The sequence below is a fragment of the Panicum virgatum genome, chromosome 1N, assembly GCF_016808335.1.
Source record: "Panicum virgatum strain AP13 chromosome 1N, P.virgatum_v5, whole genome shotgun sequence".
Taxonomy (NCBI): domain Eukaryota; kingdom Viridiplantae; phylum Streptophyta; class Magnoliopsida; order Poales; family Poaceae; genus Panicum; species Panicum virgatum.
The window spans coordinates 30655729-30799907 of record NC_053145.1 but is presented as its reverse complement, the minus strand read 5'-3'; the positions used below and the strand labels follow the sequence as shown (position 1 = coordinate 30799907).

General features: G+C 47.8%; 1 protein-coding gene, 1 long non-coding RNA gene and 2 pseudogenes across 5 annotated transcripts; 2 read left to right on the top strand and 2 right to left on the bottom strand.

Annotated features, from left to right (window-relative positions):
* The window catches only part of LOC120653237, a 3296-nt pseudogene extending 460 nt beyond the window's left edge, over nt 1-2836 (bottom strand).
* A 19005-nt stretch (nt 2837-21841) lies between these two features.
* LOC120654046 lies at nt 21842-24792 on the top strand (annotated as a pseudogene).
* Nucleotides 22524-23795, top strand: LOC120654047. Its single transcript, XR_005666954.1, has 3 exons — nt 22524-22907; nt 23027-23255; nt 23538-23795. It is a non-coding gene; the product is annotated as an uncharacterized LOC120654047 (long non-coding RNA).
* Nucleotides 24793-61217: 36425 nt separating the features above from the next.
* On the bottom strand, nt 61218-131456 carry LOC120655625 (bidirectional sugar transporter SWEET4-like). 4 transcript variants are annotated; one of them, XM_039933538.1, is made up of 5 exons: nt 131270-131456; nt 130684-130720; nt 130203-130581; nt 129917-130036; nt 61218-61755 (listed from the first exon to the last, which is right to left on the bottom strand). In XM_039933538.1, the coding sequence occupies exons 1-5, from the start codon at nt 131310-131312 to the stop codon at nt 61555-61557; spliced, it is 780 nt and encodes a 259-aa protein (XP_039789472.1). In that variant the 5' UTR covers nt 131313-131456; the 3' UTR covers nt 61218-61554. The 4 variants fall into 4 exon arrangements, with proteins under 4 accessions (XP_039789472.1, XP_039789474.1, XP_039789471.1 ...); XM_039933537.1 differs by lacking the exons at nt 129917-130036; nt 130203-130581; nt 130684-130720; nt 131270-131456 and adding exons at nt 63749-63868; nt 64331-64709; nt 64852-64888; nt 65367-65650 and having other exon boundaries at nt 61225-61755; XM_039933539.1 differs by lacking the exon at nt 61218-61755 and adding an exon at nt 129172-129758.
* Between the last annotated feature and the right edge of the window lie 12723 nt (nt 131457-144179).

The window sequence follows — 144179 nt, the reverse complement described above, 5'->3', positions numbered from 1 at the left end:
CCATTATTGTCCGTGGCATCCATACGAACACCGCTGTTTTGGTTGGTACTCTTTTTATCTTGGGCTATCGTATAAAATGTGTTTCCATTTATCTCGTACCCTTGGTATGTTAAGATATTCCAAGATGGTCCCCTAGCCAATAAGAACAGTTGTTCACTTATATCCATGTTATGCATTAGATGCTTCCGCAACCAGCTGCAGAAAGTGTTCATGTGCTCACGTGTAATCCATGCCTCAGACTTTTCCAGGAAATTGGAGAGCAGAATTTTCTTGTGTTCCTCGATATATGGGTCAACCAAGGATGATTGTTGAAGAACCGTATAATGCGCTTTCTTGAATGAGAAATCATCTGTGCAGACATAAGATTTCTTTCCTAATGTACCCTTTCCAGTTAGTCTCCCCTCATATCGCGATTCAGGGACTCCAATCGGTTTAAGGTCATCAATAAAGTCAACACAAAAGTCAATGACCTCCTCAGTTCCGTAGGCACTGGCGATGCTTCCTTCTGGACGAGCTCTATTACGAACACATTTCTTGAGTACCCCCATGAACCTTTCGAATGGGAACATGTTGTGTAGAAATACTGGTCCGAGAATATCAATCTCTTTGACAAGGTGCACTAGAAGATGTGTCATGATGTTGAAGAAAGATGGTGGAAATATCAGCTCAAAGCCAACAAGACATTGCACCACATCATTTTGCAGCTTTATCAAATTCTCCGGGTCAATTATCTTCTGAGAAACTGCGTTGAGGAAGGCACATATCTTCACGATGGTTAACCGGACGTTATCAGGCAGAATCCCCCGCAGCACAACCGGAAGAAGTTCGGTCATAAGCACATGGCAGTCATGGGACTTGAGATTTGTAAATTTCTTCTCTGCCAAATTTAAGATTCCTTTTATATTGGATGAGTATCCAGATGGAACCTTTATACTGCTCAAGCAGTCAAACATGGTTTCTTTCTCTTCCTTGCTAAGAGTATAGCTGGCAGGACTTAAGTATTGTCGTCTATTATCTCGCTGTTGTGGGTGTAAGGTATCTCGTTCTTCCATACGTTGCAATTCTTGACGTGCTTCTACTGTATCTTTTGTCTTTCCGTACACTCCCAAGAATGCTATCAGGTTGACGCAAAAATTCGTCGTGAGGTGCATCACATCAATTGCATGACGAACATCTAAGACTTCCCAATATGGTAGCTCCCAAAATATAGATTTCTTCTTCCACATGGGCGCCATTCCGTTTTCGTTCGGAACAGGTTGGCTACCAGATCCCTTTCCAAAAACAACTTCTAGATCTTTTACCATGTTGAAGACGTCTTTACCACTACGGTGCATCGGTTTTGTTCGGTGGTCCGCTTGGCCTTTGAAATGCTTGCCCTTCTTTCGTACCGCATGCCTGATGGGAAGAAACCGACGATGACCCATGTATACAACCTTCTTACAGTGAGTCAACCATATATTATCGGTATCATCTAAACAGTGTGTGCATGCTTTGTATCCCTTGTTCGAATGTCCTGACAAGTTACTAAGAGCAGGCCAGTCATTGATCGTTACGAACAGCAATGCTCGTAGGTTGAAGTTTTCCTGTTTATATTCATCCCACATCCGTACACCTTCATCGCCCCAGAGCAATAAGAGTTCTTCGACCAATGGTCTTAGGTACAGATCAATGTCATTTCCGGGCTGCTTTGGACCCGGGATAAGCACAGGCATCATGATGAACTTTCGCTTCATGCAGAGCCATGGTGGAAGATTGTACAGACAAAGAGTCACAGGCCAAGTGCTATGACCACTGCCCATCTCACCAAAAGGATTCATGCCATCCGTACTCAAACCGAACCTTATGTTTCTCACATCCAAATCAAATTTAGGGTACGTTCTATCTATTTTTCTCCACTGCGACCCATCAGCGGGGTGTCTCAACATCGAGTCTTTCTTGCGTTCCTCTTTGTGCCATCACATCAACTTAGCATTATCTTTATTTCTAAACAGACGCTTCAAACGTGGTATTATAGGCAAATACCACATGACCTTCGTAGGAACTCTCTTCCGGGGAGGCTCCCCCTCGACATCTCCAGGATCATCTTTTCTAATCTTGTAACGCAATGCACTGCATACGGGACATGCATCCAAATTCTCGTACTCGCCTCGGTAGAGGATGCAGTCATTGGGGCATGCATGTATCTTTTGCACTTCCAGTCCCAAAGGGCAAACAAGTTGTTTGGCTTCATACGTTGTGGCAGGCAATTCATTGTCCTTAGGAAGCATTTTTTAACAAGTTTGAGTAATTCACCAAATCCCTTGTCGGATACACCATTTGTCGCCTTCCATTGCAGCAACTCCAAGGTGGTGCCAAGTTTCTTAAATCTATTTTGACAATCTGGGTACAACAACTTATGGTGGTCCTCTAACAACTTCTGGAACTTCAACCTCTCCGTTTCACTCTCACAGTCTGCCTGCACATTGTGCAATGCCTGCCCCAGATCGTCGCTGGGATCATTTTCTGCTACATCTACTTCGGGCTCTTCCATGGGAATATCGTCATCGAATGCACCGATTCCAGCATTCCCGGGAAAGTGGTCGTCAAAATCTTCTTCTTCATTGTCTTCCATGGTAACCCCCTGTTCTCCGTGCTTCGTCCAACAAACATACTTCTTCATGAAACCATTTGCGAAAATGTGGCTGTGTAGGATTCTTAAAGATGAGTAATCCTTGTTATTGTTGCAATGAACACACGGGCAGCACATAAAACCATTCTGCTTGTTTGCCTCAGCCACAGACAAAAAATAATGCAGGCCATCAATGAATTCTTTCGAACGTCGGTCAGCATTGTACATCCATTGCCGGTCCATCTGCATTTTAAATAAATCAATTTGAATTCTTTACACGTATCTAATAAATAAAATATATCAAACCCTCCAGCTGCTGAAGCCATATTTTACTGAAAAATACCTTTATTTTCCACAAAATTATAAATTCTTACCATTACAATGCAAAAATTATTTACTATTACAATAACAATGATCAGATTAATAACTCTTGCAAATAACAATGAAATCATATAAAAAAGACGAAATGTATCATTAATCCTCAAGAAATCTCTAATTAATTGAAAGAAATCTCTATAACTTCTAATTACTTTGACACCCTTCAGTTCCAGGAGTACACTCTTTTCAATATCCAGAAACCCTCTAGAAGAAAAATAAATCTTTATTTTTGAAGATGTATATGTCAGTAACCTCAACCCTGCGGTGATGACACTGCCTTTCGGGGGGACACGGTGCGGTACAAGGATGTCCCCAATCGGCTAGTCGCAGCACCAACATTTACGATTAATAGGCACAGCACTTGGCACAGGCAGCATGCTCGTTGATATGCTCTCAGTACAACAACGGGCATGCTGACTACGTCAAATGCTGTCTTCTTATCAATCGGAAGTGCTGGTGATGCGACCAACCGATTTGCGACGTCCTTATAGCGCATCGTGTATCCCTGAAAGGTAGTGCCATCACCGTTGGATGGAGATTAATGACGTATACTTGTTTCGAAATAAAGATTTTTTTAGCTTCTAGATGGTTTCAATGTGAGCCTGATTAAATACATCACTAGAGTGTCAAAATAATCCATTCATAATACAAAAAAATTCTATAATATACTCATTTCATTAATTCATTCATGAATAAAAAAATCAACTATCCACAATATGGTCATATATACAAGTACATCACATGAAGTATCTACACTCATTCTAAAAATTTCTACTATCCATATACTCATCTAAATCTAAAAGAAAATTACACCTACATATGCAATCTAGCTAGCTAAATGTCCATGAAATGAGCTAGCTACACATTTTCTCTATTTCTAAAGTATGAAATGAGCTATACAAGCCAAGGAAGAAGAGAAAAACAAGCCCCAAACCTTTAGAGCAGATGGATGGACGGGGAATCAAAGATCTTCACAAATGTGGTGAAGAAATGAGCAAGAACTCCTCTATCCCGAGCCAAGAACAGCAAGAAAACAAGTGAGCTGAATGGCTCGGGCGGGGAGAGAGGGAAGGGGATAAGGGGCCCAAGGCCTTTTGTCCCGGTTGGAGGCACCAACCGGGACAAAAGGGGGGACTTTTGTCCCGGTTGGTGGTTCCAACCGGGACAAAAGGCTCCCATTTTGTCCCGGATGGTGTCTCCAACCGGGACAAAAGGCCCCCGTCCCCCCCCCCCCCCCGTCCCCCCCCCCCGCTGGCCCGGCTAGCCGTTGGACCCGGAATAAAAGCCACCTATTGTCCTGGGCCCAAAGGCTGCCGGGACAAATGGCCAGGAACAAATGCCTGTTTTGTAGTAGTGAATGATGACTAGTAATTGACGCCGATTGATGGCTAGTGACTAGAACCTGATGATTGATGGTTAGCCATAAAATGACCAGTGACTTATAGCTATCCTTGCTGACGGATGCTAATAACTGATCTTTGATGGCTATCGTTGCTGCAATGAATCTAAATGCTTAAAGTTCTACCGGTGGCTACATATATTCCCTTCCTCTCTGCTTCTACGCACATGCACAACATACCACCGTTGCCATACCAGTAGTTGTATCTAAATTCTAGTAGTCAGGATGCATAGACTCGCTGGAAGAGCAGACCTTCGATGCTCCATCCACATCGAGACAACCCACCGAGTGGAGGGCGATCATGTTTTTGGGAGCGCATTCGCCTAACTGCTCGCTGCTGGGAACGATGATCATTTGCACAACATCAACCTAAGATTGACTACATTAAACAAGCCCGATCAGAATGTTGACTGGTCAGGGTAACAGGGCATAAATATTGCACATGTTTCTGCTATCATATTTATCATGATTTATACTATGTTTCGGATTAAAATGAACCGTAAATTGCTACAACTCCAAAAATCCAAAACCTTGATAGTCCTTTTTTGGTTTTTGGTTTTGCTGCACATTTGAAACCAAAGAGTTTTGATGGAACAAATTACAGAAGATTGGTTCGCAGACTTTTTTTTTCTCAAATACGCAGGAAAGTTGCGCATCTTTGATATTAAGAAGAAGAATTTTTAGTATAATACGCAGTGAGCACCCAAAAGGCCATTACGCATTGCAGAAGAGCAAAACGTAGCAAGACCGTAAGCAAGTAAGGTGATTACAAGACTTAAGTTGTGGCTCTGAGCGATGAACGTGTGGTTCATCAATAAAGGTCCTCCTGCAGGGCCACACACTCTCAAGGAGAAGAGAGCGTACTAGACTGCTGACAACTTGTTTAGAGGGGTTGTGATCAATGTTCTTGGAGAGAACCTAGTCGATGCATACATGCAGCTTCCTTCTAGCAAGGAGTTCTAAGATGCACTCGAAGTGAGATTCGGTGTCTCCAATTGGGGTGTCGACACTCCTTAGCCTATATGAACTAATACGTAAGTGCACGGATACCGATGTAGCTTTTCACTATTGAGTTTACCTAGGATATCGAATCCAAGGAATGGTAAGTGTGACCAGACCTACAACTAGTTCAACCGGACCCAATAGGGAAGAGAGGTAAGTGGGTAGTGGGTCTAATGTCAGTTAGCCAACTAATTTTCCAGAAGACTTGCTACTAAACTAACTTGATTTGCTTCGGCCACTTGAAGAGGATGGACTCCGGAAAGGGGTAAGAGGGGAGTCCAATGGTAACCTGCAACTACTGTTATAAAAACACCTGGACATGATGGACTACAAAGGATGGATAGGGTTGTCACCACATGCCGCCTATCACACATTTCTGTGGGGCGGAATAAAACCCAAGGTAACTAACCAAGGCTAGACACCAAGCTTAAAACTATCAAATCATTTACTTCTACCGTGTACAAAGGTAAAGATCACCCACAAATAAGTAGAACTTGCTACCTACGCAATCAAGGGATCCTGCAGATCAAAGAAAGCAAGTAAACAAGTAACTAAAGTTAAAAAAGAAAGACTAGTGAGTTGCAGATGGGAGATGATGAACTTCACCTCAAATATGCTTCATTCCTAAGAGGCTACAAAGTTCGAGATGAGCCGAAAGACTCGGCTAGTCTCTAGGAACTCACCTTGCACTCTCCCTATTCTACTCTAAGGATGAACAAGACTTTGCTTGAGACTCTTCTTCTTCTCTCCAAATGACACTGCAAAAAATGTTGTAATCCATGATGATCAAATTTGATCATAGATCACCAAAAAACCGTCATAAAATAGTATCTGTGACGACCTCAAATTTCATCATGCATTGAGAATCACATATACACCTTGTGACATTTATAACGAAATTTTCACAAATTAACTCATCCATGATGTTTCTTAACCATCCTAGAGAGCTCGTACAGCCCAGCCCAGGCCCAGTATTTGTGATGGAAATAAACGTCACAAATAGTTGCCACATAGATTGGTATTCATCATGGATTGAATAGCCATGTCACCACTAGCTGGATATTCGCTGATGTGGCACTGCCACCATAGATGCTGACATGGCTGCCACAATGGATGCTGACGTGCCTGCCCAATTGCAAGCCCATTTTGTTATGGGCTTAGCCCATGTTACCCAAAAGATAGCCATTTCAGCCCAAAGGCATACCAACTTTTCAGCCCATGTAACAAATTACAGCATGTATTAGAGAATCACAGCATATATTCAGAGTCTATCTCAGGTTACATTGTGTTAAGAAAATATCTAAAGTTACATTCACAAGCACATCAAAATAGCTAGTTACACTCATATTTTCATCTTGCATCCACTGGACCTTCTCATCAATAATCTGCAACCAAAATAAAAATATGCATTAGCACAAATATATATAGTACTCTAGCCATAGTTTGGTCTCTAATGAAAATAAGAGCATGAACAGAACTAACCTTAGTCAAATACTTGGTCAATTTGATCAGTATTCAGCAACCGCATAATCTAGCAAATGTAACACACAAATACTGGAATCTGTACAAAAATTGGCACCCAGAAAATAGCTATGTACGTGTAGGTATTTATAGCCTTCAAGCCGATAGCGTAGCTTGGAAGCAGTTGTGGCAGTTGATGGAATTGTCATCCGAAGGAGGCGTGACATGCAAGTGGGAGGCTGGTGGGCCTAGGATTTGTGCCACTTAGCACTGACTTCAGTGTGGATACTCTTGATCAGCTCCTGGTGGCAGTTACAGTTGCACCAACCACCGTTTCTTCAGTTGCAAGGCCACCCGGCCTTGACTAGGTCGGTCGGCCTAGTCCTGGCGCATCTTGGCCCTCCGTTCCACTGCCTAGGATCAAGGATATCAACTGGGGGGTGTGAATAGGCAGTTTAACTAAACGCACAAACACTAAGCAGATTTAATTAGTAACACAAGTTAGCTCCTATTTCTCACCATACCTATCAATAGTGAGGCCTTGCAACCTAGAGTGGCATGTAGCAATTCAATCTCAAGGAAAGTAAAGTGCTAAAATTGCAAGAAAGAAATTGACCGAAGAAATAACATGGCATGAGATATAATTTTTTTCCATGGTGTCGATGACTTGACGCTCACCCCAAGTCCACGTTGGTTCTGCCAATCTATATACCCCTACCTTCCTTTACTGGTCAGTTACTAGGTTAGTGTCCTAGTAGGATGACAAGGTATGAGTCCTAGTAGGATTACTAAGATATACTAGTAGGAGTCTGACTTCTTCTTTCATTGTGGATACTTAGGGATCTATCCTGACAACAAACGCTACTACAAAAAATAATTTACCGCAACCATTTTTAAAAACACCTCTGAGGCGGGTGGGAATTTCAGCAGCCTCGGTTAATGCCTTAAATTAACTGAGGGGTCACTTTTTGTTAACTAAGGCGGTTACAAAAAAACAGCCATGCAAAATCAATTTACAGAGGTGGGCATTATAAGATAACTGCCTCCAAAAATATTGTATTTTTGGAGGCAATCATCTTAAGTTGTCCACCTCTCTAAATCGATTTATGGAGGCAGGCACAATATAAGGTCCGCATCCTAAAATACCGAGACCAAAAGAAGCTCAGAAGGCCCATTACTAGGGTTCACTATATATATAGGAGTTAGAGTTTGGATCCATTACCAGCGCCCCTCTCTCCCTCCGCTCGACCCTTCCTTCCCTCTCCCTCCCTCCCGATGGCATCCCTCACCCTTTTGACCTATGGCGGCCCCTCCCTCTCGCGTGGTCGAGGTGGTGGCGCGGGGCCTGGACGAGTCGGCTGCTCCACTCTTCAAGGCGGCTGTGGGCCTAGCCGAGGCGGCGGCATAGGGTGCGGCCGTGGCTCCTCCACAACCATCCCGGCGGTCCCCTCTACAACCCTACCGGCGACGTGGGTGGGCGGAGTGCGGCGGGGGCGGAGCCCGAGCGTGGCGCGGGCAGGGAAGGAGCTTCGGTGGCGGCCGGATCTGGCACGAGGAGCTGCTACGGTGGCAGGATCCAATGCCGGTGAGCCCTCTACCCTGCTATCTTGGCGCGGCGGTTGGTGGGTGGCAGGAGGCGCACCCGGTGTGGCGGGATGCGGCGTGGAGCGACAGCGGGCGGTAGGAGGCCCGTCCGGCGCGGCGGGACGTGCGTGGCGGCGACCATCGCAACAGCTTCGCCCGTTGATGGGCTTGGCGGCCTCATGGATGGGCTTGATGGGCTTTTTAGTTTTTTAGTTTTTGGTTTGATTTACCGAGGTGGGCACCAAACTGCCTCGGAAAATAGGTCATTTAATGTAACCTTTGGTCCGAGGCGGTTGGGGTTGCCCGCCTCGGAAAATCTTTTCTAACTGCCTCTGTTAAGTTTATTATAGTAGTGAAAGGCATTGCAAATGTTACTGCTAAAGTCCCCCCTGCCTCCACAATAGCTTAAACTAGCACCGCTAAATTCAATAGCACAACTCTACTAACTCCGCTATATATTATAATTCACATACGCAGATGTGATTTATGAACTATATAATTTATAAATTGTGATTTATCTCTTGAGTTATGACATATTGTGTTGACAACGATTTTTGACACGTGTCAAGGAAGGTGATTTTAATGAAGGGAAGGTGGCCGATTTGAAAAAAACCAAAAGATGCACAGAGTTGGAATCGGCCGATGGAAATCTGTCCGATGGGCCAGGAGAATATTCTATGAAGATGCTGATCCGCTAGCTCTGGTGCTCAGCCGATGGAGAGTTGCCGATGAAGTCAAGGGAGGAGAAGAGGATCCGGACTCTATGAAAATCTTGATGATTCGGTTGCAATATTTAAAGTAGTTTATCTTTAGTAAGTCTTTTCTTTAGGGTCAAGTAATGTTTGCTGTGATCGGCTAGGACTTGATAGCACTAGGCTATATATATCAGTTGTAAGGGACCGAAAAAACTTGATACACATCCAATACAACAAACTTTACAACTCCTTTGCATTTTTTTGGCGACTTCGCCTTTTCTTTTCTTTTTTCGACGAGTTCTTTCAAGTTGATCAATGACGCCTCACATTCGAGCGACTTGATTTGCTGGTGATTTTTTGTTTTACCGAGTATATTTGAGCTTTACCTACCGGGCGCATCGCTGTGGCTTCATTCAAATCTATTCAAAAGTTATCGAGTTTATCTAGGCTTTGACTTCCGGGCGCATCGCTGTCGTCTCGTCTGGATTTATTCACCAATTATCGATATCGGCTAGATCTGTAGGTTTTCCTATACTTTTTGGCCATTATCATATCTAAAAACATACTAGATCGGCTTTAGGTTTTGGAGTAACACTTTTGTTATCTCAAGAGACGGTTTAGATCTGTTTTTAGCTTACATCATCTGAGTTACACATTCGTAGCTTAGATCTTGTCATACATACGAAATCGGCTGGTCAAAGCCGGTTTTGTCGTTTAGTGTATCGGCTGATCCTGCCGATATGCTCTTTTACTACGCGCTTGCATTTAATATTTTTTTGTCGTCCATAGTATCGGCAAAGCTTGCCGATACACCCATCTGAGAGATATTCGGAATCCCAGCCGATACGCTCTCGAATTTGACTTTGTTTTCTCCCTTGTCAATTTCAGGTCAAATTGACTGGCACGCTTGGTTGACTTTTCTGTGCCTGGCGAACACTTGTCCTCGGATTCCAGTGTGTTGAGTTTTGTGTCAACACATCTTTTGGCACGCCCGGTGGGACAGAAAGCTTCAACATGGTGGATATTACTGATAAATCTGCGGTCAATAAAGAAAACCAGATTCATGTTCTTGAAGACCAGTTCAAAGAAGAACAAAAGAAGGAATGTGAAGAGCTGGTGGAAAGATTCAAACGTGAATGCCTCAAGTCGTACAACGTCAACAAATCTGGTGAGGTGATCAAGAAGTTTAATCTTCCATCTTTCCAGTCATTGACAGAGGCTCAACATGAAAGCAAGATGATAGACGCAGTTGGCCAAGCTGTGGCACAAGCCTTCATCAAGAGTGCAACAGTCATGGGCAACACGGTGCATAATGCAGTGGTCAAGACTTTTGCTGAAGGCATGTTTCCAGAGTGCATGGGTCCTTTCTATATACAACCATATCAGATGCAATATGTTCCCTTGGAGGTGTCCATGGCAGCAGCCCTGTCGGCTCAAAATAGCCAGGCAGGAACAAGCAACAGTCAAACTCTACCCCAGATGACTACTGCGGTATCGGCGGGTACAACAGATCCTATCTACTCAACCACGCCGCAGAATGCTACAACTGTGCAAGATGGATCTGCATCTGTATTTCCTAAAGGATGGAATCCTGCTACTGGGTATGGTATGCATCCGGATTTCTTTTCTACACCACCTAAGATGTAGTTTAATGCGTTGCCTTCTCAGCCGATAGCTTCTCAGCCTGATCCATCGGCCGTTCAGCCGATGGGTGCACAGCAGGATGCATCGGCAACACAGCTGAATGCACAAGGCGCATGGAGTCCACAACAGATGGCACAAGCTAATGCATCGGCGCCACTGCCGATGACCCCACAGCAGGGTCTTGCTATCCTACTCCAATCCTAGTCAACTTTAGAAGTGTTGTTGTCGCAATCTCCGCATCAGAAGGGAGTCAACTGGGTATTCCACAATCAAGCAACTGGACAAATACGGTGTGTCAGTGTACCATACATGGATGCTATTGGGCAATAGTTGGCAAGTCCGTCGGCTCCACAGCCGACGATGACTCAGCAAACACCCAAACGGATAGCTCAGCAAACACATCAGATGCAATCAGCTGGATAACCGATGAACCATGTAGCTCAGCAACTTGCGATGATGACCAATGCAGCGAGCACGGTTTCCGCTCAGCAAATGCCAATAGTTGAGCCGCAAGTTGATTGGAGTGCAAAGATAGCTGAAGTGATGAGGGGGCAGTTTGGTTTGAGGCCAAAGCAACAATCCATTATGTACAAGACTCTCTATCCTCCGGCTTATGATCAAATTCCTCTCCCACACAAGTACAAGATGTCTGACTTCACAAAGTTCTCAGGGCAGGGAGAAGTTTCTACGATAGAACATGTTAATAGGTTCCTTCTACAGTTGGGAGAAGCGGGCAACCAGGATGCACTCAGACTCCGTTTGTTCTCCTTATCTTTGTCTGGATCGGCCTTTGCTGGGTTCACTACTTTGCCGGCAAACTCCATATTATATTGGGCTGATCTAGAAAGACAATTTCATCAGTTCTTCTTCTCTGGGATTACTGAGTTAAAGTTGACCGATTTGACCGGCTTAAGGCAAAGAAACGATGAATCGGTTGCTGCTTTTATCCAAAGGTTCAGAGATGTCAAGAACCGATATTACAGTTTGGTTCTGTCCGATCAGCAGTTGGCCGATGCAGCATTTAATGGGTTCTTGCCGCACATTAAAGATAAATATGCATCGCGGGAGTTTGAAAGTATTAGCCAGATCGTGAGTCGGATGATAGGAGAGACTTGATCCTACGAGTCCAAGAAGCCTTTTCAGAAGAAGATAAATTATGTGGAGTATTCTGCTAATGATGAATCTGAAGAGGAACAAGAAACGGTGGCATCGGCTGAGTGGATATAGAACAACAAGAAGCCGGTGACGTGTCCATTTGGGAAGAAAGAGCCTGAGTCGTATGGGTTTGACATCACCAAAGCCGACAAGATCTTTGACTTGTTATTATTGGAAGGGTTGATCAAGTTGAAGCCATAACACAAAATTCCATCGGAGGACGAGCTCAAGAATATGAAGTACTACAAGTGGCACAACGCCACATCGCATGATTCAAATGAGTGCAAGGTCTTCCGACAACAGATTCAGATGGCTTTCGAACAAGGGAGATTGAAATTTGAGGCTCCCAAGAAGATGATGAAGATCGACGGACATCCTTTTGCCACGAATATGGTTGATGTGGTCAGGGATGAAGGGTCTTCTCAAGCCAAGATTCTGACATCATCATCGGCCAAGAAATCGGGAGATTTTGATCCTAAAGCGCAGATAGCGGCCGATGACGCCAAAGGAAAGGGTCCGATGAAGGATGCTAAACGTTCATCGGCACCACGTAGACGTGTAACGTCTCAAATGCTGTTGAACAAGTTTCAGTGTGATCGTGAAAGGCGGCAACGTAGAGAAGAAGAGGAACAACGCGAGCAAGATCATTGGAGGTGTCCTTTCTTTATCTACTGCTGGGAAGAAGGGTTGACATTGCCATCAGCATATGATTGTCCCGAATGCAATGGTCAAGGCAGCCGATCATATGAAAGGTCACGTCATTAGCTCTATCGGCGTAAGCGCACTCCTGTGCATGATCGGCTAGGAAAAAGGGTATCAGTGCATGATCGACTGGGGGGCAGGACAATGCTTCGTGATCCTGCTAGGAGAAGAGTGCCTGCACACGATCGACTAGAGCAGATGGCCGATGAAAGAGTGCAAGATGATTAGCCGATGCAAAAAGATCCAGAACATGAGCCTGATCACACGGATCAATTTCAGTGGTGTCCAGGGGGTTTGACCAGGTCTCAGAAGTGACGTGTTCAGAGGCTACACCAGTTGGAGATCATTGAAGAAGAGCGAGAACAGACTTTGAACAAGAAAGGAGTCAAATCACAAGTCTGGCGTGTCAAGGCTAAGGCCGATGATGAATCGGCCAGTAACAGTTCTACACTGATCCAAGTAGTCGGTTCTTCAGAAAGTTCCTAATGGATGAGTTCCTAGAAGAAGAAGGGAAATTGGGACAGGGATTTACGTCGGCCGATTTGTTAGAAAAAATTGATATTGGAGATGGTGATAGACCAAGGCCGACGTTTATTAGTGCCAATTTGGATCCCAAATACAAACATGAATTGAAGAGTTTATTAAAAGAATACAAAGATTGCTTTGCTTGGGAATACTATGAGATGCCTGGCTTGAATAGGTCTATTGTGGAACATCATTTGTCTATAAAACCAGGATATCAGCCACACCAACAAGGAGCAAGATGGTGCAATCCTAAGATTTTGCCAGATATAAAGGCTGAGATCACACGGTTAATTGAAGCTAATTTTATTCGGCAGTGTCATGATGCTGAATGGATTTCTAATGTGGTTTCTGTTTACAAGAAGAATGGCAAACTACGAGTGTGTATTGATTTCAGGGATCTCAACAAAGCTACGCCGATGGATGGTTACCCTATGCCGATAGCTGATATGTTGGTAGATGCTGCTGCTGGACACAAAGTGATCAGTTTCATGGATGGCAATGCTGGATACAACCAGATTTTTATGGCAGAAGAAGACATCCACAAGACTGCGTTCAGATGTCCAGGACATCTCGATTTATTCGAATGGCTAGTCATGACCTTCGGATTAAAAAATACTAGTGCTACGTACTAGAGGGCCATGAATTATATCTTTCATGAACTCATCGGCAAAATTGTGGAGATATATATTGATGATGTTGTTGTCAAGTCAAAGGGGCACCGAGAATATTTGGCTGATCTGCGTAGAGCTTTAGAATGCACCAGGAGACATGGTTTAAAGATGTATCCAAACAAGTGTGCTTTTGGTGTGTCAGCTGGTCAATTCTTGGGTTTTATGGTACATAAACGAGGAATTCAAATTAGTCAGAAGACTATATCAGTTATCAATAAAGTTGAAGTCCCTACGACAAAAGTTGAACTTCAGTCATTGATCGGCAAGATTAATTTTATTCGAAGATTTATATCTAATCTGTCGGGAAAAATTCAGCCGTTCAGTTCTTTACTGAAGTTGAAGGCCGATCAGGAATTTGTATGGAGAGAGGAACATCAGAAGGCATTGGATGAGATCAAACATTATCTGGTGAATCCTCCGGTGTTAGTTCCTCCCCAAAAGCACAAGCCGTTTAAATTATATTTATCGCCTGATGAGCGTGCTATCGGATCGGCCCTTATTCAGGAATTTGAAGGAAAAGAAAGAGCTATTTATTTTGTGAGCAGAAGGTTACTGGATGCTGAAACCAGGTATTCTCCCGTCGAGAGATTATGTCTTTGCTTATATTTCTCCTGTACTAAGCTTAGACATTATTTATTATCGGCTAAGTGTGTTGTCGTAAGCAAGGATGATGTCATTAGATACATGCTCTCGTTGCCGATTTTAAAAGGGAGAATAGGAAAATGGATTTTGGCATTGTTAGAATTTGATTTGAGATACGAATCGGCTAAAGCAGTTAAGGGTCAAACCGTGGCCGATTTTGTCGTGCAACATTGTGGACCGGAGCAAAACATGGTAGATCTTGTCCTTTGGACTTTATTCTTTGATGGATCTTCGTGTGGGAACGGTTCTGGAATTGGTGTGGTGCTGATTTTCCCTCGGGGGCAAATTTTGAGTTCTCATTTCCGATTGAAGCCTCTGCAACCAATAATCAGGCTGAGTATCGTGCTGTTCTCAAGGGAATTCAATTACTTCGAGAGATCAAAGCCGATGCTGTTGAGATTTTTGGAGATTTTATGCTGGTGATTAATCAGTTAGTTGGGGAGTATGAATGCAAAGATGATATTTTACATTTATATCATGAAAAATGTCTCCGGCTACTGAAAGAATTCAAGAAGGTAACCATCGAGCACGTTTCCAAATTTCATAACAGTGATGCAAATCGGCTGGCTCAGCATGATTCAGGATATCGGCCGATGGAAAGAATAATGGCCTTGGAGTTAACAGCCGATGATTGGAGGAAAGAGATTATTGATTATCTGAAAAATCCATCCAAGAAAGTGAACAAAAAAAATCAGATTCCAGGCAATCAAGTTTGTATTATTGGGGAAAGATTTATATTATCGGACGATTGATGGGGTTTTGCTCAAATGCATTGATAAAGAGGAAGCAAAAGCATTAATGGGTGAAATTCACAAAGGTGTCTGTGGATCCTATCAATCGGCCTATAAGATAAAATGGGTGATCAGGAGGAACGGACATTTTTGGCCGACGATGCTGGAGTGTGCAAAGAGTTCCTGCGTCAGCCATGAATCCCATAATCAAGCCGTTGCCGTTTAGAGGATGGGAAATTGATTTGATCAGCCAGATATATCCTTCATCTAGTAAAAATTGTAAGTTTATCTTGGTGGCCACTGATTATTTCACCAAGTGGGTTGAAGCCATTCCTCCGAAAAATATTACATCAAAAGAGATGATAGAATTCGTCAAAGAACATATTATCTATCGGTTTGGTATCACACAGACCATTACGATCGATCAGGGTACTATGTTTACATCAGATGAATTTGAGGAATTTGCTAATGGAATGGGGATTAAATTGCTGAATTCTTCTCCATATTATGCCCAAGCTAATGGTCAGGCAGAAGCATCTAATAAAGGGGTCATCAAATTGATCAAGAGAAAGATTGATGAATATCCTACAAAATGACATATTGTGCTTCATGTAGCTTTATGAGCATACAGAATGGCTTGTCATGGTGCTACAAAGGTGTCTCCATATCATTTAGTATACGGGTATGAAGCTGTTCTCCCATGGGAGTTGAAACTTGATTCACGACGTGTCACGTTTCAAAATCAATTGACGGCCGATGAATATTCTACTCTAATGAAAGACGAATTAGAGGATTTGGCTGGCCATCGGCTGAAGTCTCTTATAAATGTTGAGGCGAATAAAGCCAGAGTTAGCCGATGTTATGATAAAAAGGTAAAAGCCAAAACCTTTGAGCAAGGGAAATTGGTTTGGAAGTTGATACTGCCGATAGGGACAAAGAGTTCAAAATTCGGCAAATGGTCGCCAACGTGGGAGGGACCATTCAGAGTAAATAGATGCATTCCTAGCAATGCTTATATTTTAGAGACACTCGAAGGGGAAGAGTATTCTAGAGCTCTTAACGGAAAATATTAGAAGAAATATTACCGTAGCGTTTGGGTGGATGAATAGAGGATTAATTGAATTATCGGTTGAATTATTATGGCCGACATGATATGTGTCACCCTTAGTGCAAAAAATCTACACATTCCAAAGTATTTGGATTCAGTGGAAGTCAGAAGAGAAAAGAAATACTTCATTGATAATAGTATTTACAAAAGGGCCGATCAGATGATCTGGTCGATACAGCAAAGGCTATTCCTAGAAGATGCTACTCCTAGAGATCTAGTCATCGGCAAAAACATTGCCGATGATTGCCTCTGTGCTAACATCTTCAGAGATGGCAGCGGCTGCCATCCCCATGTCGTCGGCGAGATCCTCGAAAGCCAGTCAATCCTCGCTGCCTGGTGGGAAGTGGGCCGGTTCAACTTGCGAGAAGTCGTGGCCGGACTCGAGCTGAGCTGTGGCGAGGGCCACAGCGGCGCAACGGCGAACCCCATAATCGGCGACCTCCCGGACGCGGTTGGGGATGTCCAGCAGACGGACGGCGACGGTGTCGCCGCGCGCGTTCACCGACTCGGTGGCGATGGCTGATGCGGTGTGGAGGGTTTGGACCTGCGACTCCAGGACTAAAGCAAGGTGTCAGAAAAAGAGTCAGAAAAATAGGAGGAATTAATGCTTCAGATGGGGCAACTTACAAGCGACCCTGGAGTCGGCGGCGGTGAGTTTGGTCTGGAGGGTTGGCCGATCGGATTGTGCCACCTCCAGTTCGGCGGCAAGGAACTGAGACCAGATAGTCTCCTAGGAGTAATTCTGCCGAGACTCGTCCTTCTCGCGAAGAAGCTGGCGAATGAACTCCTTGGTGTTCCCAGGAACACCAGGGAAAAGGGCCCTTCTGAGCCGGAAGTGTCTGAAGAAGAGGAGGCGTCGTTGCTGTGCAAAGATTAGAGATCAGAGCCAAGCAAGAATATGGTAATCAAGAAATGAAAAGAGGGGCATTACCCCAAGCGGCGGCAGATCGCCGGAGGAGCGTCAGAAAGACCTTCATCGGAGCGCTTGACGCCCGCCATTGCTACAGGAAAGCCTAGGGTTTTTTTTGTTGGAAGGAGGAAGAAGGAGATGGTGCTGTAGCTAGTGAAAGCTTGTTACCGATGCCAGGCCAGAAGGATGATATTAATGAACAAAACCAAAGGGGTGGATCGGATGAAAAGACGGAAAGCGAATCGGCGTCTTAGATTTGTGCGGATGGAAGGCAAAAGGTCAGGGGCAAAGAAGAGTTTTACCTGGCTGTACTAAGCGTGTCGTGTGCACGAGGTACGAGGAGTTGCTTTAAATGCTGATTGGAATGTTGGTGCAGAAAGGCGATCATGAATTAAAATAGTTTCGGAATAAAATAAATTATTCTGAAACTGGGGGCATGTGTTGACACCGATTTTTGACACGTGTCAAGGAAGGTGATTTTAATGAAGGGAAGGTGGCCGATTTAAAAGAAACCAAAAGATGCACAGGGTTGGAATCGGCCGATGGAAATTTGTCCGATGGGCCAGGAGAATATTATGCAAAGATGCTGATTCGCTAGCTCTGGTGCTCAGCCGATGGAGAGTTGCCGATGAAGTCAAGGAAGGAGAAGAGGATCCAGACTCTACGAAAATCTTGATGATTCGGTTGTAATATTTAAAATAGTTTATCTTTAGTAAGTCTTTTCTTTAGGGTCAAGTAATGTTTGCCATGATCGGCTAGGACTTGATAGCGCTAGGCTATATATCAGTTGTAAGGGACCGGAAAAACTTGATACACATCTAATACAACAAACTTTACAATTCATTTGTACTTTTTCGGCGACTTCGTCTTTTCTTTTCTTTTTTTCAACGAGTTCTTTCAAATTGATCAAGGACGCCACACATTCGAGCGACTTGATTTGCTGGTGAGTTTTCGTTTTACCGAGTATATTTAAGCTTTAGCTACCGGGCGCATCGCTGTGGCTTCGTTCAAATCTATTCAAAAGTTATCAAGTTTATCTAGGCTTTGACTTCCGGGCGCATCGCTGTCGTCTCGTCTAGATTTATTCACCAATTATCGATATCGGCTAGATTTGTAGGTTTTCCTATACTTTTTGGCCATTATCATATCTAAAAACATACTAGATCGCCTTTAGGTTTTGGAGTAACACTTTTGTTATCTCAAGAGCCGGTTTAGATCTATTTTTAGCTTACATTATCTGAGTTACACATTCGTAACTTAGATCTTGTCATACATACGGAATCGGCTGTTCAAAGCCGGTTTTGTCGTTTAGTGTATCGGCTGATCCTGCCGATACGCTCTTTTACTACGCGCTTGTATTTAATATCTTTTTATCGTCCATAGTATCGGCAAAGCTTGCCAATACGTCCATCTGAGAGATATTCGGAATCCCAGCCGATACGCTCTCGAATTTGACTTTGTTTTCTCCCTTGTCAATTTCAGGTCAAATTGACTGACACGCTTGGTTGACTTTTTCGTGTCTGGCGAACACTTGCCCTCGGATTCCAGTGTGTTGATTTTTGCCTCAATATATTGTATATTTGGTTGTACGAGCACTCATGTCTGCACATGTTCTTATGAAATATATGCTGCAATCTGTGATATTACTAATGTTTGAGTCTAAATTTTGAAGTTTTTTTTTCATACCGCTAAAGGCTATAGCTGCCACTATAGCTTCTATAGGTTTCCTGGAAGCACTCCTCTAAATTTTATAGCCTACGATTTACATCCTTGCCTCGTACTTATGGCACCACCACCTTCCGAGCTCGCTACCCGACCCCTCTCTTGTCCAACCATTCCATTCCCCCACTAGGAGTCCAATCTTGTGTCCTCTTCCAGCTACCGTCCTTGCCATCAAACCCCTCAAAGAGAACCCTGGTGAGCTCCTGCCCATAGCGTCACCAACTCGCAAAGTTCATTCACTGCCGTATCACCAACTCGAGCGCTGCTCCTAATTGCCAGTGGTATTCCGGAGAACCACTATGACACCTAGGTCATGGCGTCCGCCTTGACATGCTCAATGTATGGGTGTCGGTCCTGTCACCGTCCATAGAGCTACGGCCGGTCAACATTCGGCCATACACCGCCTTGACCAGACATGGTCGTGTCGACCATGAGGTCCATTACTAGTCAGTTTCCACAGACCATAGACCATAGTGTGATTTGCGTAGCCCTAGGATGGGTAGCAAAAATTCTAAGGCATGATTTTACGTTTATTTGATTTTTCTGGAAATTGTTAAATCAGCTGAGAACTTGTAAAATAGATCGAATTTGTACACAAAAGAAAAAATGTGAAACCAATTTTATTGGCTCTATTGAGAGTAGATCTACACATGAAAAAGTACTAGATATGGTGAAATGAATATTTATCCCTTGTAAAAATCTGAACATTTTTATATGTTTTCATGTGATTAAATGTCTATTGAAATCCCAAATCTTGAAAACGATCATAGTAGATTATTTTTCTGATGTTTTAGCTTCAGTAAATGTTTCATGTCCAAAAAGCATAATGTCGTATTTAAACCAATTTATCCGTGTGATAGCATATTCTTTGTAATAACCATAAATAGTTCATATATATGAAAAATCTTGGTAAACTCATTTATAATACTACCTACGTCCTAAAATATAATGTTTTTTAATTTGGTCAAAGTCAAATATTTTTATCTTTGACCAATAATATCTTCAAAAAATATTACTTTTAAATAGAAAACATTACATATTATGATAGTTAGTTTCATTATGAATAAAATGGTATCATTTTTATGTTATCAAATTTTATAATTTTTTACCACCTATGGTCAAAGTTTAAAAGATTTGACTCGGAGAAAATCTAAAAGTATATAGCTATATTCTGGGACGGAGGCAGTCCTTTATTCTTAGATTTACCATGCTAGCTCTTGTTTACCAGCATAATGTCCTCGCAACCTAGTTTGGTGAATGTTGGTGCACGATTGAATTATTGAATGAATTACATTATATTATGGTATTAAAAGACTTTAGTGCCATTTCAACAGGATATATGGATCCGTCTTCAATCCTGAAATAGGTCATTAGTTTAACCATTAGTACAATCCTACCCCTTCGTCCTGAAATGTAAGTCATTCTAGAATTTTTCCAACAGATTAAGAGGATAGTGAAAGGACCAATATACCCCTCATTAATATACCATTCAGTTGTAATTATCTGATTCAATAGGTGGAAGCTAGGCAGTCACACAGAAAACAAAGCAAACTTCAATGGCGTAATATTCCTTAGCATGCAACCAGCATTAATTAGTTTACACCAGATGACTCCCGCCTAAACAAAAAGCGGGAGCGAAAGGCCGGGCGGCCAATTGGCTAGCCCGGTCCGGGTAGCGTCGCGTCTCAATAGGTCCTGAGTTCGATTTTCCTCAGAAGCGAATTTTCGGCTGTTAGGGTAAAAAAACCCCCTCGCTGTGCTCGCCGCGAGGCTTGGCCCTCTCGGACATGGGCCAGGATTTGGGGGTTTTCTCTACCCGGGTAAGCCGGTGTGGCTTCCACTTAACGAAAAAACGGTGGGGCCGTTTCCTCCCCGGGTAGAGTTTTTTTTTAATAAAAAGCAGGAGGTATGCGTTGGGAAGCGGTGCGTTGGGAAGGGGGAGAGATAAAGCTGACAGGAAATTTTGTCCAAAAGACTCCAGAATGAAGCCTTTTTAGATGTGAAAAGTTTTAAGTGTAAAATACTGTAGCACTTTCGTTATTTGGTAATTATTGTCCCATCATGGATTAACTGGGCTCAAAAGATTCGTCTCGCAAATTATAGTCAAACTATGTAATTAGTTATTTTATTTAGCTACATATAATATTTCATGCATGCGTTGAAAAATTCGATATGATGGAGAATCTTATAAAGTTTTGCAATTTGAGAGCATCTAAACAAGGCTTGACTTACATTTGAGGACAAATTATAAACCTTAGAATGCACTATATTTCAGGACGGAGAGAGTACTCATCTTTGTGCGATTTCATAAGAACATGGAACCTATATATGATCTTCTTTGAGTTATGTTTGTCATGTATGTTTACCCCACCTGAAATTTCTTACATGCTCCGCAGCCGTGGCATGGAGCGGCCGTGATGAGGCGGCGGGTCAGGAGATCGCACAGTTGGAGACAAAGTCCAGACACTTGGCGGTTTGGAGGTTCTCGTGCCTCAGGAGCTCGCACAGTTGGCGACGAAGTCCAGACACTTGGCGGTTTGGAGGTTCTCGTGCCGACGTGTCGTGGGGCGGCTATTAGCGGTGGGGGCGGCTGTGGTCGTCACGGAGCGCTATAAAAGGAGTCCCGTTGCAGTGTGCAGAACCCAACAAAGAAAACGAGCATACCACCAAGAAGCCAGGAGCCCGTGGAGCTGGCTCAAACTTTTTCCGCTTCAGGACAGGCAATGGCAATGTTAGCCACAAGCTCACTATTATGGATCCTGCTACACCCCACCATTCCCAATGCGACTCTGCACTCAACGCCTGCAGCGTGGCCTCGCCTCGCCGCCCTTGGCCCGAGGCTCCGCGCCTGCCACTCCGGTCTCCATGGTCGCTGCCGGCGGCGGCTGTGCTCCGGTGCAGGCCATGACCGTGGCAAGGGACTTGCACATGGCAACCGGCGACGGGGAGCACAGCTACGCCGTCAATTCCATCTTCCAAGTTCGTAGCTACTTCATATATTTCACGGTCAATGCACAACAGTAATAATTATTCCATTTCATTTCCGTATATATATATGATGAGTTGATGCTCTCGCAGAGGAAGACCGTAATGGAGACGTGGCCTGAGCTCCGCAAGGCCGTGAAAGAGGCGGTCAAGTCGCTCTCCCCGGGATTGGGAGCACGATGGTCGCGGCTGACCTCGGCTGCTCGTCGGGGCCGAACACGCTGCTCGTCATCTCCGAGGTGATGAGCACGGTCAGAACCCATGTCGGGGACAACAGCGGCGGCACAATGGAGGTGCAGGGGCGGGCCCCATTGAATTCAATGGTATTCAGTTAAATACTCATTATTTTTGAACAAAAATTTTATACATATAGTGTATTCTAGGTATATGATTCAAAAAAACGAAAATCATACTTCAAACCAAACTACTAAGAGCTCAGTCTTCATTTAAGCCCAAAAACAACTAAGCAGCCCACCCCACCGCCGGCCCAATCCCCTCACACGGCCCAAATTTGAGCCGATTCCCCACCTGACCCAATCGGCGCCTGCTCCCTGCCCCTAGCCATTGTCCTGCGCCCTCACCTTGGTTCCCCCGGGCGCGCCCGTGACGCCGCCTCCGCCTCTCAGCATCGCCGTCGCCGGTTGCCGCCGGCTGCGGGCCGCCGCCCGTCCCGCGCTCGTCGGCCTCGCCGCCTCGCCGGATCCGCCGTTCCACGGGCCGCCCGTAGGCCGTAGTGCCGCGCTGCCGCGCCGGCGAGCGGCGGCCAGGCCGCCAGGCAGGCAGGGGCAGGCGCAAGTGGCAAGCCGGAGGCCGGTGGCCGGCACAGCCAGCACCGCTGCAGTCTGCATGGGCACCGCCGCACGGGCCACGGGGTGCCGCCGCACGGGGCGCCGCGGGCCGCCCCTTTCCCCTCCCCCTGCACTGCTGCACGGGGGTTTGCAGGACTGGAGCCCGAGCAGGCCTGAGCCCGAGATAGTGAACCAAGGTGAATAGTGGATTGACAAATTTATTCATAACTTGTGATTATTTATGGTTATGGATTTGTGAAAAAATTAGCAGCAATAGTCAGATTTTTTATGAATCTTGAATACTTATAATTTGTAGGTTTGAACTATGAAAAGGAAGAGGGGTGGCAGTGCCGCTACTGATTTGAAATTTTTCTTGCAAAGAGCTGCTGCGAAGAAGAAACCTCCTGAGCCAGAGGATGGGGCAGACATTTTTGAATAATTGTTTGATCACATTCATTGAAAGGGAATTCTTCTTGCAAGCAAGAGATGAGGACATCATCAAATATTTTCAAGACATGAAGGATCATAAAGTAATCTTGTAATTTGTAAGCATCCTGCATCTGCATCCTTGTCACCCATTTGTTGTTTTAGAATTTTATCCTCTATTCTACTTTGATATGTTGATCATTTAGTATGTATATGCTGTGCAATTTCAAATTATGAACAATTTGTGTTGTCCGTACTAAATTATGCGCTAGTAATATGTATGTCGGGCTGTTAATTTTTTTTTTTTTGCACTACTTGATATTTTGAATACCAAGGATCCAAATCCTGGGCCCGCCCCTAGGTGGCAGTGCCGCTACTGATTTGAAATTTTTCTTGCAAAGAGCTGCTGCGAAGAAGAAACCTCCTGAACCAGAGGATGGGGCAGACATTTTTGAATAATTGTTTGATCACATTCATTGAAAGGATATTCTTCTTGCAAGCGAAAGATAAGGACATCATCAAATATTTTCAAGACATGAAGGATCATAAAGTAATCTTGTAATTTGTAAGCATCCTGCACCTGCATCCTTGTCACCCATTTGTTGTTTTAGAATTTTACCCTCTATTCCACTTTGATATGATGATCATTTAGTATGTATATGCTGTGTAATTTCAAATTATGAATAATTTGTGTTGTCCGTACTCAATGATGCACTAGTAATATGTATGTCGGGCTGTTAAAATTTTTTTTGCACTACTTGATATTTTGAATACCAAGGATCAAATCCTGGGCCCGCCCCTGTGAAGGTGCAGTTCTTTCTGAATGATCTCCCCGGCAACGACTTCAACCTCGTCTTCCGGTCGCTCGAGCAGCTCCATAGCCCCGTTGCCATGGAGGAGAAGGCGGCGGCGGCGACCGCCCCTTGCTACGTCGCCGGACTGCCTGGGTCCATGTACACAAGGATTTTCCCGTGCCAGAGCGTCCATCTGTTCCACTCATCGCACTGTCTCATATGGCGCTCCAAGGTATGCTTGAGCATGACCCAATTTTACTTAATCTTCAAAAAGAATTACTAACTAAAGCTGGACGGCACAAAATTAAAAGTATTGGTCACTGTACTTGGTTATCTAGGTCCCTGAGGATCTCTCAAATGGAACCCATGTGAAGAATGCTGACAACATCTACATTGGGAAGACTACCCCACAAGTTGTGGTAAAACTGTTCCGGGAACAATTTGAAAAGGACTTTGAGTTGTTCCTGACACTGCGGTGGAAAGAACTTGTATCCGGTGGCCGTATGGTTCTAACATTCGCTGGCCGAAAGCGGGGAGAGTTGCCAGTGCACGGGGGTGTGGCGCGTGTCTGGGAACTGCTTTCCGAAGCTCTTCAGCACCTAGTCCAAAAGGTAAATTACACAAACAACCACTGTCGAACTCTACAGAATGAAAACTCAAAAGATCATTGGAACTCGAAAGAATCAAACTAACTCAGAGTTTATTATGGCTTGTAGGACCTCATCGAAAAGAAGAAACTAAGTGAAAGTGATTGGGTGCTCTAGCCTAAGAGGGGGAGGGGGTGAATTAGGCACTAATAAAAACTTAGACCTATGGCTACAACTAGTTTGCACAAAACTAAAACATGCTATCAATATGTGCAACTAGGTTGTTCTAGTGTAAAACCCCTATCCCAAAAGAGTTTAGCAACCTATAGCCTTTCCTATCAAGTAAAGGCATACAAATTACTAGAATGAAATGTGGAAGCTTAAAGAGCGGGATAGGAGATAGCAAACTCTTGACGCGGGTGTTTATCCCGTGGTTCGGTTAGCCACAAAGGCACACCTACATCCACGTTGTTGTAGCACTCACTAAGAGTATTGCTACTCGGCCACCAAGTCTCTTCCGTGAACACAATCACGGTCACCTTGGCCCCGGATTCCACTAAGGAGCTTCTCAACAAAGGATGGGGGTCTCCACGTCCCCCGCACAAAGGTGTCGTCGCCGCTCCACACCAAGTCGGAGGGTCGATGACGGTGCCGGCGAGCTTCACGCTCCAAGGTGCCGGCGCACCAAGCTCTTGTTTTGGTTCGCTAAAAAACCACAGCACAAAGGCTTAAGGCCTTGCAATCTCACTCACTAAGAGCTAATCCTTTACACAACACTCTCAAAGTGTGCTAAGGGCTAAGGATATGATCTTGATGCTTTTGTATGGCTTGGAGATGTTCTTGGGTGTGTGTGGGATGTCCAGCAACTCCAGCAATCTTCAAATGGCCGGGGTGAGGCGTATATATAGGCCACCAAGTCTTGTAGCCGTTGCTCCAACGGTTAGCTGAAAATCTGCGTACCACCGGAAGAACCGATGCCTCTTAGCGGGCTAGCGTCGGTTCATCCGGTCACTCATAACACGAAGCAGCCGTTGGACTCCTGTCGGCTGACGCAGAGACCACCGGTTGAATCGATGCTTTGCACCGATGCCTCACCGGTTCAACCGGTGCTGAAGGAATCTTCTCCTGGACGCTGACGTCATTACACCGGTGGTATGCACCGATGCACCGTCGGTTGAACCGGTGCTGAAGAAACTTCTTCTGGGCACTTGACATCGTCTCTGGTACAAAGGACTGCCGATGCACCGATGTCCTTTCTTGGACCGTCGGTTCATCCGGTGCCTAAAGGCTGACTTGGCTTCGATTCCATCCTGCACCAAACATCATGGCGTCGGTTCTTCCGATTACCACCGGATGCTCCGATGCCCATGGCGTCGGATCTTCCGGTGCTCCTGATCCGAAGAGCTTTCAGGGCGCTGCCCTGAGACCCGGGAGGGGCGGCTCCCCCTCGACCCCCGTCCGCTAACCGGGTAGCGGAACCCCCGTAGGGTCTGCCCTTCGGGCCTTGTTACGCCTATCTTCTCTTTCTCTTTGTCATCACTTAAACCTAAAAGCCTGAGAATGATCATCTTAACAATCATATTAGTCCAAGTGTTGTGTTGTCATTCGATCACCAAAATCACTCGAAATGGCATAAATGGTGTCATGTTCGTTACACTAAGCTCCTTCAACATGCCATACTACGCGCCATCAGTATATGAGGTGACACAGTTAATCAAGAAGAACGGTCTATTCGATATTGAAGGTATCAGACTTTTCGAGTCAAATTGGGATGCCCATGATGACTCAGATGGGGATACTGTTCCCGATTGTTCCAGCAGTGCTGAAAACATCGCCAAGATCATAAGGGCTGGTATTGAGCCATTGATCATCAACCATTTTGGTGAGAACATCCTTGACGAGCTGTTCGTGGCGTATACCTGCTTCCTTGCGAAGGATCTTGAGAAAGGGAAGGTCATGTGCCCTGTCATTGTGGTCATGTTGAAAAAGTCCAGGCTCTGAAATTGGGCATGGGGTGAGGCAACCCAGGGAGGTGTGCACCGGATTATTACTGATATTCCCCAGAGGAAATATAAAGATGTTCCTGTTGCGTCTATATTTATGTGCATCAAAATATTGTCTAATGAATTGTCATCTTTAGCAATTGTGTGACTTCTTTTTTGCTAAACATAGTACAAACACATATGCTCACAAACATCCACGCAAACTCAACCCTATGAATAACTTTGTTTACACTTTTCAGCTATTGGTCATTTATACAAGATAAAGGTAGTAGTCTTGTATTGTTTACAAACTATTTATTTTGAGAACTAAAGTGGGGACTGCGTACATGCTCTGTCTTCAAATAAATTAATGCAAGCTATTTCTTCAACGACGGCACTACAATTTATCGCCATGCTCATCTTCGAAAATTTGAGGTTATGATTTAGCCGATTCCTTTTTGGCACCATTGTCATTCATCCGTATCCAGGGGCGGGCCCAAGGCCCGGTGAGCCTGGGCACCGGCCCAGGCTCCTTACGCTCGAGCCTAGTAGAAGACCATGGGCCGCTGCCAAATTTTTCGGTGCTCAGCCCAATATGCCAAATATTTCGGTGGTCAGCCCAATACGCAAGCACAACAGCAGCGACGTTTCACATTCCAATTAAAAAATCCCCTTGAATTGCTGCTGCCTGTGTTCTCGGGCATTTCCATTTTCTTAATGTATGCATATTCACATATATATAGAACAATGACTAGTTCTAAAATTATAGAAGGTATTAAATTTGCTAATGCTAATGGTTCATATGCTTGTATGAACTTGTTGGTCGGTAAGTTGGCCCAGGCTCTAGAAAAATCTTGGGTCCGCCACTGTCCGTATCCAGATATTCAAGGTGACGACTTAGCCGATTCTCTTTCTTTGGCACCTTTGTCATTCACCTATAGATGCCCAAATGGGCCAGCACGGCATGACCCAACCTTAACCCTACCTAGCACGGCACGATTAGGCACGACACAAATAGGCGACGGCTTAGTCATACCGTACCATGCCGGCACTGCGTGCCTGCTTCTCGACCTAGGCACGACACTATGCACGCGTAGTCGTGCCGTGCCGGCACAGTAGGCACGATGCTCAGCAGCGAGAGGCGTGGGAGGAGGAGCGCGCACCGGCTAGCCGTCCCCGTCTGCTCGCCTGCCCCACCAGTCTCCACCGCGCCAAAGCCGTTGATCCCAGCCTGCTCCACGCTGATCTCCGGCCTCGGCCGCGCATCCCGGCCGCCGTCCTCCACCACGGCCTTGGTACCACCCCCACCCTACGCGCTGCCTTCTTCCAGCCCTCGCAGCCTCGCCCCGCGTGCCTCTGGCAGGTTGTCGGCCTCCGCACTCGCCCCGTCACGCTGCCTCCATTGTCGTGGTTAGGGGTAGGGGCGAAGGCGCAGCGGGAGAGGGAGGGGTAAGCCGGGCTGGGCGGGGGGGGGGGGGGGGGGAGATTTAAGGGAGAGAGAAAGATAAGAGAGGGAGGGGAGACTAGGAGAGGGAGCTGGATTTTAATGTTAAATGTGCTAAATAGTGCCAATCTGTTAGTCGTGTTGTATTGTGTCCGGACCGGCACTATGGATCAGATCGAGGTCTCGGCCCAGGCATGACACGATCCATCGGGTCGGTCAGCACTGATCCTTTTGTTCGTGGTCCGAGCTAGGTTAGGGTCGGTTTTTTTCCCGTACCGCGCCTGGTGCAGCCCAATTGACCCAGCCGATTTGGCCATCTATACATTCACCCATATCTGGAAATTATTCTCGGCGGCCACTTTTGTCAACTTGAAATTTAATTGTGGCGGCTAACTTGGTCAAGTTTTCTTCAAGTGTCTCCGTATATTCGTTGCGGCATCTGAGTCAATTTTATCTTTGTTGAGTCTTTGTCCAGACCACTCTTAAAAGTTCGTGGCGGAATTCTTTTTTATTCTTCGTTCTGTGCCGGCATGGCCTGAAAATGTTGTTCTTGGTACCTCCGTGCTAAGTTTTTTCTCTGGCATCTTGGTCACCTGGAAATTTGTGGCGGCTTGCTGATGGTGACTGGTTTTTAGCGCCGACGTCTCAACCTCAAAATTAAGCGCCCAGGTACAACAGCTGTTTACGTCCGGTACTGGAACATCATCAGGAATTCAGGATCCATGTGCTGGTAAAGCCATCTGGGTGCGCCTACGGTCTTGTTGCTTATGGCAGTAGATTACTAGTACGTATCTACCACAGTATGCGAGTTGGATCAACTCTCTTTGTCCATAACTCGATTAGGTAGATCCTTACAAAATAACACACAGACACTAATACGTATCCGATATTTATACCAACTTTATCCATGGCAACGTACATGCATGATTGTTTAGTATAGATAATAACAGACTAGAAAACATGCTCATGTGTCGCTACGAGACAATGCAATACATATTAACACACTACATTGTCAAACATGATTGTATATATTATAGGTTCCTTGAATCCTCTTATGCAATTTTTTAGACAATCGTTTATATGGTTTTTTGCATGACCAACAAGCTCACTGTTTTATATGGTAATATTATTTTTCTAATATTTGTCGAATGACTATTTGCAATGCACTAAAAATGTACATTATAAAGTACATATAAAGTGACTGCATATACAGTAAGAAAACTGAATTTATGTGAAAGGGTCTATAGCCTAGTGGTTACAAGAGCATCGGTAGTATCTGCGGACTTAGGTTCGACTCCACTTGTGAGCGAATATATATTCTGGGACTTAATGACGTTGTGCTTTCAGTGGTAGCGACATTCCCATCGATAACGAGACGCCTGTGGTGACTTCGTCAATCTCAAGGATTTGTCGGCTTAGTCTTCGAAGATGCTCATAGTTAAATTCCACAATTGAAATCGATCGGCTCATGTTCAAGGTCATATCGTAGTTAAATCGATCGGCTCATGTTCTACTAAAGGTCATATCGTAGTTAAGCATAGTGACTAAGCTTTCTAGTGAGGTTGTAGACCAAATGTTTCAATTGATAATAATATCACTTTCAAAGGCCTGAGACACAGGGTTCAACCGAGATTATACTAGCTAACTAACCTCATGTCTCAATGGGAAATAAATTAAATGTTCTGACAAAGTCGAGATCTTCTACATGCTGAAGGTTGAAACAGACTACAGATGAACGCTTCTCCGTTCCATTTGTACTAACTAACCTTTGGCTCGTCTAGGCTTATTCGTTGATTTAATATAACTGGTAGCTCTCCTACCAGTTCATTCAAATTAAAAGAAAGAGAAATTTTACAATGGTCAAAATAAATGAGGATCAGCCATCACGATGAATTCCACGGTAGAGGCATAAGAAGTACCAAGAGGTACCTAGAAAAAAGGACCAACCAGTATCAAAATAGGTGAAATCCATACCAAATAGAAAAGGTACCTCTTGGTGGTACATTTTCCATCACCGGATGATGCCTCAGAAAGAAAAAGAAATAAAAGCATTGTAGTAGAACGGTTTCCTTGAAGATTTGGCAAGTGGTTGATTGTTGCACGTAATGCTATCATCTCACCTCACCCCCATGGCTATGACAAGAGGCATTAACTCAGCATAATGGAAATGTTGTTAACCCTAGAGTTTCAATTTTGGTTACAGATTTTTTTCTAGCCACCACAAAAATTTGTGAAATTTTACCCAAATGTTTTTAGAGTTATCACAAAATATATTATATTCCATTTTTTTTATCTAAACAAATGAATAGCATGACTTATGGTTATAAATCTATTGACTCGAAGAATATGCAACAAAAACAAAACTGTAGAAATTATGAGTGTAGAATAGTATGTTTACAATAAAGCACATTGCTGGTCTAATAGTAAGCTTCTTTTCTCTTTCTTTAAGTGGCCACTTAACTTACCGGAATTCCTGAATTCTCCGCAAAATTTCCCCAAAATTTGAAACCCTGGTTAACCGAATCCCAAATCTTGTCCTTCTGTTTTTTTTTTCTCGAGGTAGCCTTTCCGTTTAACTCAGACCATGCATATGAGCCTGATTGATTTTCAACTACTCTGATTTTTATCTTTAATCAAGTAAAATTGCCATTATGATAATATTTCATAGAGTTAACACCGGTTGACTTTTTATCAATGTCTGTCAATGCACATTCAAAATTCTCAATTATATGTCCATCAATACTCCAGTTGTGGCTTTTTTTCTATTTGTAAATATATAACCAGTAGGAGAATAGCCCTCTGTTTTATCAAAAAAAAATTCCGGTTGTAGGCGAGATATTGTCTATATTGACCAATTAATGGCAGAAATAATGTGATAGGGCTAAATTGGTTGGACTGATGCAGGTGCTACAGGGAGTCTGGTGTGATTGGAAGAAAACATCCCATCATCGACATGACTCCGCAATCTTGGAAAATTGGCCGAATGCCACCACTCTACTAGAGCATCTCTTCTACTAGTTCCTGTTAAAGAATTTAATGAATAATGATGTTGCCGCAACGAAAACAAAAGGTCCCATTATTGTTTCTGCCAATGATAGAAGGCACCAAAGATCAGACGAAATATGCCTCCCGGTCCCGGGATCAATGAATCCAGTATAGTATATTGTATCGCACCTTGCTTTTGAGCAAAAAAAATTAATGGGACAAGGCATAAGCCATGGAGTCCACACTCTTGCTTGCCTTGCAATTATGCAGCATGAATCCATTTTCAGTCTTGGACACTCGAAAGATTTCATACGCTCCGTCTAAGCAGCGTAGCAAGCTGACGAAGCTTTCCTCCAGAATTCTTCCGTGCGTTTATTCTCTGATAATTAATTTAAAGAATTAGTATAAAATTTTGAACTAAAGAGGGTTGGAGGTGCACCCAATGATCACCAATTTGCACCCCTATTCTGATTTTACCATAACTTCTCGCGGTTGCAAGTTTAATGCCTCGATGGCTCGGCACAGTTCCGTTCCGCGTCCGATTCCAAAGGCTGGTGATCGAGGTGGTGCGGCTGTCACCCCAGGTTTCTATGAACATCTGTGTGCAGAACAAATTCCCCGCGGTGCGCAGGCAGGCGACGTCGTCATCTCCGGATTCAAGTGTCCAACCACGATTATTGGTGGTGGCAGTGGTAGGCCTGATTGTTGGTTCCATGTCTAACTAGCAAGAAAGATCAGCTAGTTGAGGGGGAGCCCCGCAGCTAGCTCCTTCCGGGTTCAGAATATTCAGACTGATTGCACCGGAAGAACGTATTCAGTCTTGTTTCTGAAACCGAAGCCAACTAAATCATCTTCACTCAGAACAGAGCGCCCAATCGCCTTCGTGGACCCTCATGCGTCTACGCCTGTCTTAATTAATTTCTTTTGGGCTGGACGGCGGTGGTGTTGCAGAAACGGTAAAGCAGAAAATTAAGTGCCCCCTATCTATCAACTTCATGATGTGGAGTGGGAGAGAAGGAGAAGCATGTTAGCCATTGCCATCAGCTGACCTGCCGAGCACAAGGTGAGTGAAAGGGAGCAGTGTTCCCATTGCCCACACGGACGGCGGCCCTGACCGCGAAATGTAAGCACAGCAAATCAGACAGGTGACATGGCGTTTTCACTTTTCAGTCGGTGAAGCTCGTGCCGTCGACGTCATATCCTGATCTCGGCTCCTATCATGAATTCATGATCGAGCATCGTTGCCATGCCCATGACCAGTTTTCTTGCAAAAATTTTACCGGTTACCACGGCCCCATGGGTATATATGATCACAGTTGACCACGCTATGTTTGTTTAGCTTGTCAGCCAACCAACCAGCAGTACTATTCTCTCATACTAAATCAGCACCAGCTATCAGCTACCAGCCAGTCAGCAGTACTATTCTCTCATAACAAATCAGCATCAGCCACAGTCAAGCAAACACATGTCTGACAACTGAATACGTTATACATATGATGTGAATCTATCAGCAAGAAATAGTAGTCTACTGATTGAGATCACCTGGACAAGCAAATATCATAGCTAATCATGGGTGGAAGCATAATCTTAGAATTGATTTAGATTATTTTTCCTTTGTTCATTCCCCCAGGTAACCAATAGGCGGCTATGTTTTGTAATAATCATTGGACTGTGTAAACTTTGTAGAGTCCGGAACTCATTTCCATTATTAAAAAAAGAAAATATCATAGCTAATGAAATAGTATCATGCTCATTGAAGATATCTTCTCGACCATGGCCACATTCAGACGGACCTACAAAAACAACAGTCGTTGCTTTCCACTAAAGAGAAACAAATCCAGTCGACGGCCATTCAAAGTGTAGCACTTGCGTTGGTCGTTGAACAATATCTCATCAGCTGGAATTTTTGGGAGATCAACAGAGTGCCAGTTGATCCGACCTGCTGCGAGTTAACCACAACCAACGGATTGAGAGTTGTGCATCCGACATTCCGCGAGTGCCGTGTGGAAAGCCAGGTAGAATTCTCCTCCATGCCTTTTGAGCAAATTTCGTCAACTTTGCATGGATTTGCATGACGAAATCTAAATATTGTCTGGTTGGACGAGATTTTGTCTGCTAGTTGGACGAAATCTAGATATTGTCGGCTGGTTGGACGAAATCTAGATATTGTGTGCTGGGTGGATGAAATTTAGGAGATTAAATTTTTTTACCAACCTTTGCAGTGTGCTCCATATTTGGAATGTATTTTAGAACATATAATTTAATATAAACTTCATTTCTTTTCTATTTGGAACTGTGTAGACGTACCAATGTGCTGAAACTACTTTGGCAAATTAGGCAAGAAACATAAATTCCCAACTTTCATTTAGATAACGATTACAAAGCAACTCCCCATTACGTCCGTACTACTACAGTAAATGACGCGTGAGGTCATTGCTCTTAACCGGGTAATTAAACAACAAAGTGCAGTGGCACGTGCAACACGGTAACCGCATGTTGTATCTAAACCTAACATGCCTTAGGGAATGAATATTGCCAGGATTACATGATGCTGCGGTGCTTTACTGAGTACTGGGGATATTTCTCCTTCCTAATAGCTTCGGGTCCTACTTTCTTAGCACGGCGGGCCCTCTCTCACTTCCTCTCCCTATCAGTTTCACGTTCCTCCGCCTCCTGACGTTCCACTTCTTCAATCCTGTTACGAATATAGACTACCAGTTATACATTGCAAAACTATACCAAAATACCTACAATTATTGATGAGGGACCGAAAAGGCGACCAGAGGGGGGTGAATGGGAGCCGATCGAAATTTATCGCAATTGAAATCTCGGCTTAAGATCCCAAGAACACACCCAACCCTTGAGTCCTTGGTGAAGTGTAGAGTAGCTATAGAGGAGCTACACTAACACAAAACAATCCTAGGACAAACGAGAAGTGGCGCGGAAACAAACAGCGAGAAGAAGCAGATGAAACAACGCACGGTATACCTCACCGGTTGATCCGACGCTTGAGTTTGAATGGCGTCGGTTCAACCGACGAGCAGAGCCGGCAGCACGAGAAAGCAAGCACCGGTTGATCCGATGCAGTGCCTTAGACAGCGTCGGTTCAACCGACGATCCTGCACCGGATGATCCGACCAAATCGACTTAAAACGTCGGTGCAGTTGTCCAGAGACACCTCAAAATGAACAACTGAGCACCGGTTGAACCGACGAATTCAACTCCAAAACACCAGTGCAGTTGTCCAGAGGAACACCAAAACAAATCTTCTTGAGCACCGGTTAAACCGACGTCTAGGAAAATCTATACGCCGGTTCAACGATCCAAACCCCAAAACCCTAACAGCCGAACTTCACTCACCGGTTGATCCGATGCCAGTAAAGAGCTAAAGCACCGGTGCAATAAGTGAGCAGCAAAAAACCCTAACAGACGAAGAACCTACTCACCGGTTGAACCGACGCAACATGACCACAAGCGTCGGTTTAACCGGTGATAGGTAAAAACTCTGTTCGAGTCCAGAAACGCTTTTCCAGTCCGCGCCTCGCCCAAAAACTCGATGATCGAAGGATCAAATCAAGTCCAAATCTCACCAAAATTCGTAGGCACGATCACAAAGGACTTGTGAACATGTCCACAGAAGGAATCGACGAATCACTCCACGGTTTGGAAGGAATCGAAGAAATTCCGAGCAAGATTGGGGTTTTCTCAAGAACGCAACAACTTCGATTCAAGAGGACTCGTGATTCCGGAGGGTATTGCACGAGGCTAGATGGTTTTGAATCACTACAAAGAGTCACGAAATCATCAAGAACCACGCCATCAACTCGTGCTCATGAATCGACAAAGGAAAATCGAATTTTAAACACATGAGGCTCAAGATGAATGAAATCGAAGTGAATTCAAAACCCCTGAGGGCACAAGGAGGGATGGGCCTCCTTTCCCGATCAATCTCAGTACAAAAACTCAAAAAATCCATCCCTAAGAGAGGAGAGGGAGGAAGAACATAGAGGGAGAGAGGGGCGCCAGGCTCTAGGAGAGGGGCGGCTGTTTCTTGCGCCAGGGAAAAAAGAAGAAGAGAGAGGGAGAGGGGGTGAGGGGGTATTTAACCCCAACAACTCTCAACCCAAAAGACTAAACTACCCCTAAACTCAAATAGACACTAAAACGCCCGTAGGGGGCAAAACCGGAAATATGTACACGGTCTCATCCGTCGGCGGAGTTTCTTTCTTCGACTCGAAGCCTTCTCCGCGATGCCGCCATGTCGATGAAGATCCGGTTCGCGGTTTTGGGGGGTCCGCGAAACCCGGGTAGGTGGCCGGTTTTGAGAAAACCGCCAAAACTCCAAGCGCGGGAAGATTCCCGCCTCCACGCCGTGGCCCTAGACGCCGTTCCCGCCTCGGCCTTCTGACGGCCCTAGACGCCGCCCGACGCCCGTCACCTCCTCGCCCGCAGCGAGGCCCTAGACGCCGTCGATGCCCGTCGCCTCCGTCAGTCTCGAGACCGACGCTCGTGCCTCCACGACTTGGCGTCTTCAACCGCCGTCCGCCTCCTTGGTTTTGTGGCGCAAACTAAGAAACCCGCCTTCCGTCACCGCTTGCACCCTCAATCCAGGAGTGGACGCCACAGCTGCCGCCCTGCACGAGCTCCGGTCCCGGCTGCCCTTCACCGCCGTCCACCGCACGGTCCATCGGGCACAGCACCTCCACGGCAGCTCTCCGTCGACACTTGACGCCCGTGTACCTACAATCCAAAGAGCAAGCGCACGATCATACCGCACGGTTGACAATTCACTCATCACAAGCAGGATAGAGTACTCAACATTCCTCAATCTCCCCCTTGATGAGTGCATTGTCAACACACCACAAACGAACCAAGATTGAAACAAAAGCAGTGAAGAACAATGAAACAAGAGAGGACTTGAGCAAGTGACAAAAGCTCGAAAGAAGCAAGAACAAGTCACTTGACCAAGCAAAGATCGATTCCCTCAGAAAAGGGCAACGACTCGACGCAATCGATCAAACACAGGCATGACTCCTCAAAGACAGAGGCAGGGCTCGACACAGTCATGCCAGAAGCGGAGGGAAAACCAGGAGCTAAACAAAGCAGAAACTCCCACTGAATGCATTTCCCCCTTACCAGTGCAACTCTCACCAAATGTATGTACCCTCAAGGCCCTGCGCTCAACAAGTTTTTGGTTCTCTCAAAAATCAAACAAATTTCCCCCTTGTTCGATCACTAAACTTCTCCCCCTTGTTGGCTCATGCACACATCAAGGCTTAGACCTAAAGCTCCCCCTGAAACTAAAACTCCCCCTGAACATATGCTATGCAATGAATGTAATGCAGGAGGTGTAAGTGAAAGCATTCAGGGATACAATGATATGAGCAACAACTAGTCACAAGCACATGTGCATCCATAAACAAGACCTGCATCTAGCTCTACAGGGTATATCAAATCAGCCTAGAGCTAGTCAAGTTCCAGTTTAGGAGAAATAAAAGCATCACCCTTGATCTAGCACTAGCAAGTAGGGAATGAAAGACAGTGCTAATCAAACTCATACAGGTGAGCCAAAACAGCCATAGCAAGTTGCAAACATTCATTTTTCAATCAAATTATTAATGCCAGGGGTTGAAAGCTTGTCATGCTTTACTTAGCAACGAGGCCAAGCCTCTGCCAAAGGCAGTCAGAAGCTTAAGACACTCGTTTCAGTCACGCACGGCCTTGTCGGGTTCTCACATGTGCAAAGTGAGCCGTCCCGAAAGCTCGATCAGTGCGACAAGCAATCCCACCTGGATCTTTTCATTCCATTTCAAGCACAATTCAAACAATTTTATCAATTTTAGATCATGTCAAGTATGAATTGCTGAACGAAAGGCTACACTAGCATGAATGAGATAGCAAAGCATATCAACACGCCCTAACATGCTAGTAGCCAAGACAGGGTGACCATGTTTTCAAATTTTCAAAACAAAATAGCTTAACTCAGATGAAGTCATATACACAGTGTAGCAAGCTATACATGATCACATTTATAAACTCACACTAGCAAGCACTAGGAGATCATAGCAATGTATACAAGAATGCTAGTGCAAGTGAAGCAATGCAAAATGCATAAATGTACAATGCATATGCACAATGCAACTACCAAACCTAAAAAACGAAGAGAAGAACAAATAAACCCTACAAAGCTAACCAAAGAAAAATCACCGATCAAAAGGGGTAACAAACCCCAAGCTCCCATCGCAAGCGAGCAAAGGTGTTCTGCTCAAGTGGTTTGGTTAGGATATCTGCGGTTTGCCTCTCTGAAGGGACATGGATCAAGTCTATGTGGCCTTTCTCATGGTTATCTCGCAGGAAGTGGAACCGGATATCTATGTGTTTGGTTCTAGAACGTAGGACAGGGTTCTTTGCAATGAATAGCAGACATGTTGTCTATAAAAATGGGAACCCTATCATAACTCAGTCCATAATCCTGCAAGGTTTGTTTCATCCATAGGATCTGGGAACAACAGCTAGCAGCGGCAACATACTCAGCTTCTGTAGAGGAAAGCGCTACGCTAGTCTGCTTGCGAGAGGACCAAGACACCAAAGATGTACCGAGAAATTGACAAGTCCCGGATGTTGGCTTGCGATCCAACCGACACCCACCGAAATCGGCATCAGAAAAACCAACCAAAACCAGAGAAGAATCCGCAGAGTACCAGAGACCAAACTCAGGGGTGAATTTCAGATACCTGAAGATGCGTTTCACCTCCTGCCTGTGGGAGGTGCGCGGCGAAGCCTGATACCGCACACAGAGGCCCACGCCGAACTGAATATCCGGCCGCGTCGCCATCAGGTACAGGAGAGAGCCGATCATGCTCATGTACTCCTTCTGGTCCACCGCCTCACCATCCAAGTCCTCACCAAGCGCCGTCGAAGTGCTGATCGGAGTCGGCTGAGGTGACATATCACTCATGTCGAACTTCCGCAGCAAGTCCCTGGTGTACTTGGCTTGATGGACGAACGTGCCCTGGGAAGTTTGCTTGATCTGCAGCCCGAGGAAGAACTGCAGCTCACCCATCATACTCATCTCGAACTCCCTGGACATCTGCTCAGAAAACTTGGAGACAAGAGCATGAGAAGAGCCACCAAAGATAATATCATCCACGTATATCTGACTAATAGAAAATCAGTGCCAGGCCGCATGAGGAACAAAATTTTATCCACACATCCCATTTTAAAACCCTGAGCCAGTAAAAATATTTTCAGTCTATCATACCAAGCTCTAGGTGCCTGTTTCAAACCATAAAGTGGTTTCTGAAGTTTATAAACACAGTTTGGAAACTTGGGATTTTCGAAACCAGGGGGTTGTTTCACATAAACCTCTTCTTCGATAAAACCATTTAAGAAGGCAGATTTAACGTCCATTTGGAAAACTTTAAAACCCTTGGAAGCAGCAAATGCAAGAAAGATTCGAATCGCCTCTAAGCGTGCTACCGGGGCAAAAGTTTCCTCAAAATCAATACCCTCTTTTTGGTAAAACCCCTGGGCAACAAGACGAGCCTTGTTTCGAACAACCAACTCATCCTCACCCTGCTTGTTTTTTGAAAACCCACTTCGTTCCGATGGGATTACAAGTAGGTGGAGACTCGACTAAAACCCAAACTTGGTTTCTTTCAAAATTTTCGAGTTCCTCATGCATGGCATTGACCCAATTAGAATCAGAGAGAGCGTGTCCAATATCTTTGGGCTCAAAAGAGGCAACAAACGCTGAATGAGCAAAGCCAGCGATACTTGTTACCTTGGACCGTGTGACTCGCTCATTGAGGTCACCTAGCATCTGTTGAGGTGGATGACGACGCTGAATGTGTCGCGGTGCTTCCCTTGTCGAAGTCGCCTCTTCCTCAACCAAAGCTGGTGCTTCCTCAGGTGCAGCTGGTGAAGGCTGAGTCACCAGCTCGACTGGCCCCCGGGAAGTAGACGTAGTAGGATCAGGGCCGTCATCATCGTCCGAGCTCATGACGGAGGCGACTGGGTCCACAGGACGCGTGGTAGCCTCAGCATCACCCTCCGCAACTTCTTCCTCCTCATCTTCAAAGATGGAGGTGTCGAGCTCATCTTCTCCTGCAACTTCAAAGACAGAAGCATTGCACGGTGTAGTCTCGTCGAAAGTGACTTCACAAGTCTCTCTGACGATGTTAGAATCAATAAGCAACACACGGTATGCTCTGGAATGAGATGCATAACCGAGAAAAAAGCCGTCAGACAAGCGAGACTCAAACTTATCAAGATTTCCTTCTTTCAGCACAAAACACCGGCAACCGAAAACTCTGAGATGGTCAACACGGGGCTGGCGTCCAAATCGCAACTCATAAGAAGTCTTGTGCATGAAAGCACGCAAGAAAATGCGGTTGGACACATAACAAGTGATGTTGATCACCTTAGCCCAGTACTTTCGAGGAGTCCTATGCTCGTCGAGCATCGTCCTCGCTATCTCGACCAGCGTCCGATTCTTCTGTTCTACAACTCCATTCTGCTGTGGAGTGTAGGGAGAAGAATACTGGTGTTCAAGCCCTTGATCACTGCAAAAGGTGTCAAAACGAGCGTTTTTGAATTCTGTGCCATTATCACTTCGAATCGCCCGCATGGCCTGGGGTAGCTCGTTTTTCAACCTCAGGATCAAGTCTCGAACAAACTCGAAAGCCTCACCCTTGGTTCTCATGAAAAAGACCCAAAAATAGCGAGAAAAGTCGTCCACGATCACAAGAACGTACCACTTCCCACCAACTGACATCACCCTAGAAGGACCAACTGTGTCCATGTGTAGCAACTCTCCAGGTTGAGAGGTCATCACCTGATTAACAGGCGGATGAGAAGTAGCAATCATCTTCCCGTGGCGACACGGGTGGCAAACAAAGTCCTTTTCAAACTTCAATTTGGGCAATCCTCGGATTAGGCCAAGTGAGCTAAGTCTAGACAACAAGTCGAAAATCAAATGTCCAAGTCTCCTATACCACTTCCATAGATCAGAAGAAGGACCAGCCAACAAGCAACAAGAAGGGCCAAAAGGAGTTCCAGAGAAACCGACCAAGAAAACTCGGTCACGAGGAACGATCCGGCAAACCAGGTCCCCTCTGGAATCCAAAACTCGAGAACACCCCTCCTTGAAGCGAACTTCAAACCCATCATCAAGAAGTTGCGAAACAGAGAGCAAATTGAACCCAAGGTTTGAAACCAAAGCAACTTCTCTCAGGGTAAAACTATCAGAAACTCTTACAGCGCCAACACCACGTACCTTGCCCTTACCATTATCCCCAAATATGATGTATTCTTTGTGGTGCGTTGGGGTGAGGCTGGAGAACCATTTGTCAGTTCCGATCATATGGCGCGAACAACCGGAGTCCATGATCCACCTGTTCTCCAAGCCTCCAACCTCCACATCAGTAGTGAGACAAAGGGTGAGCAAATGTCTCAACACTGGGGTTAGCAAAGTGTGAAGCAAACCAGTGTCGAGCCATTTGCTCTACAGAAGGGTTAGCAAAATCAGGAAAAGCGTATCCCCTGTCCCGTCTACCTCGAGGCTGACGACCACCATCGCGAGGAAAGCGTGGTGCATCGTAACCTCCTCCAAAGCCTCGGTCCCGTGGTCCATAGCCGTACTGAGGACGACCAGGAGCACGACCGGCAAAGTGACCACCCGCTGGAGCACGGTAACCTCCACCGTCTCCCTGTCCTCCACCTACACGGCGCGCCCTAGCATCTTGCCTACCACCACGCCGAGGAGGACCATGCACCCGAGCAGAGTATATGTCCGAGTTGCGTCTCTCCTGCTCACGCCTCACAGCCCGCTTCCTCCTGAAGCAAAACTCCTCTAGGTGACCCTCTCTGTCACAATACTCGCAGTGGTACCTCACTTCTCTCTTGTGAGGTGGAGGCCTCGCCTGCGGACGGGGAGGAGCAGCCCCCTTCTTCTGAGCAATCTGGGCTGTGGCAGCAGGGAGCGTATCAAGGGGATTCCTCAGCTCATTGGGTTTTGGAACCCAAACTTGCTTCTATGGAGGTGCTTTCGATGGTTCTTTAAGCACACCATCCACGGGGTCAACAAGCGAAGGCTGCGTGCTCGTGCTAGCAGTGTTTAGAGCACTTGGAGCTCCAGTAGCCTTGCCGATCTTACCATACAGCTTGTCAAAGTCTGACTTCGTGTATGTGTAACCGAACCCAAAACCATCACCACTCTTAAACTGCTTTATCATCATGCCCAACTGCGGCTCACTGCTAGAAACCCAACTCAGAATCGCCCTAAGATATGTGTTCTCATTCTCCAAGTTGGCTTTCTCTACCGCAAGATTATCCAAATCAGAAATCAGACCAGGGCAAACATGACAATCAATAGGTGGGCTAGACTCCCCGAACTTAGTCTTCCCTAAAGACTTAATCAAGGCGTTCTTCTCATCTAGCTCCGACCTAAGCGTGGGACAAAGCTTATAGGCACCAAGTAGAACAGGCCTAGATCTAAGCTCCTCTAGCTCACAAACAATAGTGGCAAACTTAGACTGCAAAGAAGCTAGATCAGACTTAAAAATGGGACACTCATCGCATTCAAGCACATCACTAACGATGGGAGCGTCCTTAGCCAGTTCAAGCTCATGCTTGGCCTTAGCTAGCTCATGAGACACGTCAGCAAGCGAAGTCTTGGCAACATCCAAGTTCGCAATGTTCTCATCATGCTTGGCTCGGAGAGCAACAAGGTCATTCATGTGAGATATGCAGCCAGCGCACTCATCCTCACCAGATTTCTCTCTAGCACAAGCCAGCTCAGCCCTAAGCTTTCTACGCTCTCTAGCTGCTTTCTTAAGCAGCCTCTTCTGGTTGTCGAGAACGGCGTACAACTCCCTAACCTCAGTATCAAGCAGGTCAATGGTGGAGTTTACCTCTGAATCACTCTCGGATCCAGGAGAAGAGCCGTCGTGCGTCGGTGTAGCATGTCCACCTGGAGACGCACGAGCACCATTGGCCTCACCCGCCATGGTGCAGAAACCCTTGCGCCGACCGGCCACCAAGCAAAGGCCGATGAAGCCGGTGGCATCCTTGTCCCGCTTCTTCTTCTTCTTGTCATCGTCGTCGGAGGATAGCATTAGAGCTCGATCCACCTGGGCCAGTCACAAGAACGATGCTCTTGGAAGGAGGGGCACCATTGAGCTTGACTCGTGTCTGGTTATCCCCCTCTGTGGCCTTGAGCTTGCTGAAAAGCTCATTCATGGTCAGAGTCTCATAGCCTGCAGACTTGATGATCGTGTTCACCTTGAGATCCCACACAGAGCGGTCAAGTGCGTAGAGCAACTTGAGGGCCTTCTCATGCTCTGTGTAGTCAAGGGCATCAGCAGATCTGTTCGCACTGACTTTGTTCACAATCGATTGAAACCGACTGAACATGTCGCCAATGCTCTCACCCGGCCCCTATGTGAAGTTCTCAAATTCACGCCAGTGAGTCTCGAACAGTCTAGCCTTCACTTGAGGCGTGCCCTCGTGATAGTTCTCAAGGCACGTCTAAACTTTATGGGCTTCCTCAAAACCTTGGACGCGTGAGAACTCCGCACGAGAAACGCCAGCGAACAAGGCATTGACAGCCTTGGCGTTAGCCTCGTGCTCGGACACTTGAAGAGGAGAGGTCCGAACGGCAAGCACCTCGTACGCCTGGTTCTTGGTGATATCCCAGACCTCGGCTCCCATGCTTTGCAAGAAGGCACACCTGCGAACTTTCCAATAAGCATAGTCCTCGCCGAAAAACACTGGGATCTTACCAAGACTCTCCATGGTCGCCAAGTGGTTTTCGAACCGGTTAAGGTACTGAAAACCTCAACCAAGCTCTGATACCAAATGAGGGACCGAAAAGGCGACCAGAGGGGGGTTAATGGGAGCCGATCGAAATTTATCGCAATTGAAAGCTCGGCTTAAGATCCCAAGAACACACCCAACCCTTGAGTCCTAGGTGAAGTGTAGAGTAGCTATAGAGGAGCTACACTAACACAAAACAATCCTAGGACAAACGAGAAGTGGCGCGGAAACAAACAGCGAGAAGAAGCAGATGAAACAACGCACGGTATACCTCACCGGTTGATCCGACGCTTGAGTTTGAATGGCGTCGGTTCAACCGACGAGCAGAGCCGGTAGCACGAGAAAGCAAGCACCGGTTGATCCGATGCAGTGCCTTAGACAGCGTCGGTTCAACCGACGATCCTGCACCGGATGATCCGACCAAATCGACTTAAAACGTCGGTGCAGTTGTCCAGAGACACCTCAAAATGAACAACTGAGCACCGGTTGAACCGACGAATTCAACTCCAAAACACCGGTGCAGTTGTCCAGAGGAACACCAAAACAAATTTTCCTGAGCACCGGTTAAACCGAGGTCTAGGAAAATCTATACGCCGGTTCAACGATCCAAACCCCAAAACCCTAACAGCCGAACTTCACTCACCGGTTGATCCGATGCCAGTAAAGAGCTAAAGCACCAGTGCAATAAGTGAGCAGCAGAAAACCCTAACAGACGAAGAACCTACTCACCGGTTGAACCGACGCAACATGACCACAAGCGTCGGTTTAACCGGTGATAGGTAAAAACTCTGTTCGAGTCCAGAAACGCTTTTTCAGTCCGCGCCTCGCCCAAAAACTCGATGATCGAAGGATCAAATCAAGTCCAAATCTCACCAAAATTCGTAGGCACGATCACAAAGGACTCATGAACATGTCGACGGAAGAAATCGACGAATCACTCCACGGTTTGGAAGGAATCGAAGAAATTCCGAGCAAGATTGGGGTTTTCTCAAGAACGCAACAACTTCGATTCGGGAGGGCTCGTGATTCCGGAGGGTATTGCACTAGGCTAGATGGTTTTGAATCACTACAAAGAGTCACGAAATTATCAAGAACCACGCCATCAACTCGTGCTCATGAATCGACAAAGGAAAGTTGAATTTTAAACAAACGAGGCTCAAGATGAATGAAATCGAAGTGAATTCAAAACCCCGGAGGGCACAAGGAGGGATGGGCCTCCTTTCCCGATCAATCTCAGTACAAAAACTCAAAAATCCATCCCTAAGAGATGAGAGGGAGGAAGAACAGAGAGGGAGAGAGGGGCGCCAGGCTCCAGGAGAGGGGCGGCTGTTTCTTGCGCCAGGGGAAAAAAGAAGAAGTGAGAGGGAGAGGGGGTGAGGGGATATTTAACCCCAACAACTCTCAACTCAAAAGAGTAAACTACCCCTAAACTCAAATAGACACTAAAACGCCCGTAGGGGCAAAACCGGAAATATGTACACGATCTCATCCGATGGCTGAGTTTATTTCTTCGACTCGAAGCCTTCTCTGCGATGCCGCCATGTCGATGAAGATCCGGTTCGCGGTTTTGGGGGGTCCGCGAAACCCGGGTAGGTGGCCGGTTTTGAGAAAACCGCCAAAACTCCACGCGCGGAAAGATTCCCGCCTCCACGCACTGGTGCTAGACGCCGTTCTCGCCTCGGCCTTTTGACGGCCCTAAACGACGCCCGACGCCCGTCACCTCCTCGCCCGCAGCGAGGCCCTAGACGCCGTCGACGCCTGTCGCCTCCGTCAGTCCCGAGACCGACGCCCGTGCCTCCACGACTTGGCGTCTTCAACCGCCGTCCGCCTCCTTGGTTTTGTGGCGCAAACCAAGAAACCCGCCTTCCGTCGCCGCTTGCGCCCTTGATCCAGGAGTGGACACCACAGCTGCCGCCCAGCACGAGCTCCGGTCCCGGCTGCCCTTCACCGCCGTCCACTGCACGGTCCATCGGCCACAGCACCTCCACGGCAGCTCTCCGTCGACACTTGACGCCCGTGTACCTGCAATCCAAAGAGCAAGCGCACGATCATACCGCACGGTTGACAATTCACTCATCACAAGCAGGATAGAGTACTCAATATTCCTCAACTGAGTGCTCAAATAATTAGGTATTACAAAAAAAATTATGCATTAAAGATATACTACTTTAATACACCACTGTATATGGGATTCAAAATATCATTGATCTATCAAAGTTCCATGCTCCAACTCCAAGTATATATGGATGCTCCATGAAGACAAGTTCAAATTATATTTAACTAAACTAATTACATATGCCTAAAGTATGCATATAAAAATACCTACACCAGGTAACTAATTCTATATCTAAATCAAGCTTAATCCAAAATTAGATCAAAGTTTACATATGTCTAAATCAGTAAAAGAGATCTTTATTCTCACGTGCTGTACTGTGAAACTAGTCGGATCGGAATATCAACCAACTTTGCAAAGTCGTAACAGCTACATAGCACGAGATTGAATCCAAATCATTCTACACTATGACTTTTGTACCGGGACTTGCCAGCTGAATTGTTTAATCTAAAAAAATTACCTTTCCCCGCCGGTCGCCTGCGCCCGCCTGCTCCGCCGCCTGCCCGCGCCTGCCCACGCGCACGCGCTGGCGCCGCCCCGCGCGGGGCCCGCACGAGCAGGTCGGCAGCCAGGCACTGCCCGCCGCTCGGTGCGCCCACAGGCAGCAGCAGCCGGCGGCCGCGCGCCTAGCCCCGCCGCCGGCCACGTCCCTTGCCCCGCGCCGAAGGGCCGCTCGCCGACTGCTCCGAGTCCCGCGCCGGCCGCTCGCCTAGATCTCGCGCCAAGCCGCACGGAGGGGGGAGAGAGATGAGAGAACAGAGGGAGGCCGACGAGGGGAGGATTTCGTCCAACCGCCAGACGAATATCGAACAATTTCGTCCAATTACAATACGAAACCAAAAATCGTCTATTACGAAGACGATTTTTTTTTACCATTTTCGACCGTAACCGTGCGACAAAATAATATGGCCCCCACCAAAATCATATGTTGGGTAGACGAAAAACAGATTTCGTCTACTGGGTAGACAATATCTTCAAATTTCATCTAACCGGTAGACGAAATCTATATTTCGTCCACCCAGTAGACGATTGTAACCTAGTTTTGTAAATTTTGAAATCCTGAGTATTAAAATGTAATTTTGATTAAAAATTGTATTGAAAATAAAAAAATTCCCCACAAACAGGCAGGCTCTAGTGTGCACGCATCATTCATGGGCTTGGCAAGACCATCATCCTACGTACTAATAATCTCAAGCATTTCTTAGCATAAATCTCTAAGAATATTTTTTCATCAAATAATATAGTAATATTGTGATCATTAGTCGAATTCTTGTCCCAATTAAACAAAATACATCGCACAAAAGTGAACGGAGAGAGAAGAATAATGTATCGGCAGGGCAAGTGTCATTTGTGTAAAGCAGAAGGGGGTTTTTTTTTTCTTCCAAAACAAGTCCTCGACGGAGATCCAAAGCCATGTTGAACGTCGGACGCTTCATTCAGTCTTTTGCTGTCCCAGCAGATGCATGTGCACGTACGCTTCTTTTCTTCTGTGTTTATGGCCTTGTGCCCTTGTCAATGCAAATTCCATCCGTAAAGCCGATATCCTGGCGCGGCAGCTCTGTCAGTTTCATGACGAGAGTGGAGGTGAACATTACAAGCACCATGACATGCCAGTCACTGCCACCAGCCGACCACTGTGCAGCGTCATATGAGACGAGCGATCGCAGCAGTGACCTCCTGTAGCACAGCAATGCTCAAGAGCCAATGATGATGCCACACACACGATTATTTGGTAGCTGTCGCCTAATCAGCAAAACCAAACGTGTTCAGTGCAGTACGCCGGTGTCCTACAAGACAAGGCGCCGTGCACGCACAGCGCAGAGCAGGGTCACGGCCACGGGCCGGGCAGACAGCCTCAGTACTGGACAGCCTGAAGACCCCAGAGCAGTATGTCCCCAAGCAAGATCGGTCGCCATGGCAAGCTCAGGCATCATTTGCAGGATCTCTCCTTGCAATGATACTTGCAAACAGCCTGACTGACGGATGATTCGTCAGTTCCTCTGCTCCCTATGCTGAACTGGTGCTTACGCTATCATGTTCGCAACCACATGCAAAGAGAAGGCAGCGAGGTCCGTTTTGGGCTCAGCACTCAGCAGATTGACTGACCGATTGCAGAAAACAATAGCCATGGAGGCTCCATCGCTCTCGGCAGCAGCAGGTAACAGAATCCCGAATCGTCTTTGGCCGGCGCCCCTCCTCATGCACGCCTGTTCGTTCGCTTTTGTCTGGACGGTTGCGGCGTTGCCGGATCGGTGAAGGCCGGTCCTGGCACGGCTGCTCTCCCCATCAGCTTCTCGACGCGATGAGCTAGCTTAGGAAACACGCGCCGTGTCATGAGCTAGCCATCGCCGGCGGCCGACCAGTCCGCGGCACGGGCTCTTGGCTTGCGTACCAGCCGGAGTACAGGCCCGCAGACAGTGACCACGGGACAGAGAAGTGACTCGGCAGCGTCCAAGAGGCGTCAATTATTGGTTAATAAGCAGATGTTGTCGTCAAGGTCGGTCGGATCCTATTCGAACAGTGGCAGTGCCGTGGTTGAAACTGATCGACTGATGAAGCTCATCTTGGACTCAATCCCATGTCGCCATCAGAATCAGGGTGTGTGGTCGTGACCGGTTTCCTTGCGAATTTGACCTGGGAATTGTATCAGGGCGGCGGCCCACATCACTGTTTCACGTTCACCTCTCATCACCTACATGGGTTGGTCTCACCGGTCACCAGGTGGTCACAAGTCACAATAACAAGAATATACAACTGACACCTGTCAATGTGTTGAACACAGAACATACGCGACAGATTGGTTTTCTTATAAAAAATATACAATACAGTATTATTTCTTTACAAATCTTCAGTTCTTGATCAAAAAAACTCTTCAATTATTCATTTGTTCTGAATTATTTTCAGCACCGTCTTTCAGGTTACAACAGATGAGGAAAAAGAAACATAATAAATAAATAAAACACAAGGAATTATTACAATCTTTAGTATTCAACTAGTTAAGCACATGTGGCCTACGTCCTATAAGCTCAGATAGCCCAAGGTCCTATAAAAGCCAAATAGTAGTCAACTAGTTAAGCACATGTGGCCTACGTCATATTCAAGTCAAGCGCTCCAGTTGATTTGCATATTGATTTAGCTCACGTAGCATTGGTCATGTAATAGTCAACTGAGTAAGCTCATGTGGGCTAGGTCATATTCTAATTCTACATGGCACATTGGTACCTTTCATGTACAAAACTATAAAATGAACAAAAAAATATTCTAATATGTTTCTCGTTAAAACTTGGAAATATTAATTGATGAAATTTCTAGACTTCTTTCCGGTTCTTAATACTAACTATTTCTAAAAATTAAGTGGACTATTTATTTTATCATTTGACATTTGTCCATCTTGTGCCATTGATAGATTGATTCGGTATTGAAGGGCGCAATAACCGAGCGGAGGGTCCGAAATCATGTACAATTATTAATTACATCTAGCTATACTCGTACCTTCATCTATATGATAATAACCATCGAGATCCATCCAAATAAATTATCCATAGTCTCTTAGTATCATCCAGATTTAAGACATCTTGGCTGCCATGGTCACATGCCACACAAAAACACATGTCTTGCCAAAACCAACAATTATCCTACAACAATGCATAGTTGCATACCCGATACGCTTTTGCACATTCCGCAATTTCAGCAAAGAGAAGAGGTGGACCGCATCTGGAAGCGCAGAACAATCTAATTAGGGGTGGTAATGGGCCATGGCCCTAGTGGCCTCTTCACAGCCTAACAAGGTTCTTAAATTTTTTAGCTCAAAATTATATAAGATTAGAGTCCGGCTCTTGGATTTTCTAGTTCAAAATGTTGGGCCCTTTACCACCCTAAATCTAATCTAATCAGTTAGAATTGATGGGAGAGATAAAGAAGAGAGCCCCATTTGATCAGACCTGCTTCGAGTTATCCACAACGTAACCAACGGTTTGCGTTGCATCCGACATTCCGTGTTAGTGCTGTGGAAAGCCTGGTGGCAGAATTCTCATCCATGCTTTCGCTCAATCCGGTGCCAAAATCTGGTGTCAGGTCACCTCGATCGCCAGAGCAGAATAAATTCCCAGACGGCAGCAAGCTTAGCATCATGAGTCATCAGTGGAGGAAGCCCTGCTTAGATGTCGGACTGATATGATATCTTCAGACTGCTCCAAGAGAAATAATGAACAAGTTGCGGCGCCACAGTTCTAGTCGGTCGGGGCTGCTTCAGAGAATAGTCTTTATCAAAGTACAGACTGAATGCTCTGAAGAAAGAAAACAAAGTCTGTTTTCAGAACCAAAACAATGTTGAATCCTGCTTCATTTCGACCTTAGTGCTTCTCTCTCCGTCGTCTTACTGCTATTCTAAGCTAAGCTTCTTTGTTTTTATACAATTTATAGATAAATTTTTTTAGCACTTGTGATATCGAATAAATTAAGGTACTATCATGACACTCCATCCAGTCAAAATTAGATGATGTTGCAGACAATCAAATTGGCCTGCACATAGTTGTATTTTGCTGTAGTAGAAGTCAATCAATCCTAACTAGAGGGAGTATAGTTCATGGTGTACCTTATTACACTAGTTTGATGATGTTAATATTCGTGCAGTTTTAATAGATCTGGTTAAAATAGAATAGTTTACTTATTACAAACTGAATGACTCACATTATATAAATGTCGACATGAAAACACACCGCGCAAAACACCGAGCAATGAACGTGTAACACACAGTGGCACATCTTGTGGCTCCAATGCGCGAACCGGTCAGATCGATGTGGCAGACTGGTCAAGCCGGTTTGGGGGGAGGGGTGAGGATCCAACGAACGTCCTTCTGGGGGAGCTGTCGGGGCATACGAATCTTTGGGTTGCTCTAGGGTCAGTAGACCACCTAGAGCATCCTCAAACGATATAGAGATAGAGGAAGAATAACATATCGGAGTTGGAAGAGCTAGGGTTTGAAAAAAGAATAAAAAGTAAAAAAGTAATAGATTGATCTAATTTAATTGATTGGATACTCCCAATTGGCTATGATCCTTTATATATTTATAGAGAGGCGAGCTCTTACCTATTAGGAGTTGAAATCCTATCAAATCTTGTGTCAAAATAAACTCTTATCTCAGATTGTACAGCTACAACAGTTCTGACTGGTTTGGGGAGAGGGGTGAGGATCCAATGACCGGTCCACTCCTAGGTCAAATATTTCCGAAGCTATAACTCTCTCATCCGAACTTTAAATCAAAATGTTCTCAATATATGTATTTTTATCATCTCGGCGTGATTGTGAAGTTAAATATCAATTTTGATAAAGTGCCTAGACCGGTCTGATCGGTCTATGCATACTATTCAAATCGGTATGGCTAACCGTGCAAATTTTGATCACTAACAAGAACAAAATCCCCGATACACATGCACGCACCCTTGTTTTCATTCTCTGGAAGTTAGGGGCCTTGCCAAATCCGTAAAGCCAATCCTGGCACTGGCGCACGACTACCCCAGTGCCCACCATGTTTATGTTATGCTAGTCATCGGCTCATCGCCACTATCCGACCACTGCAAAGGCACCAAGCGAGTGAACGAAGTAGTCTTCCCATCTTCTACCAGACGGTCGGACAGTGACTTTCTGTATGTACAGCAAGGCTCAACACCCACTGATTCAAGAACACACGTTAGGTAGCTTTCAGCAAGACCAACTGTGCTCAGCGGTGTCCTACGACTACGACACAACGCGCCGTGCACGGACACCACAGAGCAGGGTCACGGACTACTTGAAGACTCAAGCCATATCTCCAAGCAAAATCAGTCGCCATTTTTTCTGAAAATGAAAATTTTATTAGTATAACATCAGCGTTACATCGATGTGATACAATAATAGTTGAATAAATTTTCGGCCTCTACTAGAAAAGCACACAGTCTATCATAAAGTGGAGAAACAACCATTAAACGACTATCAATTTGTAGACTAGACCGTCACCATGTACCTGGATAAAAAAAAATCCTTAACCATTTATGCCAATCATTGAGAGACCACTCTAATTGAGTTTTGACTACAATACATGATGAATGATAAAATTTGCATATAAATTCCAGGTCAGAACAGTCCTGCCTGCACTGATCCCTATGCTGAACTGATGTCCCCACTCGAATCTAGCAAGATAGCGTCTCTAGCGTTGTCCAACACCAGTCGTTGCCAACACCACTCGAATCTGCACGGTTGCGGCGTTGCCAAGATCAGTGAAGTAGTCCACCAGTTTCTTGACGCAATGAGCTTTAACAAACACGAGCCGCCCGCGCTTGTCGTCGCCATCAGTCGACCACCACACGAAGCACGCGCGATCGGAGCAGTGGTGGTCTTGGCTTGTATATCATGCGGAGTACAGGCCACAGACAGTGACTGCAGCATACTGGACAGAAAAGTGTCACGGCAGGTTCGGAGCTCACCTTGGGCTCGAGGCCCGGAGCCCATGTCACAGTCAGGAGAGTGTGGTCGTCGCCGGTGTCCTCGCGAATTTGACCTGGGAATCAGGGCGGCAAAACTTTCACCTCACCTCCATGGGTTCCTCTCACCGTTCAACAGGTGGTCACAGCAAGAATGCAACCGTTGTACAAGTCCACAGCAAGTCATCACATGTCAACGTGTTGAAAGCAGAACACATGAACCAGATTAGTTCTTCACCTTCACTTGTTATGAATTAGATAGAGTAAAGTACACCAGCGGTCCCTAAACTTGTTCTGGTGTGTCATCTAGGTTCATAAACTCTTAAAATGCATTTTCAAGTCCCTGAACTTGTTTCAAGTTGTCACATAGGTCACTAATCTCTCAAAATGTATTTTTAGGTCCATAAAATTGTCCCGCTGTGTCATGCAGGTCCTTAAACTCTCAAGATATTATTTTTAATTTAATATAAATTTTGTTTTGCTATTTTAAGTTAATGATAAATACTTTTGCTACTTTAAATTTAATACAATTGCTATTTTGATTTTTATTGAGAATGGGAACAAATCATCTTAATAAATTTATACAAAGCGCATGCAAAATATAAATAGTTAGTAGAAAATATTCAATATTAGCATTGATATCTCCATGTTAAACGATAAAACTATAATATCCACTGTTGATATCAAATGATCTAGATTAACCCATGATTTATGATTAATAAGCAGCTAATTCAGAATAAAAATGGTCTTAGTGGTAGGCTTTCGAAATGAATCGACTGAAAAAATATTTTAATAAGCAATCCCATTTTGAATATAATTAAGTAATGGCAATTTTCAGGAATATAAACATTCGCCTTGAGAGTTTAGGAACCGAAATGACACATTAAGACAAGTTTAGAGACATGAAGATGCATTTTGAGAGTTTAGAGTCCCGAATATACCTCTGGATAAGTTTAGGGATCTAAAAATACATTTTAGGAGTTTAGGGACCTAGATGACACCTCAAGACAAATTTGAGGAGCACTCATGTATTTTACACAATTAGATATCATCAGAGCTGTCTTTCAGGTTACAACAGTGAAGTGGGAAGAGTAAGGCCCCGTTTGGTAGGGCTTCGGCTCTTCCAAAAACAGCTCTGGCTCTGGCTCCTCAGATGGAGCGGCTTTTCTGGTGGAGTTGGAGCCGTTTTAGAAAATGTTTGGCAAAACAGCTTCACTTGTTAGATTGATGTGTAAGCCGCGTGAAGCCACGATTTCATGGCTTCACCTTGCCTGTGTAAGCCGCCAACAGCTTCAGAACCGGCTTCACCACGTGAAGCCGGTCCTGAAACAAACGTTTGGGAGGGCTTCACCTGAAGCCGCTCGTGAAGCCGCCGGTGAAGCCCTCCCAAACGGGGCCTAAATAATAGGCATGGCATTACAGTAGTACTAGCTCTACAGCACTACAGTAGCTAGCCATGGTCTGTTATGGTTAAATAATAGTCAACCGACCAAGCTCACGTGGCCGCCTAGGTCAAATCCTAATCAAACAGTGGCTCCAGTTGATTAAAGACAAGTTTCATGGTCATATTCATATCGAAGACTCCTGTCATGAGCATTACATGTCTTTTATAATAGTATGGTCTATGTTTTGACCACTATAGTTTTCAAAAAAATGTTTTGACCACTATTTTCTACTTAAGGCACTTACAAAGTAATGTAAAGCTGTGAAAATTTGAAATTACTATACAAAAATGTCTAAGACGTGTTTCTGTTCAATGGTTAAATGAATCATACCAAAATCTATTGCGTTTACAACTAACTAGGGGGAGAAGCAGCACCGATTTCCCATGACTACTTTTCTTACGGATTTGACGTCAGTAAATTGAATGAGGAACATATTTGTCAGGCTAGCGTTCACCAAATTTGACGACTCCAATTTTCAGAATGGAAGATATCATTGTCGATGCCATGAAGAAAGCAGTACTATGGTTTAACAAAAAAACATGGTGAAACAGAGGAATTTGCAGAGCGCAGAGCAGGGGAACCACAATAATTTTTTCCCTTCCTGCTTTCTGGGTTAAATTATCCTTAGCAAGCACCATCCTCCGATTTACAACACAGAAGAGAGAAAGCGAAAACGAAGAAAAAGAAAAAGAAAAAGAAAAAGAAAAGAAACAGATCATTATTAGGGTGTCAATTAGTGACCTTAGATGCACCTCCAACCCTTTTTAGTTCAAACTTTTGTACTACTTCTTCAAAATCAGATATCATTTTAAAAATTTCTTACTATTACTAATTGGAGGCTCCTTTGAAGCCTTCACGTGAAGCCACCTAGGATTCTAGGTGGACACTCTGAAAAAATAGAGAAATCCTAAAAATTCTCACAAAAATTAGAAACATCCAGCCATCAATCCAACAACTCTAATTATAATAACCATCGGATCCGTTATCTTTTCTAATAAATTACCCACCTCTGCCATTATGAAAATAAACTAAAGTAAACCCCTAAACATGTATCTAAATTACCCACATCTGCCGTTATAAAAAAAATCTAAAGTAACCTCCTAATCTTTGGGCAAATTACCCACCTATGCCATTATAAAAATAATACAAATACCCCCCTAAATTTGCATATAAATTATCCAATTATGTCATTATTATTACAAGTTAAATTACTCATAAATCTGAATCTAAATTATATAATTACAATAATATATTAAAGCGCACCAATATAAAATTCTAAAATTACTATTTCAATTATTATTAATATATTATTTCAATTATTATTTATATAAAAATACTATCCACGATATATGTCACCATATATTTATGTATGAGGAAAGAGATAAGAACACCAATGCACAAATAAATAGTTCAACTAAACATATCTTGAATATATATGGAGGTGCACAAAATGAAATCTATTTTAATTAAATAATGAAAATATATATTTTAGAGTATGTGTTAGAATATTTAATAGATAAAAGGACGTGAGATTGATAATTATAATTATTGATCTTATTTCTATATTAATTCTAACTAGCCCGTGCGGGAGCACGGGTTGACAGACTAGTAGTATAAAATTTGAACTAAAAAGAGTTGGAGGTGCACCTAAAGATCACCATTTTGCACCTATAATTAGAATGTACTCAAACTCAAAGTCACAAGGAATTAAAGCAGCTAGGCTCCTAGAGGATTAAATGAGGCAAAACAGGGGAAACACAACAGAACAGTAAGTAAAACCTACATAACAGGCGCGGAACAGGGGAATAATGTTGCATGCAGAACCCTACCGTAAAAAAAAACTAGTCAACTGATTAAGCTCATGTGGTACGTCATATCCTAATCAAGATGTGTTCCCTCTCTTGACTAAAGACATGCTGTCAAGGTTATATCCTAATCAAAGACTGTAAGGAAAATGGCCCCATTAAATTATTGTTTTGTGATTTTGATGATTAAGTAACAACATAATTAATGAGACTAATGAGTTTGTCAAGTGAACATTAATGGATTCTAGGGATGAAGCAAAAAGGCTAAGCAAAACAAAACACGAAGAAAAAACTCAAAAAAAAATTCGAATCGGATGAGTTCTACAGAAATCAATGGCACTAGATGAACCGGTGACACTGCACCGGTCTAACCGGTTGGCTTCGGATACACCGATGCTATACCACCAGTGCAAAAGAGCCAAGCAATGACCAGGCCAGAGGAGAAGTTTAAAGTAGCACCGGTTACTCTGGTGGTGCTAATTTGGGGCATCGGTGCAATCACCATGTCATCACTCAGAAAGCCTGTCAAGTGGCCGACGAGAAGATTCTTCAGCTCCGGTTGAACCGGTGGTGCACCGGAGCAAACACCGGTGCAATGCCACGGCAGCTGCAAGGGAGAGAAGCAGCACCGATTGAATTGGAGACAAGGCACCGGTCTAACCGGTGACAGCCACGTCAGCTGTCAGAAAGCCAACGGATAGTGCAGAGCTGTGAGTGACCGGATACACCGGTGCCCTACCACCAGTCTATCCGGTGCCCTCGCAAAAAATGGCCAACGTCTCTATGGACTTGGAGGCCTATATATATGTGATCCCCCGGTCATTTGAAGCTTGTTGGAGTTCAGGAACATCACACCCACACCCAAGAACATCTCCAAGCCACCCAAGAGCTTAGCGATCATATCTTTATTCCTTATCACATATTTGAGAGTGTTAGTGTTAGGTTAGCTCTTTAGAGAGTGAGAGAGCAAGGTCTTGAGTCTTTGTGCTGTGGTTCTTTATTGAACCAACAAGATATCTTGGTGCGCTGGCCCCTTGGAGATTTGAGGCTCGCTGGTAACGTCAACGACCCTCCGACTTGGTGTGGAGTGGCGTGGACAACCTTGTGCGGGGGACGTGGAGACCCCCATCCTTTGTGGACAAGCTCCTTAGTGTAAATCGGGATCAAGGTGCCCGTGGTTCAGTCCACGGGAGAGACATGATTACCGAGAAGCGATACTCTTAGTGAGTGCTTCAACAACGTGGATGTAGGTGTGCCTTTATGACTAACCGAACCACGGGATAAACACTCGCGTCGAGAGTTTGTTTCCTCGTATCCCGCTCTTTACGTCTCCGCATTTCATACTAGCAATTCTTGTGCCTTTACTTTCGTAGAGTAGTTTCTTGATAGGAAAGGCTATAAATTGCTAAACTCTTTTGGGATAGGGGTTTCACATTAGAAGAACCGTAGTTACACATATAGATATCATGTTTTAGTTTAATATTGTGCAATTTAGTTGGATCCTTAAGTTAAGTTTTTAAGTTGCCTAATTCACCCCCTCCCCCTCTTAGGCTAGAGCACGATCCGATCGCTTTCAATTGGTATCAGAGTCGGGACTCACTTCTCTCACAAAGAAAGCCAATTCCATTGGTAATTTGTGTTTACCGGCTCATTTGATCGGTTAGGCTTCACCGCCTAGTGAGTTAGCTCTTAGGGGAAGGGATGGATTCATTAGAACCTCCTCCACATTTCGATGGCACGAGCTTTCAACGATGGAAGATTTTAATGCAATCCCACCTCCAAGCAAATTGCCTAAATGTTTGGAGGGTAACTTGTGAGGGAGTGAAGAGCAATAGTCAACAAGAGAGGCAATATGATGCTATTGCAAAATGTGCTATCTTAAGCTCTCTTGGTGACACCGTGTTTAACCATGTGTTTGATTGCGAAAATGCTAAAAATTTATGGAAAACTATTTGTGAGAATCATGGTGGCACAAAAGATGTTGTAAATGAAAAATATCATGTTCTCATAGATAAACTTAATAGCTTCAAGCAACTTGATGATGAGAATGCCGAATCTATATACTCACGGTTAAACATTTTTGTGAATGAGATCAATTCTTTAGGTGTGAAGAAAATTGATGATTTGGAGCTCATTCGCAAGATCCTTCACTATCAACGAAGGCCGGACTATGACTTGGTGATCACAATTCTTTATGAGAAGGAAATCGACACATTGACACCAAATCAAGTTCTCAACAAGGTGATCGCCCACAAGCTACGCCATGACATCAAACCAAGAGCGATACCTTCTTCACCAATATATAGTGCACTTGCATGCAAGTAAGTCAAGAAGTTGAAAAAAATGGCTATCAAAGGTAGCTCAAGTGAAGAGGAAGAAGAGGAGGCATGCCAAAACTCCTCAAATGATGAAAAAGAGCAATGGACCCCAACCTTTACAAGAAAGTCAAAAAGATGAACAAATACTTGAAGGAAATCAACTCAATGGGGTATATGGTCTTCCTCAAGGATGGGCATCACCATCTACTCATGAAGGTTGAGAAGAGGTTCAAGAAGAAGCAACAAAAGAAGAAGAAGTCCAAACATGAATCATTTGTTATTTTTGGTGAATGAGTTAGTGGTGGTGAAGAATCAAGCGCAAACTCAAGTGATGAATCAAACAAGAAATTCATGACCCGCACCAACATGGGATCATCCTCAAACACTTGCCTTATGGGCCAAAGTATGGAAAGCGATGTAAGTGATGATGACTCCGATTCTCCTTCATACGATGAGTTTCTTGACCTAGTTCATGAGTACCAAAGAGTAATTAAAAAATAAGCTCAAAAATGTAATGCACTCAATGATCTTAATGCTACTCTTGCCACAAATTATGATGATTTGTTGCGCAAATTCCAATTGCTTGGCAAGGAGCATGAAGAGCTCAAATTAAAAATTGAGAGCATTATAAAAATTAAAGACTCTTTGGAAACATCTAACTCTTGCAATAAGAAAGGCCATGAGAATATTTTTGTAGAATCATGTGATGACCTCATTGCCAAGGAAAATGATGAGCTCAAGCAAAAGATAGAAAGGCTCATGAAGGACTTGACTAGATTGAAGAACAAGAGCATAAAAAGTAATGTCCAACCTTCTCAAAATAACCGTAATGACATGGTAAAGAAACTTGAGAAGGGGTTCACCGTGACTTTCTTTAAATGCCATAAAAAAAGGCCACAAGTCCAACAAGTGTCCTCAACCAAAGAAAAAGCTTTCGGATGAGAAGAACAAGAAGAAGCTTACAATCAAAAGTTCTCTCATCTACACCAAGTCCAACCGGAGGAACAAAAACAATAGCACCTCCTATGTGATCAAGAAGAAGACCAATGGCAAGATGATTGCTCACAAGGTTGGGAAGCATAAAAGGTATTGGAATCACTCCATTTGGGTGCCCAAGGGTGTCATCACCAATATGAAGGGGCTTCAAATGGTGTGGGTTCCAAAAAAGACTTGAAGCCCAAGAACGACTTCGGGGGATTTAGAGGCTTGACTAACTAGAAGATAAAGGATTGAAGCTAAAGAAGCCAAGCTCGCATCTTGAACATGTATTGCCCAAATTCCCCATAAAGTAATGGTAGCTAGATTTTAATTCAAATCATCATGTAGCTCCTTTGCCCTTGCTAGATTGTTTGCATTGCATCGCCTAGTGCTATATATAGTGGGTTGCTTGTGCCATGTTCTAACCCACGAGCAACCTACATGGTTTGATAAGTGTGTAGAAAGCTACACAAGATTATCTTTCATGGTACATGGACTTCACAAGGTATGTATTTTATTTGTGTATCATGAACACAAGCTATAGGGTAAATTTCTCATTGTTGTCAAAAACAATGTGCATATATTTAATTAGTGATTCAAACACTAAATGCACACATTTAGGGGGAGTTCATCCTATGGTTTGTGATTTTGAGACTAACATATTTTTAAGCTTATCTTTTTTGTAGTCTCATGTTGAGCCATGATCTATTGAACAAAATATCCATATCTAAGTTCATAGGCTATGTGCTCATGCATTTGCTCACCTTCGTGTGCCAAGTGTGTTTGACCTCAAAGACTTTCAATTAGTATTTAATTTTAATTGGTATCATTTGGCACAAGTCTCTTTTAATTTGGTACATGCAAGATAACTACAACCCCCGGAGATATGCATGGTCGACAACCCCTTCAATTGGTATCTTTGTCAATTTTTTGTTTTTTAGGGCTACCTCCGTGCATGATATGATCTAAGCTTTCTCCTTTAAATGTCTAGTTGTGCATATGATTTTCACATTATCATTTTGTGCACACACTTTGTAGAAAGTTTAACTCATGTCATGCAAGTTTCGTGATTTTGTGATCCATCTTAGTAATTGTTCAATTGGTATCTTTATTGATATCATATAATTAGATCATGATTCGTGGGACTAACTTCTTAGGCTACTAACTTTTCCCTTTGAGCTATATTATTTTGCAAGGTCTTTTTAGGTGATTTGACTCCAAAGGGGGAGATGTTTGGATCAAAACAAGGTAAAAATGAGTATCACCCAAAGGGGGAACAACTTTGATTTCAAAGGGGGATAAAAAGAAGAAGAAGTAGTAAATATTAGGAGGAACAAAGAGGGATAATGGATTTAGGGAGAGGCCAAGCCAACATTGGATAATGGTAATTATCCAAGCAAGTGTAAGTGGTTCATTTGTCAATTTTTGCAAAATTCAAGCTTGCTTTGATTGTGTTGTCTTCAATCACCAAAAAGGGTGAGATTGTAAGAAAAATGGCCCCATTAAGCCATTGTTATGTGATTTTGGTGATTGAGTAACAACGCAATTAATGGGACTAATGAGTTTATCAAGTAAACATTAATAGATCCTAGGGATGAAGTAAAAAGGTCAAGCAAAACAAAACCCGAAGAAAGAACTCAGAGAAATATCGAATTGTATAAGTTCTATAGAAATCAGTGGCACCGGATGCACCGGTGACACTGCACCGGTCTAACCGGTTGGCTTCGGATACACCGGTGCTATACCACCGGTGCAAAAGGGCCGAGCAATGACCAGGCCAGGGGAGAAGTTTAAAGTAGCACCAGTTACTCTGGTGGTGCTAATTTGGTGCATCGGTGCAATCACCATGCCATCACTCAAAGAGCCTGTCAACTGGCCGAGGAAAAGATTCTTCAGCACCGGTTGAACCGGTGGTGCATCGGAGCAAGCACCGGTGCAATTCCACAGCAGCTGCAAGGGAGAGAAGCAGCACCGGTTGAACCGGAGACAAGGCACCGGTCTAACCGGTGACAGCCACGTCAGCTGTCAGAAAGCCAACGAATAGTGCAAAGCTGTGAGTGACCGGATACACCGGTGCCCTACCACCGGTCTATCCAGTGCCTTCGCAGATAAATGGTTAACGGCTCTTAACGGCTTTATGGACTCGGAGGCCTATATATATATGATCCCCCGATCATTTGAAGCTTGTTGGAGTTCAGGAACATCACACCCACACCAAAAAATATCTCCAAGCCATCCAAAAGCTTAGTGATCATATCTTTATTTTTTAGCACATATTTGAGAGTGTTAGTGCTAGGTTAGCTCTTTAGAAAGTGAGAGAGCAAGATCTTGAGCCTATGTGCTGTGGTTCTTTGTTGAACCAATAAGATATCTTGGTGCGCCGGCCCCTTGGAGCTTCGAGGCTCGCCGGCAACGTCAACGACCCTCCGACTTAGTGTGGAGCGGCATGGACAATCTTGTGCGGGGGACGTGGGGACCTCCATTCTTCGTGGACAAGCTCCTTAGTGGAAATCGGGATCAAGGTAACCGTGGTTGAGTCCGCGGAAGAGACTTGATTACCGAGAAGCGATACTCTTAGTGAGTGCTTCAATATCGTGGATGTAGGTGTGCCTTTGTGGCTAACCGAACCACGGGATAAACACCCGCGTTGAGAGTTTGCTTCTTCTTATCCCACTCTTTACGTTTTCGCATTTCATACTAGCAATTCTTGTACCTTTACTTTCGTAGAGTAGTTTCTTGATAGAAAATGCTATAAGTTGCTAAACTCTTTTGGGATAGGGGTTTCACACTAGAAGAACCGCTAATTGCACATATAAATAGCATGCTTTAGTTTAATATTGTGCAATTTAGTTGGAGCCTTAAGTTAAGTTTTTAAGTTGTTTAATTCACCCCCTCTCCCTCTTAGGCTAGAGCACGATCCAATCATTTTCAAAAACTCCTCTCTCACAAGTGCTTAATATTAAAATTTTAATTATGAAGAACAAATATAAAATTGTGACTATAAACTACTAGTGAAGAGAAATCTTAATATGGTGTCCACGTCAAAATATTTTTTTGAAATAACTTCCACGTCCAAATATTATGAGACATATTGGTGATCAAACTTGGAAACCATCTAGAGCAACCTTGTGTAGAATAAAACGTATCTATGCCTGGAGAGAGTAGACTACTTTTTTTTTGCCCAAAATATTTTTTTTAATCCTCAGCGAGCACTATGCTCGGATTTACAGCATAGAAGAGAGGAAAGGAAAAAAAAGAAATGTAAACGAAGGCAGAGGATTCGAGTAGTAGTGAAAAAAAAAACGACTCGAAAAATCGATGGATCGGAGCACAGCTAAAGGCTGCGTCAGAACGAACAAGCAAAAGGCCCTCCAATAACAGCAGCTGTAACACCGCACCAGGAGATGATCATATATGCGATTAAAAAGGTAAGCACAGCAGGTGCAGTGCAGCCCTTGTTCTGGAGTTTTTTCTCATGTCTTTTTTTCCCCTCTCTTCCTCATGGTTACTAGTAGTAGGTAGGAAGCAAAATCTAAAATCGGAGCGGCGAGGACGGCGGCGACAGCAGCGTATTTATCACAGGATGCGAAGGCATCGTTCGATCCATCCATCCCTTCGGGAAGGAGAGAGAAGGAAGACGGTGGCCGCTGCTTAGTTCTCCCCGGTCGCCGCCGGTGCGCCCCCGCCGGCATCAGTAGCCGCCGGTGCTGGTGGCGGGGGCGTTGGGGCCGGTGCCCCTGGCGGTGGCGGGCGCGTCGACGACGACCTCGGTCAGGGCGACCTGGCCGGCCTTGCGCTTGCGCGCCTCGATGATCTGCTGCGTGGACTTGTAGTAGATGGCGTAGAGGACCAGCTGCGCCACCGCGAAGAGCACGCCCAGCCCGTTGGGGATCTGCGAGGCGACAAAGAGGCAGAGACCGTCAGCAACTCAGCATGCAGGAGAAGAGAACAGCCGGGATTAGTAACTGGTGATTAGTAAATTAACCGCGATTAGTAGGTGAGTTTGGTGGGTGGGTTATTGCCCAATTAATAGAAGAAAGAAAGGATCCAAGAAGCAGTTGGTATGAGAGTAGTCTAGTACAGTTACAAGTGCGACTTGGCCGTGTGCTAGAGGATAAGACTGTGTCGTGTACTCGTGTTGTACTGCGGCTGCAGCGTTGGGCACTGTGCCGCGGCCGTCAGGTACTGAATGGAGAAGATAGAGCAGATGATCAAGCCCGTTCGGCTGCGCTTTTTTTGGCTGGTTGGAGCCAGCGCTGGCTGGTTCCGTCAAAAAAAGCCAGATTAGATGAATGCGATGCAAGTTGCTTGAATTGAAGGCGTGCGGCGCGCACCGGCAGTGGGAGCATCGATCGACCACACCCGTGTGACTGTTGTTGATAACCGGATGGAGCCGGACGAAAGAGATGCAGTGGCAGTGCCCGGCCGCTGCGTCCAGGACGGACGGGGATGATGATTGATGGACTCGTGGTGGATTCGTCTGCATCCAACACGGCACACGCTGCTTGTGTTGTGTAGGTAGATGCATGCATAGGTGGAGTAGGTGGTAGGACGACTAGTGCCACACGGGCTGGGGCCGCTGGACCACCGCCCGCCCGTGGTCCCTGACCGCCGGCGCGGCCCGTGCCCGTGCGTTCCGTGACGCACGACGCCGCGACCCTGACGACCGAATGGTGGCTTCAACTTCGACGGCTCTAAAGACCGTCGCGGAGTGATTGGGAACTGTTTCGTTGCTCTCCCATGGCGACGCGCGAATGATACGGTTGCGCGTTGCCATCAGCCAAATGATCGACCCACGCGACGATCGACCGCGAGGACGACGCTGACAAAGCCCCGGCGCCCGAGCACGCAACCGCCGGTCCCGTCCGGTGGCGAAGCCGACGCCAGCGCCGCGCCCCCGTCGGTCTCGGCCCCGTTCGCTCGCCGTCACCGACCCACCGGCCGCGTGGCTGTGACAGCGGACCGGAGCCGGATTTGGCGCCGCGACCGCGACGGCGAGTTTGTGAGGGCGGGGTGAGATGCGACGTGACCCGGCCGGGGCCGTCTCGGCCGCCGTGTCCTTCCGGCGCGGCGTGCACGCATCCATGCGGGGGCCGGCCGGGGCTTCGCTGGTCAGGTCCGGTCAAGACGTGCTCGGGCAGCAGGGCAGGGGGGGCCCATCTGGCCGTCACTGATGGTTCACGGGGTCGGGTTGTGTTCAGCTTCGGCCCCGGCCACATGCGGCGCCCCCAGGCCCCAGCACCCGAGTCACAGGTACCTGGGGCAAAGCCTGGTGTCGTTGCATGAATTTGGAGGAAAAGCCAAGGGCTGGAACTGGGCACCCGACACCGGTACCAACTTGGCTCCGTGCCAACCTCTGCTCCAGGAGCAAGAGCCACCCTAGTCACAGAACTACTCCGCCTCTCACACTGCGCGCGTGCTGCCCCTGTGCGCAACCGTACACGGGTGGTTACACGTTACGCGCATGTGCCACGGCCGTAAGGGTAGCAGGCGAAAAGGGAAGACGACCCAAGCCGGAACTGATCCTGCGGCCTCCAAGGGGAAAGAAAGGCTGCCGGGCGGCTGCACGCCCATGTGGCCGGGCGGTGTAGTTTTTATTGCAACAGTGATGGATGGTAACCGTAAGTGGCAACCCGAACGCCGTTCTGCTATTTCTCTGTTTGTCACTGCTCAGAGCACATGGCGGCTGGCTCTCACTGGTGCAGTGCTGGACTGGAGGAGATTTTTGGCCACGGTCTTTGTATAGTCGCTGACAGATTCCTACTGGTGGTGGTACTCCTAGTGCTGCCATGCCGCTCTACCGGGTGCTGGTAGGGTGAAACCGTGAAACGAACAGTATAGCTTGGGGATTTAACGAGCTGCTGGTGGTTGATTGCTTTGCTTACGGTGATGTAGAGGTCGAATCTGATGAGGGCGTAGGCGGTCCAGCAGATGCCGTTCACCAGGGACGCCAGCGACAGGAACAGGGGCATGTACTCCACGCTCTTCGTCTGGATCACCATTTTCTGGTTCGTACAAAAAAGACAGGAAACACACGTGAATAAAAGATGCATTAGTATGACAGCAGTAAAAAAATAATATATATAGGTCAAAATCCGAACATGTGAAAGATGAAAGAAAAAGAACTGCGCCAAGTTGTGCAATAACAAGAAGTAGTCGTGGGTCCTTTCATGAACACAAGCCCCAGTAAATAAAGCACTGATTTACCAACAGCAGCAAACGAAAAGTAGGAAGGACACACTTGCTAGTTCACAAGAAACGACAGGGCTACTTATATGCATGCGCAGTACGTGTGTGGTTTCTTTATTCTATTCTCCACAAACTTAGACTGTGATTAAAACTAAAATAATTGCACCTTCTTTTCCTATGCTAGGTTCTCGTTTCAAGACGCAGTAATTTACTCAACCAGTGAATGAAACTAAAAAAAACAAAGACGTAGTCCCCTGACGACGCCGACAGCCACGTACCATGACGGCGAGCGGCGCGGCGTACATGCCGGTTCCGAAGAGGACGCAGAGGACGCCGACGACCATGGACCGCTTCTGGTGCGAGTGCGCGAGGGTGAGCACCATGGCGGCGACGGCGGCGACGAAGGCGACCTCGGCGGCGAGCAGGAGGAGCACCCTGCGGCGGGCGGCGCCCGCCGAGTAGAGGAGGAAGAGGGCGACGTAGGTGAGCTGGATGGCCATGCCGGTGCCGTTGATGGTGATGACGAGCATGCTGTGCGGGTGCACCGCGGGGAGGCCGTACAGCACCCACATCATGCAGTTGAGCAGCGTCGCCACGTACGGGATCGCCGAGTACTGCTCCACCGCGCGCTTCTTCCAGATGCGGTAGAACGTCGGCCTGCATCGCGTCATCAGCCTCCAATTAGTTAATCCGTGCTAATTACAGTAGCATTTAATGTGGAGGGTGCTTATTTGTCTGGTCTCTCTGGTGGTAGATGAGCAGCAGTGACGACGGCAGGTCATGATGGATGGATTCTTACACTGGGGAGAGGAAGAGCACGAGGGCGGTCCCATTGCCTGCAAGATACCCACAGGATTTAAACATGCATGCCAGTATTTTGTTATCCCAAGTTTGTTTAATTTGGACCAAACTTTAATCGTGTTGGTTATTAATGATTGCAACAACTAGTACACATTAAAGAGGAGTTGACATGAAGCCTAGATACTATTAAGTAAAGGAAAAGCTTGTCACCAAGATAGTAGCATCGTATCTGTAACGGCTTTGGGCACCAGGCCAAAGCACAAGAAAGAGAGAGACGAGAAACCAGAGATCGATACGGAGAAGGGAAATCAGAGGAAGAGAGGGATGGAAGGGAAGTTGCAAGAAAAGACGCCGGCACGCCCCACATGACACGGGCGGCCACTGCCACACACCGCACGGGCACAGTTCAGCAACAACTTCTGAGCGAGGCGAACATGCTCCGTGCGGAGCGGCAGGTGCCGGGGGGCCTCGTGCATGCAGATGCCGCTCGTCGGAGCGCACGAAGAGACTCACCGATGACGCCGATGGCCGTGCGGATGGTGTCGGCCGTGACCATGGTCGTCGGGCGAGCTCTCCGGCTTGGGCGGCGACGGAACTCGCTCGCTCGCTTGCGGCCGCCGGTGAGCTCGAGCTCTCCGGAGGCGTCGGGGGAGGGAGGTGGGGAGGAAATGCGGTGGCTGGAGCGGGCACGGATCAGAGGAGGAAGAAACGAAAGAGCTGATCTCCTCCCCTCCCTCCCTCTCCCGGTTCTTGGTGAGTGACAGAAGCGGGCGAGTGAATGTGGCGTCCAGAAGGCACCGAGCCGGCCGCTTAAATAGCCGGGCGGAGGGAGGAGCACGCAGGCCTCGCCGTGGCCTGGCCCCTCGGCGTGTCCCCACCTCCGTCGTCTATCTCTATCTAACAAACACACACCACTCTTCTTTCTCTCTCTAACACAGCCTCATTCTCTCTCTCTCTAGCTCTAGCGTGTCGTTTTCCCTACTTTCTCGTTTTCTTTTCCATTTTTGCTGGTTTCGGTTTCATTTTCTCTTCGTATTTTGATTTTCTTTTTGGGTCCAAGTTCATGTCGTTGCGGCGAAGCTTCGCAGCAGCGTCCGAGTACCGTGTGCGTGCAATCTTTGCTGTTGTATGTCCTCGATCGAGTGCACACTATGCGTGGTAACCGTCCACTTATCTGCATTCTCCAGGGAGCGGCTAGAGACCTTCCGATGGTCGATCAACGGCGCGGATGGGAGCAACGGATGCCTAGAGCGGTTTTCTATCATCATTGGATCGTCCCTTTTGAAGGATCACGATTCCATCCCATTAGTAGCTGCAACGCATCCATGGCTTGCTGGTATCCATGTTTGATTAGAGTTGACTTTTGCGCATCTTTTCTTAGCAAAGCTTGTTTTTTCCTTTCAGCTATGTTGTCAGCTATCCCTACGTGGATGTCACTGCATTGAAGACTGAAGGATGTATCCAGATCAGCAAGGTTGAGTTTAATGATCAGTTGGGTTAAATTCTTGCTATCCAGGTACATCGTCTTTGGATGGATATATATCCAGGCATCCAGCGATTATCCTGTCACCATGGAAGATAATGAAAGCGCACTGGTTGAGCCAATATGCTTAGAAATGGATTATTGAAACCAAATCTTGATGCATGTATTGTTTAATTGTTTGCACCCAGAGGTTACAGATGTTGGATGGTGTGCCCTAGACATCGATGAACAGTAGTGGCGGTCTGTTTGGTTTGCATCACCGGTTGATCTGGAATCATCCGAGCCTAGTGCTTTTGTTTAGATTGAATTGAATCACGGGACAGTCCTATCCGGCATTGTGTAATCTTTCAGTAGCAAGGAAGCTCGTCTCTTAGGTGGTGTTTGGGAGCAATTAATCTGCTCCACTGACTTCACTCCACAAAAATATACCCAAACACCTCTACCAGCTCCACTATGCTTCACAAAAAATTGGCTCCACTCAATTTTTTTTGGAGCTCCGCAAGAGGTGATCCATCTATTCTTGAAGCTGGTGGAGTTGATAGAAAATTACCATCACGCCATCGGTTACACAAAAAAAAAAGTAATTCGCTGGTCTTTCTTGAGCGCTCAGCCCCGTCCCGCACTTGCCCTCCCCCTGCAAGGCTGCAACCATAGCGCCGCCGCCTGTTTCTCTGCACCGCCTCCTGGTCCCCCTGCGCCGCCGCCGCCTCCTGGTTTCCCTCCTCCACTGACGCTGCACCTGCGGCCCCTTGCGCCGCCGCCTGGTTGGAGCGCCGCTGCCGCCCTCAAATGGCAGGGGAAGCAGATCTGCCGCCAAGCGCCGCCGTCGACCAGCCCTACCTCGTTGCTGAAGCCAACGCTGCGCATGTTGAGTACATGGTCTCCCGTTCTGTTGCCAGCCATGGCGGCCATGGAGGCACCAGCCGTGGTTCCGTCCTCAGTTTGGGCGGCGGCGGTAGGTGTTCCGTGAGAGCTAACGCAAGCCAAGGCAGAGGACGCGGGCGAGCCCAGGGAGGCGGCGCTGGTTAAGGCAACGGGCCGTCGCTGAGCAAGTGACGCGGTGTCCCTGCTCCCGGCCAAGCCGAGGTGCCGCCGCTGGGGAACGGCCGCGCTGGCCAGGATGCCGGCCATGGGGTCAGTGCCCAGCAAGACGCCGCCGGCGGCGACCCAAGACAGCCATTCCGCCCACCTCGTCCTGCAACAATGAATCAAACAAAAAGGAAAGGGAATGAGGTGTTGTAATTCTTCCCTGATGCAGATTGGTTGGTCACTGATTTGATACATTGAACAATTAGATAGAATTGAACATGGTTGTGCACTGATTAAACTGATCTAGTCCGAAGAAAATGAACTTTGTTAGCACAAACTGATCTGAACTTTGTTACCAACATGGTGAATTTAGGTAGAATTAACATGATTGTGCACTGATTAATAACTTTGCTTGTTTTGAAAATCCATTCCATAACAATATTTGCCAGGGTGACTCAATGGATTGGAACGGCGAGAATATTTGCCTTGGCTGTAAGTTATTTGCACAGCAAGTGCTTAGAGGAATAGACCCAATACCTATTTGAATGCCGTAGGCTATCGAAATGTTTAAGCAAGTCACAGTCATTGAGTATATTTCAGTTTATATAAGGTTAAAATTGTTTAAAATTTGAGTCTCATGGAAACTTCAAGTGCAATACATTATTCGCAAATAAGCCAAGCTTATTTAGAATATATGGATGCAAGAGACATAAAAGAGATTACACGAATCCAAAATAATTTACTAGTCATTTTTAGGGGCGGCTCGGACCGGTACCCAACCCTAGGAAATGCATCTTAGCATCACCCATCATTGGAAATGGCGGTCATTTCCATAGGCTGCTTGTTCCATCACCCGCGCGCCATCAACCGCGCGCCCTTGGAAATGTATTTCCATAGACAGCTTGAAAGTGCAAGCGGGTTGTATTTTTGGCCACCTCTAGACAAACAAGGGGCGCTCTTGCAAACCGGCAGTGTAACTAGATCAATTTGTATATATTCATATATATACATGCACATCATCTTCTTCATTCCTTAATGATTTAAAGATGATGCATGTCGCCTGATCTTCTGCTAGTGTATACGACGGAATCAAACAATAACCGGTCAAAAGCGCTGCCCGTCCACAGGCAATGCATGGACGCATGAGCCCAGTATACGTTCATGATGTCGTGCCACGCGACGACGCTATCGCGACGAACGACTCAAGTCAACTTGAGTAGCGTAGAGAATATTTGTTCATCATCAATTGTCAACCCTGTGCATCACGATTACGTGGAAAATTTGTCCTAGCTAGTTCTAGGGCCTCCTGCATCTGGAAACGAATGGCACGGGATTCAATAATGCCGCTAACAAGAACCCTAGTTGCTAGCCAGCCACCAGCACTGCCCGGCCGTATAGGAGAGGGATTTATCTGGGCGAAGCTCAATTCTCGCTCATCGATTTCTTTGAAAAATAACCAGCTGAATTCATTATAATTGTAGCTGAATTCGAACAGATTTTGTACGAACGCAACGCAACGCGCACTAGTCCCTCAAGCTAAGCTTATCCGGCAGCACCGAATTGAACGCAGACTTACAGCTACAAGATAGGTAGACGAGACCCAGCAGCAGGGCGCGTCCTGCAGGAGATAGCTACAGCTAGGATTATGGGAACGCAGCAGCTAGCAATGACCGGCCGGCTGCCGGCTGGGCCGGGGATAAAATCGACCGACGGCATGGTGGTTGCACGAGTAGTACGTACATGGCTTGACCGATCCTGCGTGCAGTGTGTGTTGACGCAGAATTGGCCAACACACTAGCACTAGAATGCGCAAGATCGCAATCAACGATCAGAACCAGACGAAGACCCCGGCGACCGGTCAGACCGGTTGGGCGCAGAGAGCTTCGCGAAGACCTAGAACCTCAAGCTCGGGAGGGACCTTGTCGGAGCACGAAGATCTAGAGTTGTCTTGAGGTCGGCAGGCCACCCAAGACGACCTTGAACGCCGTAGAGACGAGCAAAGAACAGCACGAGATTGGAAAAGCTAGGGTTTAGAGAAAAATAGAAAAATTGTAAATTGATTGATTCGATTGGGTAGAAGGACCTCAATCGGCTGTGGCCTTTATATTTGTAGGCCAGGGAGGACACACCCGTTCCAAATCGGGTTACAAACGGACTCTACAAATCAAATCTAACCTGATTCGGATTACACATGACCAGACCGGTCAGACCGGTCGGCCTTCGGTATTGCCAATTTTGGATGCCAACATATGCCCCCCTACTTTTTAGTGAGCTATGCAAACTAAAAAGCAAGTACCAGAAACTAGCCTAGTTACATAGATTTGCATAGAAAGTACAAGGCTAAAAATAATGCTAAGGACGATATTCCACACCGGCCGCCTTCGTCTTCAAGGGTCTTGCCACACGCTGGGGTAGTATTTCTTCAAGTATCTTCCATTAAGTGCCCTGGAAGACGCTCTCCTTGCATCATCTCCACCATATAAGAATTCCCGAAGATAACCTTGACAATCTTGTACGGTCCTTCCCAACTTGGCGACCACTTGCCGAACTTATTGCTCTTTGTCCCAAGAGGCAATATTGTCTTCCAAACCAGCTCACCAACCTGAAAAGATTTTGCTCTTACCTTCTTGTTGTAAGCTCTAGCCACCCGAAGCTTGTCCTTCTCAATTTCCTTCAAAACTTGCATCCGTTTGTCGCTTACTTCATCAATATTGTCCATCATCAAATCATAGTAATCAACAGCAGAAATGTCGTTTTGTTTAGCCAATCTATAAGCGTCCAGATTCACCTCAACGGGCAAAATGGCCTCTTGACCATAAACAAGCTCAAAAGGAGTAACTTTAGTAGCACCATGTCTAGATATACGATGAGCCCACAATGCCTCAGATAGAACCTCATGCCACCTCCTAGGAATCTCCTCTATCTTCTTCTTGATGAGCATTATCAAGATTTTATTACTAGACTCGGCCTGACCATTGGCCTGAGTATAATATGGAGATGAATTGAGTATCTTAATCTTATATGATTCGGCAAAATCACGTACCTCCTTTGAAATAAAAGATGAATCTTGATCCATTGTCAAAGTTTGAGGAATACCGAATCTATGAATAATATGTTCTGTAATAAACTCAATTACCTCCCGGTGTGTCATATTCTTCAAAGAAACCGTTTCGGTCCATTTAGTAAAGTAATCTATAGCAACCAACACGAAGCGATGTCCTTTTGAAGAAAAGGGATTAATCTGACCAATAAAATCTAACTCCCAACCTCTGAACGGCCATGGCTTGATAATAGGATGCAATAACGCAGTAGGCACTAACTGAACATTACCAAATCACTGACATTCTTCACACCCTTTATAATATCTGAAACAATCCGCCATCATAGTTGGCCAATAAAAACCGGCTCTCCTAAGTAACCACTTTATTTTAGGAGCCGATTGATGTGTACCACAGATGCCTTCATGAACTTCCCTCATAGCAACACGGGCCTGATCAGAATCTAAGCACTTAAGAAGTACATCTTCGGTGGTTCGACAATAAAGCTCATCGTCGATCAAAATGTATTTAAACGTGAAACGCTGAATACTCATTTCTGCACCATGACCAGGGTCCTTTAAATATGTCACAATAGGCACCCTCCAATCAGCAACCTCAGCCTTCCCTTTAGAATCGGAAACGGCGGCCGATTCGCTGTTTTCAGCAGAGCGACCGGTCAGAGTGTCCGGTCTGACCGGTTCGTCTAGAACCAGTAACTCGGCTGTTGCTCGCATCGGGTTTCTAATGTTAAAATATTTTTTTAGTAACATCATAGCCAGATGCTTGCTGAGCCGGAGCATGTGCCTTTTTATTGCTATCTCTTTGAATATGTCGGATTAGAAATTCATCAAAACAAGAGATAATATCAAGGCAACTATCAAGATATGCATTTAAGGAACCGTTATAGTATTGGCATACCTTGGATACTTGCTGCACCACCAGAAGTAAATCACCATAAGCTTCCACATGTTTAACACCATTGATTCTAAGAATTCCAAGCCAAATAGAAGTGCTTCATACTCAACTTGATTATTCGTGCGCTCTTCCTCCAACCGGTTTGAGAATTCAAAAATAGTACCATTCGGAGAGATTATAATGACACCAATTTCTTGTCCATCATCACAAGCCGATCCATCAAAGAACAACTTGCATGGTGTCGGTGTCCCGATCTGGGGGCCTGGATCCCAACTAGTAAATGCTGCGTGTTTCCTCATCCCAGATGATAATGCAAGAGGCAATCACAGTAACGCTCGGTTTATCCTGGTTCCGGCCGCGGGGCCATACGTCCAGCAAAGGGGGTGTGCGAGGGCACTGTATTATCTTGCACCCGGAGTGCTTGTAGTAGGGGATACAAGCGAGGCGAGAGAGGGAGGGAAGCTCCCAAGTCTCTACTAGGAGTGGAGTCGGTTGAGATGAGTGCTCAGTAGTGATGAGAGTTCTCTTGGGAGACAGAAGCCAGAGAGCCCGCTACCAACCACCCGGCTAAAGGAAGCCCACCTCCTCCTTTTATAGTCACAAGGAGGGGCGGTGCACATGAGTGGGGGCATGGAAGTCGTCGTTTTCCCCTGAATCGCGGGGGTACAGTGGTTGGACACTATAGGAAATACACTGTGGGAAGGCGGCGCGCGTCGCTGTCGTCCTGGATTTCGTCCTCGGTTTTGCGAGGATCGCGCCGGTCGTCCTGCAGTGTCCCTGTAGGCGGCGCGCGTCGCCGATGTGTGGTCTTCCATATACGGTGCGGTGATGTTCGGTGGGCCCTGCGGACTAGAGTCCCGCATGCACCAGCGGCAGCGGGTTGTGTGGCGGCCCGGCCCCCCCGGTCGGTGTGCGGGCGTGCACACTAGGAGGTCCGGGGGACGCGCGGCGGTCCCGGACTCCGCTTGTGCGTGCTGAGTGCCCCTCTTGGAAGGACATGTGACATCGCCGGACCCCTTCCCCAGTGGGAGGTGAGTCCGGATGGTCGGTGTCGGCAGAATAGTAACTGGAGCAGTGCCGGACCCGTCTTGTCCCGCGTCGCATGTCCCACAGTGCTGCTACCGCCTCTGGGACGGCGGAGCGGTGACCAAAGTCAGTGGATGGGACCCCGGTCACATCCACTATGGGAGTGGTGGCCTGACGCCGCATGTCCTTTGAGCCGTGGCAGAGTGGCTGGCTTTCAATGCCTTCGTACGGCGAGCAGTTGGGCGGCGGGGCCGTTTGTCCCTTGTGCTGAGAGACGGCCTCGAGCGAGGTGGAGAATGAGTCACCGCTCGAGGATAGATCCTCTACCCTCGAGCGAGGCGGAGGTGCGTGCGTGATCGAGGGTCCCGAAGGGAGCCCTCGATCGAGGCGGAGAATGAGTCACCGCTCGAGGGTAGGCCCGCTACCCTCGAGCGAGGCGGAGATTGTCCAGCGGGCCCGAGAGGGACCCTCAAGCGAGGCGGAGATCGTTCCGCGGGTTTGAGGGGGATGTGAATGGGCTGCTGCTGGGCTTTATTGAGTCCTTTCCTTTCTTCCAGATTGGAAGGGGCCGTGGGCTTAGTTGCCTTAACAGGTGTTTGTGTTTTTAAAAGCGGTCTTAGTACCCCGATTAGGGTGTCCCTAATTGTGATACCCGACAGTAGCCCCCGAGGCTTTGGTTGAATCAGTGGGTTCGACCAAAGGGTAATTCGGGGATTTCCCTTTTGATGTGATCAGTCAATGTCGCACACCCGCTAGACGCGCCCGAGCACCAGCCCGGCGGATGTGACAACACGCCGGTCGGGACAGTACGCCCGTGGGGGGGGAGTACTTCGAGGCACGCACCTCTTTGTTTGTTTGTTTGTTTGTTTGAAGGACAAGATGTGTCCGCGCGCTGAGGGGGGGCCAGGGTGATGGTAGCGCCCACTGCTTGGCAGCTGGTGCTCCCATCGCGCTGTCCCGCACGTAGGGCCTTGGCCCCGGCGTTCCTGGTCGCTTTACGGTGCGCCGTTCGAGGGCATCCGGCCAGAGCCGATGCTGCACCGCTTAGCGTCCAGGGGATCAGCTCCGCTTTATTTTGCTTGGTTATGTCTTGGTGCGAGGACCGAGGACATCCTTTGCTCGTGGAGCGCTGCATCGTCATGGGCGATACAAGCCTCCGCTCTTTGACAAGCTTGAAGCTTTGTGCCCAGCGCAGCTATAAATAGGGGTCGTGGGGTTCCCCTTCTTCTCCAGCCTCCCAACTCTTTCTTTCAGCATTGCCTAAATCTTGTAATGTTTCCTTTGCCTTTTTGTGACCGGCCCCCAGATGGGGTGGCCTGGCTTTTTTAGGCTTTTGGCGCTAGAAGAATGCTTGCGAGCGGTAGGGGAAGACCGGAGTGGGCGTGCGCTCCATCCCCCAGGCTCAGTGGGATCAGCAGAAGAGCATTGGGCCCATGGGGTCCTGCTCCTGCGATGTCCCCTAGCCTGAAGGGGGATGGAGACGCCTGACCGTGGCGCTGGCGCTAGGTCTGGCGGCTGTTTTTCGCATCGTCCCCCCGGCGACAAAGTTGCTCTCGGGGAGATGGTGCGGAGGGCACTGTCCGCCAGCTCGACCCCCCGCGTGGTCTTCGGTGGAGGAGACGCTGGAAGAAGGCTTGCGAGGAGAGCGTCCCGCTGGACCCGTGAGGTCTGGGGGCTGCTTCTCGCATCCCTAGCAGCCTCGCTGTTGCGTCAGCTAGGGGCTCGGTGCCTTTCTTCGTCGCTCGCTCCTCCCCAAGACAGGGAAAATTGCCACGTAGGTGGCAACGTGTTTGTATCTTTCGATGGCTTCGCGCCGGTGATCCTTTGTAATCTTTATTTGCATTGAGCAATAAAGTTCCCTTTCTCCTCTGCGGGGAGGATCCCCGAGGGTATAGGGATGTACATAGAGTCACGACCCTCGAATATGTGTGAAGTCACCTTCGCGGGGGCGCGTCAGCGCACCCGCGGGTGTAGCCCCCGAGGCCTTGGAGGAGAGTTTGTGCTCGTCCAAGGGCTATAAACGCTGCCCCCCCATGTAACTTTACTGGGGTGGCTGCCCAGCATCTTTTTTCAGCCGGCATCGACACTCTTTCAGCCGGCCTCGGCATTCTCAGTGCTGGTACAGTGGCCCGGCGCTTAGCTTAACCTTCAGGAGAGCGCATGTCAACAGCGGAGGGTTTGGTTAGACACGTGGAGCTTCACAATGGACGGTTGTCGACTTATTCGAGGGTGTGGTTTGAACCGTGGTGTGCGGGGAGCCCCCGAGCCCAAGCCCGTGTGAAGGCGTTCAGGGGAACCCTCGACTTCGATTACGACCCTCGTCGCCCTTCCGCAGGGAGGAGGGGTGAAGCGCACCACGCTACCCATGTCCGGGCCGCGAGCTATGGCTGCTTCAGTGAGCTATTAGCGGGTTGTTCAAGCGGACGCCCGTGCCCCATTCGATAGGGGTCGGCTCGTGGTCCATAGACACGTCCTATAAAGCGCTCGCGAGGGTTCGCTAGGCGGGGCTCGAACCCATTCGGTATGGTTCGAGGGCTCGATGCTCTCCCTCGATGGGATCCCCCTTCTAGGCACCCTCGACTAGCCTTAAACACTGCGTAGGATGTCTCGAACTCCGCGTTCGAGGGTAGTTTGTACGGCACATCCCTGCAGTCCCTGACTCTGGTGATCCGGGGCGCCTGTCGAACCCCCTGAAGGGCCAGACTTCGACCCCCTGATCAGTAAGGCCTCGGAATGCGATTCCTTCGAGGGTAAAGAGACCCTACGAAGGAATATTCCGTTGTGATCTGAAAACGTCGCAGAGCCGCGAGCCACGCGCGCGCGGGTCTTCTGCCGGTAGCGGGCGACGTGGCCCGATTTGTGCGGCACGGTGTGGGTGCGCCTTTTCAGGCGTCCGCCTCGGGCAGACAAAGCGGCGTGGGCGGCGGCTGACGGATGGGATAGTGCAACAGTCGCGCCGCACCCGCCGGTTACCGTGCCGCGTTTATTGCCGCGTGCGCGCGTGGGAGACTCCGCGGTCGTGGGGCCCATCCGTCGGCGATAGCAAAATCTACCGCATTCAATGCGGTAGATTTGGGCCATGGCTACGGATGCGCCCATCATGGTGAATAAATATGAAAAGAAAGGGGATGTTTTGGGTTCACCTGGCCATTTGCCTCCATCCTGCTTTGCCTTCTCCGCCTCCGTCGCTTCCTGAACCTGTAGCCAAGAGCGAGAAGGAGGAAGAAGGAGAAGGAGGAAGAGAGAGAGAGAGAGAGAGAGAGAGAGAAAGAGAGAGAGTTAGCCGTTTCGGTGCCTCCTTTCCCGCAGCCTCCCTCGACTCACGGAGATGTCGGACATCCAGGAGCCTCTGCCGTGGGGGAAATCCTCCACCACCGTGGCGGTTCTGGAGCAGCTGGTTGCCGACCGGCTGCTGCCGCGGAACCCCGACTCGGGAGCGCCGGCGTGGATTTCCCCGCACCCAGACGAGACCGAGCCGAAGCCCCTGCAAGGCTACGTCATAAGCTTCGTACGCCTCCATGAGCGAGGCTTCGGCGTCCCCGTCAGTATGTTCATGAGGGCCTTGTGCGAGTACTACGGAGTGGAGCTGCACAATTTCTGCCCCAACTCCATCTCGCAGGCGGCGGTCTTCGTCGCCATCTGCGAGGTGTACCTCGGCATCGAAGCCCACTGGGACATCTGGATCCATCTGTTCCACGGCGAACTCTTCATCGAGAACGCACGGAACCAGCCGAGGCGGTTCGCGCGCGCCGGTGGCCTGACGCTCCACGTCCGCCCGACCCGGAAGAACTTTTATATCTCGAGCAAGATGACGACAAACAACTCCGGGTGGAGCCGAGGGTGGTTCTACCTTCGGAACCACAAGGATGCGCTCCCGGCGTTCACTAACAAAGTTCTCCGGGAGCGACCACCGAAGTGGGACTGGGGGGTGTCGCCCCCAGCGCAACAAGCTAGGCTCGAGGGCCTCACCGATGCGCTGGTGCGTTTGGCGAGGAAGGGGCTGACGGCAGTGGCCGTTATCGCGAACTTCCACCGGCAGAGGGTTATCCCTCTCGTGGAAAGGGCCCTGCTGATTTTCGAGCTCACCCCCGGGAGCAAGGTTGAAGGCTCGAGGATGTCAAGCAAGCTTCTCTCTCACACCAACGCCGCTCGGAGGGCGAAGTACGCGGTGGCGGAGTTTCCCCAAGATCCCGCGGATCTTTGGAGGATCAAGATGCGCCCCGAGCCGGGGTATATTTCCCTGGTAAGTTTTGGCTTCGAACTCGTCGTGCGTCGTGTAGTTCCCTTCTCCTGATGCTATCTCGGGTGTGTTTTACAGGGGTTGAGGTGCGGTACCTCGAGGCCCCCGGTCCCAGAACAGCGCCTGATCAATCGCCTCCACACGGAGAAGATGAAGAGGCGGAAGGACGCGGCGGAGACGAAGGCCGAGAGGAAAAGGAAGAGGAAGGCGAGGCACGACAAGGCGTGCAAGCTCGCTTGCGCGGAGAGGAAGCCGCAGCCCGCCACACCCGAGTCCTCAGAGGAGGACGAGGAGGAGGCCTCAGACGCCGAGGACCACGCTCCAAGGAGGGACGGGGAGGGCGCGAGCCCCCCACCGTTCTACCTGTGGGACGAAGAAGAGGGAGCGACCGTGGTGCCAGAGGAGACGAGGGTCGTAGCGGGGCAATCGGCGAATCCCTCCCTCGAGGGTGCGGCGCGGGAGTCATCCCCGCCGGCGGCCGGCGAGGAGACGCCCGCGCCCCAGGTGCTGATCCGTGACGACGAGGCTGCGGCGGGAGAGGAGTCGTCCGTGCTGGCAGCCCCGAGCCACTGGGCCGAGACGAGGGGGGCACCTTCGGGGCAGTCTTCGTGGGACAGCACGATGCCCCGGGCTCGAAGGAGCGCCACGAGGAAGCGGAGCATGAGTGCTCGATCTGGGTAAGTATTTTGGATTTCATTTTTGTTACGTATTTGGTGGATTTCTCGATCCTGCTCAACTCGCATCTCTTGATTTCCAGCCCCGGGGCCGTTCCCAAGGATGCAGTGCGGCTTGCCCCGGCCAAGGCTCTCAAGACCGGGGCACGCAGCACTCCGCACACGGCGCCGCAGCCCCAGCCCGCCGTGGATCTCGAGGCGGCGGCCGCTAGGCTACGGGAGGCCATGGCGCGAGGGGCCCAGGCGGCGCAGCAAGCTCGGGCACAGGAGGAGGAGGGTGACGCCGGTCAGAGCGATGCCGGCCAGCGTGGTGTCGAAGCGACTGCTCAAGCGGCCGATGCCGGTGAAGAGGCCGGCCGGGGCAGCCTCGGTGGCGCTGCACAGGCGGCCATCGAAGTTGAGGCCGGTCAGGGCGACGCGGCCAGCACCGCCTGACCAGATACGGAAGGAGAGGCCGGTGGGGGCACGTAGGAATGCCCTGCCGACCGTGTGGAGGAGACCCTCGACTTCGAGCCCTCGAGGGCCGAGGGCGGGGGCGTCGCGGTGGAGGGTACGGCGCAAGAGGCGCCAGCGGTGGAAGGAACCCCTGCCCCGGGGCCCACGGAGGGCCTGGACGAGGGTACCGTCGCGGTTGTGCCTGAGCCAACCGTGCAAGGGGGTGTGACAGCGGTGGTGGAGCTGCCGGACAGCAGCGAAGAGTACGGGGATTCGATGGACATCGACCCCGCTGCTGCGGCGAGCGCTGCCGCACACCCCCAGCGCGGGCGTGCTCGAAGCGGGGGCGTCCGAGGGGAGCCACCTCGGGGCGATCGTCCCGTCCAGGGTCCCCTCGGAGTTCCTCCGCAAGGAGCAGGAGGAGGAGCAGGCCTGGAACAAACAGATGGGCGTCGGTCGCGAGATCTTACAGGCCCTCGACCGCGCCTATCAGCTCCATCAGAATGCGGATTACCAGGTCAGCCAGGTAAATATTTCCCCCCGGAAATTGCTCGGATTCGGTTTTAGCTTTTACGCGTCTTCACCCACGCCCTCCCCCTTTGCAGCAGCTGAGGCAAATCTCGCGCGAAAAGAGCGCCGAGATGAACCGGCTGTACTCCCAGATGAGCCAGCTCGGGCAACACAACGCTGAGCTGGTGCTCAAAAACATCGACGCCAACACAAAAATGGCCGACCTGGGAGCGCGTCAGCAGGCGCTGGAGGAGGAGCTGGCGCGGGTTGCTGGTGAGCGAGACGGCCAGAGGGCGACAGTGGAGCAGAAGGCCCGGGAGGCCGAGGCGCAAACTGCCGAGCTGCAGCGCCGTCGGACAGCGCTCGAGGAGAGAGCTCGCGAGGCGGAGGTGCAGAGCGCTGAGCTGCAGCGCCTCAGCACGACGCTCGAGCAGCAGAAGGCCGTGGTCGCGCTCGCCGGGACCCTCCGGGAAAAGGGCGAGGCCCTCGAGGGGAAGGAGGTGGCCTTCCAGAACATGGGGGCCGCCCTTAGAGAGAAGGAATCCTCCTTGTCCTTGCTTGAAGAGGCCGCCCGTACCTAGAGGGAGGAAGCGCAGAAGAACATGACGGGTGAGTACCTTCGATTTTTCGTCGATTTGTTTTCTTTCGTGGCTAATGTCGATTTCCTTTGCTCAGAGCTGTGGCAAAAGGTGGCGGATGAGACCGCGGCGAAGGAAGCGGTCCACACCGCGCTCACGGCGGCACAGATGGAGTTTGCCGAGCTGGAGCAGACCGCCGTGAGCGTGTGTCAAGAACTCGAGGAGGAGGGTGCCGTCTCGGGCAGTTCGGTGATCAGCCGCCTGCGCGCGCTAGGCGGTCGAATTGCCGAACATGCCAAGAGCACCTTCCGCCTTGGTGTCCTGCGGGCTCTCGCCGTGGCCTCGATGCACTACCTCATGGATCTCCAGAGGGTGTCGTCGGGGTACGTCGTTCCTGATGATGCGGATGCGGACGCCGCGTCGGTCATCATGGATGAAGCCGACACAGCCGCGGAGGAGTTCGCCACCGTTCTCGCCGAGAAGCTCGACGCAGACATCCCTCCCATCGCCGAATTCGATGCCCCTGAAGACCCGCAAGGGGGGGATGGTAGCCTGTAGGGATGTTGGGCCTCGAAGCCCATTGTAAATAGATTAGTGTTTATCATAGTCGCGCTATGTAATCGCATCCTATGAATATAAAAGATTTTGTTTCGTAATTTAAATGTGTGGCCCGTCGAGGCCTTGCGTGTTCGAGCCTGTGTTCCTTTACTTTATTCCCGTGTTCCTGTATGCGACTTGGACGAACGTCTGTGAGGGGGTTCGCGTTCACAAGCAACGTAGGCGTAGGGTGGTGAGGGGGGTGCCGTATCCCGGAGGCATAGACGGCCCCATGACTCGGCCGGCCCCGTACCGTAGTTGCTTACGCCTCGCGTCCGTTTTTTCCAAGGATACGAGAAACTTAGGGTCGAGACGGAAATATTTCGAAAAACATTGGCGACTTTTTGGGGACGTTCGGGGGTTCCCCCCGTAGTAGCACCCGAGGGAGGCTCGGCTTTGCCGATGGTAAAACCGAGCGTACCTCAGAGTTAGCGCGCATCCTAGCCTTCGAGGGCCCGAATGGTTCCCAAAAATAAACCAGTAAAGCGTACTTTATTACTTCGGGAAATTGAAAATGTGAGTACGAGCAAATGTACAAAAAACTTGAAGTTCTAGGGATAGAAGCGACGTAGCTGTTGTATATTCCAAGCGTTGGTGAGGACTTCGCCTTTTTCGTTTGCCAGCTTGTAGGTGCCAGGCTTGAGCACCTCGGCGATTATGAACGGTCCTTCCCATGGAGGTGAGAGCTTGTGGCGGCCTCTATTGTCCTGTCGAAGCCTCAGCACCAAGTCCCCTTCATTGAGGTCTCGGTGCCGGACCCTCTGTGCTTGGTACCTTCGCAAGGACTCCTGGTAGCGCGCAGAGTAGAGGAGCGCCATGTCTCGAGCCTCGTCCACTTGGTCCAGCGAGTCTTCGCGAGCTCGCTGGTTTCGTTGCTCTTGGTATGTCTTGAGCCTCGGCGATCCGTACTCCAAGTCAGTGGGGAGTATAGCCTCGGCGCCGTAGACGAGGAGGAACGGAGAAAAACCCGTGGCTCTGCTCGGGGTCGTCCTTAGGCTCCAAATGACCGAGGGTAGCTCTGTGAGCCACCTCCGGCCGAACTTGTTCAGCTTGTTGAAGATCCTTGGCTTTAGTCCTTGGAGGATCATCCCATTGGCACGCTCCACTTGCCCGTTCGTCTGTGGGTGTGCCACAGCCGACCAGTCCACACGTATGTGGAAGCTGTCGCAGAACGCCAAGAATTTCTTGCCTGTGAACTGGGTGCCATTGTCGGTGATGATCGAGTTCGGGACTCCGAACCTAAAGACAATGTCGGTGAAGAACAGAACTGCTTGCTCGGATTTGATCATGCCGATGGGTCGTGCCTCTATCCATTTGGAAAACTTGTCGACCGCCACCAGCAAGTGGGTGAAGCCCCCGGGCGCCTTCTTCAGTGGACCGACGAGGTCCAGTCCCCACACGGCAAACAACCACGTGATGGGGATGGTCTGCAGAGCATGGGCCGGGAGGTGTGTTTTTCGAGCATAGAACTGGGAACCCTCGCAGGTCCGCACGACATCGGTGGCGTCGGCGACCGCGGTGGGCCAGTAAAATCCTTGTCGAAACGCGTTACCCACGAGGGTACGTGGCGCGGCGTGATGGCCGCAGATGCCAGCATGGATGTCGCGGATCAACTCCATGCCCTCGGGGATGGGGATGCATCGTTGCAGGACACCCGAGGGGCTATGCTTGTGTAGCTCATTGTCGATTAGGATGAAGGACTTGGCCCTCCTGGCGAGGCGTCGCGCCTGAGCGCGGTTTGAGGGTAGGACCCCTCGAATCATCCAGTCAAGGTACTGGACGCGCCAATCTCGCAAAGTGGGGGCCTCGTCAATTTCCATTGCCTCGGCCTCGTTGGCGAAGGTGGTGCCGAAACCAATGTCCATGGGCTCGACCTCGTCCGCCGGAGGGTTCCCGCCGGGGGGCCCAGCGGACGAGGGGCCTGACTCCGTCGGGTTCGTGAACTCGACGGAGGGATTAATGATGTCTTGAGCGAAGATATTCGGGGGGACGGTGGTCCGCCCCGACGCGATCTTGGCTAATTCATCGGCGTCCTCGTTGTACTTGCGCGGGACATGATTAAGCTCTAGGCCGTCGAACTTGTCTTCGAGGCGGCGCACTGCGCTACAGTACGCCTCCATCTTCGGGTCATGACAGCTAGACTCCTTCATGACTTGATCGACGACGAGTTGAGAGTCGCCGCGCGCGTCGAGGCATTTGACGCCGAGCTCGATGGCGATGCGGAGGCCACTGAGAAGGGCCTCGTACTCCGCCATGTTGTTGGAAGCGGGGAAATGCAAGCGTATCACGTACCACATGTGTTCTCCGAGGGGTGAGACGAAGAGGAGGCCGGCACCGGCGCCGGTTTTCATCACCGATCCGTCGAAGTACATAGTCCAGCATTCGCCCTGGATTTGTGGTGGGGGTAGCTGAGTGTCCGTCCACTCAGCCACGAAGTCAGCCAAGATTTGGGACTTGATCGCCTTGCGGGGGGCGTAGGTGAGTGTTTCTCCCATCAGCTCCACAGACCATTTGGCAATTCTACCTTTGGTTTCCCGGTTGCGGGCTATCTCTCCCAAGGGGAAAGATGAGACCACGGTGACGGGGTGAGCCTCGAAGTAGTGGTGCAGCTTGCGCCGAGCCAAAACCACTGCGTAGAGCAGCTTTTGACTCTGCGGATAGCGTGTCTTAGTTTCAGACAACACCTTGCTGATGTAGTACACCGGTCGTTGGACGGGCAGAGCATGACCCTCCTCTTGTCTTTCGACCACGATCGCCGCACTGACCACTTGGGTAGTCGCAGCTACGTACAGATAGAGGGGCTCGCTGTCCGTAGGTGGTGTGAGAATGGGAGCACGATGTAACACCCTAATTTAAATCTCAGCATTTAATAATAAATTTAATTGGCTTTATTTAAATTTCTAAGGTTTATTGGGTTTAGTTGGCATTTAATCTAATTTTTGTTCCTTAAGTAATTAAAATTTACCATAGGTTTAATTTTTTTGTTGTTGCATTCATACTGGTGCATACTTTTATTTGAGTGTGGGTTGAATTCAAATGTGAATTTGAATTCAAACTTTGTTTGAATTAGAAATAGAAGAGAAAAAGAAATAGAAAAGGAAAGGAACCCAAAACCCCAGCCCAAACCCACCCCTGTAGCCCCGAACCACGCCCCGACCCGCATCCGTAGGAACATCCAGTGTGCTGCGAGCATACCCCAGGTAGACCCGAGCCGGAAACTCCAGCCGAGTGGCCGATTTCGGCCACGCCGGCGAATCGCGGCCGCCAGCGCCGCCCTGCACAGCTACGCGCCCTGCCAGTGCCCCTGCGTACCTCCTAAATGCCACGAACGAGTTCGCCTCTTCTCGCGCTCGCCCCTCGACCAAAAAAAAACCGAGCCAAACCCGTCCCGAGCGGCCGACTTTGCCCAACTCCGGCGAGCCGGAGCTGCGCCGCCGAAGGTTTGGTCGCCGGCGGCTGTGCGTCCCTGACCCCACGCTCGCCCTGCTCTCTGAGCCGCTAGATCGGGATCGAACGGTGGAAATCTGATCGAGCCGAGGTCAAAGAAATCAAGTACCAGTCAGCGCGCGTAAGTTTTGCTAAAGAGCCCCTTAGCTTTCCGAGTTTCAACCCGCAGTCCATCTCTGGTGAAAAGTAATTCCAGATCTGCCCTTACTTTTATGTTTTAGACCCTGAGCTTCCTAGAATTTGAACCCGCGGTCCAGACCTGTCCTTTTTGCAAGTTAGACCCTGGAATTAATGTTTATTTACGTCCAGGCCCTCGGTTTTAGCAGAAAACCCCCTGGAACTTCAGTTTTCTTACAAATAAGCCCCTAGAACTTGTTTTTAGCCTAGAAAATGCGTTTTAGCTCCGTTTTTAGCGTTCTTTATATCCACGCGATCGTTGTAACGCATAGAACAGTATTAGAGTAGTTTAGTGCGCTGTTTTTATGTATTGATGTACTGTTTCTTAGCTTTTTGTTATTGTTTGCTTGTATGCTTATTATCGTGCATTGTTTTGGCCATGTGTTCGTGAGTAGACGTTGATCCATCTGAGGAGCCCCAGTACCAGTACCCGGAGCAGCCGTCTTCCGAGCAGTTTGAGCAGTAGCCAGAGCAGTACGAGGAAGGCAAGTGTAACATGAACAACCCATCACCTTTAAATACATTTTCATACTGCATTTTAATACTGTATGCCTATAAGGACTTCCTAGCCACTTTATATCCTTTATATATACCTTTGGTTTGCATTTTGGTTAGTTGTGCTAGGTTGCTGCGCTATAACATACTCTGGTCCTTTTTAATTAATTTGATTAATGGTTTACTTGAACTTAATTCTGAGAGTGGCCCTCTGTGCTTCGTGCTTGAGTGGCTCACGTCTCGTTAAAATATGGTTTTTGTAGAAACATGGTTTAGGGGGCTAGCACGGTGCTTAGTGCTTGGTTGGCCACTCTCCATAAGGACCGGTTCATAGAGCGACAACCTGGGACAACAGCGCTACCACAAGGCTAGAATGGGATAGACTTGGCGTAATAATTAGATCTTTTTGGTTTGGAGTAACTTACCTGCGGGGCAGGGGCGGTAAGCTTCTATGGCCCTCGTGCTGAGTGGCCTCGTCTGTGCTTCGTGTCTTGACGCCCACTAGACCTGCTCCATAGTTGCTGATCCACCCTCGCGGTTACTCCCTACCAACGAGATTCTTTGTAAAGGCCTCGTAGTGAGTCGCTGGCCATCTCACCTAAGGAAGTGTGATGAACAACTGGCGTAGCTCACGACTTGTGGGTAAAGATGTGCAACCTCTGCAGAGTGTAAAACTGGTATACTAGCCATGCTCACGGTTATGAGCGGCCCAGATCCTCCTTTTGATTAGTGGAGTTATCTCCTTCCGACGAGGGAGGTGCTTCTCGGGGTTACCTTGGTTTGGTTTGGTTTGGTTCTCAGTAGTATCATGATTAAATTTGACTAATTACTATGTAACCGGGTTAATGGTAATTCATCAACTTGTAGTAAATAGTTTTAATAAAATTTTGCCAAGATTAAAAGCTAATGCAGTTGAGTCAGCCAACCTTAGAGCCTCATAGTTTGTGTTATACTTGTTGAGTACAAGTTGTGTACTCACTCTTGCCTCTTCTCTACTTTTTCCTCTTGGCTACGCTATTGCTGCTCAGTTCCTGCCGACACGAGGGAGTTCGTCCAGCGCTTCCAGGACTACGAGGACTTCTAGGTGTTCGTCTCCCAGTCGACGTCCCTGTGGTGCCCTGCTCAGCTTCGGAGAGCTTTATTCGTATTTGTACTTCGCTTCCGCTGTATCAGACATTTTTGTCATTAATGTAATAAATAACATTCGTATTTGCTTTATTATATCTTTTTACGTGATATGTGCTATGATATACTGTTCATTCTGTTGTATATACGTGTGACTTGATCCTGGCACGTATATGATTGCTCGGTTTATGTTCTTTTATAAACCGGGTGTTACAGAGTGGTATCAGAGCCGTATCGACTGTAGGACGAAGCCTAGATAGAACTGGTCGAGTTTTAGGACTTCTTTTCTCTAATCCTTGTCTGCTGAAATTATTTTACTATTATACCCCTTGACTTCTTTGGCTTTTCACCCGTCTTGCCTTGATTTCTCTCTCTGAAGAATAGTTTTCGTAGATTTTGGCCTGAATCAGTCATCTGACCACCATGAGTATTAGCTAGGTGACCCTTTTATAATAATACGATAGCACGTTCTGCGACGCGTTGTGTTAGTCGAGTCTTTTGCTAAACTCGGCTAAGTTGTGAAAAAATTGTCCGCTTGTTATTATGCTACATGTTTGATTTGGATTTTTGACTGATTGCATAGCTTAGTTGTTTAATTTTGTGTAAAGAAAATCACTCTGATGTTAAAGTTAACTAATTAATAAAATGAGTTAGAACGTTGGGGGTAAAACAGTCTACTCTATCCTGTCTACTTTATCATGGCTGAGTCTTTTTCCGCAAAGAGTTATCATATCCATCTGAATTTATTCCTGCAATATCCTTACTCATGAAATCTTTTGTCCAAAATCAGATGGTGAACACCAGGCGTGGTTCGGACCAGCAGGGGCAGAACAACCAGGGTCAGAATACCCAGGGGACCGGGATCCCGATGCCGCCGCCTTTGACTCCGGAGCAGTACTTCCAGCTCCAGATGTAGATGATGGCTACCCTGAACAACACGGTTCAGGCTCTTCAGCAGGCTCACACTCAGCCTCCGCCTCCTCCACCACCGCAGCCTCACGACAGGCGTGCTGAGTTTCTGAGGGGTCACCCGCCGACGTTTTCCCACACGTCCGACCCTCTTCAGGCCGACGACTGGCTCCGTGCAGTGGAGCGTCAGCTGGACATCGCCCAGTGCGATGATCGGGAGAGAGTTCTGTACGCAGCAGGACAGCTGCGAGGGGCAGCTTTGGACTGGTGGGAGTCCCACCCAGTTCATGACCGCGAATCTCTCACTTGGCTCCAGTTCGGGGAGCGTTTCCGCAGCCACAACGTCCCCGCGGGCGTTATGAAGATGAAACAGAAGGAGTTCCTTGCACTGAAGCAGGTAACCTTAAATATAATCATTCAGCGGTTTCTTTTGAGCTAATGCCCCTTGTTCTATCCTTATGAATCTTGAGTTAACCTTCCGATATCTATCTGTCTTTGTCAATTCAGGGGACTATGTCGGTCACGGAGTATCGTGATCGCTTTCTGCAGCTTGCTCGCTACGCCCCTGCCGATGTTGCGGATGACCGCAAGAAGCAGGAGCACTTCATGGAGGGTCTTGAGGACTACCTCCAGTACGCGCTGCTCAACCTCCGCTTCGACGACTTCAACCATCTGGTTGACAGCGCACTCAACACTGAGCGCAAGCACCTGGAGATGGAGGACAAGAAGAGGAAGATTGTCCCCGTTGCTTCCGGCAGCAACACTCGCCCTCGACTCCAGCAGCCCCAGCAGTACCAGCCTCAGTACCGGCCTCCTCAGCAGTACCAGCAGAGGCCACCGCAGCAGTACCTGCCTCGACAGCAGCAGCAGGCAGGGCAGGGCCAGAGGTTACCGGCACCTCCGGCTCGTGCTCCACCAGCTCCGCCAGCACCGCAGGCTCCACGTCCGGCGGCTCCTACCGGACAGCAGGCTTCGACACTTGCACGCGTCTGCTATCACTGCGGCCAGCCGGGGCACTACGCCAACACTTGCCCCCGGAAGGCGCAAGCGGGACAGCAGGGGCGCCCAGCTCAGCCTAGGGCGCCAGCACAGGCCCGGGTGAACCACGTGACGGCCGAGTCAGCGGCCGAGGCTCCTAACGTGGTTATTGGTACGTTCATGGTCAACTCTCACCCCGCTACAGTGCTTTTCGATACCGGTGCTACCCATTCTTTCATTTCCAAGTCATTTGCCGAGCAGCATGGTATACCGGTTTCTTGTATGAGGACAGCTATGGTAGTTACCTCACCTGGGGGACAGATTCGTACATGTTCTATATGCTCCAGAGTTAGTATTGTCATAAAGGGGGTAGAGTTCCGCACTGGCTTGATAGTTATTGACTCCTCGGGGATAGATGTGATCTTGGGCATGGAGACCCTTACCAGATGGGGAGTCCGTATTGATTGTGCTCAGAGGACAGTTCACTTATCGGCATCTGATGGCCAAGAGGTGACAGTCAGTGCTTCAGAGCCTTCTGGATTTCTTCATCAGATGGAGGCTAGACCCACGGACGGTATTCGCGTGGTGTCTGAATTCCCGGATGTCTTTCCGGATGATCTGCCAGGTATGCCGCCTGAACGCGCCATTGAGTTTTGTATTGATCTCTTGCCTGGCACAGCTCCTATTGCAAAGCGGCCCTACCGTATGGCACCTATAGAGCATGAAGAAGTTAAGAAGACTATTGATGAGTTGCTAGCCAAGGGCTATATCCGTCGCAGCTTCTCTCCTTGGGCTTTTCCATTATTGCTGGTAGATAAGAAGGATGGCTCGAAGAGAATGTGTGTTGATTATCGGGAGCTGAATGCAGTCACTATCAAGAACAAGCATCCGCTGCCCCGTATTGAGGATCTCTTCGATCTGCTTCGAGGTGCTCGTATATTCTCGAAGATTGATCTTCGTTCGGGTTATTTTCAGCTGAGGATCCGTCCTGGGGATATTCCAAAGACGGCATTCACCTGCAAGTACGGGCTATATGAGTATACGGTCATGTCCTTCGGCTTGACTAATGCCCCGGCTTACTTCATGCATCTGATGAACATGGTCTTCATGGATTATCTGGATGTCTTTGTGGTGATTTTCATTGATGATATTCTGATCTTCTCCAAGACAGAAGAAGAGCATGAGGAGCATCTGAGACTCGTATTGCAGAGATTGAGGGAGCATCAGTTGTATGCCAAGTTCAGCAAGTGCGAGTTCTGGATTGACGAGGTTCCATTCCTCGGTCATGTTATCTCTCAGGGAGGCATTGCTGTTGATCCGAGCAAGGTGAAGGATGTGCTCGAGTGGGAGACACCGCAGACAGTAAAGGAAGTCAGGTCTTTCTTGGGCTTAGCTGGATATTATCGGAGGTTCATTGAGAATTTCTCCAAGATCGCGAAGCCTTTGACTTCCTTGCTAGAGAAAAATGTGGCTTTCGTATGGACTGATGAGCGTCAGAGAGCCTTTGATGAGCTGAAGAAGAGGTTGACTACGGCGCCAGTCCTGACTCTGCCAGACCAGACGAAGAGGTTCACGGTGTATTGTGATGCTTCGAAGGATGGTCTTGGGTGTGTTCTGATGCAGGAGGGCAGAGTGATTGCTTATGCTTCACGGCAGTTACGTCGGCATGAGCTGAACTATCCCACTCATGATCTTGAGTTAGCTGCAGTTGTGCATGCTCTGAAGATTTGGAGGCATTACTTGTATGGGCAGCGGTGTGATATCTACACTGATCACAAGAGCCTCAAGTACATTTTCACGCAGAATGAGTTGAACATGCGGCAGAGAAGATGGGTAGAGTTGGTCAAGGATTATGATCTGGAGATTCACTATCATCCGGGCAAGGCCAATGTTGTAGCAGATGCTCTGAGCAGAAGAAGCTATGTCAACATGGCCGTGGCTTTCCAGATGCCTCCAGAGTTATGTGAGGAGTTCGAGCAGTTGAGTCTGGGCTTCTTGCATCATACCTCCAGTGCAGCGTTTGAGGCAGTACCGACTCTAGAGGCAGAGATCAGGCAGCATCAGAAGGATGATGAGAAGCTGCAGGAGATTCGTGAGTTGCTCAAGAAGGGCAAGGCCCCACATTTCAGAGAGGATGATCAGGGTACCTTGTGGTACAAGAACCGGATCTGTGTTCCAGATGTGAAGGATCTCCGGAAGTTGATTCTGAGTGAGGCCCACGATACAGCATACTCTATTCATCCGGGCAGCACGAAGATGTACTATGATCTGAAGGAACGTTTCTGGTGGTATGGGATGAAGCGTTCAGTGGCAGAGTACGTGGCTATTTGTGACACCTGTCAGCGTGTCAAGGCTGAGCATCAGAGGCCAGCAGGTCTGTTACAGCCTTTGAAGATTCCAGAGTGGAAATGGGAGGAAATCACTATGGACTTCATTGTTGGATTGCCTCGTACTCAGAAAGGGTACAACTCCATTTGGGTAGTAGTGGATCGACTGACGAAAGTTGCTCACTTCATTCCAGTGAACACTACTTACTCCGGTGCTAGACTTGCAGAGTTGTACATCTCTCGGATTGTCTGCTTGCATGGTGTGCCCAAGAAGATCATATCTGACAGAGGGTCTCAGTTCACTTCTCGGTTCTGGGAGCAGCTCCATGATTCGTTGGATACGAAGCTGCGCTTTAGTACGGCTTATCACCCTCAGACAGATGGGCAGACAGAGAGAACCAACCAAGTGTTGGAAGATATGCTGAGAGCTTGTGCCATTCAGTACGGTACTAGTTGGGATAAGTGCCTGTCATATGCTGAGTTCTCATATAACAACAGCTATCAGGCCAGTCTGAAGAAGTCTCCCTTCGAGGCATTGTATGGCAGAAAGTGCAGGACTCCTCTCTATTGGGATCAGATTGGTGAAAAGCAGCTCTTTGGCCCTGAGATCATAGATGATGCAGAGCAGATGGTTCAGGCTGTGCGAGAAAATCTGAGGATTGCACAGAGCAGACAGAAGAGCTACGCAGATGGTAAACGGAGGGACCTGACTTTCAGTGTTGGTGATTATGTGTATCTGAAGGTGTCTCCGATGAGAGGAATCCGCAGATTTAATGTCAAAGGGAAGTTAGCACCTCGGTATGTGGGGCCATTCAAGGTGCTAGAGCGGAAAGGCGAAGTTGCTTATCGCCTGGAGTTACCTCTCAGCCTCTCGGGAGTTCATGATGTCTTCCATATATCTCAGTTGAAGAGGTGTTTGCGAGTACCCGAGGAGCAGGCACCACTGGATGGAGTGGATGTGCAGGAAGACCTGACTTATACTGAGCATCCGGTGAAGATTTTGGAGACATCAGAGAGGGTTACTCGGAACAAGCGCATCAAGATGTGCAGAGTTCAGTGGAGTCATCACAGTGAAGCTGAGGCTACATGGGAGCGAGAAGATGAGCTGATGAAGACATATCCAGATCTCTTTGCTAGCCAACCCAGCTAAATCTCGGGGACAAGATTTCTTTAAGGGGGTAGGGTATGTAACACCCTAATTTAAATCTCAGCATTTAATAATAAATTTAATTGGCTTTATTTAAATTTCTAAGGTTTATTGGGTTTAGTTGGCATTTAATCTAATTTTTGTTCCTTAAGTAATTAAAATTTACCATAGGTTTAATTTTTTTGTTGTTGCATTCATGCTGGTGCATACTTTTATTTGAGTGTGGGTTGAATTCAAATGTGAATTTGAATTCAAACTTTGTTTGAATTAGAAATAGAAGAGAAAAAGAAATAGAAAAGGAAAGGAACCCAAAACCCCAGCCCAAACCCACCCCTGTAGCCCCGAACCACGCCCCGACCCGCATCCGTAGGAACATCCAGTGTGCTGCGAGCATACCCCAGGTAGACCCGAGCCGGAAACTCCAGCCGAGTGGCCGATTTCGGCCACGCCGGCGAATCGCGGCCGCCAGCGCCGCCCTGCACAGCTACGCGCCCTGCCAGTGCCCCTGCGTACCTCCTAAATGCCACGAACAAGTTCGCCTCTTCTCGCGCTCGCCCCTCGACCAAAAAAAACCGAGCCAAACCCGTCCCGAGCGGCCGACTTTGCCCAACTCCGGCGAGCCGGAGCTGCGCCGCCGAAGGTTTGGTCGCCGGCGGCTGTGCGTCCCTGACCCCACGCTCGCCCTGCTCTCTGAGCCGCTAGATCGGGATCGAACGGTGGAAATCTGATCGAGCCGAGGTCAAAGAAATCAAGTACCGGTCAGCGCGCGTAAGTTTTGCTAAAGCGCCCCTTAGCTTTCCGAGTTTCAACCCGCAGTCCATCTCTGGTGAAAAGTAATTCCAGATCTGCCCTTACTTTTACATTTTAGACCCTGAGCTTCCTAGAATTTGAACCCGCGGTCCAGACCTGTCCTTTTTGCAAGTTAGACCCTGGAATTAATGTTTATTTACGTCCAGGCCCTCGGTTTTAGCAGAAAACCCCCTGGAACTTCAGTTTTCTTACAAATAAGCCCCTAGAACTTGTTTTTAGCCTAGAAAATGCGTTTTAGCTCCGTTTTTAGCGTTCTTTATATCCACGCGATCGTTGTAACGCATAGAACAGTATTAGAGTAGTTTAGTGCGCTGTTTTTATGTATTGAGGTACTGTTTCTTAGCTTTTTGTTATTGTTTGCTTGTATGCTTATTATCGTGCATTGTTTTGGCCATGTGTTCGTGAGTAGACGTTGATCCATCTGAGGAGCCCCAGTACCAGTACCCGGAGCAGCCGTCTTCCGAGCAGTTTGAGCAGTAGCCAGAGCAGTACGAGGAAGGCAAGTGTAACATGAACAACCCATCACCTTTAAATACATTTTCATACTGCATTTTAATACTGTATGCCTATAAGGACTTCCTAGCCACTTTATATCCTTTATATATACCTTTGGTTTGCATTTTGGTTAGTTGTGCTAGGTTGCTGCGCTATAACATACTCTGGTCCTTTTTAATTAATTTGATTAATGGTTTACTTGAACTTAATTCTGAGAGTGGCCCTCTGTGCTTCGTGCTTGAGTGGCTCACGTCTCGTTAAAATATGGTTTTTGTAGAAACATGGTTTAGGGGGCCAACACGGTGCTTAGTGCTTGGTTGGCCACTCTCCATAAGGACCGGTTCATAGAGCGACAACCTGGGACAACAGCGCTACCACAAGGCTAGAATGGGATAGACTTGGCGTAATAATTAGATCTTTTTGGTTTGGAGTAACTTACCTGCGGGGCAGGGGTGGTAAGCTTCTATGGCCCTCGTGCTGAGTGGCCTCGTCTGTGCTTCGTGTCTTGACGCCCACTAGACCTGCTCCATAGTCGCTGATCCACCCTCGCGGTTACTCCCTACCAACGAGATTCTTTATAAAGGCCTCGTAGTGAGTCGCTGGCCATCTCACCTAAGGGAGTGTGATGAACAACTGGCGTAGCTCACGACTTGTGGGTAAAGATGTGCAACCTCTGCAGAGTGTAAAACTGGTATACTAGCCGTGCTCACGGTTATGAGCGGCCCAGATCCTCCTTTTGATTAGTGGAGTTATCTCCTTCCGACGAGGGAGGTGCTTCTCGGGGTTACCTTGGTTTGGTTTGGTTTGGTTCTCAGTAGTATCATGATTAAATTTGACTAATTACTATGTAACCGGGTTAATGGTAATTCATCAACTTGTAGTAAATAGTTTTAATAAAATTTTGCCAAGATTAAAAGCTAATGCAGTTGAGTCAGCCAACCTTAGAGCCTCATAGTTTGTGTTATACTTGTTGAGTACAAGTTGTGTACTCACTCTTGCCTCTTCTCTACTTTTTCCTCTTGGCTACGCTACTGCTGCTCAGTTCCTGCCGACACGAGGGAGTTCGTCCAGCGCTTCTAGGACTACGAGGACTTCTAGGTGTTCGTCTCCCAGTCGACGTCCCTGTGGCGCCCTGCTCAGCTTCGGAGAGCTTTATTCGTATTTGTACTTCGCTTCCGCTGTATCAGACATTTTTGTCATTAATGTAATAAATAACATTCGTATTCGCTTTATTATATCTTTTTACGTGATATGTGCTATGATATACTGTTCATTCTGTTGTATATACGTGTGACTTGATCCTGGCACGTATATGATTGCTCGGTTTATGTTCTTTTATAAACCGGGTGTTACACACGAGTGAGCGATGCCTTCAGCCTTTCGAGGGCTTCTTGAGCTTCGGGGGTCCACGCGAAGTGCTCGGTTTTCCTCAAGAGTCGATACAGGGGTAAGCCTTTCTCGCCGAGACGCGAGATGAACCGACTAAGGGACGCCAGGCATCCCATGACCCTCTATACCCCCTTTAGGTCTCGGATCGGTCCCATCCGAGTGATGGCCGAGACTTTGTCAGGGTTGGGTTCGATGCCCCGCTGGGAGACGATGAAGCCCAAGAGCATGCCTCGAGGCACCCCGAACACACACTTCTCGGGGTTAAGTTTTACCCCTTTGGCTCATAGGCAATCGAATGCGATCCTGAGATCAGCAACCAGGTCGTCCGCCTTCCTGGATTTCACAACGATGTCATCGACGTATGCCTCTATGCTGCGCCCTAGATGGTCTCCGAAAACGTGGAGCATACACCTCTGGTATGTGGCTCCGGCGTTTCTGAGGCCAAAGGGCATCGTGACGTAGCAGTACATGCCGAAGGGTGTGATAAAAGAAGTCGCGAGCTGGTCGGACTCTTTCATCTTGATTTGGTGGTAACCGGAATAAGCATCAAGAAAGGATAAGAGTTCGCATCCCGTGGTAGTGTCTACAATCTGATCGATTCGTGGCAAAGGAAAGGGAACCTTCGGACATGTCTTATTTAAACTAGTGTAGTCTACACACATCCTCCAGTTTCCACTCTTTTTCTTCACTAATACTGGATTAGCTAGCCACTCGGGATGGAATACCTCTTTGATGAATCCGGCCGCCAGAAGTTTCTGCAACTCCTCGCCGATCGCCCGGCGCTTGAGCTCGCCGAAGCGTCTTAGGCGCTGCTTCACTGGCTTGGAGTTGGGTCGGACATCAAGAGAGTGCTTGGCGACCTCCCTCGGTATGCCAGGCATGTCCGAGGGACTCCACGCAAAGATATCTGCATTGGCGCGGAGGAAATCGACGAGCACCATTTCCTATTTGTCGTCGAGGGTGGCGCTGATCTGCAACGCCCTGTCATCGGAGTGGCTCGGGTCGAGGGGCACCTTCTTGATACCCTCGGCGGGTTCGAAGCTCCCGGCGTGTCGGTGCGTGGAGTCCAAGGCCTCGCTCGCTATTTTGTCGAGAGTGGCTACGAGGGCCTCGTCCTTCGCTTGAGCTTCCGCGCGCTCAACGCACTCGATGTCGCACTCGTAGGCATGCTCGAACGAAGAGCCGATGGTGATGACGCCCCTCGGACCCGGCATTTTGAGCTTGAGGTAGGTGTAGTTGGGGATGGCCATAAACTTGGCGTAGCAAGGATGACCAAGGATGGCATGATAGGACCCTTGAAATCCCACCACCTCGAAAGTGAGTACCTCCTTGCGGAAGTTGGCTGCTGTGCCGAAGCACACAGGCAGATCGATCTGGCCAAGGGGTTGGACTCGCTTCCCTGGCGCGATGCCGTGGAATGGTGACTTGCTGGGGCGAAGCTTGTCCAGTCCGATCCCCATGAGCTCCAAGGTGGGGGCGTACATGATGTTGAGGCTGCTGCCTCCGTCCATGAGCACCTTGGAGAAGCGGGTGTTACCGATGATGGGGTCGACAACGAGCGGATACCGTCCCGGATGCGGGACGTAGTCGGGGTGGTCCTCGCGGCCAAAGGCGATGGTATCCTTCGACCAATCGAGGTAGGATGGCGTGGCTTTGGTGACGGAAAAGACTTCGCGGCGCTCACGCTTGCGCTGCCGAGAAGTCATATTCGTCGTTGCTCCTCCAAAGATGAAGAAGGCGTTCTCCACTGGGGGGAACTCGTCATCTCCACCTTTGTCGCCCGCGTCCTTCTTCTTGGCTTCGTCGCGATGCGCGACGCAGTTGTAATACTTCTTGAGCATTTCGCACTGCTCGAGGGTATGGTTGACCGGGCCCTTATGGTAAGGGCACGGCTTCTTGAGCATGTCGTCGAATTGGCCACCACCACCTCGAGGGGGGCCTCGAGGTCCTTTGCGGTCTGGGGCAGCAGCGAAGGACTCCTCGGAGTCCTCTGCCCACCCCGGCTCACGCTGGTTCGGTGGGACCGGCTTCTTTCCCTTCCTCCCCCGCTTCTGTTTCTTGGCGGGGGCGTTGGGCTTGGCGTTGCTGCCCTCCGCGGGCGCATCGTCCTTGCGCTTGCTCGAATTGTCGTCGAAGATGGCATCAACGGCCTCCTCTCCGGCGGCGTAGTTGGTGGCAGCGTCGAACAACTCATTGGTGTTGACGGGTCGGCTTCTCGCGAGCTCATGCACCAGGTTCCTGCACGTCGTACCCTCGAGGAAAGCGTTGATGACCTCGACGTGGGTGACGCTAGGGAGCTCGGTGCACTGCTTGGAGAAGCGCCGCACGTAGTCACGCAGGGACTCGCGGGGCTTCTGACGACACCCTTTGAGATCCCAGGAGTTCCCAGGGCACACGTACGTGCCCTGGAAATTGCCCACGAAGATGTGGACCAAGTCGGCCCAATTGTGGATCTGATCCGCAGGCAGGTGCTCGAGCCACGTTCGTGTGGTGTCTGCAAGATGAAGAGGAAGGTTGCGGATGATGACCGCGTCCTCCGTCGCGCCGCCTAGCTGGCACGCTAGGCGGTAATCATTGAGCCAGACTGCAGGATCAGTCTCGCCCGAGTACTTGACGAGGGTGTTGGGTTGTCGAAAGCACGGGGGAAAAGATGATGTTCGAATCTCCCGGCTGAACACCCGGGTGCCCGGAGGCTCCGGTGACTCACCCCTGTCGTGCTCAGGGTCGAAGCGTCCACCCCGTCGAGGGGTGTACTTCCTGCCGTCGATGACGTTGTGGGCGTCGCCGTCGCCAGCGTGCCCGCGAGTGTCACGGATTCGCTCCCTTACGGGAACTCTCCCGACGCGCTCGTGCACCGAGGGCGCCTTCGCACCGGGCGCTACGGCTGCCTTGCCCTTCCCCGCTGGGGGTGTGTGCACAGAAACCTCGCGGTCCTGACGCGCAGTCCCATCACGCTGCTCCGGGGCCTTCGAGCGCATACGAGACGCAGAACTCTCGGCCTGCTGCACGGCAGCTTGCTCGATGAGCTCCTGTGCCTCGCGGCGCAGGTTGCGGCCCGAAGGTGTCGATGGCTCGGGCATAGCTTGAAGTACATAGGCCGCAGCGACGAGTTTTTCGACGGCCGTTTGCAGTTACGGAGATTTGTCGACGTTGTCGTCGGCCAGGATGCGCTCCCGGGCAACACGTCCCGCCGCCTGGGCGTGTGCACCACGCACGGTACGCTGCTGCTCGAGTGCGGCGCGTAGCTCCTGGGTTTGTTGACACTGCTCGTCGAGCTTGGCTTGAAGCTCGTTGAGCTGCGCCAGTTGAGCTTGTCGCGCCGCTGAACTTGACGAGGAAGGGGCTGCAGGCGGGACCACCGGTTGCTTTGCCCGCACGTCCGCCCCGCCATCCCCGTCGTTGGCTGGAGCATTGTCGTCCTGCTTGTCCGCGAGGTCCGCCATGAAGCATTCCCAGGAAGGATCGAAATCCCCCTCGCTGGAGTCTTCAGAGCAGGTGAGGCAGTAAGCCGTCGCCAGCTGGAACGAGCGAAGAGCGTCGGGGTCGCGAACCCCGGAGTAGTCCTCGGCCTCCTCGGCCGTGAAGTTGTTCATGAAGAGGTCGATGTCATCGGCGATCGGGATTGCCGTCTCGGGGTAGGATTCGTCAGGAGACGACGCGACGAGGCTGCGATTCGACCGAAGATGATGACCTGGCAGATCCTCATGCTTGATGAAGTTAGCGCTGGTTGACGAGGCGAGGGCGGCAGCATTGCGCATCCCGAAGGGGAAGGGCAACGCCGAAGTCGAGTCCACCCTGGGAGGCACTACTGCTGCCGTAGGCGATGGTGCCGGCGCAGATGACGCCGAGGCACGCGATGACGAAATGGTGGCCCCGTTGGCTGTGATGCTGAGTTGCGACATGTCAGCCTCGACCCACTTGGGGGAGCTGTGGTGTGCCGCACAACGACGCTCCGCGCGTGCTTGTCGCGAACGCCGACCCGAGCGCCTGTTGCGCCGGGCTGGCGAAGTCGGAGCGATGGGGATGCGTCCGGGAGAGAGGAGCTGCATGAGGTAACCGTTGCCGGTTGCCCTGAACTCGAGACTCCCGAACAAGATCACGCGTCCCGCTGGGAACGGATCCGAAACACCCATAGGGTATGGGTTGGATCTGCCCGCCATCCCTGAAGATCAAATGAGAAAAAGAGAGAAAAAAGTCACGCAGTTCCCCTACCTGGCGCGCCAACTGTCGGTGTCCCGACCTGGGGGGCTGGATCCCAATTAGTAAATGTTGCGTGTTTCCTCGTCCCAGATGATAATGCAAGAGGCAATCACAGTAACGCTCGGTTTATCCTGGTTCCGGCCGCGGGGCCGTACGTCCAGCAAAGGGGGTGTGCGAGGGCACTGTATTATCTTGCACCCGGAGTGCTTGTAGTAGGGGATACAAGCGAGGCGAGAGAGGGAGGGAAGCTCCCAAGTCTCTGCTAGGAGTGGAGTCGGTTGAGATGAGTGCTCAGTAGTGCTGAGAGTTCTCTTGGGAGACAGAAGCCAGAGAGCCCGCTACCAACCACCCGGCTAAAGGAAGCCCACCACCTCCTTTTATAGTCACAAGAAGGGGCGGTGCACATGAGTGGGGGCATGGAAGTCGTCGTTTTCCCCTGAATCGCGGGGGTACAGTGGTTGGACACTGTAGGAAGTACACTGTGGGAAGGCGGCGCGCATCGCTGTCATCCTGGATTTCGTCCTCGGTTTTGCGAGGATCACGCCGGTCGTCCTGCAGTGTCCCTGTAGGCGGCGCGCGTCGCCGATGTGTGGTCTTCCATATACGGCGCGGTGGCGTTCGGTGGGCCCTGCGGACTAGAGTCCCGCATGCACCAGCGGCAGCGGGGTGCGTGGCGGCCCCGGGCCCCCCGGTCGGAGTGCGGGCGTGCACACTAGGAGGTCCGGGAGACGCGCGGCGGTCCTGGACTCCACTTGTGCATGCTGAGTGCCCCTCTTGGAAGGACACGTGACATCGCCGGACCCCTTCCCCAGTGGGAGGTGAGTCCGGATGGTCGGTGTCGGCAGAATAGTAACGGGAGTAGTGCCGGACCCGTCTTGTCCCGCGTCGCATGTCCCACAGTGCTGCTACCGCCTCTGGGACGGCGGAGCAGTGACTGAAGTCAGCGGATGGGACCCCGGTCACATCCACTGTGGGAGTGGTGGCCAGACGCCGCATGTCCTTTGAGCCGTGGCAGAGTGGCTAGCTTTCAATGCCTTCGTACGGCGAGCGGTTGGGCGGCGGGGCCGTTTGTCCCTTGTGCTGAGAGAAGGCCTCGAGCGAGGTGGAGAATGAGTCACCGCTCGAGGGTAGATCCGCTACCCTCGAGCGAGGCGGAGGTGCGTGCGTGATCGAGGGTCCCGAAGGGAGCCCTCGAGCGAGGCGGATAATGAGTCACCGCTCGAGGGTAGGTCCGCTACCCTCGAGCGAGGCGGAGATTGTCCAGTGGGCCCGAGAGGGACCCTCGAGCGAGGCGGAGATCGTTCCGCGGGTTTGAGGGGGATGTGAATGGGCCGCTGCTGGGCTTTATTGAGTCGTTTCCTTTCTTCTAGATTGGAAGGGGGCCGTGGGCTTAGTTGCCTTAACAGGTGTTTGTGTTTTTAAAAGCGGTCTTAGTACCCCGATTAGGGTGTCCCTAATTGTGATACCCGACACATGGTGTGCAAGTAACATAGCCGATTTTCAAATCATGCTCATCACTAATCCGATGTTCAACAATGAAATCCGCTACAATTTGGCCTCTAATAGCTCTCAAAGACTCATAGGCCAAATCATACTCAACAAGCGCATAAGCCCATTTTCCGATTCTTCCACTCAAAATCGGCTTTTGTAGCATATGCTTAATAACATCGGTTTGACAAGTAACTATGCAAGTACTTGATAAAAGATAATGCCTCAACTTAGTACAAGCATAATATAATGATAAGCATAATTTCTCCATAAATGTATACCTTGTTTCCGCATCAATAAGCCGTCGGCCAACATATGTGATAACATGCTCCTTTTGTTCGGTTTCTTGAGTCAAAACAACACCAATAACTTTGTCTTCTGCAGCCACATAAAGTCTAAAAGGAATACCCCTTCTAGGTGCCTTGAGAACCGGTGGTGAAGACAAATACTTCTTGATCTTCTCAAAAGCCTCTTGCTATTCTGCTCCCCAAGTAAATTCAGCCTCGTTCTTCAACCGAAGAATATGAGTAAAAGCATCTATCTTTCCGGACAAATTAGATATAAACCTTCTCAAGTAATTCACCTTGCCCAGAAACTTTTGCATGTCTTTCTTGCAAGTAGGAGCCTCTACTTTCTTCATGGCTTCAATTCCTTTTGGATCAATCTCTATGCCCTTCTCATGAATAATGAAGCCCAAGAACTTCCCAGCCGATACGCCAAAAGCACACTTGAGTGTGTTCATCTTCAATCCATACTGACACATCCTTTCAAGAGCAAGTCTCAAATCAGCCAAATGTTGACTCAAGCCAGCCGATTTAATCACAATATCATCAATATAGATCTCCAATATAATGCCAATTAAATCATGAAAGATCAAATTCATAGCCCTTTGATAAGTAGCACCAGCATTCTTCAATCCAAAAGTCATAACAACCCACATTACCAGGACATCTAAAGGCCGTTTGAGACGTATCTTCTTCGGCCATGAATATGTTATTGTAACCCACATTACCATCAAGAAAACTGATAACACGATGTCCAGAAGCTTCATTGATCAATATATCGGCTATAGGCATAGGATATTCACCTTTAGTAGTAGCTTTATTAAGATCTCTAAAATCAATACATAATCTAATCTTGTCGGAATCTTTCTTTTCAACGGGCACAATATTAGAGATCCACTCCGCATAACGACAGGACCGAATAAATCCAGCATCTAATAAGCGATTAATTTCTTCTTTTATTCGATCATACATAACAGGATTAAAACGCCTAGAAGGTTGTTTATAAGGTCTAAAACTGGCCTTAATCAGCATCCGATGCTCAACCAGATCACGACTCAAACCAGGCATCTCAGAATATTCTCATGCAAAACAATCAACATATTCTTACAATAACTTTATTAAATCGTCTTTACAATCATCTGATAAGTTTGCATTTACAAAAGTCGGCCTAGGAATAGAGCCATCTCCAATATCTACCTTTTCTAAAGGATCAGTCGACATAAAACCTTGGCCTAACTTGTCTAAGTCATCCAAGTCTTCAATAGCCTCGCACATATCGTTCGCCTTGTCCCGATAATGCTCGATGCGCTGCTGCAGCCAGTCTGCGCTGGACTGGTCTGACTAGTCTGGTGCACCAGTCTGACCGGTCGGCTTCGGCCGGTCTGACTGGTCAGAGAAAGCGGTCTATCTGGTCAGCTCTGTGTCGTTGCCCTGCTGCATCACAGAAGTAAGTGTAGCCGATTCTCCATCGGCTTTAGGACTGCAGAGACAAAACCCTCCCTGGTGAAACTGATCAAGTCGTAATCGGTCAAGTCCAGGCCTGATAAACACTTGATGTGATCGTGCGCACCAATGAGCTCGGAATCGGCGGTCCCAATGAAAGAAGAGGTATCACCATGCACAACCTCGACTTCATCGCCGATTCACTGAATAAGATATTGATGCAAGAAAAATGGTACACATTGATTGGCATGAATCCAATCACGTCCAAGTATGAGGTTGAAGTTACCTTGCACCTCGGAGACGAAGAACGCCGTAGCAACCGTCTTGCTCCCAATGGTCAATTCCATCGAAGCAAGCCCCTTGGCACGAATGGGATCACCTCCTCCAACGCCGCTGACCGTCATGTTCGTCTTGATGAGTTCTTCGTCCGTCCCGCCGAGCTTCTTGTAAAGTGAATAGGGCATCAAGTTGACAATTGCCCTGCTATCCACAAGCATACTAGAAACTGGCTTTCCGTTGATGTGCCCCCTCACATAGAGAGCCTTCAAGTTGTTGTCTGAATCCTTGGGCTTCTGAAATATAGCTTCGCGGGGCCCAAAATCCAGATTTGCTGTCTCCTCCTCCGGAATCGCCCAATAGTCATCAGAAAAACACACAACATTGATCTCCATGTTCGTGTGTTCCGGAGAAACCTCGTAATCCACCAACTCCTCGTCCTCTGCTGCCGGGGGAGCTACTGGAACCTTTGATACGCCAGTAGCCGAAGCGGAGATGACTTCTTCGGCCTTCTGCTCAGGTTCAGGGTAAGGATGGCAGCGGATCGGGTTTGGGGAGGATATCCGCGGGTTTTGGGTTTCCGGGTTTCGGGTTCGGGTTTTGATTTTCGCCCACGGTTTTGCGGGTTCGGATACCCGAAATATTTCGGGTTTGGGGTGGATTCTCAGTTGTACCCGTAGAGCTCAGTTGGACCTCCGAAACAAATCAACCCAGCAAAAGCCTAGTAACAACCCTAGGTATATAACCCATCCATCCTCTCTCTCCCTCATACCCTCACCCTCACGCCTCACCCCTGACCCCTCACACTCATCCCTCCCGGCGGCGCCTGCCCAGTCGGCGGAGCGGCCACCCACTCGCGGCCTCGCCCCGACCCCGCGCCCCCGCGCCCTCGCCCCGCATCCAGCCCCCAGCGAGTGCTAGCACCGAGCGGACGCCACATGGAGGCCGCGGACGCCGCATGGAGGCCGTGGCTGCCCTCCGCCCGCGCCTCGCACACCGCACAGCGGAGGGCTGGCGGCCGCCTGCATCTCGCCCGGCGCCCCGCATGGAGGTCGCCCGCAACTCGCCCCGGCGCCCCGCACGGAGGCCGCCCACACCCCGCCCCGCAGTCCCGCACAGAGGCCCCGGGCTGCGACCGCAGTGACACACGCAGACCAGGATTGGGAAAGCACGATATGTTCTTGGATTGAAGTTATTTTCAGAGGAGGGGAAGAGCTCGTGTTTCATCTGCCTGCTGGCCGCCTGAAATTGGAGTGGAGGAATGAGCAGATGATTCATCATGCATGCCGACTGGATCTGAGTGGGGAATTCAGGAAGCTCGGGTTTCGGATTATCTGTCGAGTTTCGGGTATCCGTGGGTTTCAGTTTTGGGGATGAATTTTAACCCGAATTGAAGTTCGGGTCGGGTTCGGGTTTGAAGTTCGGGTTTCGGTTTTGGGTGCCCAGACACTCCACCCGAACCGAACCCGACCCATTGCCATCATTAGTTCAGGGTCGACCAGTCTGACCGGTTGCTCTGAGCGGTCAGATCGGTTCGGGACACCGGTCTGACCGGTCGGCTGGAGCGGTCCGATTGGTCCAGTGGGCTGGTCAGCTGCCTTGACCTGCCACACCTTGCCTTGAGGGATCCTTGGTCTGTACTTGTCGAACTGCTCATCTCTCAACTTCTCTGCCTCCTTTTCCTTCTGTTCTTGGCGGCGAAGACGCTGCAACCTCCTCTTCTGAGTATGTGATAACCCAGTGGACACCACCTAGGCTGGAAGTACTTCTCCTTGTCTTGGTCTTTAAGGTTGCTGCTGCTGGCCTCATGATCATTGGCCAACACAAGCTTCTGAGAAACATTGACCGGTTTCTCAACGATCACCTGTCCTTCTTGTGCATCATGAGCTTTGCCCTTTTCGTCTTCAATTTGCACAACCTTTGCAGCTGGAGCCTTCTCAGAATCAACTTGCATTGGCACTGGTTCGTCTTTCTTTTCCTTGACACGGTATTCTTGGCGCACGGGACGAAATTGGACCGGCCTCTGCTGAGACCGGTCAGACCGGTTGGGGTAGACCGGTCTGACCGGTCCGGGGTTCTGCCCCTGACCAGATTGGTGCTGACCCAATCGGTCGTGAACCGACTGCTTCAACCTGTCAGATACAGGTCCTTTGGAGCTTCCCTCCCCCTGGAAGTGTGGTGGATACGGCATCGGATAGCATTGCATCCAAAATCCTCTGTTCTCCCATGCGAGAAACTGAGAATCCGACGCCGGTGGAGCCCATGGCATTGTAACATACATCGGCTGTGTGTGCTGAGGAGGGAACAAGGTAACCACATCACCCCTGCGCTTGCTTGATTCTCCCCTAGGAGATGAAGGTGCGCCGTGACACGGAGGTGACCTCGGTCTCTTTTTTAGGGGCCGATTGGTTTGAATGGCCTTTGAGTACTTATTCAACAATTGTCCAAATAGGGCTTCTGATTTGCAACCCTGCCCTGCACCTTTGGCTAATTAGTCTTCTATGTACCCACTTCAGGACGCTTCGGCTTGAATGTCCGGGGCTGACCACCAGGGCGGTCTGACCGGTCGGAGAAACCGGTCTGACCGGTCTCAGCTGAACAGCAGACTGGTCGGTTGAAGAAGAACCCTCTTGCCCCCCCAAGCGTGCGAGGCTTAAGTATGATCCTCTTATTCTTCTTCCCATCAGGAGTCTTCTCCTGAATCATCTCCCTGGCCAGAATCTTGTTATCAACAGTCAACGACCTTTCATCACCAATGATCATGTTCTTGCCTTTTGCCCCTTCGGCTTGATCCGGCCGAATCAGCACCTTTGTATTGGTGAGATCAATGGTATGAACTAGGAACAGAGATTTATCTATCTTTATCTCCGGAAAGGCCAATCGTCCTTAATTTATGGCCGATTGTACCTGTTGACGAAACACATTACAATCATTAGTTGCATGAGATGAAGAATTATGAAATTTACAATAAGCGCGCCGCTTTAGCTCCTCAAGCAGCGGTATAATATGAGTAACTTCCAAATGCCCAAGACGTAATAATTCATCAAAAATGCGATCGCACTTGGACACATTGAAAGTAAACTTCATCTCCTCTTGCCGATTCTTTTGAGTCGGCTTAAGAGATGTACAAGTAGGTGGTTTGGTTGAGGCGGGCCAAACAAACTCAGCAGCATATACCTCTTTGTCCTTATCGTCCGATGAATCGGAATCATAATCAACAACATGAGTGTTTGAACGATGGGACTTGTAGGTATATTTTTCTTTTTTAAATTTATTTTCTTGACTCAAAGCTTTAGCCTGAAGCAGATTTATAGAATAAAAACTCGAACCATCAAGCTTCTCTATATAACTAGAACGTAAACCCGCAAGAGCCAAGTCAACCAAATCCTTCTCAGAAAGCGTGTCTTTAAACTTCTTAAAGTATTCTTGGATAGACTCGTCTCTACCCTATCTAACCGATGTCAAATCCGTCAATTTAGTTTTGTTATCTCCATTATAAAAGTGATCATGAAACTTTTGCTTTAATTCATCCCAAGAACGAATCGAGTTGGGAGCTAACGACACAAATCAAGAAAAAGCCGTTCCAGTCAAATATAAAGAAAACATGCGAACGCGCAAAGACTTGCTAGAACCGACTTCTCCAAGTTGAGCAATATATTGGCTAATATGCTCCCAAGTGGATCGGTTATCATCACCACTAAACTTGATGAAATCGGGAACATGCCAACCAGTGGGGTAAGGAATCAAATCAAACACATCAACATACGGCCTACGATATAGCCGACTCCTACCTGCAACAAAACCAAGTTTTTCTTTAAACATATCGACCAGATCTTCTCTCATCCTAGCAAGATCGGCCTCATAGTTACCCGTAGATGTTTGGCCAAAATGATGTGTCGTAGGATCAGTAGTGGACATCGTTTGTGCGGCATACTGCGGATTGGCCCTAAGCCAATCATCCCAAACATCCCTGGGCAACGGTGGAGGAAAAGGGGGTTCACCGTACGACTTTGTCGTATACGGCGGCACAAAATTTGCCAATTCTCGCTCCAGGCTATAATCAGCCGAAGCAGGAGGAGGCGTGACTTGTGACTGTGATGCAGATCTGAGCACCATAGCACCGGTCTGACCGATCTGAGTGAGCGGTTTGATCGGTCCACCCACCGGGGCTTCGGTCTGACCAGTCGGTGCGACCGATCTAACCGGTTCGGCCCTGGACGGCCGAACTGAGCCTGGCGGGGGCGTCTGTCCCGCGAAGTAATTCGGCGGCATCCCATACTGAAAATTCTCTGAAGGTGCGGCCGAAAGACAAGGGTTAAGGGAAAAATTGGAATATTTACTGACAGGATTTTTACCCTTGTTTTGCACACTCAAGTTCAAAAGTATATCTTGTGTAAGTTTTTGGGACTGTTCGAATCTACTCAAAAAAGCATCGACGAACTGCTTAATAGAATCGAAGGTAAAACTTACCTCACTTGGAGTGGAAGCAGATGAAGCAGCAGCTGTAGCCGTAGTATATGGGTTCGGCGGTGGCGGTGCAAATGTGGGCATGCTGAATTCCTCCTTCTTGAACATGCCTTGCCGAGTCTTCCCGAAGCATGCAAGCAATCTATTCTTGGCATCCTCCTGTTCCTTCTGGAACACAGTCTCGAATTGCTTGCGCGTCTCCTCAGATATGTCTTCATACTTGATGTCGATGGGAGTTGCATCTACCTTGGGATCAACCTTCTCACCGGCCATTGCGCCCGATGAACTCAGATCTTTCCCCAGCGGAGTCGCTAAAAAGTATGTTGACGCAGAATTGGCCAACACACAAGCGCTAGAACGCGCAGGATCGCAACGATCAGAACCAGACGAAGACCACGGCGACCGATCAGACCGGTCGCGCCAACCGATCAGACCGGTTGGGCGTAGAGAGCTTCGCGAAGACCTAGAACCTCAAGTTCGGGAGGGACCCCGTCGGAGCTCGAAGATCTAGGGTTGTCTTGAGGTCGGCAGGCCACCCAAGACGTCCTTTAACGCCGTAGAGACGAGCAAAGAACAGCACGATATTGGAAAAACTAGGGTTTCGAGAAAAATAAGAAAATTGTAAATTGATTGATTCGATTGGGTAGAAGGACCTCAATCTGCCGTGGCCTTTATATTTATAGGCCGGGGGAGGACGTACCCCTTCCAAATCGGATTACAAACAGACTCTATAAATCAAATCTAACCTGATTCGGATTACACAGGACCAGACCGGTCTGACCGGTCGGCCAATTTTGGCTGCCAACACAGTGCAGGTTCCGACCCGTGTTTCCCGCGCCTCGAGGCAGTCCGGATCATGTTTGTCAACGCTCCACCAACAACCTGATCGAGTACGTCGCGCGCGTGTTTTCTGCGTGCCGGATATGCTTGGTTCCAAAACCGGGTCAGAACTCGGAAGTTATATGGTTTCAAGACCTTAGGCCAATTTGCCAGCCTCCAGCAGCGCCTCCTGGACAGAGAAGAATGAAGGTGCTCGTTGCTTCGCCGGGCTCTTAGCCAAATACCCGATGTCGTGGAGCAATCAGACTCAAGAATCCTCTGTTCCTGGATCCATTCTGCTGCCCGGTTCAGTCCCTCTCTACAAGCCAGCGCTTCCACTTCCTCAGCTGAACCTGCATCGTCAAACTGGGCCTTCCATGCCGTCAACAGAACTTTGCCACAGTGGTCTTGGTCTCTGATGATTATACCAATGCCAGCCGCATAGGCACCATCTACGTGTTCACCTTGATCCACCCTTCCTGCGGCGGCTTCCAAGTCTCCATAGATTTCTGCTTGCCAGGTGCTATTTGCAATGTATCAGCCTGCACTACTGCTTTTCCGTTGTCGTCATAAAATCCCTGTTGTCAGATGCTAACCGCGACTCCCAGCAGGAAATTCATCTCCGATCTAACCCGTTGATCCATCTACCCTCATGAGTCCACTTGTTCCGAACATGCCAAGCACGCCACATGATTAGGATGAGGCGAGCCAACCACATTCAACAGCCGTTCGGGGATGGAGTACGTATAGTAATATAGGGCACTACTACAATTCACTACTCAAATAATTTTTTTCGAGGCGGTTGAAAAAGACTTTTAGAGGCGGGCAACCCAACTGCCACAGAGCAAACATCACAATAAATGGAGTATTTTTTGAGGTAGTTGCTGACCCACCTTGATTAATCGAATAGAAAAATAAAAAAAAGTCCGCCGAGATCATCATGGACCCGCTGAGCCCATCGGCTGCCGCCGCGGCTTGCGCCAGCCACGTCCCGCCCGCGCCCCCGCCGTGACGGCCCTATTGGCCGGATCTGCCACCGCGGGGGGCCCACCTGATCGGATCTGCCGCCGCGTCCCGCCACCGCCGCCATTAACAACGGATCTGCGAGGGAAAGAAGGTGAGCGAAGAATCTGAGAGATGAAAGGTGAGGGCTTACAAGGGAGGGAGCTTCGCCTGCGTCGGATCCGCACCACCTCGCCGCCGCCCTGCTGCGGCCGCGGATGGAGGAGAGGGAGCCGTGCCGTCGCCATCACATCCGCCGCCGTATCCGGCCCCGCGCAGGAGAGGAGGAAGGGAGGGGGGAAGGGAGGGCGGGAGAGAGAGTTTGAAAGCGGCAAGAAGGCAGAGCATGGATTTGTAGAGCCTCGGACGGACCTTCCGTGAGATCGGACGTCCGAACCTCTGCAGTGTAATTTGGGACGTCTGATCTCGCGGACAGTCCGCACCCTAAGAGCGGACAGTTGGCCACAGGCTTTTATGGGCTTCTATTGGGCTCAGTCTATTAACTGAGACAGTTCTTTATAAGGAGTCAGCCTCCAAAAATAGGGGTATTAACCGATGTGGTCATTTTAATAGTGACCGTCTCGGTTAATGGATTTTGATAGGTGTTTTTTTAACCGCCTCGGTAAATAAGAAAATGACCGCCTTCGTTAATGCCTGCTATTAACCGAGGCGGTTATATTTCCTGCCCGTCTGGGGGGGTTAAAAAGGCCTCGGTTATTTTTTTTTGGGTAGTAGTGATTAGAGGTTGTTGACAGCCAAAATTAGCAAATGTCGAGGCCGACTTTGTCTGGCCAATGGTAATCAGAGCAGGTTTAGATTTGTACTCCTATTAGGAATCCTCATGTAAATCGACTTGGAAGGGGTACGTCTTCCCGGACCTATATATATGAAGGCTAAGGCCGATTGAGGGTAATCCTAATCGTTTCAACAATGTTCATCTACTTTTTACCTCTCAAACCATAGCCTGTTTCAAATCCTAATTTGTTGTTCTTCATGCGTCTCCACGGTGCTTGAAAACATTCTAATTGGCCTAACTGAGCTTAGAACAACCCTAATTTTTCGAGCTCCGATGGAGGTCCTCCTAAGCTTGAGGTGGTAGGTCTATGTGAGGTTCTTTATAACCAGCTCGTCCGGTTCGTCCCGCCGGTCTGTCCGGTGGGCACAGAGCTTCGTCGCTGCTGATCATTTTGATGATCATCCGCACGTTCTAGCACATTCAAGTGTGTTTGGCCAAATTTCGTGCCAACATGTGTTGTACAGTCAATTGGAAAAATGACTTATGCCGTTGGAAATTATGAATGAGGGTGTAATGGGGATTTCTTAGTGCGTTCCTTTTTAGGAAGTTTTATTTTCCACCCCTTTCTATTTTTGTTAAGTAATAAACTTATGTATATATAATTTTTATGTACAAATTATCGGATAAAATTTGTTCAGAACATCTATATGTGCAAATTATGCAAACGAAATAAAACTTATCTAGAAAAAGAAAAGGTTTCTCGCAAAAAAAGAAAAATAAAAGTTATATTTGTAACTTATTTAAATAGAAAATTGTCGGATGTCATGGCTACCAGGTTGGAACTCTGCGTTCCCCAATCGCTCGATCTGTGCTGGACGCTGCTAAGCTGTAGGCACCTGCGCAGCACCGCACGCCCTTCGCGGGCTGCTGATGCGCCCTCGCACCAGGCCACCCTCGAGAAAAGAATGCGAGAGGAAATGAGAGGACGAGAAAGGGAAAAAGGACAACCGCGCCAGCGCCGCCGTTCTTTCACACCCTGGTCACTGCTGCTCCAATCGATCTGATGTTGGAGATTGAGGAAGCGAAATGAAAAATGAATGCAGCAGGAAAAGGGATTTGGAAAGATAAGCCTGGGCTCCTCACGTGGAAATAAACAAATGTGTCACGGGCTCACGGCAGGATCCGCCCACATGTCCATCGGTAGTTGCTGGTTTCGAACCTGACGGTCGATCATCGCGAAACCAGATTTGTGGGGTGTAATTCATCATGTCCTAAAGACCCAATGGTACATGTATGATCAGGTACCGTTTGTATTAGAATTGCCCGGATTATTGCCCTTGCCGGTAGCCCGGCACTGGGGCCTGGATTCTACCGTGGGTTCATGTTTAATGCCGCGAATTACAATGCCCCTGATGTCTGTACTAGATTCAGTTCTCAGCTAGGCAGCTACAATCCGAGTACCTGAGGGTACTAGTAGTACTTGGGTTTGTGGTCAATGGACCAAGACCAGTTGTGTACAGCCCATGACTCCCCGTTAAAAGTCGTACTGGCACGGTATAGCCGCCGGTATGGCAAGTTATTTTTGATGCATCTAATGCAGAGGAAGAGGAAGCTCTGGCGATTTGGCCGTGCCGATGGTTTAATGGAATGAAACTATTCCGCTCAAAACAAAAGAAGCTCTGGTATGTAAGGAGGACATCAAGCTGGCAGCGGAATGGGTTCAGACTTGTGCTCTTCATGAATCTCTGATTGTGCAGTAAATGGTCCAGTTCTTAAGCGACAACAAGGCTAAGCCGGGATGTATGTTACTCCATTATGCAGGAGGCCAAGAGCAAGGTGATACTTGTGGACGGCAGTAGTTATAGAGGTGGTTGGTCCTTGTCCGGTTCTGGCAGCGTCGGGCACCGCCCCCGACGGCCGGCAGTCTATGTGGCGAGCGAGTACGCACGCGCTCCGGGTCCGGGACCGCACCGCACGTCGCGCGATACCCGCGTGCGCATCTGCTTGTCGTCCCTGCCAGCGCCGCTCATCACCGTCGGGCGTCGGCCGAGGCCTAGACCGACCGGTCACCGATCGCTCGCACTGTGCGCGCGCCTGCTGTGACTCTGTGAGCCATCTTCAGAGAGTGCAGCCGACCCTCTGTGCACGATACGCGATCGGTAGACATGTACCTCTTGTAATTCTCCATGTCCATGTGATGACCAGCGATCCACTATCGATCCCCCCGGTTGATCTTTTGCAGCATGTTCCGCCGCCATGCTTAATTTCTTCGTTGCTCAGCTCCATGAGTATGATGGGCTCCCGCGAACTGTTGCCATCACGTACCCAATGCAAAACCAAAAAGCTTCCTCCAAAATCAATGCCAGATCGTTGATCCTTTTGGCTAGATACGCGCGCGGAAGATGGGGCAGCCAAGCTATGCGTGGTCGTGCGGAATTGGTGGCAAAGCGATGATGGGAAGTGGAAGTGGCGCACGCGCGTCGAGCACGGAGGAGGAAGAGGATCGGAGAGGGGCTGCCTTTTCGTCGAACAGTCCTTGTTGCGCCGTGCCGAAAGAAAAGGGAAAGCCGGCCTTTGCCCGGCCGGGCGGTCGGCAGAGCGAGTATCTCCGCGGGGCTCTGCCTGTCTCACACCGGCGGGCCTCAGTATCTCAACATGGCCCGGCAGAGACCGTTCTCGGGTTGGGACTGATTGGAAGCCTGGAAGTGCGGCCATGCTTACCTCCTCCTGGTAATAATAATAATAATAGTACAAAAAGAATCTTTAGTACTGCACATTTGTTGTCCGCACTGCCGTTGGACCCAAAGACTAATAAAGACATTAGTCCCGGCTCCAATGGTCATGGGCTGGAAGAGGTATTTAGTCACTGTTGGACTCTTCAACTGGAACTAAAGGTTTATCTTTAGTCTTGGCTGGTATTACAATCCTGGGAGTCCAAAACCTTTTAATTCTGGTTGGTAACAACCTATCAATCAGGACTGAAGAAGATCCATCTTCTAATGCTTTAGTAATCAACTGCGCGTGCCTGATGTATTCCTAAACACCTTTACTCTGACTGTTGGGAAAAAATCCTATCATTCAGTTGAATGCAAATAATGTTATAGAAAAATCATGATGACCTTATAGTGTTCTCTCGAATCCTTGAAAAATTTTCATATACCGCAACCTTTATTCAAATCGAAAAAAAAGAGTAACAGGTGTACCATAAGCATCACACCAGCTAGAATCCCTAACCTTTATTCACCTCGAAATCTCGGAACCAGTCCCCTATCCTGATGACCGGAACACATGTCATTCCTGAAAGCCTATGTACAGTTAGGGCATTCACCACGCCATGCCCGCACTGGACCAAGATGTAGACGCATTGGAAAGACGGACGACGCGCAGTGTCAGTGACGGATCGGTGACCGCTCGCCGATACATCTGGCACACGAAATTCAGAACACGATGGTGGCCTGCCGATCATTGAAGTGGCGAAAGGCGATACGAAAAGGGAGAGGCACCGCGGCGCATACGCACAAGGTGGTATCGATGCCCACGGACGACGGGTCAGCCGTCAGCGTATCGCTCCCTGGATCATCGGCGATCATGCCGATCTCTCGACCTGCCTCCATTTCAGCTGGGGAGAGTAGCGACGCACATATTCTGACCAAAAGTGACGGGAGCGCATCTGTATATGCATGTATGCCTTGCATTGGCCCAGTGACGTGACGGGTCCTGTTCGTGCCATGCTATGTGTCGCCCGTCTGAGTAAGCTGCCCATTTTCTTGCATGAACTGCATTGGTTTAGTTAGAAGCTGGGAGGCGTTAATCACTTGTAACTGTTCAATAGGTCCACTGTTGAGAATTTTTTTAAAGTAATTTCTCTGAAGAAATGGACCCTTTGTTAGGATACCATGCTCTCCTGCGGTGAGACCAGAAATATCGATTTGTAATTGTTAACATGCATATGAGAGCTAGATGGAACGGGTAGTTCGCCTGATCGATAAGTCTGACGCGGAGTACGCTGGGCGGTTGGTGCTCATTCTATGGAGAGCTTGGTTCATCCGCAATGAGCTGACGCATACAAACCGTAAGCTGTCCATCATGAGCTCAGTAAACTTCCTGCTAAACTATTGGGAAACGTTAGACATGATCCGACAGGAGGGCCTACCACAAACCAAAGGAAAGAAGCCTAGGTGTGTTTAGTTGGTGAAAAAGTTTGGGTTTTGGTACAGTAACACATTTCATTGTTATTTGATAAATAATGTCCAATTATGAATTAATTAGGTTTAAAAGATTCAGCTTGTGCAAATCAGTTAGACTGTATAATTAGTTATTTTTTTCAACTGCATTTAATACTTTATGTATGTGTCCGAAGATTCGATGTGACGGGTACTGTAAAAAATTTCTTGGGAACTAAATAGGGCTGACCGGGCGACACCGTGTTGGAAGCAGGGTTCCCCAAACCGGTGGGAACCGGTCCGGTTTCGACCGGTACCCAACCGGCCAAAATTCAAAATTTAAATTTAAATTCAAAAAATGAAAAATTCCCAAAAATTCCCTAAAAATACTTCAAGGTGCGATGAATTTAATGGTGTCAAATTTTCTCAAAAATTCGTTCATTTAGTATAGTTTGCGGAGATTTAAAATTAAAACAAAAAAGAAAAAGAAAAAATGGGCCGGCCCATTAAGGCCCACCGGTCAAACCGGTCAAACCGGACGGTAAACCGGTTGCACGTGAGTTTTTGAATTTGGATTTGAATTCAAACCGGTCAAACCGACCGGTAAACCGGTAAAACCGGCTGGGAAACCGGTCGGAACCGGTTGCACGGGAGTTTTTGAATTTATTTGAATTTGGATTTGAATTCAACCGGTTTCCACCGGTTACCGGTCAAACCGGTCCGGTAAACCGCTACCGGAGGGCGGCGGTTTGACCGGACCGGTCGGTTTTTTTAACCCTGGTTGTAAGGTTCCTGGGGCTGCTAGAATCAAGGTAAATGTTGACGGTGCTTTCACGGAAAGCAGAAAATCCAGCTATGGTGTAGTGATACGAGATGAGAAAGGAGCCGCCCTCCTATAGGCGTCGGGGGTGCTCCAAAATGCATCAAATGCAGAGGAGGTGGGTAAGGATGGCAACGGGTCGGGTTCGGTTCAGGTGGAGTATCTGGGCACCCAAAACCGAAACCCGAACTTGAAACCCGAACCCGACCCGAACTCCTATTCGGGTACAAATTCAAACCCAAGACCGAAACCCGCGGATACCCAAAACCGAACGGATAATTCGAAACCCGCTGTTTATGGGCAACAACCGCGACCACAACCCGCGGGAGCTGCGCTCCTGGGCGCGCCGCACGGGCTTCCACTCCTCCGCCTTCTTCTCGCGGGAGTCCAACTCCTCGGCCGCGCCGCCGCCGCAGCCACCACCGCCTCCTCCGACGGCCACCTCCCGCCGCCCGGCGCCGGAGCAGCGGCGGGACCCGTACCCAGACACGGAGGATGACCTCGAGCCCGCGCCGCCGCTGGACCTGGAGCGCGGGCCCGCGCCCGGGCGCGGACGCGGCGGCGGGCACGGGGGCCGCCCGCGCCGCTGCATCGACCTACGCGGCGAGCTCGAGATCCGGCCGGGGTTCGGCCGCGAGGAGGCGGACCCGGACGCGGGGAGGGGAGGAGGCGGGCGCGCTGACGCGCGAAGGAGGAATGGCGGTGTGGAGAGGGATCAGGCGGCGCCCAATGCGGGTCGCAACGGGAACGGCGCGCTCGCAGACGCCGAGGCGCGGAAGAAGGCGGAGGAGGCCGACCGGTCGGGGGGGGGGATGACAACTCCAGGGGCCAGGCGGAGGCGCCGAGGTGGGGGGGGGGGGTCGGGTCGGGATGACGACTCACTGACTCAGTTACTTATATAGCTAGGGTTCTAAATGGGCTGCTAGTGGGCTGTGGACTCAAATTTTCGGGGGCCCGATGGAGCTCCGCAGATGTATTTACAGATCCGCCCCAAACCCGAAATATTTCGGGTACCCGAACCCGCAAATCTGCAGGTGAAAATCAGAAACCGAACCCGAAACCCGAAAACCGCGGATACCCGCCCCGAAACCGATCCGCTGCCATCCTGAGAGGTGGGTTCCCCAACCCACCATTCTGGAGTCTGACTGCCTGAATGCCATCAATCTCCTCTCAAGACCCGGAGCCCAGAGGTCCTGTTGGCTTTCATCATCAAGGAGACGGTAGAGGTAGCTAAGAATTTGCCGATAGTTGTGTTTAAACATGTAAAGAGAGAGAAGAATAGCGTGGCGCATGAGCTAGCACAGCCGATGCATGTGTCGCCGCCTCACACTGAATAAGAAGCTGTTTCCTAAAAAAAATTATAGTGTAGTTTTTGTCACACTGTTTTGCATGAGTAGCTGCTAGTCATAATAATTTATCTCCAAAAAAATTCATTTAATTTGATAAAATTTTAGAGTGTAAACACGAGGTTTTATTTCAAGAGTCCGGATCTTTACGTGAAACCTTTGTGTTGGTCTAGTAACACTGTTTTGCACAGTACAGCTGCAAGTTATACTGAGTAATCTCCAACAAATTTCGCTCAATTTCGATAAAATTTTATAATATGAACGCGAGGTTTTAGTTTTAGGGTCCGGGTCTTGACATGGGCCCACCTGTAACTCTAGCTACACTGATTTGCACATAGTAGCTCCTAGTCATACTGAGTCATCTCAAAAAAATTTCAATCAATTTCAATAAAATTTTATAGTGCGAACGTGTGGTTTTAATTTTTGGGTCCGGCTCTTGACGCAGCGTCCACCTGTAACTCTAGTCATACTGTTTTGCACAGATTATCTACTAGTCTTACTGAATCATCTCCAACAAATTTCGGTCAATTTCGATAAAAAAATTTAGTGTGAACGCGAGATTTTATTTCTAGGGTCCGACTATTGACGTGGGACCCACGTGTAATTCTAGCCACAATGCTTCTCGCAAAATAACTGCTAGTCATACTGAGTAATTTTCTATAAATTTCAGTCAATTTCGATAAAAAAATTTATAGTGTGAACGCGAGATTTTATTGCCAGAATCCAACTCTTAATACGGGACCGACATTTATATATAGTCATACTATTTTGCATGAAGTATCCATTTCAGCCCAACCACCCATCCCAATCCGCATTTACATAGAACCTGCTCCGCCCTGCCCCATTACATAATACAACCCTTTTTAACCCACCTCAATACACTACGGATTTGGCGGTGCCGCTCATTTCAAACACTACTAGAAAACAGGCCTTGGGCACCGGCTGAAAAAGGCTAAAGGCACCGGTTTCCCAACCGGTGCCCCGCAACCGCGACCATTGGCCTCTACTTAAGACACCGGGTTTTTCAACCAGTGCCTTAGGCCTCGATTGGTACCGGTTGGAAATACCAGCCGGTACCAAAGAGGCTGCTTCGCTGACGTAAGGTGGCAGCCCCTTTGGTACCGGTTGGTATTTCCAACCTGTACCAATGACCTTTTCCCTTTTTTCCCAAATCCAGTTTCGTTTGTTCTATTTATTACTGTTTATTCTTTTATAATTGCTAAACGCACTCAAGCTCTACAGTACTCTACGTTCATTGTTTCGTTTGTTCTATTTATTACTGTTTATTCTTTTATAATTGCTAAACGCACTCAAGCTCTACAGTACTCTACGTTCATTGGTTGTTCATGTTCGTTTTCAGAGAATATTTGAAACTAACTAAAAGTGAAATGCGAGCATATAATTAAGCTAATTACATGAACTAATATATTTACAAATTTACAAACGTCAAGGCATAATGTTTAAAAATATTTACAAAAGTACAAGTCATGTTAGCCGTCCAACTACTAGTCCCCTCATGATGTCGATGAAAGTCCTCTATCGATGTGACCGTCGTGGTAGAACTCGCCTCTAGGATCCAAGATCTCGTTCAAAATGAATCCAGCGAGCTGCTCGCACACTGCGTTGATCTGATCAGTAGAGTAACATTCATCCCCCATTTGAGACATCTATCATTTAGGAAAAAAAGCATTAACATTATGTGCGTTAGTACAATTATGAAACTATACTAGTGAATGGTTTGGAGGTACTATCGTTTCTTCATCAGTAGCCTTCCCGCATGGAGTCATGATGTGCAAGTAGTCGCATACGTAGTACCCGCACCAATCAGTTCCTTGTTGTTGTCTCGCACACTTAAGGAGAAACAAATAAATTACTCAATTTAGAACAATTTGAGATTATATACTTAACTAGACAAATCTTTATGAATGACCATACCGGATAATCCATGTTAACGTTCAGTTCGGGCCTCCATTGACCACGTCCTTTGTTATTTTTCACAAATTTTTTCCAAACCCTACGCTCAAAGTTAAGTTTGATATTCAGGAATTGTTATTAATATAAAAAAGATTTGATTGTGCAAACTGAACTTATCTGTTCAAGGGGTCTATGATATGTTGGATTGCGGAATATGGATTTCTCCTTGAGTCAAAGACTATAAGATTACCAGTCTCTACGGAAAGTATGAGTAAAATCCAATGATAACTGCAGATATAGATAGGATATATACATAAATGTATTAGACAACTTAGTATTTATTTAGTAATATAACAGAGGTTTGAGTCGATCAAGGCTTACCCAAAGTTGTATGGTATGAATATATAGGATTTGTAACTTTGCCTAGTCAACGAATCGTACATGTTTTCACATGTTTCTTTGTAACTTTCGTTGATCAATTTCTGGTTGACTAGCAAAGGAGACATGAAGCCGATCTGATGGTGCCATCCATGTTTTCGGCTTCTTTGGATCTCCTGTCTAAATGATGCAATACAAATTTTATAATGCACACATATAATTATGTTCTTGTTAACAAAAAGTATTAATGTAGAGGTAAGTGATACTTACAAAACCCAAATGGTGATGATAGAGGTGTCGAGGGCTTGTCGATGGTAAATGTGATATAAATTTTGGAAGTACACCCAGAAGTCGTCCTCCCCGCGGAAGAAATCATGGTCACGATACTTGACTCCAAACATTTTCCCTTCGTCTTTCGCCTTTCGCAGGTACCATCTATGCAAATTGAACATCTGCGTGCCTAGACTTTTCTCCTCTTCCTCAGTGACAAACGGTTTTCCATGCTGGAATGGAGTAATAGTGCGAGCGACAGGGATTTTTGCCTCCACATGCCCCGTTGCCTCCTCTAGCGTTAATCCAGTTTCAGAAAGAAATATTGCGGCCTGTAGGTCCGCCTGGAGTTGTACGTCCGTCGGGTGTAGGAGTGGCAACCCTGGCACCCAGAGGGGCTCGAGTTCTTTTTGTTGTGTGCCAAGCTGAGGAATGGTCTTGCCACATTTTTTCTTCAGATTTCTCACCTTGTGTGCCTTTGTCAGAGTACGATCATAGTCCGAAGGTAAGCTTTTCGGTTTTGGTGGGTTATCTAGGTTTGCGAGAAGCCTTTTCCCTAGTTCTAGAGGTACCTTTTCCCTCGGCGGGGAGACTTTAGGCTTCAATTGTTCTTTTATATATCGAGCAGTCTCCTCTTCCAACCCCTCAGCAGTTTTCTCGTAGGTTAATTGTCTTTCGACCATTTTCTGCTTCTTCTTTGAGGGTCCAGCCGCTGGGAGGGATGCTGTCTTTTTCTTTCCCTTTTCTAGTGTAGGAGGAGTTGGAGTACTCGTGGCCCTTTGCGCCGGCGGAGACGGTGGTGAAGGAGGTGGTAGTGGGGACGGCGGAGAGGTAGGCCGCGGAGACGGGCGATCGGTCTGCACGGGAGCCGTTGTGCTTGCAATAAGTTTGATGTCGGCCTTGTGCCATAGAACGACCCCGTGTAGTGCGTCTCCCAATGTCTTCTCTCCATCCCCTCCAACGAAGTCGAGCTCAAGATCCTCATTGTTTCCAACTATCTGCTCGACTGTGATGGAGGTGTAGCCAGGAGGTATCGGCCTTCCATGAATTGTAGTAGAAGGATTCAGGGGCAGGGCTGACCCGTATGCGACATGAATGGATATATTTCTTGCTCGCACATGAAGCTCGCACGGTGTCGGCATGGTGACATCATCCACTAGATACCTCTGGTCATCTACCGCCGTTGGCTCAATCTGGGGTTGCTGTTCCGCTTGTACGTCAGGCGCCGTCGTGGATGAACAGCTGCTGCATCGCTGAAAGGCCGGGCTTATCACAACATCCGGGTGCGACCCAGCAGTGTCCCTTTGGTTCAGAGCTAGCTGCACCTCCTCATTGACCCTGGCGTCCATCTGAGATTCCAAGGACGCAACCTTCTTGTTCATGTTTTCTTCTATGGCACGAAGTTTCTCTTCCTGTTCAGCTTTGCTCTTTCGGTGAGTCTTGTAAGAGGGATCTCCGGCCCAAGCAACTTTCCATGGGACCACGCCGATGCCGCGGGCTCGTCCAGGGTGTTTCGGATTCTTTAATGCCCTTGTCAGCTCATCATTCTCCCTTTGAGGATGGAATGTTCCTTGTTGAGTCTCATCTATTGCAGCGACTAGATCGCGGGACACTTCTTGCATATGCTCGGGCACGACCAAACTTCCATCCAACTGGTTTAGTGTCACGCCATTAGCAAATAACCACCACTTGGATCTATCCGGCCAATCCCAAGTCGTCGGCCTGATGCCTCTATCTATAAGGTCCTGCTCCATCTTCTACCATTTTTTAACTGACTTCTTGTACCCGCCAGCCCCAAGGTGGTGGCTGTACTTCTTATTTGCAGCATTCACCTTGGCTTGTTCGGATTTTTTTTGGGCATCCTCTGATAGTTTGTACTGTTTGAACTCCTCCCAGTATGGTTTAACCTGAGGAAGATCGTCCCAGTTCGGCTCCTTATCCTTCTTAATGTAATTGGTTTACAACTTCTTCTTGAAAGTTGCAAAGGCAAGGGCCATCTTTCTCAAGGCACATTTCTTCACAAGTTCTTGGTCAACTCCTTCAGAAAGAGTGAACATATCCTTGAGTTCTGCCCATAGCATTTCCTTCTGATGTGCAGGCACGGCGTGTTGCTGTTCTTCGCGTTTGGTCGTTTTCCATAGTCTTGTGGTGATCGGAATTCTTGCCCGAACAATAACCCCACATTGGTTGACAAATTTTGTGCTAGCATCCTCTGGAGCACTTGGACAGCCCTCTGCGTCCACTTCTCTGACGACCTGTCTTCCCTCTATTTTCTTGGTTGGCCGGCGTCTCCCTTTTGACTGGCTAAACGAAGTCGATGCGGAGGTCGACTAAATTACAGAAAAGATATGTTAATCGCAAAACTAATCTACCGAAGTCACCATGCATATAGTTTTTAGATTCGTACTGGAACATGCTGTTGTTGATTGGGCGGCGGCGCAAAGCCATCATCTTCTTCATCGGCATCTCCAGACATATTCAGGAACGAATCAACTGTCCGAGCATCTTCTTCAGGGATTGGCTGGGTGGTGTTAGCCCTCGTATCTTCGTTTATTGCGTCCAACATGTATTGCCCGGCAGCCTGCTCATCACCGTAAATATGTGTTAGAATATGTGTCCATCCTTAAATGAAGCAGCAGATCCTTAAATATGTGTTTGAGAGAGAGTGTGTTTGTATGTTAGAGGGACAGAGAAAGAGAGAGAGTTATTGAGTGTGTGTGTGTGTCTGTGTGTGTTAGTGTGAGTGTGTGTGTTAGAGTGTATTAGACAGTGTGTGTGTGTGTGTGTCGTGGAACGGGGTCGAGGAACCGGGTCGAGGAACGGGGTTGCGAGTTAGAGAGCGAATACGAAATTACTCGTCGTCGTTACTCGTCGTTACTCGTCGTCGTTACTCGTCGTCGTTACACGTACGAGTTACATGAAAATAGCAACCAAAACTATGCTAGAACTATTCTACGCGTTACAACGATCGCGTGGACATAAAGAACACCTAAAACGGAGCTATAACGCGAAAACTAGTCTTAAAACAAGATCTAGGGGCTTAACTGTAAGAAAAATAGAGTTTCTGGGGGTTTTCTGCAAAAACCGAGGACCTAAACGTAAATAACACATAGATCTAGGGTCTAACTCGCAAAACTACAAGGGCTGGACGGCGGGTTCTATTACTGGAAAGTTCAGGGGGGTCCGTGCAAGATTTTGGGCTGAACTGCAAATACTTTTGAATAGGACAGGAGCGCGGGTTGATACTCAGAAAGTGCAGGGGCTCTTTAGCCAAATGTCCAGGCCGAAGGGGTACGCGCGGATCTGATCCGTTGGATCACGATCCCGCGGCTCAGATTAGATCCGGATGTGATCTAATCTCGTCCGTGGGCTGAGGATCGGGCGGCTGGGATCGACTGGGCGCGCGGGGCGGCGGCGGGGCTCGCCGGCGGCCTTCAATCGCGGCGGAGCGCGGCCGGAGTTGTTCGAACTCGGTGTTTCCGGGGTGAATCGAGCTGGGGTTTGGGTCGGGAAGTGACTACGCAACATGCGTAGTCCACTTGAGGCCTTTGCGGGCCTCGGGGAGGTCCGTGGCGGCGTGTGCTACGACGGCGACGGCCCTGCGCGGCGGGGTTCGCCGGCGCGTGGCGTGCAGGCTGCTGGGGTGCGCTACGGGCTAAAGCAATCTAGCGTAAAAGCATGGCGGGGACTAGAGGGTGCTCACCGAGGCTTGAAACGGTCGGGGGCATGACACAGCAGGGTTGGCGGCGAGGTCCGGCGGCGAGGATGGTGCGGAGCTCGGGGAAGGGGCGCTGCAGGGCTTGCTCCGGGCCTCCGGTCTCCTCGAATCGATGCGGTGTGTTGCTGCGGATGTGTACAAGGGGTCAGCGTGGCCGGGGGATCGCCAGCGGTGAGTAATTGCGGCGGCGCATAGAACTCACCGGCGCGGAGTTCCGGGGAAAATCCCGTGCGCGGTGCTCGTGGACGGGTCGATGCAGGGGTCCTCCGGGCCTCTGGACTCCACGGGGAACTTCGGGATCGAGCTGCGAAGCCGGTGGAGGGGTCAGGGAGGTCGGCGGTGCGCGCGCGGAGATGGAGGGCGGCGGCGGTCGACCGGAGGAATGGAGGAGCAGTGGAGAATTGGGAGGAAGAAGGCAACGGGTTTATACCCCTGGCCAAAGGTACCGGGTCAAAAATTCAGCCGGTACCTATGTAGGCCTTAGGTACCGGTTGTATCTCCAACCGGTGCCTTAGCCGAGGCCTTAGGTACCGGTTCTCCGCACACCCGGTGCCTTAGGGTCCAACGGGCGGGAAATGAAAAGCCCCTATGGTACCGGGTGGATTAACAAAACCAGTACCTTAGGCCTTTTGAAGTTCACTTTTCAATCTTCTTTGACCCCCTTTGAACGGAATTCGTCAGTATCTCAATGGTAACTCACGGAAATTTGGGCTTCGCGGCCACGGTTCGACTCCCGCGCGACGCCCCACTTTTTTTTTTACCCAAATAGGACCCTAAGGTACCGGTTGGATTTTCCAACCGGTACCAAAGGTTATCTTTTCTTTTCCCTTTCTTTTTCTCTTGTAAATCTATTAATTGCCTCATAATTCGTAATAAATCTGATATTTGCATAATAAATCTGATAATTGTCTAGAAAATCAGATAATTATCTAATAATTTAAATAATTGTCTAATAGTTAAAATAATTGTCTAATAAATTTGTTATTTGCTCAATAAATTTATTAACTGCCTAGTAAATCATTCAGCTAAGAAAATATTAACTATGGTTCTAGGTGCACAATAATAAATCATTTAAATGTACAATAATTTTAATTACTACATAATAAATCATTTAGGTGCATAGCTAATTATTTTAATTGCATAATAAATCAAATAATTGCATAAGAAATCTAATAATGTTCACAGAAAATATTACAAGACATAATCATTCAACTAAGGGAATATTAACGATGGTTCGCTTTACAATCGTCCCTTCATTATGATCATGACGTGCGTACGGAGCCTCCTCTTCGGCTAAAAGAATACTTGTGTCAACCTCCACTGCGAACGGAGTCATATCTTCAACCTTATTGTATTCTTCTTCATCTGTGACATCGTCGACTCCCACAATTTTTCTTTTTCCTGCCAGAACAATATGGCGCTTTGCCTCATCTCCGGCACCTACAAAACTTGATTTATTCCTAGACTTGTCCTTTCTCGTTTTGCTAGACATGTCCTGCACATAGAAAACTTGAGTGACATCTTTAGCTAGGACGAATGGTTCGTCTCAATAGCCAAGCTCTTTGAGGTCTACCGTTGTCATTCCGTACTCGTCGATATCGACACCTTTTCCTGTGAGTTTAACCCATTGACAACGAAATAGAGGTATCTTCAACGGCCCATAGTCGAGTTCCCAGATCTCTTCAATGTAACCAAAATTTGAGTTCGTTCCGCCACTAGAGTCGGTGGCATCTATACGGACACCACTATTTTGATTGGTGCTCTTGTTATCTTGGGCTCTTGTATAAAATGTGTAACCATTAATTTCATATCCTTGGTACATCAGGATTGAATTTGCCGGACCCCTGGCCAGCCAAGCTAGCTGCTCATGAATTTGATCGTTGGCCATGACTTCCTTCTGCAACCAGGTGGCGAATGTATCGTTATGATGTTTTGTAATCCATGTCTCAGACTTCAAAGGGTATATACTTCGCACAATTTGCATGTGCTCCTCCATGTATGGAGCCACCAAGGCTGATTGTTGCAGAACTGTGAGATGTGCTTTGCTCAACGTGGCATGATCTGTGGCATTTACTGATTTTCTTCCAAGTGTGCCCTTTCCAATCAGCCGCCCCTCATGACGTGATACTGGAATCCCAATTGGGCAGAGTTCTTCCACATAGTCAACACAAAATTCAATGACCACCTCTGTGACGTAACCCTTCGCAATGCTTCCTTCTGGACGAGCCCAATTACGAACGTATTTCTTTAGTACTGCAAAGTATCGTTCAAAAGGGAACATATTATGAAGGAAAACAGGACCGAGAATACCAATCTCTTTGACCAGGTGAACTAGAAGATGCGTCATAATATTGAAGAATGATGGAGGAAATATCATTTCAAGACTGACCAAACTTTGGACAACATCCTCTTGTAGCCTGCTTAAACTCGATGGATCGATTGCCTTCTGAGAAATTGTGTTGAGAAATGCGCATAGCTTTATGATTGTTGCTCGAACATTAGATGGTAGAATACCTCTAAGTGCAATTGGAATCAATTGCGTCATCAACACGTGACAGTCATGGGACTTTACGTGTGCGAATTTCTTCTCTTTCAAGTTCAGTAGCCTCTTTATATTCGAAGAGTAGCCTGATGGGACCTTGATACTATTCAAACAGTCGAACATACTTTGCTTCTCTTCCTTACTAAGAGTGTAGCACGCAGGACCTAGATAATGACGTCCTTTATCCCTTTTTTCTGGATGTAAGGCGGCCCGTTGTTTCATACGTTGAAGATCTTGCCGCGCTTCCAATGTATCCTTTGCCTTACCGTAGACACCAAGGAAACCTAGAAGGTTCACACAAAGATTTTTTGTTAGGTGCATCACATCAATTGCGTGGCGGACGTCTAAGACTTCCCAATAAGGTAACTCCCAAAAAATACTCTTCTTCTTCCACATAGGTGCACGTCCGTCATCACTCTGCACTGATTTGCTGTTGGGTCCTTTTCCGAATACTACTTTTATATCTTTGACAATTTCAAACATCATTTTCCCACAACGGTGCCTAGGCTTGGTACGATGATCTGCCTTTCCATCGTAGTGAGCATGCCTCCTCCTTAATGGGTGCTTGATCAGAAGAAATCGACGATGACCCATATACACGATCTTCCTACAGTGCTTGAGGTACATGCTGTCGGTTTCTTCTAAACAATGGGTGCAAGCCCTATAACCCTTATTGGATTGTCCGGAGTGGTTACTTAGTGCTGGCAAATCGTTGGTGGTTACGAAAAGCAATGCACGCAGGTTAAAATGATCCTCTGCGTGCGCATCCCACATACGAACACCCTCATCTTTCCACAACAATAGAAGATCCTCAATCAGTGGTTTCAAATACACATCTATATCGTTACCGGGTTGCTTCGAGCCGGGGATAAGCACCGGCATCATAATGAATTTCCGCTTCATACACAACCAGGGAGGAAGGTTGTATATACAGAGTGTTACAGGCAGGTACTATGACCACTGCTCTGCTCACCGAAAGGATTCATGCCATCCGTACTTAAGCCGAACCTTATATTCCGCGCTTCATTTGCAAATGTTGGGAATGTTCTGTCCACTTTTCTCTACTGCGACCCATCAGCGGGGTGTCTCAACATATTGTCTTGCTTACGTTCTTCTTTGTGCCATCACATCAATTTAGCATTCGTTTTGTTCATGAACAAACGTTTCAGACGTGGTATTAGAGGAAAATACCACATCACCTTGGCAGGCACCCTCTTCTTGACACGCATCCCCTCAACGTCGCCTGGATCATCTCGAGGGATCTTATACCGGCATGCGTTGCATACAGGGCATGAATCCAAATTTTCATACTCACCTCGATATAGGATGCAGTCATTAGGACAAGCATGTACCTTCTGTGCCTCTAATCCTAAAGGACAAACAACTTTTTTTGCCTCGTATGTTGTCTCCGGCAAGGTGTTACCCTCAGGGAGTAAGTTTTTAATAAGTTTCAGCAACTCCTCGAATCCCTTGTCAGACAAACCATTTGATGCCTTCCATTGCAATAATTCCAATGTGGTACCCAACTTCTTTTGGTCTTGTTTGCAATCAGGGTACAACAATGTTCTGTAGTCCTCCAACATACGCTTCAGATCTCTCAATTCCTTTTCTGTTTCGCAACCTTCCTCAGCTTCGCGCAGCATCTGACCAAGATCATCTTCTACAACGTATCCTTCAGTATCTTCTTCAGGCTCACCCAATGCAGTGTCGTTGAAAAAGGAATTATAATTGGCTGCAAAGTCAGGAATCCTGTCCTCTTCTTCTACATTATTATCCAGCTCAATTCCTCTTTCGCCATGCTTGGTCCAAACATAGTAGTTCGGCATGAAACCACTATTGAACAAGTGACTATGGATGGTTCTTGATGATGAGTAATCCTTCTCATTCTTACAGAATTTGCATGGACAACGAACAAAACCGTCATACTTGTGTTTCTCGGCCGCTTCTATGAATTCATGCACGCCATCAATGAACTCCTTTGAACGCCGATCGGCCATGTACATCCATTGCCGACTCATCTAGGTCCACAATACATTTATATACATCATTGTAGTGTACAAATAGTACATTCATACTATAATAAATTTGAATTCAAATATATAATTGATAATGCTTATAACTATAATAAATAGATACTATTCACTTATCAAATAAATTAAATGATAACTACTTCTAAAAACCAATTGCTAAGTTATGGAGAAAAATAACTAACCTTTTTTGAAAAAAAAATTCGCCTCCCCTCCCCTCACTCAGCTGCCATGAACAATGAGTTCACGGCAGCTTGGAGGGGGGAGGGGTTGGGGTATTTATAGGCGTGGCTCAAAGGCACCGGTTGGTGCTCAACAACCGGTTCCAAACAAAAGGCATAGGCACCGGTTGATGTTACTAACCGGTGCCTTTGTTGTGGGCACGTGGCGGCACCGGGCCATGGCAAAATCCGGTGCCATTGTCCACCCTTTAGGCACCGGTTGGTTCCACCAACCGGTACCTATTCCTCCTTGTGCTTTTGGTACTGGTTGGTGGCACTAACCGGTTCCTATATTGAAGTTTTGGTACCGGGTGATGCTTTAACCCGGTACCAAACACCTTACCTTTGATCGCCGCTGGCCAAAGGTACCAGCTGCTTTTGCAGCCGGTATTGATGCGTGGCATTAGTACCGGTTGCAACAGCAGCTGGGTACCTTTGGCCAGGATCTTTGGCCTGTTTTCTAGTAGTGAAACCAACCCATTTGCACGGCTACTTGAGCCCAGCGGAGGGGACGATGGCTAACATGCTACGGGTTTGGCGGTGCCGCTCGCTGGTGACCACCGGGGTGGAGGACTCGCCGAGGATTGTGCGGATTTCGTTGTGCATCATGAAGTGGTTGAGCTCCTCATCGCACGACACCACCGCCGCCGCGCCTCTACAATGTATTTATAGGAGCGGATTAAATGCTACAATAAAATCATCCTCTTTGCATGAGCGGGTTACATTTTGATCTGCCTCTAAAAAATGAGACGTTGCTACAAAACGCTTTTATAGTAGTGATATATTTGCAATACACATATATGCTATTATCTATGTAGAACTACTAGTCAAATTTACAATCGGGGGGTTATGCCGGAAATACGAGTTTGATTGGTTGGCTACTATAATATAGGCATGCCAATCTTTTTTACCAAAACGTTGGCAAGCTTAGAAAGGGAGCTACGTTTTGGATTAAACAAGTGCCAAAATTTTTAGCATGCCCATGTTTTAGCATGGTAAATTTTGGTAGCCAACCAAATCATACTACTACAGTAAACTTAACTGAGGCGGTCAAAATTGATTTTTTGAGGCGTTCTAATCAAGTATTTATTGAGGCGGTCCTCCAACCGCCTCTGTTAATGATGAAGAATAGAGGCGGTTGTCGTAATAAACCCGTCTCTGTTAATGCTGAATAACAGATGAAGTTCCATTACGACAATCGCTTCTGTTAATGGTGAATAACAGAGGTGATTTCATAATCCAACCGCCTCTGTTAATCACTATTAACTGAGGTGTTTATTTTATATGTGACCGTCTTAGTTATAATTTTCCAAAATAAAAAAAATCTTATTTTATTTGTGATTTGAATTTAAAACACATACAAAATTTGAATTTGAAACACATACAAAATCAAATCAGTAGACATGCGTATAAAAGGGTAAAAACATATATTACATCCATTCATATGAATATCCACAATCCATTCATGCATGTCACAAAGTTCATAGTTCACAAATAACACAAGTTCACAAAAATCAAAATAGATCCGATAACTTGTAGTAGGTCGTGTGGAGGTTGGTTCTCTGGTTGCGTAGGCTCTTGTACTTCGCCTCCGTTGCGAGCTCGCTCTTGTGATTAAAGAACTTTCCGTCAACAGAACAACATTTGTCGGTAACAAACTTACAAATATCAGCTACTCTGTAATTGATGATTAATTTGTCCACCTTTTGCCTTCTCCACCATCCCAAAGATTTTTTGAGTTGCCACCAGCTGATGCTGTATTTTCCGCAATGCCTGAGGTAGTCACAAGTATAGTATCCACACAAGAGTTACCCTTTATGTTGCTTGGCGCACTGCATGCATGTAACACATAGTCATTAGGATACATATATCATGCACGATGTAGTACCACATACGATTCTTCATACGTACCAGGAATTGTCATCTAATGCGCAATTTTGTGCCATACTTCTGCTTCTTGTGCTCCGGCCTCCGATCATAGGATTCGGGGTCTTCTGCGTATTTCCTATAAGCGTTGTATGCAGACCATTGGTGTCAACAATAATTTTGATATGTACTTTGAGTGCATAAAAGAATGTGTCGTCACTTACTATCGCAAACATTGTTCAAAATCCTTGTACCCCTGTTTGTTCATCTCGCGCAAGGAGTCGAATATGACAGCTTTTCCATCTTGAGGATTGATCAGAAATACAATCCAGTGGACCATGATGCCCAAGCTACACAAATAAAACAATATGGATCTCAAATCTTGAAACAAGAAAAGCGGTGAACCCAATAGCTATTGCAAGTATCGTTTTAACTTACCCAAATTAGTGCGCGGTGAGGATTCACCCATTTCCATCGATCTTCTTCATGGCTTGTAAGATGTACTGTCCTTTTCTGTACATGATCTCACCTCACATTCTAACCCGTACTTCCATTCGCTCGATTCATATTCATCAACATAGGATGCATGTCCGGTACATCGTGCCCAATGATGGCCCTTTGGGTTATATGCATAGAAGATTAGTAGATAATATTGTCCTCTAGTTCGTTCACTTGTATGATTGCATCCTGCAAGCACAAGTCGTCGTCATGACATTGTTAGTTTGATCACAGTGAGCATGCCTTTAGCGATGCAGAGGTGTAATTACTTACAAGGCAAAAAGGGTGACTTGTGCGACGTCGAGATCCTTGCACCGCAACAGCCTATGCATGTCATGGAAGTCAACAATGAAATCACAATCCTCTTCCAAGTGGAAGTACTCCTTGGGGCCCCTCACAACGAATTCCTTCATTCCAAACTTCAATGCATGCATATACCAGATATGGAACCTCCGAACCTCCCATGGCTCCTCGACGAGCTGGCCAAAGGGCAACATGAACTTGCCATTCTCGAAGTTATCGGGGCAATCTTCACCAAGGCCCCAAATTGACGGCGGTGTTCCCGGGCCATACTTAAGACAAGGAGTGGAAAAGTCTATTAGCATCATCTCTATTGACTACATTTGGATGCCATTAGAATATTTACCAATCGAACGCTATTGTATACTTCAAGTCTTCTACTATGCAGGACGTGGCCCATTCCTCTGTAGTGAGGTGGCTGGTTTGTTGTCAACTTCATCGGTAGGTTATTTTGGCACAGGAGGATATTGCCCGGTGCCCATTTGACCACTTGGAGGCGGTGTTTTGTTGCCTGGTGCACCCCCAGTACCTCCTTGTTGGTTGCTCATGTCGGGAGGCGGGCTATGTCCAGGACTGCTGGCTCGGCCATCGCCGCCATTGCCAACGTCGTCGTCACTTGGGCCACTCGATGGAGACGACAGCATCTTGATGCCTTCTACCAATGCATGCCACGACATCAGCTTGACATACTCTGGGTTCCCGAATAGCGCACGCAGGCGATCGATCACGGGCAGGTACCACGTTGAGAGTGCATGACTTTTCCTCTACATGTAGTCCTCTTCCTCCTCATCCACGGGCAACGGGATCTGTGGCTTGGCCGTCTTCTTCTTCTGTCTTGTCTTGGGTCCCTCGTCATCCATATCCGCGGGACAACCGGCATTCCTCTTGTACCGACTAGCGCCACAGTGCGGACAGCTCTGCAAGTTCTCGTACTTGCCCCGATATAGGATACAATGGTTGGTGCATGCATGAAACTTTTTAAGTTTCATCGACACTGGCCGGATCATCCTCTTTGCTTGATAGGTATTGGTGGGTACCTTGTTACCCTCTGGGTATGTGTCACCAAGCATACTTAACAGGTTGTTGAAGCTAGTGTCAGACAACCCATGGCGAGACTTCAGCGGCAGCAACCGGAGGTTAAAGCACAATGCCGTCCAATGCTTCAGGCAGTCCTTATACAGCGGATCAATTGCTGCCTACTTCATCTCTTTAAAATTCTCCAGCCACCTCGGATTCTCGAACAGAACATCATCTTGGTCCATACAGTTAGCCAGGTTTTCAAAAATCTCTGCATCTTCGGGCCCCAAAAAAATCATCCTGCTTATCAACATTTGTAACATCTAGTACTTATATATATGAAAGTATATGTCATGATGAACCTAATGATGCTTATTTAGTGTCATAAATATTGATATCTATAAACTTCGTCAAACTTATTATAGTTTGATTTATGACAAAACTAAAATTGCATTCGTCTTGGGATGAAGCGAGTACACAATAGTGACCTCCATTTTGTGATTTTGTCATTGTTATCCAAACCGGTATCGCTGATTTTAATAAACTAGTTAGACCGGTTTTTCAATCGCACCAATTGTAGTCGTCAACGATTTGAAATCATAAGTACATGCAACACATGGTACATGCATAACTGCATAAGTACATGTGTCACCAGGGACCAGGGATAAACACTTACTAGTTGGCAAATTAAAGAGAGAATAGAAGAAGCATTTGAGAATTCCATCCATTCAATTTAAAACAAGGAGTCGTGATTCCTAAGCATGCCTTTGTGCATGTCTAGAAGAGTTTGGCGATCAATATACATTAGAGACAATAAGAGACCATTAATAAATACCACTAAACAGTGCAATTAATCCAAACTTACTCGGAAGCTGGAACTAGTTAGAATCCCCATCTTGTTGTCCGACCTAATGAGGCCCATGACTCCGACCAGCTGCGCGAGGACTTTGGCAACAACAGGCCACATACAGGCATTCATCCCTTGTGGGAAGAACACAATCACACAATACGGACAGCGGCGACTTGATAGTTGATAGCTGATCATAATCACACAGTACAGATACAATCGCTTCAGATCCATAATCTTGGTATCATCGATCTCTTCATCAGTAGAGGCTGGCGCCGGTGTGGTTGTTGGTCTTGCCATCGTTGACGACGACTTCGGTCATGGCGACCTCGTTTGTCTTGCGCTTGCGCACCTCGATGATCTCCTGGGTGGACTTGTAGTAGATGGCGTACAGGACCACCTGCGCCCCAGCGAAGAGCACCCCTAGCCCATTGGGGATCTACAGAAATAAAATTATATTAAGAGCAGTTCAGAACACAAGAATGTTCAAATGTTGCTTTTTTTTTGCAATTGTGTTATTTAAAGTTGTTTAGTTGCTGAGTGCACTAACTGATGTTAGCCGTAGAACACATAATCAGATTATCAGTAGTAGCTTACGGTGATGTAGAGGTCGAATTTGATGAGGGCGTATGCAGTCCAGCAGATGGCATTCACCAGGGAGGCCAGGGACAGGGACAGGGGCATGTACTCCACACTCTTCGTCTGGATCACTATTTTCTGGTCCATACAAAAAGGAGAACACACACCGAAAAGAAACAATATAATAGAACGGTAAGGATGAGGGATCAACGCAAGAAAAATTATAAAACTAAATACATGAAAAATCAAAACTCTTCAAGGAGACAGAACCAATGAATGAAAGAAAAAGTAGAACAAGACGTACCATGACGGAGAGTGGCGCCGCGTACATGCCGATGCCGAAGAGGACGCCGAGGATGCCGACGATCATGGACCTCCGCTCGTACGTGTGCGCCAGGCTGAGCACAAGGATAGCGACAGCGCCGACGAAGGCGACCTCGGTGGCGAGGAGGAGGAAGACCTTGCGGCGGGCGGCCCCCCTGGAGCAGAGGAGGAAGAGCGTGACGTAGATAAGCTCGATGACCAGGCCGGTGCCGTTGATGGTGACGACGAGCATGCTGTTGGGGTGGACCAGCGGCAGGCCGTACAGCACCCAAATCATGCAGTTGAGGAGCGTCGCCACGTACGGCGCCGGCGAGTACTGCTCCACCGACCTCTTCTTCCAGATGCGGATGAATGTCGGCCTGGACGTTTTCCGACGTATACTTATTTGTGTGTGTAAATTAATACGAATTGTATACGTACGTACATGCGTATTAACGAACCACGAAGGAATGGATTCTTACACTGGGGAGAGAAAGAGCACCAGGGCAGTCCCATTGCCTGCAAGATGCATAAAAAAAAAACGTCCAGAAGTCAATATATAGCCCTTCCATTTGTGGAACCACCAAATACTTTCCCTTCCACAAAGAGAGTGGATTTTATGAACATGGCGGCAGGTGCCCACGCTGCGATCCAACCACTCATCTTGCGCGGCAGCAGCTTTCCCGGCACCAAAACTCCAATTTAGTTTGAAGCAAATTATGAACAATCATGAGATGCAAAATGATTAGGGCTCCAGGAAATCTGGGAAAACATGCTTTGTAATTTTTGCATTGACCCGGACATGTCTAAATAAAGCTAGCCAGGCAAAAAAAAGAATGCGTTTGAGAAAAGAGAGATATGCAATGCGTGGAAAATTAAGAAGGCCACGGGAGTGCAGGGAAGGGCCAAGCAACTAAAAGAGTCCCACACCCCACATCGGTTAGTGCCATTTACCATAGCCGTTGCAGGTGCTCTGTGCAACAGCTGCTATTTATATCAATCTCTTTGCATATGCACATGCAGGTAGGGGACTAGGGGTTGCTCGGGGTGGCGGTGGTGAGTACTAACCGATGACGCCAATGGCGCACCGTACGGTGTCCGGGGAGACCATGATCGCTGCCTTGAAGAAGATGGTGCTGAAGTCTCAATACAATACGAGCTAGCTAGCTCTCTACGAGAGCAAGATAGAGATGTATATGGGCGTGACAGCACGGAAGCGCAGAAGCTAGATACAAAGAGGAAGAAACAAATGAGCTTATGAAGCTCTCTGGGTTCTTGGTAGTGAGTGAACGAGCCCAACTTAAATAGAGGAGGAGCCTGGCTCCCGGGCCTCGCGTCGCCAACAGACGCCGAGAGATGGCTTCTGGAAGCTACGGTGCTTGGTCAGGCAGTTTGGCCTACTGATGGCAAGTACGCACGCGCCCCTGCCCCACGATCGATCCAGGACCGCATGGCTCATCTCCTTCGTCCGGCGGTTCCACATTCCTCTGCCACACGTCGCTTCGTTTGCCGCTTGCACCTTGACACCTTCACATCCGCCGACCGATTGATGCGTGTCCGGCCGCCCAACAAAAGACACAGCTTCCTCTCTGTGCATCATATACGAAACAAGCTAAGACGGCAAGACCCAAATGCGCATGCGATGCCCATGTGTTTGTGTGTGTGGGCATGTGCTGTGAGGCCATCTCGCCATAGTGCTCTAGCTACATGCTAGATCTTCCATGGATGGCTCGCCGACCAATGCCCATAACTGTCACCCCAAAAACTTCTGTCAGATGGACGGACGGGTACAGCATTGCAGAAATAAATGAATTATTATTGATACTCTGAACGATGAAGCGAAGCAAAATTGTGGATGAAGGGGCGCGCATGTGCGTGGTGTTGCCCGTGAGGGAGAAGGCGTGCAAGCTGCTTTCTCTCTGACGACAGTCGCTGTTGCACGTACGATGCCGTCGAATTGAAGGTGCCGAAAGATTGAGCACGCCCGGCCGGCACTGCACCACATGGTCCGGCACTCGGATCTGGAGTTGGATCGGACGGCTCGGCGCATCGTGATGGGTGAGCCCCTGCTGTTTCGGGCTACCTGATTGAAGCAGGAGGCTTAAACAAGTACGGCACCGCGGTGTCATGGCTCTTCTATGCATGATCGGTTCGCTATGGTAGGACGTTTAGGACGGATGCGTTTAGTGTTTGGTCGAAAGATGCAGTTGGATGTTGCCTGTTCGGTCTCATTAGTAGAAACTTTTTCTAGGCACTATGTTATTATCAGGTTGTCAGCAGACAAGCCCATGTATAGTTGATCGACGTGGATAGTTAGGCATTAGATAACTAACCTACTAACAAACTGAACCTGGCTATAACCTAGCGCTATACCCACGTTCTTCGCATTCCTCCCTACCGTGTTTTTTTCAAGAATTTGTTGCAAATTTTGCTTCCATTAACTAGCGGGTTTTGCTATGGTACTCCGAAGTGATTGTGGACCGTAGATTTAATGTCATATTACCTTCTAAAAAGTAATGGTTTTAATGTTTGCTTTATATATTTTAAGTCAAAAAATAGGGAAGTATCTTACTAGATCTAACTTCCATGCATGATCAGATAGGAGATCTAATATTTTTTTTTGTTTTTCCTTCTCACGTGGCCGGTCGTTCTCATGATCAGATATTTAACGATATTTTTCTACTCTCATAACCACTGCTAGAAAAAGGCTCATTCGTTCATGGCCATTAGTACCGGGCATGATTTAGTCTGGTACAAACGTTGGCACAGGGCAATTTTAGTACCGGGCTCAAAATTGAAAGCTCCCAGAGCCATTTTAGTACCGGGCCAAAACACCGGCCGGTATTAAATGTCACAATTTAGTACCGACCGGTGTTTTTGGTCTAGTACTAAAATGGCGCGGCCATTTAGTACCGGGCCAACACACCGGCCGGTACTAAATTGACCCGGTGTGTTGGCCCGCTACTAAATGGTCCTCCACGGGTTACTTCAAAAGGAATGCATCTCCCCTCTAGTCATATGTGATGTGTAGGTGAGTTGGTAGGGAAGTAACACGTGAGGCTGGAGGTCATGGGTTCGAATCCTTGCAACCGCACACGCGCATTTACGCGTGAAAAATCGCGTGACTTGTGACTTAATGTGTCGTTTCCGGTACTAAACCAGGGTTCCCAACTAGTACTATTGCCGATTTTTCTAGCAGTGAACGTCTACATTGTCATAATTACTAGCGTAGCGTGGCAGATGAACCGGTCATTCTCATGATGACATGATCAAAATATGTAATGTTTAATTATTTTTTTTCTCATCGTTGCTCATGTTATGGATCTGTTAAGAAAAAGTGACAGTCATAGTTACTAGCGTGGCAGATCGGCCGGTCATTCTCATGATGACATGATAAAATATGTAATATTTAATTATTTGTTTTTTCTCTCATCGTTGCTCATGTTATGGATCTGTTAAGAAAAAGTGGCATACGACGCATGATCTAATATAGGATCTTACAACTGTGCGTGATATGTTTTCTCCTAATGCATGAGTGAGTTGTATCATTTTTTTTCCCTAACATGACATGGTCATACCCAACCAAAAACAGGCAAGCATCCCAGTGCCACATGTGTCCTTGTTGGTACTTGTTCAATGCCTCGATCGTATTTTTTTTCTCAACCGATGAACACGTACGAGGTCATGCGTACTAAATGTACACAACCAAAGCTCTATATGAACACGTTCTGTATGCATAGTAGGATTGAGAAAAAAGTTGTGGAAAAATCAAAACAAAATATGACCGGTCTTGGGAGATAATGCCGCTGACCTGCTGTGATATGTGACGGCGTGCATGCATCCATGCATTGTATTGACCGGGGTTTGGGGAGAAGTAGTTAATATCTTCTTTTTGTTTATTTTTGAATTAATTTTTTTCTTTATTTTTGATGCGTAAATGCATTTTAGTAGGATAAGGACCTGGATGAGAACAGTGAAATACTTTAAGGACCGCGGGTGAAATTATCTCTTCATCGAACACACATCAGCTGTTGCATAGCTGATCTGCACTTGCATTGGTGGAAGGTTGTATGTAAGGGTATTGCATTGGCATTTCTGACACCTCTAAATAAATTCCTTGGTGTCCTCATACATGGTGGGCTAGAAGAACCCACACTGGCTATTTATGTGGAAAATACACCATAATGTCCTTCATATAGTGTTTCATAGCATTTTTCGATTATCTGGGTGCCTTCTGATGTGGGTATGCGTCTTCTTATCGATCAATTTGCAAAGAGTTGGTAGAGATATAGATCATCCCATAGGCGGTGTCACCTCATAGATTTGCCTCTTCTTGTTCTCCCCTATGATATATAACTGAAACATGAAGTTTATAATATTTGCATAACAGGAGTTTGAAGCCATCACCATGAGTAGCATGTCATCCAGGAGGAAGTTATTTATCAGTAGTTTTTGCGTATTAGTGCAATGCATATGTGATAAATGATCCACCACCAAATTCTCTACTTCCTTTTTATCCTTGATTTCAAGGTCGAATTCTTGGAGTAGAAGAATCCATCTTATAAGCCGGGGTTTAGCATCCTTTATAGTGAGTAGAATTCATCCTATAAGTCAGGTTTAGCAGTCCGGTGATGGTGTCCATCCTGACCACAGGGGACAATGACGAGGGGTCGGCGGCAGCCTTACGGACCCGACGATGTCGGGTGGCGGCATTGCATCTCGGTGATGAACAACATGTTCCCAAGCTTCCTCGTCTCCAAGATCCCCAGCACGAGGCTGGGGTCGAGGTTGGCGTCGATCGCGCCGGTGCCAGAACCCAGCCATTTGATGAGCTGGAACCAGAGATTGTTGCTCTGGTGGTGGTGGATCCTGGGGCGAAGGGCTCCACAGTGTCCCTGGGTGGGCACCCCAGCCTGTCGCACCTTGCGGAGCGCAGACAGCTAATCTGGAGCTCGATCTCGCCACCCCCGTCGCACTTGAACGAGTTGGCCTAGCGCGTCAGTGAGGAGGCCCCCGCCGGTCATGCGCGGGGGCTGTGTGGTAGCAGCTGTGCAAGTGGTCTGCGCCACCATCGCCGCCACACCGCCCGAGGTCCTGGCACTGACGGCATTACTGCGCATGGGCTAGTAGCCAACGTGGGGAACACATCGGCCCAGCCTCTAGATGCAGTCCGCGCCACCGCTAATGGTGAGCGATGGTGAGCTCTGTTATGATTTATCTCGGGTTGGACTCAGCCCAACGATAGAGCCCGAATCAGACCTCCCCACGTGCCCTGATCGGGGGCACCCAACCTTTCACTGGTTGGTGGGCCCTGTCGCCCAGCACAATAATAAATAGGGGTGGGGGCCTGGGCGTTAGGTACTAGGCACTAGGCACTAGGTTCACCGCAGCCGCATGTTCCCCACCTACAGAAACCCTAAGCTGATCTTGAGGGTGCGCTGGAGCGGCAGGAAGCTTCACTGCCGCGACCAACGTCGTCTCTAGTGACATGACGCCGGTGCCACCATCCTCGACAACGCCGCCTCGCCCTCGACACCACTGCACCACTCGTCGCCTCCTTAGATCGGATCTGCATCAATGAACCAGAGATGGCCAGCTCGAGCTCCTCCTCTGGTGGCGTCGAAGGTCCTCTATTCCCTCTCTCTATCTATTTATTTATACATCTAGGACCTATTGTACTAAGAACAAAGGAAAGATGAAAGAATCCAACTCAATTGTGCACTGTATCGATCCTAAAGATCTATCAATGGTATCAGTCGCCTAGATCTGAGTGCAGATTGAGATGGGGAAAGCAGATTCAGTCACAAATCAAAGAAATAAAGGACAGAAAAGGCAAATCAATGCAAATCAAAAAAGAAAAGAAAATACAAACCCTAACCCTAGGGGATAAGGGCAGCGGGGGTTACCTGCGCACACAAATGCCAGCCACCACCGTGCGCAAAGCCCAACAAAGAGGCCGGTTTGCCGGGGCACACAGCAAGACTTGTTGCCACTCGCCGCCGGGACGCCGAAGGCGCACGCATGCAGGCTCGGGCACCACCGTCAGGTCGCTCGACGGCGGTGCGCTCCCACACAGAAGAGCGTGCATGCTGGCGAGGGGGCCGGTGGCGGCGCCACTGCTTCCCCGGCCACCCATGACCGCCGTCGTGCGCGAGAGAAAAGGCGAAGAGAGGGAGCGAAATGGACCTAGCGTTTTGGGGTGAGCCGGCTTCGCCGATTTTGATCGTCGGGTTCGATCCAACGGCCGAGAGCGATCACTGGCAACAAGGGCTGAATATGGCCCAAGAGGGCGTCGCGCGGAAGCCGATTTCCTGGCCCAGGTCCAGGTTGCGGCCTGCGTCACGGGAACGCGCAGCACAAACGAGACATTGCCAGGCAGGGCGACCGAACATGCCATTTGTTCGCCCAGAAAGAGGGCCAACACCATCGCAGATGCGCGAGCAAGCCTTGGGTCAGTTTGCCGGTCGGGATTCTTGCACAATAAAGAAAGTTTACGTTTTTTCCTTATTTTAGAGGCAATTTTGGTAGCTTTTTCTATAGTTTTGATCTCTATTCAAATTTAAACCAGTGAGATAATTTGTTTTAGAGAAGAGTAAAGTTTTACAGTCATATTGCTTCTAAATAAATGTGTTATTCATGATTCTGCTGCAAAAGTTTAAATGTTCGCTCTCTAATTTAATTCAAACCAACGGGACAATTAAATTTAAGAGCATGTTTAAAGAGACTATTTGAAAAGTGAATTATGATATTGTTATTTTCTTACCAACGTTGTTAATAGCAATATTATAATTTTTGTATGGGTATCTGTATTTATTTCTATTTCTGTCCAACGGTGATATATATTTAATTGCATAAACAATTGTATGTCGTATTTTTGACCAACATTGGAACTAATTCATGCAATTGTTATTGTTGTATTCTCACTTTCTTTGTCATTTTAGGAGGGATGTACTTGATGAGCTGCATCAAGGATGTCCCTGTTCTCAAAGGAGACAATTATGGAGAATGGTGCAAAAAGGTGGTACTAGCCTTCATTTGTGCAAAGTTGGACTAGGTTCTCACTAATCCTCAGCCCAAAGAGCCACCTGCGCCAGTCAGGGCTACAGATGAAAGTGATGATGCATGGCAATAGAAATAGATGGACTATGCTGTCAGTGTTTACCGCCAAGCCTGCTCAGGGATACCCTTAGCAGTAAGGTTTGTAGGTAGGGATCGACTGCTCTGGAACTCGATGGTTCAAGGAACACAAAGATTTAGATAGGTTCGGGCCGCGAGTTGTGTAATACCCTACGTCCTGTGTGGTGGTTTGTATTGCCTTAGGTGTTGATGTCTTTCGAGGGGGTGCCTGCCCACCCTTATATATCCGGGGGGACAGGTTTACATGGAAAGTCCTAGCCGAGTATGGTTGGAGTCCTACTACAGCACGATCGGATAGTTTCCTTTGTACTGCGGCTAGCTCTACGCCTATCCGGGTAGTTACAAGAGAAGTAAAGTACATCCATGAGCTATCTCTTACTCTAGAATATTCTATGCCTATAAGCAGTCCCGCTGCCCCGGATCTGACATACGCTCCTTTAAAGATGTCTTATGACATACAATACACAAAGTGGGTGAATGCCAACAAGAAATGTATGGCATTCATAAAGAACACGATTGAGCCCGCAATAGTGGGCTCAATCGCAAAGTGTGCTTCCACCGGAGAGTAACTTGACAGAATAAAGAACCAGTTCACTAGTTCTTCAAAGACATGCAACCATGGTAATAAAACAGCTGGTCACAGAAAGGTACCATGGTGGGAACATAAACATCAGAGAGCACATACTGAGGATGAGCAACATGAACGCGATGCTCAAACCAATGGAATTGGATCTCCCAGACAAGTTCCTTGTCCATCTAGTTTTTGCTTCCCTACCAGATGAGTTTGTGACTTTTGTTGTTAACTACAACATGCAGCCTGAAAACTGGGATCTGGAAAAAGACCATTGCTATGTGTGTGCAAGAGGAAGACAGAATCAAAGTTCAGCATGGAGGTTCAGTTAACTATGTTCACCAGAACAAAAAGAAAAAGACCTTCATCCTGCCTCTTCCTTAAAGGCAAAAGAAAAAGGACCCATTCAACAATAGCATCAGCATAAGCAAAAGAATCCTTCAGTGGAAAAAGATGTATGCTTTCACTGTCATCGGAAGGGGCACTACAAGGAAGATTGTCCCATTTTCTTAAAGTCACTCATGGATATGAAAGGTGAGAACATTATTTCATTTGTAAATGAATCCTTGTATATACAGTATTCCAAATCCACTTGGTGGATTGACTCTGGTGCAACTGTTCATATTGCTAATTCTTTACAGGGATTCCATTCGACAAAGACTATGCAAAGAAGCGAAAGACACATTAAAGTTGCAAATGGAGTTCAAGCAGATGTTGAAGCTGTTGGCGATGTCTCCCTCGAGCTAGTTAATGGCTTCATGCTTGTACTGAGAGATGTTTTATTTGTTCCTTCGCTTTATAGAAACTTGATTAGTGTATCACGTATGGACACGGGTGGTTATGGTTGCCATTTTGAAATGGCAATTGTGAGATATTGTTTAATAATGTTTGTGTTGGAGATGGTATCCTACACAATGATCTTTACTTATTGTCACTACGTGATAAAGTACCTTCTGTGTGTGGTGCGAATGTAAATGTGATCGCGTCCTTGTTAGTGAATGCGAACAGGAAAAGAAAGAGAACTCAAGTTGAATCGTCAAAATTATGGCACTGTCGTTTAAGCCATATTTCGAGGGGGAGAATTGAAAGATTAGTTAAGAATGAAATTCTCTTCCTCCGCTATAGTTCTCTAATCTTGAACAATGCATAGAATGGATTAAAGGAAAGTTTGTAAAGCAAATTAAAAAGAGTGACAAACGAAGCGCAGGAATTTTAGAGATAACCCACACAGATATTTGTGGTCCATTTCCTGTGCAAAGTGTGGATGGTTGTGACTCGTTCATAACATTCATAAATGATTACTCACATTTTTGCTATATTTATCCAATTAAAGAAAGATCAGAGGCACTGGAGAAATTTAAAATATTCAAAGCTGAAGTCGAAAATTAGCATGATAAAAGAATTAAAATAGTAAGATCCGATCGGGGTGGGGGGAGTACTACAGTCGGCATACCCCATATGGACAAGTTCCTGGACCTTTTGCAAGGTTTCTACGGGAAAATAGAATAGTCGCCCAGTATTCAACACCGGGCGAACCTCAGCAGAATGGAGTAGTTGAAAGGCGTAACCGTACACTGATAGATATGGTGCGTAGTATGATGAGTTACTCCACCTTGCTATTGAGTTTGTGGATGGAGGCGTTAAAAACTGCCATCCATATTCTCAACAGAGTGCCAAGTAAGTCGGTGCCCAGAACACCCTACGAGCCGTGGACAGGAAAAAGTACCCTTAATAAACCACCTATGGGTGTTGGGGAACCCGGCTGAGGCTAAAGTAATTAACCCAAATATTGGGAATTGGATCCCAAGACAGTAAGCTGCCATTTCATTGGATATCCTGAAAAGTCAAAAGATTTTTATTTCTACTATCCAGATAGACACACAATGTTTGTAGAAACGAGACACGCTGTCTTTCTAGAGGAAGAAATGGTAAGGGGGATCATGCTAGCTCGAGAAATTGATCTTGAGGAGAAGCAGGTGCATGTGCCCACTCCACGATTCAGGAGCCGTTTTTCTCACTACCTGTTGCTACTGCACCGACAATACATGATATTGTGGTGCCAACACATATTGTGAGTTCTCCAGCTATGGCAACAAATGATAATGAGGAACATATCCTTCAGGATCTGATAGAACCAATTTCCAAAGATGAGGGGAAGCCACAACAGCCCCAAGAGGATAATGTGCCACAGGTTGAGGTACAAAATGTACTAGAAGCCGAGGCCGCTAGAAGGTCTCAAAGAATCAGAAGGCAATTATTTCTAATGACTATAAATTTTATAATACAAAAGCATCTCATATGGAGGGTGATCCCACTTCATATGAAGAAGTCATGAGAAGTGTTCACTCATCAGAATGGCTTGAGATCATGAAAGATGAGATGAAATCGATGAGTTCCAACGATTACTAAGGGAGCCAAAATATTAGGCTGCAAATGGCTCTACAAGATCAAACATGACTCTAGAGGGAATGTAGAAAGGTTTAAAGTTCGACTCGTGGCAAAAGGCTTTACACAAAGAGAAGGAATATATAACAATGAAACCTTATCTCTGGTTTCATCTAAAGATTCCTTCATAATTATAATGGCACTGGTGGCACATTATGATTTACAGTTGCATCAAATGGATGTAAAGACGGCATTCCTTTATGGGGATCTGAATGAAAATGTTTACATGGCACAACCGAAAGATTTTGTCGTGGAAGGAAAAGAACACATGGGATGCCACCTAAAAATCTATTTATGGATTAAATCAAGCCTGTAGGCAGTGGTGTTGGCAGCCAAAATTGGCATCAACCGACCTGACCAAGCGGTCTGACCGGTCTGGTGCTGTAGCTGATCCGGCAGGAGCCCGACCGGTCTGATCGGTGGGTCCGACCAATCTAGGAGGAATCCGAATGTAATTAGAGTTCTTAATAGATTTCAATCTATAATCAGGATTTCTTGCGGGGTAAGTCTTCCCCACCCTATAAATATAAAGGGTCACGGCCGATTTAGGATCCAACCCAATCGAATCTATCAAAAATACATCCTTTTACCTTATTCTCTTTACCCCTACTTTTCCAACCTCGACATGCTGTTCTTCTCTCGTCTCCATGGCATTTGAGGACGCCCTAGCTGGCCTACCGAGTCTAGGGCAACCCTACGCGCGCTTGCCCCGACGGGGTCCCTCCCGGGTAAGTGTTCGTCGGATCGTCGCCGTTCTGCACCAGACCGGTCTGACCGCTCCACGCTGGAGGCACTGCAAGGAGCCCCTCCTCGCGCCGCGCGATCTAGCGCGTTCGTGTGTTGGCCCGAAAAAGGTGTCAACACAAATTGGCGTCTCCGCTGGGGATGAGAATCAGGTTATCATGACCGATTTTTCAAACCCTAGCAATATATCGTCACATGAGGAACTACTTCAGGAGTATCTGCGAGAATGCAATCAGGAGGATGAAATGTTGCTTCTATCCTGTTATCGTAAAACAAAGCAAGGCATCATCAAAATAAAAGAGTGGAAGCCACCATCCACGATTGATCTATTAAAAGAGGTACAATCTTCAGATACTTTATTCGATGCTCTATCTGATCTTGTCTAGCATTTGATTGATCAAGAAGCTAGTTCAATTCTAGTTCCTGTTATTCAAGAGTTGGTTATTGAAAAACCGACTAATAATCCTTGCAAAGATTTGCCAAATTGTGATGTTGCTTGTCAAGATACAATTCGGCTGTCCCAAGCCAAAATTATTGAACCAAAATCCCCTGGCAAGAACACAGAAACTAAATCTAGTAGTTCAACGCTCGGGGGGCAACAAAACAAAGGCAAAGAAGCTGGTTGCACTGCAACCGGTCTGATTGGTCTTAAGACTAGTCTAACTGGCTCATCTAAGGTTTTGCAAAATAAATCAAAACCTAAGATGGTTAAGCCAAAGAAACCTGGGATCGGTGTTTGGAAAACCGTTCAAGCTAAAGGTCATAGCAAGCATCAAAAGGCAAAGCCGAAACCCATTGGAGAGTTTCCGGCTAAACCTCAAAAACAAAGAGATGCAAAAGATGCTAATTGGCCTAATAAATCCAAACAACCAAGATCATCTCCAAAATGCCAGTTCAGTGATAAAAATCGGCAATGGAATAATTTTCCTACGTCAATGCCGTTTCCGTCATATGGATCTCCTATGAATATGCCATGGGGTGCTGATTTCAGTTTGCCTTATTCTTGTGCAACATGGTTTCATTTTCATATATGCTGTTTCTTCCTATATATTTGTGCCCAAATTATATTACCTATAGGGAGCCGGCAATTAGTAAGTCATCACCTACAAATAATAGCCGTTTTGATCCTAAAAATTGGCCTGTGCAGAAAAAGAAACACAAGGTAATCAAGCAAGTCTATCGTGTCAAAAAGGATGGATGATTGGATAAAAATTCAGATTTGACACTAGATAAGGAAAAGCCAGTTGTTGAAGAGCAATCGGATAGCTCAATTAGTAAAATTGTCCCCAATGATAATCATGATTCAAACAATATAGTCGAACAATGTTCAAGTTCGGCCGGGGGGCAAGATAAGAGCAACAATATCAGTTCTAACAGGACCGGTCTAACCAGTTCGTCAGACCGGTCTGAACCTAGAAAATCTGGTGGTGCAAAAAATAGTACCAAGCCGATCTTTGAGGAGCTTCTGGATAAATACAAGAAGATGTCTGAACAAAATCAAAGCAATCAATTGGAAGGAAAACGAAGAAGGAATTCTTCATCACCAAGATCAAGAAAGCATCAATGATCATCGTATTGGTCTTCATCATTCATCCCGTCGATGCCCGTACCATGGACTGCATATTCAGGTGTGTTTAATCCATGGTTTGGTTATAATCCTTGGCTGCCATATTATGATGATTGGTTTTATGCTTTACCAAGGAGCTATGATTTGTATAATCGGCCGCATTGGCCGTCTCAAGATTTTTGTTATTGAACATGCTAAGGAATATAAAGCCGAAATAGTTTGCTGATCTTAAGTTAGAACTTGTTACATTTGCTAGTCCTCTTATTTCGTCTATTTTAGCATGTTTAAAGATAATATATGGCCGATATATTGCTAATCGTCGCCCTTAGACAATTTTGGTTCAGAAGAATATTTTTTGGCAAGCAAACTTTACCAAAAAACAGAGGGGCATATGTTGACAGCCAAAATTGGCATCAACCGGTCTGACCGGTCTGGTGCTGTAGCTGATCCGGCGGGAGCCCGACCGATCTGACCGGTGGGTCCGACCGGTCTGACCGGTCTAGGAGGAATCCAACTGTAATTAGAGTTCTTAATAGATTTAGATATGTAATCAGGATTTCTTGCGGGGTAAGTCTTCCCCACCCTATGAATATAAAGGGTCACGGCCGTTTGAGGATCCAACCCAATCGAATCTATCAAAAGCATATCCTTTTACCTTATTCTCTTTACCCCTACTTTTCCAACCTCGACATGCTGCTCTTCTCTCGTCTCCATGGCGTTTGAGGATGCCCTAGCTGGCCCGCCGAGTCTAGGGCAACCCTACGCGCGCTTGCCCTGATGGGGTCCCTCCCGGGCGAGCGTTCGTTGGATCGTCGCCGTTCTGCACGGCGACCGATCGGACCGGTCCCTCTGACCAGTCTGACCGCTCCACGTAGGAGGCGCTGCAAGGAGCCCCTCCTCGCACCGCGCGATCTAGCGTGTTCGTGTGTTGGCCCATAAAAGGCGTCAACAAGTGGTATTTAAAGTTTGATGAAACCATAAGAAAAAATTTCTTTAAAGAGATTGATGAGGATAATTGTATTTATGCAAAGTTTAAAGTGGGAAATTTATTTTCCTTATCCTGTATGTGGATGACATTTTACTCGCGAGTAGTGATGTCGGTCTGCTGCTGGAGACAAAAAAAATTCTGTCCTCAAATTTTGATATGAAAGATCTTGGCGAAGTTTCATTCATTTTGGGAATTGAAATTCACCGAGATAGAAGAAAGAGGGTATTAGGATTATCACAGAAGGCTTACATGGAAAAAGTTCTAAAGAAATACAGTATGCATGCCTGTAAGCTTTCACCTGCTCCTATAGTCAAGGGCGATAGATTTGGGAAATTTCAATGTCCCAGGAACCAATATGAGATCGATCAAATGAAAGCGGTTCCATATGCTTCAGTTGTCGGAAGCCTACTGTATGCTCAAGTGTGCACACGCCCTGACTTGGCATTTGTTACCGGGATACTTAGCAGATATTAGGGTAATCTAGGATAGGCACACTGGATAATGGTAAAGAAAGTTTTGCGCTATG

What these genes read in the sequence shown, in the direction of transcription:
- LOC120655625 (XM_039933538.1), bottom strand. Translation starts at nt 131,312, where the DNA reads ATGGTCTCCCCGGACACCGTACGGTGCGCCATTGGCGTCATCG. An exon ending in CGGCGCCACTCTCCGTCATG is followed by an intron (nt 130,037 to 130,202) that starts GTACGTCTTGTT and finishes TGTATGGACCAG; the next exon opens with AAAATAGTGATCCAGACGAA. An exon ending in AATTCGACCTCTACATCACC is followed by an intron (nt 61,756 to 129,916) that starts GTAAGCTACTAC and finishes GTCGCCTCGCAG; the next exon opens with ATCCCCAACGGGCTGGGCGT.